This window comes from Heteronotia binoei, chromosome 2 (assembly GCF_032191835.1).
Source record: "Heteronotia binoei isolate CCM8104 ecotype False Entrance Well chromosome 2, APGP_CSIRO_Hbin_v1, whole genome shotgun sequence".
NCBI classification, from domain to species: Eukaryota; Metazoa; Chordata; class Lepidosauria; order Squamata; family Gekkonidae; genus Heteronotia; species Heteronotia binoei.
The window spans coordinates 44,355,332-44,499,510 of record NC_083224.1 but is presented as its reverse complement, the minus strand read 5'-3'; the positions used below and the strand labels follow the sequence as shown (position 1 = coordinate 44,499,510).

At 43.5% G+C, this 144,179-nt stretch overlaps 2 protein-coding genes across 4 annotated transcripts; one reads left to right on the top strand and one right to left on the bottom strand.

Moving 5' to 3' along the window:
- Positions 1-79,968: 79,968 nt before the first annotated feature.
- Positions 79,969-128,235, top strand: RPN2 (ribophorin II). 3 transcript variants are annotated; one of them, XM_060230909.1, is made up of 17 exons: positions 79,969-80,263; positions 81,600-81,793; positions 85,196-85,291; positions 85,906-86,081; positions 91,205-91,280; positions 91,813-91,947; positions 96,242-96,418; positions 99,365-99,483; positions 100,060-100,165; positions 107,522-107,613; positions 114,157-114,271; positions 116,620-116,814; positions 118,149-118,235; positions 118,814-118,909; positions 119,545-119,620; positions 120,387-120,516; positions 127,918-128,235. In XM_060230909.1, the coding sequence occupies exons 1-17, from the start codon at positions 80,251-80,253 to the stop codon at positions 127,925-127,927; spliced, it is 1,893 nt and encodes a 630-aa protein (XP_060086892.1). In that variant the 5' UTR covers positions 79,969-80,250; the 3' UTR covers positions 127,928-128,235. The 3 variants fall into 3 exon arrangements, with proteins under 3 accessions (XP_060086892.1, XP_060086893.1, XP_060086891.1); XM_060230910.1 differs by having other exon boundaries at positions 80,029-80,263; positions 120,387-120,530; positions 127,929-128,235; XM_060230908.1 differs by lacking the exon at positions 127,918-128,235 and adding an exon at positions 124,533-124,655 and having other exon boundaries at positions 80,029-80,263.
- A 106-nt stretch (positions 128,236-128,341) lies between these two features.
- On the bottom strand, positions 128,342-133,758 carry GHRH (growth hormone releasing hormone). Its single transcript, XM_060230911.1, has 5 exons — positions 133,664-133,758; positions 132,478-132,609; positions 131,699-131,803; positions 130,654-130,782; positions 128,342-129,179 (listed from the first exon to the last, which is right to left on the bottom strand). The coding sequence occupies exons 1-5, from the start codon at positions 133,741-133,743 to the stop codon at positions 129,110-129,112; spliced, it is 516 nt and encodes a 171-aa protein (XP_060086894.1). The 5' UTR covers positions 133,744-133,758; the 3' UTR covers positions 128,342-129,109.
- Positions 133,759-144,179: the final 10,421 nt, after the last annotated feature.

The following is a 144,179-nucleotide window of genomic DNA, read 5'->3' as shown; positions in this document are numbered from 1 at the left end:
CTCCAAGCTAAAGAGTCCCAAGCGTTTCAACCTTTCCTCATAGGGAAAGTGCTCCAGCCCTTTAATCATTCTAGTTGCCCTTTTCTGGACTTTCTCCAATGCTATAATATCCTTTTTGAGGTGCGGCGACCAGAACTGCACACAGTACTCCAAATGAGACCGTACCATCGATTTATACAGGGGCATTATGATACTGGCTGATTTGTTTTCAAATTGTTGGACCCAATGCTTATCCAGTTGCTAAGCTCCTGTATCTCTAGTCCACCTTCACTCACAAGCAGCCTGTTAAAGGCAGCATGGTTCTTCCTGTGGTTTTAAGTGTTAAGATTTCCTTGGTACATAGAAAATATAGCATGAATCCTGCTTCCTAACCTTTCAACATGCAAGCAGTTCATGAGGATCTTCATGGAGAAACCATTCAGACATACTAATTTTCACCAGCAGTCCAGGAAAGAGGGATGCCTGCCATTTGGTATATTTCCTGCCCTTTTAATACATTGTCTGTTTCATGTATTTCTTGCTCATTGCTTTTTTGTTCAAGTGGTAAACAGCAATTATTGCTCAACTCAATAAATAATATCTCATTAAGCTTCTATTAAAAAGACAAACCTATCAGCTACATTCTTTTATTTTCCACAATCCATTACTCAAAATACAAGGGTTTTTTTCCCCCCTTTTATAAAACTGGTGTTATGGTGGTCTCTTAGTGTTCACATTTTAAAAAACTAATTTGGATCACTCTTCATTTTATCTTCTCTTTTTTATCCTCACAACAATAAAGTAAAAAAGGAGAGAGAGAGAGAGACCCAAGGTCACCCCAGAGATTTCTCAGCAGAGTTGGGATTCAAACCTAGATCCTAGTCCAACATTCTAACAACAAGATGCAGATCCATACCCCTGATCTCCCATATTGTTTTTGCCCTTAAAAACTAGAAGGATATTTTCCCCCGGTTTCAGGTATGTCAATACTAAAAAGCTAGTGGAATACAAAATCTCTTGTACCTTCTGGTGGCATCTCAGGATTCACACATTTGAAGCAGGACCAGATCGACATGTTTTTTGAGGGGGGGGGGGGGCAAAATCAAAAAATGATGCCCCCTTTTAGCTCATTCTATCTTATGGGCCTATAGAATTGAATGGACTCCATACCCAATTTGGCCCCTCCTCTGGTGGTGCCCAGGGAAAGCACCCCCTCCGCCCCTCCCTAGATCCAGCCCTGATTTGAAGGAGGAAGTCAAATAAACTGTAGCACCACTCCTACAGCAGATACAACTTTTTTTCTCTAAGAATCTCCTTATCAGCCCTATTGTACTGGTCATGAAATAGAAAAGGACCATCCATTTGGCTTGCTGCATGTTGGAATTGGTCCTCAGAAGCCGTTCTTCAAGATTACAGCCTGAAGATGTTACTTGGGACAGAAAATATCCAACTTCTGTGTTCTCTTAGTGCATAACACTGTACTTCTAAGTAGTACCAGTAAGAAGTCTATCAACCCTTTACTTTTTTTCTCTTTTCCCCTCCCCATTCAATTTCCCCTCTTCATTCCATTCCCTGATTGTTTGTTCAGTACAGGTCATCAGGGATTTTTGCTGGAACAACAATGGTGGAGACACAATAGGAGCCACACCAGATGAAAGAGAAAGTCTTTAAAAAGAAACAAAGTAAAGTGAATTCTAAGCTTTTATGCCCAAAGTTTCTCAAATTATGGAAAATGCCTGCAGGGGACAATACAATCAGACATCCACAGAAAACAGGAGGGGGAGTTAAGTTGAAGATGAAATGAAAAATGTTTTCAAAGGCAGGGAAAAGCTATGACGACCAACAGAGATTTGTTTATCAGGACTGGATCTTCAGCAGCACTCCAGAAAGAGGCCAAAAATGGCACAACAAGATGGCAGAGTCTGAAAGAGGGAAGAAACTGGAAGGAAAAAACAAAGAAGCAGAAGGCAAGAGCCGAGCTGCTTGCACAGATTCCATCCCAGTTCTTCAGTTACGGTAATTTGGATTTCAGTTTTCTTATGAGAATGGTTATTACACATTGTATTTATTCTCCACTTCTCAGCCAGTTTGGCTCTCAAAGCAGCTTTTGTAATTAAAGCCAAACAGTTCTATTTTTTTCTACACAATGAATGAAGCTTCACCAAATACTGAAGCCATCTCTTGGGAAATGGAAGCCATCAGTTCCTAGAAATGATGGTAAGCAAGTGACCCATATGTTGGATCACTCATCCAAACCCCACCTTCCATTTGCTGATAGCTTTCAATAGACCAGCACTACAGGGGACCTGCTTGATAATAAGGGGTTTCCTGCACCCCAGCTGGGCAGCACAGATTACCTTCAACAGGTGAGACCAAGAAGTAGGTAAGGCTTGGTTTGACATCATCGTTCATCAGATATTTTTCAATTGTCTTCTGTGCTTCTGGTTCAAATGCAAAGAAGGACAAGAGTCCTGTACTTTTAGTGATTAAAGAAAGGAAATTGGAGCATAATATTATGGGGTGTAGTGACATATGGCATCCATTGGGACAGGCAAGGTAGGGAGATTCTACACTACCAACCTGCAAAGGTGTGTGGCTCTGTGGTAGAGCATCTGCTTGGCATGCAGAAGGTCCCCGGTTCAATCTCCAGCTAAAAGGGCAAGGTGATGTGGAAGACCTCTCCATGAGGCCCTTGAGAACTGCTACCACCATAAGTAGACACAATATTGACCTTGATGGATTAATGATCTGATGCTGTAAAAGGCAATTTCATGTGTTGAAATAAAAATAAATTGTCTCAGATTGTGCTTTTTACACACTGGGCGTTTTTGCACTCACGTTCAGCCGGCGCGACCCCCCTCTTCACCGCGCAGGATCTGCGCGGATTTCGCACTAAATGCCGCGGAGCAGCCGGAAGAGCCGGAAACTCCCATCGCAAAAGCCGCGCAAACGGAAACTGCTTTTTGGCGGTTTACGTTTGAGCGGCTTTTGCGCCGGGAGTTTCCAGTGCAAAAGGCTGCTCCGCGGCATTTAGTGCGAAATCCGCACAGATCCTGCGTGGTGAAGAGGGGGGTCGCGCCGGCTGAAGGTGAGTGCGAAAACGCCCACTGAGTTCAGCCTCTTAATGCACTGATAGGAGTCAGCAAAATGACTTGTCAGTCTCTGTCTGTTTTGTTCATAATTGTGGTGACTTTAATTGCAGTCAAAGTATTCATCTAAGCACTCCAGTTGTATCAAAACTAATGCTATCTAAGCAAATCGGTAAATACGGGGTTTTCACTCAAGCACATTACAATACAGAGCAGATTTTTAAGATCAGACATCTGAAAGTGAATATTTGTCTGATGTACAGGAAATCATGTTGAATGATGAAATAAGCATATGTACAGCTTTGCATGATAGAAAACCAGCTAGCAGTTTCAGCTGGGTATTCTCTACCTCTCTAACAGCAGCCTGTTTGGGAGACATTAGCAAGTGATGGTGCTTGTCTTGATGCTGCCAAAGTGTCATTGTTGATTTCTGCAGATCCGGCTTCTGCTGGAGACAATGGAGTAGGGCAAGCTGCTTCTTTGGGTCAGAGATCCACTTTGGCAACAGAGATCCACTAGAAAGTTTGTTCTTGTATCACTTGGTCTTTTGTTTTGAAGCCTGTATAGTTAATGAGCGTTCAATACATGTTTTGGTATTTGGGGCTATTTTTGGTTTTCTTTTGTGTGTACACTGAATTATACCCGTTTTGTCTAGCTTGTTTATATTTTACAGCGCATCTGTCATGGGTATTTTAAAAGCGCTTCCTCCTTATTTTGTTCATTTGTTCTTTCTTCTGCTTTTTGGTTTGGATGTGGTTTCAGTTTCCCCCCCCCCCCTTTTAAAATTGTCTTAATTGGCAGCCGTACCAGCTTTTTTAACAGATGATTTTAAGAATTCTTGTGATGATCTAAAGAGAGGCCCTTTTTATTATTCTGGCCTTGCTCCTGTGCTTGCAGCAAGGGAAGTTTTTCTGGCATGGGGATAAGCGATGGCTTCATCTGCCAGATTTCTGTGTCTCTGGCAGCTGCTTAAAGCACAGAAGCAAGGCCAGAAAGAGACTTAGCCACAACTTCTAAGTGTGGTGGTGCTTTTCTGCTCTTTGACAAAATTGGAGGCTAGACTGATGTTTCCATTTGCACAGCCTTCCATGTGCAAGCTGGACCTAGAAACACACCCCTGAATGATTGCTGTTGAATCTTTATGGATAAGAGCAGGGTTGTGGTAGGGGACTGGAGGGTTGGGATGATGACTGGTGATGCAGTGATGTCACTCAAGTGACATCATTGCAGGGGTGGGGATGATCTAGCAATCTTCCCAGATGCTATGGTTTACCATAGAGTTATGGGTGAAAGCTAGAATATTGCCTAATGATGCTGAAAAACTGGAAAGACTTTCTGCTTGGACAGCAGCTAGAGGCCTGAAAGCCAGCTGTGGCACAGTCCAGCCTTGATTTCTAGCTACCTGTCCAGCATGGTTCAGTTTACATAGGCCCTAGCTCTGTATATTAGAAGCCAAATCACCCTTATGCTGAAGTAGAGGCACATAGGTATTGTGAGCCAGTTTGGTGTAGTGGTTAAGTGTGCAGACTCTTATCTGAGAGAACCAGGTTTGATTCCCCACTGCTCCAGTTGCAGCTGCTGAAATGGTCTTGGGTCAGCCATAGCTCTCGCAATAATTGTCCTTGAAAGGGCCACTTCTGTGAGAGCTCTCTCAGCCCCACCTACCTCACAGGGTGTGGGGGGAGAAGATAAAGGAGATTGGGGGCCACTCTGAGACTCTTGATTCAGAGAGAAGGGTGGGGTATAAATCTATGGTCTTCTTCTGTTACTACATACTAGAGTTTTAGTATCATACTTTGCAACAGTTTCTGGCATGAAATCCAATTGTGGTGTAGCCATTACAGTGGTCAAATTCTCACTCTGCCACAGAATCTTGCTAGGTGACTTTGGGCCAGTCACACGCTCTCAGCCTAACTTACCTATCTGGGTTGTTGTGAGGATAAAATGAAGGAGAGAAGAATAATGTAAGCTGCTTTAGGGAGAAAGATGGGGAATAAATGAAGTCAAGTAAAACAGCAGGGGTGGCCAAACTTGCTTAGTGTGAGAGCCACAGAGAATAAACATTAGATGTTTGAGAGCCACAAGACATGAATGTCAGAGGAAGGAAGGAGGGGAGAGAGGGAGGGAAAGGAAGCAATTTTAAATGCATTCTCCAAGACGCCAGCTGGCTTGGTTTGGAGAAGTGATTTAAAGAGACAATTTTCTTCAAGCCAGCAACAGGGCGGAGCTTCAAGAGCCACACAATACGCATGAAAGAGCCACATATGGCTCCTGAGCCACAGTTTGGCCACCCCTGAACTAGAACATTTTAAAACTGCCATCTGCTATATGGATATTATTCCGTTCAGATCCCTGTCTTCCTTCTATGTGGTAGTCCTTCTATTGCTCACTGACTCTGGTGCAAGGTAGAATGCCTTGTCTGTTTTGAACATGCCTTCTTATGGCAGCACCAACAGGAACCCAAACGACCATGGAGTTGCACTTCCTTGTTTTCTGTGCCTTATTGGCATCAGTGTTCAGTGGGCAGAAATTCAACAGGTAATGCTTCATTATCCATAGAGCTGCAATGAAGGGCAAACTTCACCTGGTGGATTTAAGCCTACTCTGTAACAGTTAAAGGCACAGGTGCACAGCAAGAAAATAAATGCGGGCAGCTTTAATTTTCCTTTGTGTGGACACATAGCAAAGCTGCCTTTTGTTAGCAGTAATTAGAACAGGAAACTATTTTCAAGCTTCTGAAAAGAACACCAGGGTGGGTGGGGGATGAAAAGTAAAAACAGAAAGGATGCAAAGAATCTAGCAGCGTCTTCTTAAATAAGTAAACTGGTTTGGAAGCAGGTTATTTGTCTGCACTGCCATCTTGTGGCAGGCAACTTTCCCACACAAGGGATTTAAACTTGGGGATTTCTTCCACATCACATATGATCAGAGTTCTGCTCTTGAGACCACAGGGATGGATATAGACTGACTCAGAGGCTGTAGCAGTGGCCTTCAAGCTTTCCAGACCTGAAACTGTAACAATATCGGACCCACCAAGCTACAAGAAACAGGAAATCCTGTGACATCAGAGTAATGTGATAGGAAGATAAGTCTCCATATTTGCCTATGCTAAAAGGGGATTGTCTCCACTGCCAAGAGACCTTGCCTTGCTAGTGCGTGAACAGGAAAATCCAGTCACAAATAATTGCTGCAGTGCATTGAGTGTGTGTTATCCAATGTGTACGAGAGCAGTGACAAGGAATGAATGCCTTGTTTCTATGGGATAGTCAGGTGGAAAGATCCTTGCCCAAACCCCTGCCTTAAGGCAGATATTCACTGCAGATGGTTTTGTATATCATCCAGATTCTAGTGTGCCAGAAATAATTCAAAAGTACGTCTTGACTAGCAGTGTACCACACATAGGGGCCAGCTTGATGCCTCTGGAAAGGTATTATGGGTAATTAACAGTCCACGATCGATGAGTTTACCTGATTCGCTATATTTGCAGCATGAAAGATAGGTATGGACTAATATAGCAAATGTATGCTCAGCAATCAAATCCCATGGATGACAATTAGTACATATCAGCCTCTTCTAAATCACAGGATTGTTCTGTAGAAAAGCCTCAGCTCTGGGTCCCTTGGGAGAACAAAGGAGATAAAATGAAATCAATAAATACCTTGAGAAAAGTTTTGCAGATAGTGTGATAAAATGCTTTATTTATTTATTTTTTGTCTCATAGCATGCACAGTGGGTGTCTCAGTCTCATAGATTGTCTCATAGAGCAGCTGCTGTGTGGCTGTGCTGGGGGTCCCTACCTCCTTGCAGCTAACTGCCCCAAGTCCCCACACCACATGGTTGCTACTGACTCCATATTGCCTGAGATTCAGGCATTGGGAAAGCAATCACTGCCTGAGTGATTCTGGGGCCCCATATGTTCAGATTTTGCCCTAGAGCCCCAAAATCACTAAGAATGCCCCCGAGTGTACATGTATATATGAAGGTATCTAGTTGATGGAGTCAGACCATCTAGCTCAGTATTGTCTTCTCTGACTTGCCGTGGTTATCCAACAGTGACCAATCTTTCCCAACACCAGCTACCTTTCAACTGGAAGAGTTGGGGATCTTCTACATGCAATGCAGGTGATCTAGCAGCAATGGAAACTCTCTTTGGCAGTATGGGGATAAGCATTATAACCTGTTAATGTTTGCAGATAAAGGTGCATAACATAAGAAGAGCCCAGTAGGGACGCACCAATGGTCCATCTAGTCCAGTGTTTTGTTTCACACAGTGATTGAGCAGTTGTCCTGAAGGGCAATTATTTGGACAACTGTTAGCAATCATAAAGACGATGACTACTTTAATGCAAACCGGGTTAGAGCAGTTGCAAGAAAAAAGGGCTACAGGTGCTTCGGGAAAACATAAAAGAGAATTTCCCTGTGAGTTCCTGAAAAGAAGCAGCAATGAAAGAAGAAGCCAGCATATAAAGGGAATCGTGTGTTATACAGATGTGTGTGCATGCGTGCACATCCTCCCCTAGAGATGCTAGATTTAAAGGGACATCCAAATATCTCCTAGCAAAGGCCAGTTCTGGTTTCTGGCTTCTATCAAACATGCTCTGATCTTCAGCCAACAAAATAATGGGAGACACAATTGGAGTCTGAGATACTACCAGCTTGGAAAAAATGCACAGGAATGTTCAGCGTGATCCTTGAACACCAGATGCCCTTTTATTGACGTTAGCAATACTCTGTTTTGCCTAAAACTAGAAAACTGATAACCCTGGGAAGTACTGCAAATGAATACACTCTCCTGTCCCCTGGGAACAGGATGGCCACCAATGGTCTGCTGAGGATGTGACTGTGGAATCAGTGTCATGTGACTGATAGATGGCCATTCTTAGAATGGGGACAGCTCAAATTCTCATTTAGATCACTGGGGTAGAATTTGAGAAGTTATTACCTGTCAAGCTGAAACAGTTATGAAAAGGATCTTTAGCTCTTTGGTGAAAGGATGTAATGCAAAAGGAAGATATTAAAAATACAGATACCTCATCCACTGCTATCATATATCTATAAGGCTGAAACCTGGAGAATAATGGGCTGCTGTTGTCTATAATGTACATGATTATTGCCAATTATGGTACCCATTAAATATGCTTGCAAGTCACATGGAAAGTAAGGATGCTCAAATGTTCTCCAGTTTGACTCATGTCTCATTCACTGATCATGAACAGGAAATTGATTTCCTTATGATCAGTTTGAATGTTTGTTGATCTGTTCATGGCTGTTTTGGGGGAGGCAATGGCAAACCACCCCATAAAAAGTCTGCCGTGAAAACGTTGTGAAAGCAACGACTGGTGCTTGCACAGGGGACCTTTCCTTCCTCATGGCTGTTTGGCAGCTTGCTTCACTGTATTCCTTTCTAAGCATGCAGGACAGCACAACTGGCTTTTCACATATACATATTCTCTCATAGCCTGATTGAGTTCAACTACCTTATCATCATCCTAGCTACGTAACTGCAGGCAACTGTTTAAATAGACAAATCAGTCACAAACCATACCAATTAGTCATAAACAAATGCTGTTTTAATAAAATTCTAATCATGTTTGTCTTAGTGCTGTTGATTGGCTTGAATCAGCCATGACTTTGCATGTGTGTTTTTGGAAAGAAAGAAAGAAAGAAAGAAAGAAAGAAAGAAAGAAAGAAAGAAAGAAAGAAAGAAAGAAAGAAAGAAAGAAAGAAAGAAAGAAAGAAAGAAAGAAAGAAAGAAAGAAAGAAAGAAAGAAAGAAAGAAAGAAAGAAAGAAAGAAAGAAAGAAAGAAAGAAAGAAGGAAAGAAAGAAAGAAAGTCCTGTTCATCAGGTATTTTTCCTACCTGTTCAATATTAACAAAAAAGGCTGGATGATCACTCACATCTGATTGACATCTTCAAACATGATGAGTTTGACTGCCGCACACATTTGTAGTGAAATTCACAGGTTCCCTAGTGGGAAGTGCTGAGCAGATCCTAGATGGCTGGAGTGTGTATGATTCCCATGGAATCATGGTGGAGGAGGAAGAGGACATTGGATTTATACCCTACCCTTCCCTACCCAAAAGAGTCTCAGAGCAACTTACAATCTCCTTTCCCTTTCCCCTCCTCACAACAGACACTCTGTGAGGTAGGTAGGGCTGAGAGAGCTCTCCCAGAACTGCTCTTGAGCAGAACAGCTTTGAGAGAACTTGTGGCTGACCCAAGGTCACATCAGCAGGTGCATGTGGAGGAGTGGAGAATCAAACCCGGTTCTCCTATATGAGAGTCTGTGCACTGAAGCACTACACCAACATAGCCCTATCAACTGGGCACATTTCAGGCACATTTGGAGCTGCAACTGGAGGGAGGAGATAAGTTGCATTCTGCAGTTGGAAATCTTTCCAATCAAAAATGCTATAATGGATTCAACCCAATGCATCTAAACATAGCTCCTCAGACACCACTTACACCAATACGTAGCATATAGAAGCCACACTGGAGGATATTAATTTTGTAAATAAGTAAATGCATCCATCAGTTTTCAGAGCATTTCAGAAAAGAAAACTGCAGCCTTCTTTTCAACAGCACTGTAAGACAGATCAGTATAATTATTTCCGCATTACAGAGAACTGGGGTGATATTTGAACAACTTCCCAGATCATAGCTCTGCTGCTATGATAATCCAAACTCCAGTCTATTCAGGGGGACTGAAATATCATCTATGAAGAACCAGAGGGAAATGTCTTAATCATCCCCCCTCCTTCTATCCTATCCTAACTTAAACTCTGTACACATATGGGAAAAATTAATGCATACTTTTCCTAACTGAAACAAAGGCCATTTGTGTGCAAATCCATTGGCTCATGTCCATCTCAGTTTATGCACCCCTCTTCCCTTCCTCCCATCCTTTTGCTCTCTCTTGCACTTGCCATACATATTGATGTGCTACATTTGCAAATATGAGGAAGTATTTTGCTCAGCTGCTTGCTAATTTTTTTTTTAATCTAGTAGCCTTAAATTCTATGACATAATTAAGCAAAACAGAGCAACCAGATGGATCTTTGTGTTGCCCCAGCACTAGGTAGGAGATCCCCTCCCTTTTCTGGCCCTCTCTTTCTTTGGCCATTGCTTAATGTTTACACATTTTTTTTCATTCGAAAACTATGACAGTTGACAGTTAACAGTTGCTTCATGATGCTATTTATTCAAAAGGAGGTAATTAACAACATGTTAAATATGGCCCTTGCCTTGGAAAAAATTACAACATACGTTTTCAGTCTTGGATTTGCCATGTTTTTCTACATGAAATGCTTCTGAAATTCAAAACCAGTCATTTAAGTAATGTCAGGTGGCATTGCTCAGCCATTTTGAGATCTTTAAGATGCAGAAGTTGCAGTCCTGCTTCAGTTAATAAGCTTCAAAGACAAAGCTGGAGAATAGACAATTATTTCTTTGAGAAGAACTCTTAGCCATGCAGAGACAACAATACAAGATGAATGTAATGGGGGAGTTGGGGGGGGGCTCCCACCCATCCTCTGATCCCCCATGTGTTTACTGCCAACATAGGTGGAAAAGGCAGCTTCTCCTCTCCCCCATTTTCTACTAGATAGCTGGCAGCAGGGCTTTTTTGTAGAAGCAGCCCAGCAGGAACTCATTTGCATATTAGGCCACACCCCTGACATTACCATTGTTTTGCCAGGGCCCAGCAGGGACTCATTTGCATATTAGGCCACACCCCCTGACACCAAGCCAGCTGGAACTGTGTTCCTGTGTATTCCTGCTAAAAAAAGCCCTTGCAGGCAGTAAATAGTGGCTGAATGCTCCTGGTTACTGCCTGCTCCTGTCGAAGTAAGCCACTGTTAGGATCAGCAGCCCCTTCTGCCATCCAGGACTGGTGAGCAGCTGCTCATTTATATGGGCAGATGAGCAAGAAGTGATAGTAGTGATAACACAAAGCAAGAAGCCTGCTGAACAGCACTGTGCCAAGGGTAACTATAAGAGCACCCGCTTCAAGGTCCCACTGGATCGCTTCTATGTGCTGTTTATGGCTACCCCAGCCCCTCAGTTTCTCCTTTCCAAAACTTTTACCTCAGGAAAATATAAATAAAGGGGTGGGTATGATATAGATTTCTCTGTACAAGTCTCTTCAGGGTATTTGATTTGGTTTGGCTTTCAGTTGGATATATAATTCACTTCGTAGGGGACCACAGCAGTTTTGTCAGTTTTTCCAAATTATAGGCACCAGAGAACTTTAAAACAAACCACAGAAATTTATTATAATACAAAGTCTTCAACTGGGGTATGGGAGATATTTACATGGGCTATAAAGTAACTCATGCAGTCAACAAGTTGTTCAGTTGTTTCAGGCTTTCTAATATCTTCTTTTTCTTAGGTCTCTCAGGTTCACAGTTCCTCTATAATACACTCTCCACCACTAGTAAAGGCTGGCCTCTTGGGTATGATGTGCCAAGTCTCTCCAGTCGACTGGAGCCTCTACTCCCAGTCCTTCAAACTTTTAGACCCACATCTGTTCCCTCAACCACCTCTCTAGTTCTTAAGAGATATGTATATATGTGTCTGTGACCGTTCAGTTCTTCACAGTGACTCTTCCTTTTAGTCACACACAGCCCCTTGCTGTTTTTATAGAGCTAGCAGTCAGCTTTGCTTCTCTCCTCAGCTGCTGTCTCAGCTCCTTCCAAGACCAACTCTCTCAGATTCTGTCAGGCAACTCTCTCCAGCTCTGATAGACACTGACTCAGCCTCTGTCAGACAACTAACTGGCTCTCCTCAGCCGTTAGCTGTCAATCTCACTGAGAGTTCTGAGCACTCTGGCCCCCACCCTCAGGTCACCTGACACAGGCTCTGTGCGTCTTCAGTTTTCTTGGTTTTCTGTTAACCCATACCTTACTGTCACAGCCTGCTGAACAGCACTGTGCCAAGGGTAACCAAAATCTAGAACCTGCAGAGTATGCAGCTTGCACAAAGAGCCTTTAAAAACATTTTAAAATATTTCTCTATTACTGTTTCTGTCCGTGCATCGTAGACAATTGGTGGAGAAATGTGGCAAGATGGCAGGCAGGTGGGGAGTTAATGTGCACTGTTGTATAGAAAGCAATCTGACAAAAAACAAAAGCTGAAAATGCTCACTAGCAGCCTGAACTTCTGGCTTCCTGCTTGCCATGTGTGCGTGGAATGCGAGCTGAACTTCAGCGTCCGTAACATTAATGCAACTTAGAAAAGTCAAGGTCTGTAGGTGTCATCTCACTTCTCTGACCTAAGTTTATATGTTGTATGTTCAGGTTGTTTAAGAGTCTGCTGTGCCATAAATCCTGTAGACTACTTTGCAATCATCTGCTTCTGAATAATTTCTAGATCTTCCACTTAAACTTATTCCTAATGAGTGCTGTATTGTAACTGGCACATCTTGGGCTTGTGGTTTAAGGCCCTGGAATGCAGAAGCTGGTCTGCATTTGTTTGGAATGATGCTTGACTCCTTTATAATGGTCTGAATGAAAGTCTGAATTCTGGAATTTAAAAAAAAAAAGCTATATAATTTTGCAACACAAATTGCTTCCTGCCTGCAGCCTGGACTCTGATTACCTTTCTCTAAGTCTGCATACCTCCAAAGATTATTAGCAGCCCTAAACTTGCATGACTTTCTTCTCTCTAAACAATTCCATCGCAAACCCATCTTTTGAACAGAACTATTTTCTCTCTGTTTCATTTCAGATTCACAAAATTCATACTTTAAAAGCCAAGACTGCTGACACTGACTTTCAGAAACCCCAAACAGAGCCAGAGTAGCCAATTGTTTTATGGGCTTCTCCCCCCTTGCCTTTAACAGAAGCTTAATCTGCAGAAGCTTAATCTTAATTTGGGGTGGGGGGGGTGGGCTCCCTCTGGGTATCCTACCCCCCCAGGGAAAGTGTATGCGCAATACATAGCCTCTCCTCTCCCGGTGTAGTGAATGCTGCGTGGTCACTGTCTGGCTATGCCTGGCAGATGGTCACTGCAATGGCCTCTCCTGCATTACTGCATCTGTAGCAACACCTTCTCGCTGGTCCCCCCCGTTTTTCACAGAGTTTGCTACGTCATGGTGCGACCGAATTGTCCGGCGGTATAACCGGATGGGCAGGCTGGGCCCACAAACCTTGCCAGCCTAAGAGAAGGAAAACTCTAACATCAAACCCGGGCAGATAGAGCTTGTTAATGTAACACCTACCACCTGGAGGACTCGCTGCCAGCGTCCCAGCTTACTGGGCCATGGCAGATGACCCCCAGGTGAAAGGGTGGAGCCAGTACCGCGCACACTGGGCTTCACCTAAAAAATTCCTCTGTGCAGGCCTGAAGGGCATATCCACATACACAACCCACAACGCATCAAGTCCTGCAGCGATGGGCAAGGGGCGAAACGGCAGGTGGAAGGTGCCACTGGAAGCCGCAGTCCCGATCCTGCATGTAGGCGGTTCAGGGTATTGGTCGCCTGATGCTAACCCGGAGACGAAAGCATTTTTCGGCAGCACTCTGAACGACCAAGCAGCCTTATCTAGGGACAGCACTGCTTGCTCCACACGGAGAGGGGCCTAGAAAAGGTGGCCTAAACAAAGCTCGTCTCTTCCACCCCAGTTGGCTAGCCACGGTCAACGGGCATCTTTACTTGCGGTCAAAAAATAACAACAAAGAAAAGGCATGCACCTGCCTCACAAAGTGTGCAAAGACTAAAGCTTGCGTGTTGGAACATCAGAACCATGCTTGACACAGTAGACAGTGGTCGCCCTGAACGACGCTCTGCTCTAGTTGCCCACGAACTTCTCAGGTTGAATATCGACATAGCAGCTCTCAGTGAGGTCCGTTTCCCTGAGGAAGGTAGTCTTCAAGAACACGGTGCTGGCTATACCCTCTACTGGTCAGGTAAGTCAAAGGCTGAGAGCCGCCTTTCTGGCGTTGGCTTCATGGTCAGGAACTCCATTGCCTCCAAACTCGAAAACCTGCCAACAGGTCACTCAGAACGCATCATGTCCATGCGCCTCCCACTTCAAAACAAGCAGCATGCAACACTCTTCAGTGTGTATGCCCCAACCCTTCAAGCAGATCCTGCAGAAAAGAACAAGTTCTATGCTGATCTGCACAACCTCGTACGGAAGACCCCTACAGAGGACAAGGTGATCATCCTTGGCGACTTCAATGCCAGAGTAGGTAAAGACTCGGAAGCCTGGAAAGGAGTACTTGGCAAACACAGCATTGGCAACTGCAATGACAACGGGCGCCTCCTGCTAGAATTCTGCATGGAGCACCAGCTCACCATCACCAACACTATCTTCCAGCAGAAGAACAGTCTGAAGACAACCTGGATGCACCCACGGTCCAAGCATTGGCACCTTATCGACTACATTCTGGTGCGCCAGAGAGACCTTCAAGATGTCTTACACACCCGAGTAATGCCCAGTGCAGAATGTCATATGGATCATCGTCTTGTACGCTGCAATCTCCGTCTTTAAACCCACACCCAGGAGAGGAGGTATCCCTCGGAGGAAGTTTCAGGTTGGCAGTCGCCAGTCAACCGAAGTTAAAGCTGCCTTCCAGGCAAAACTCCAGTCAAGAATTGAGGACCCCAGTTGCCCCACAGACCCTTCTCCAGAAGCACTCTGGGAACACCTAAAAACTACCGTCCTGCAGATCTCTGAAGAAGTCCTCGGGTTCTCCACAAGGAAGAACAAGGACTGGTTTGATGAGAACAATCAAGAGATCCAAGATTTGCAGGCGAAAAAGAGATCTGCCTACCAAGCACATCTTGCTCAGCCCTCCTGTCCTGGGAAAAAAGCAACCTTTCGCGCTGTATGTAGCAACCTCCAGTGCAAGCTTCGAGACATTCAGAACGAGTGGTGGACCAAGCTTGCAGAGAGAACCCAACTGTGTGCAGACACTGGTGATTTAAGAGGGTTCTACGAAGCCCTGAAGGCAGTATATGGTCCATCATATCAGACTCAGAGTCCCTTGCGTAGTGCAGACGGCCAAGTGCTCCTCACAGACAAGGCATCCATATTGAACCGGTGGTCGGAGTATTTTCAGGTTCTCTTCAGTGCCAACCGCGTAGTTCAAGATTCAGCAATCCACCTCACCCCACTTCAACCGGTGAAAACAGAGTTGGATGAGATCCCCACCCTAGAAGAGACTGTTAAAGCCATCAAGCAACTGAAAAGTGGCAAGGCAGCAGGAGTTGATGGAATTCCACCAGAGATCTGGAAGCATGGGGGCACAGTACTACATAGCTCACTTCACAAAGTACTTGTCACCTGCTGGGAACAAGGCAAATTACCACAGGACTTTCGCGATGCAATCATCATCACCCTATACAAGAACAAAGGGGAAAAGTCAGACTGCTCCAACTACCGGGGGATAACCCTGCTCTCCATCGCAGGCAAAATCCTTGCCAGAATACTCCTGAACAGACTGGTGCCCACCATTGCAGAAGAACTCCTCCCAGAGAGCCAGTGCGGCTTCAGAGCTAACAGGAGCACCACCAACATGGTATTTGTTCTCAGGCAGCTCCAAGAGAAATGCAGGGAACAGAACAAGGCTCTGTATGTGACTTTTGTCGACCTTACCAAAGCTTTCGATACCGTTAGCAGGAAAGGCCTGTGGCAAATCTTGGAACGTTTAGGATGTCCCCCAAGGTTCCTCAGCATGATCATCCAGCTACACGAAGACCAGCGAGGCCAAGTCAGACACTGCAACGACCTCTCGGAGACCTTCCCAATAGGCACAGGTGTAAAGCAAGGCTGCGTTCTCGCGCCAACTCTCTTTACGATCTTCTTTAGCATGATGCTTCAAAGAGCCGCAGTAGATCTAGATGATGATGATGGTGTCTACATCCGCTATCGCACCAATGGCAGCCTGTTCAACCTGAGGCGACTAAAGGCCCACTCCAAGACAATGGAAAAACTCATCCGAGAGCTACTGTTTGCTTATGATGCTGCACTCGTCTCCCACTCGGTATCAGCTCTGCAGCATATGACGTCCTGCTTTGCAGAGGCTGCCAAGCTATTCGGCCTAGAAGTTAGTCTGAAGAAGACAGAAGTTCTCCACCAGCCTGCACCCCAGGAAGATTATCACCCTTCCTGCATCACTGTGGGTGAATCAATTCTGAAGACAGTCCAGCAGTTCAGCTACCTGGGGTGCATCATCTCCTCAGATGCTAAGATCGACAAGGAGATTGACAACAGGCTGGCAAAGGCAAACCGTGCCTTTGGCCGACTGCACAAAAGAGTGTGAAGCAACAAGCATCTGAAAAAAGGCACAAAGATCAATGTTTACAAAGCGGTTGTGATGACAACCCTCATCTACGGCTCCGAATCGTGGGTTTTATACCGTCATCACCTGCGACTCCTTGAGTGCTTTCATCAGCGCTGCCTTCGCACCATCCTCAACATCCACTGGAGTGACTTTGTGACCAACACTGAAGTTCTCAAGCGGGCGGAGGTTACCAGCATCGAGGCACTGCTGTTGAAGACGCAGCTGCGCTGGGCAGGGCATATTTCTAGGATGGAAAACCACCGCCTTCCCAAGATTGCCCTGTATGGCGAACTCTCCACCGGCCATCGAAATAGAGGGGCACCAAAGAAGAGGTACAAAGACTCCTTGAAGAAATCACTTGGCACCTGTCGCATCAACCATCACCAGTGGTCTGACCTAGCCTCAGATCGCAAAGCATGGAGGCACACCATCCACCAGGCTGTTTCTTCTTTTGAGAACGCACGCATAGCTGGTCTTGAGGACAAAAGGAGATTGAGGAAGAATCGCACTGCTACAGCACCAACCCTAAATCAGACTTTTCCCTGCAGCCACTGTGGCCGGACCTGTCCCGCATTGGTCTTGTCAGCCACCAGCGAGCCTGCAGCAGACGTGGACTATTGCACCCTTCTTAAATCTTCGTTCGCGAAGCCAAGCCGAGAGAGAGAGAGAGAGAGAGAGAGAGAGAGAGAGAGAGAAATCTGCAGCCATTAGCAGATGATCATCATGCATGCTTATCTACCTGCTGTGAGAGGTTTCATCTGCTGATTGCTGCTGCAGGTTAAACCATTGTTAAAGGCATAAGAGGAAGTCAACCAGGCAAAGGAACAAAGTCTTTTGTTTTTGTTTTGTTTTCTAAATGTTGTTTAAGTCCATTAGGTCCACAATCGTATTTATATTCCAACTTTCCTACAGGGACTGCAGGCAGGGCGCCATATGTGGGAGGCATCTCCCATTTAAGCCTTTCAAACAGCCAGAGACATCAGAATGGAGACAGTAACTCGCTTAAGGCATCCAGAGAGCTTTTGAGCCAAACAGGGATTTGACCTGTAACTTTGAGAGAGCTGTGGCTCTGTGACAGAGCATGAGCTTGGCATGCAGATGCTCCAAGGTTCAGTCCTCGGTATCACTAGTTAAAGGATCTTAAAGCAGAGAAAGATCTTCATCTGCATGAGACAGTTACTGTCCAAGTCAGCCGTAATAGACAATACTGAGCTGGCTGGATCAAGGGTCTGACGTTCATATCAACACAGATCTTTCTGCTCCAATTTAGGCTTCTACTGAGCCCAACCCAGTCCTGGCAACCCTGCATTTCCCCCACCATTGGAAACAATAGAGGATGAGAGCACCTCTTTCTGAGGCCCATAGAATTGAACCCCCTGGTCCAATCTTTTTGAAGCTTGGAGAGGGGTTTTTTTGAAGAGAGGCACCAGCAGCTATACTGAAAATGTGGTGCCTTTACCTCAAAAAAGCCACCCCAGATCCCACCTCCCCCCCCCCGGATTGATTCTCCATTATAGCCTATGGGCCCATTGACGATAATGGTCCCCACAGGCTATAATGGAGCCAGGAAAATGATTTATTTATTCATTTTTCACACCTCTGTTATGCTTTTCATCATGATTTGTAAGCTGCCTTGAGTCGCAGGGAAAACTGAGATAAATAAATAAGCAGTTTGAGCAGGCTGATAACATTTAAGCAACTTCCTTTTTTTTAGGTTAGGCAGGATTTTGACAGTGATTGTTCCACCTCTGTTATACTTGACCTGTAATGCTAGCTGTCATATTTCATTAAACAATTAAAAAACAAAGTAGACTGCAAGAGTCCCCTGCCCGCTCCAAGGCCAGGTCTACCAATATAGTCTAAAGTTGAGAGTTGAAAGGAACAGCAAAACTCTGAGCACCAGTGCCAAGAGGCAACATCAGAAGGAGACCTTGGCCTCCATGCCCTGTTGTTGACCCTTAATGGCAATACACTGCCCACTGTGCAAATCAGGATGCTTAATCACTGGTCTGATCCAGCAGGGGGTCTCTTATTTGGCCATGTCTGTGAAGCGGAATCTGCCATATTAGACTTCGTAATTTTAGATTTTATATATTTTAAATTGGTCTTTTACTGTTGACTGTTTTTATGATGTAACCCACCCTGAGCCTGTTCTATGGGAAGGGCAGGCTAAAAATCGAATAAAATAAATAAATAAAATAAATTTATTATTTATTTTATTCATTTATAAACCTCCCCCCTTTTCCCCACAGGGACCTAAGGTAGCTTACATCATTCTCTTCTCTTCCATTTTATCTTCACAACTCTGTAAAATAGGTTGGGCTGAGAGTGTGTGTGGCCCAAAGTCACCCAACAAGCTTCCATGGCATGAGTGGGGATTCAAACCAGGTCTTCCAGAGACTATATTTGAAGAAGTGAGCAGTGACTCACGAAAGCTCATACCTTACAACAAATGTTGTTAGTCTTTAAAGTGCTACTGGACTCATACTCTTTTCTACAGATACTAGTCCAAGACACTCAACATAAGAGAAGCCATGTTAGATCAGGCCAATGGCCCATCCAGTCCAACACTCTGTGTTACACAGTGGCCAAATATATATATATATATATATATATATATATATATATATATATATATATATATATATACACACACACACATACTGTGGCTAATAGCCACTGATGGACCTCTGCTCCATATTTTTATCTAAACCCCTCTTGAAGCTGGCTATGCTTGTGGCCGCCGCCACCTCCTGTGGCAGTGAATTCCACATGTTAATCACCCTTTGGGTGAAGAAGTACTTCCTTTTATCCATTTTAACCTGTCTGCTCAGCAATTTCATTGAATGCCCACGAGTTCTTGTATTGTGAGAAAGGGAGAAAAGTACTTCTTTCTCTACTTTCTCCATCCCAAGCATTATCTTGTAAACCTCTATCATGTCACCCCGCAGTCAATGTTTCTCCAAGCTAAAGAGTCCCAAGCGTTTCAACCTTTCTTCATAGGGAAAGTGTTCCAGCCCTTTAATCATTCTAGTTGCCCTTTTCTGGACTTTCTCCAATGCTATAATATCCTTTTTGAGGTGCGGCGACCAGAACTGCACACAGTACTCCAAATGAGACCGCACCATCGATTTATACAACCATTACACCACACTGACTCTCTTATGTTGCACCTTACATCACAATGTTTAACATAAACTTTACAAGTAGACATTACTGCATGATCATGCTGTTTATCTCCATACTGTGAAAAAGAAAAATGTGTTTGTTGCTAAAGCACTTATATTTTACGAAGAAAGTCCCAGATCTAGTCCCTTGCATTTCCAGTTGAAAAGGAAGGAAAGTATAGAAATGTGTCTGAAGATGGAAGAAAAGTCCATCAGTGGCCAAGAAGCCGCCTAGACTCTCTGCTGGTGCAAATGGGGGAGCAGTTTGCACAGATTTCCCCAAACTATTCCTTGGGTATCCCCCACCCCTCAGAAGCAGTATAGGGAGCATTTGGGGCTGTTGTTGGAGAAGGGAATAGCCAAAAATTGGTCCTTTCCTTGCACCCATGGAAATTCTAGGTGGGATCCAAGCCAGTGACTATAAGCCAAGTTAGCTAACTGGAGTTTCCATAAGCATTCACTCTCTCACATACAGAAATAGGTGAGACATCACTACCAAAATAACCTAAGAGATTGTTCAGACATGCAGATGCTCTTATAATCTGATTGTTGCATGTGACCATACTACTTGACAAAGTGCATAATGTCATATTTGGAATAGGCATGTCTCTGAAAGTGTGATTCTGAAATAGTTTGGTTAGACTTTTATAAGTAGATTTTCCAAACCCAAATAACAATAGCTGTAACTTTAGGGAAAGAATAAAACCACACCAAACCTATGAGCTGCATAGTAGATTCCTGCAGAGTTTTGCCCATAAATTTGTCCTAGTAGAAATTACATGCGTAACAAATTCTGGCATAATGTTTCCATCTGCAGGCATGTACAGGATCACTTCAAAAATGTATCCTGTGTGTTACAAATGTAAGAGGTCTCCTCTAAAATTCCTGTCTCAACCAGCTGTTTTCCTACACTGAAGGAACAATAGCTCATATTGCCCTAATGCTCATTGCCAGGTTTTTACTTGACCTTTTTATGCTGCCAGCCTCATTAACTGCAGACCATGAGAATGGCTGCCATCAAGAAAACCCCTTATGCATCCTCTTAAGTCTGCTTATGAACCACAGGCTGCCAACCAATCATATTTACCTTCCTTATTATGACACATTCTTTCCTCATTATGATGACACTTTTGCTAAGTTTGGTGTAGTGGTTAAGTGCCTGGACTCTTATCTGGGAGAACCGTGCTTGATTCCCCACTCCTCCACTTGCAGCTGCTGGAATGGCCTTGGGTCAGCCATAGCTCTCCCAGAGTTGTCCTTGAAAGGGCAGCTTCTGTGAGAACTCTCTCAGCCCCACCCACCTCACAGGGTGTCTGTTGGGGAGGAAAATAAAGGAGATTGTGAGCCACTCTGAGACTCTGAGATTCGGAATGGAGGGCAGGATATAAATCCAATATCTTCTTATTATCTTGTTCTAACAATCTGTTAATTTACAAGGTTATATACATTAAGTAGTATTTGCAGGCTGCTGTGGCATCAAGTACACTGGAAGGCAACAATTGTGCAACTGCACCTTCAGATAACTGTAAAAAGAAATGCTGCACTGAATCTCCCCAGAATCCTCTTTGCAACTTCACCCATTGAAACTGTTTAAACATTGGCCATGGTACATGGACTTGTAGCAAGGGTTTCTTATGGCTAGCTGAGCATACAGATTCATTATTCCTCATCCATTCCCAGGTCATAGCAAAGCTTTTCCTTGCTTTATTTTACTGAATTCATATCCTGGCTTTCTCCCCAATGAAAGCCCAAAGAAGGATACGACATAGAATCATAGAGTTGGAAGGGACCTCCAGGGTCATCTAGTCCAACCCCCTGGGTGAGTCTGGAAGGCACAATGCAGGAAACTCACAAATACCTCCCCCTAAATTCTTCTCCTCTCCTCCATTTTATTCTCACAACAGCACTGTGTGGTAGGTTAGGTTCAGTATGTGAATGGCTGAAGACCACCCAGTGAGCTTCTGTGGCAGAGTGAGGATTCAAACCTTGGTCTTCCAGATCCTAGTCTGTTCTGGCTTGCTAAAGCATGGTGGGGAGCAAGCTATAGCACCAATGCCATAAGCACATAGAAACAAAATGACTTATGGCTCTGAGCAGTCAAGATTTGTCTGCCTTCCATGTGTCATGCTGCTGCTGTTCCTTGGCTCATTATGCTAAGAAGCAGAAGTCCACCTGGAAAAAGGGGTTGCATATGTCAGGCTGCATGCACTTGAGTGGTATTCATTTACCTTCTTCTAGCAGATGTAGCAAAGAGTCTTGTCCCTTCTGTCAATAAGTGGAGTAGAGTGTAACACTGTGCATCACATAGGTAGCCATGGCTCAGAACAAGCTTCATACACGAACAGACATAGGGATCACAGATCTCTGCCCAAACTGAGGGTGCAAACTGAGAATTCTCTCACACACTCTCTTGGATGCAGTCTATGCATTCACCCAGAGTCCAGGTCTAAATCAGGTGCACATGAGGAAAGGAGAGGGGTTTTAACCTTTCATCTTCCACTTGGTTTCATTCATCAAGACTGGGCTTCCCACACTATTGTTTCCAGTGTTTCCACACTGTCCTTAAAAAAAAACCTTTCTCCCCTCAAATGTCTAATTGCACAGGGAACTTGGTTTTTAGCAAAACTGAGCAGGGAGCTGAAGGGTTATATTTCCTCTTTCACCCCTGCATGCCCTCCCTGTCCAAAGCAGAGCTGCATGTGTACATTATTTGACTTTTACAGACAGGCAGAGATCTATGAACTTTGGCAAATCTGTCTGCACCCTTGTATTTTTCACCAGGGTAATGCAGCTGATGCCAATGAACTGTGGTGGTTGCTATCTAAGGAAACAACTCCCTTCGCCATTACTTGTCTGACCAACAGTGGAAACTGCATGCATGCCACAGGTCTCCTTTATTGTGTCAGGGGTTTGGCTGTTGATTATATCCCCTCGTCTCCATAGCGTGTGGCTGCCTTTGCATTCTTCCGCTTCGCAAGCTGCAAGTGCAGCTCATGCTTTCCATTGAGTGGGTCTGGGGGTCTGGTTTCTATCTGACTGGGAAAGCAGTGGGTCTGGAGCACAACCAGAAACAATAAACATTGCAAAGATGATTTGATGTGATTTAGGCTTTTACAGCAAGGAGCCTGGTTTATTGGCATAGGCGCCTCACCGAGGGAGTGACTTTGATGAACTCGGCTCTTCTCTCTTTAGTGAACTTTTGAACAAACTTTCACACATTAACAAGTCTGCATCCCCTGTGGGGCAGCAACGCTAAGCCGGATTCTTTTTCCAAGGAACAATAATCATTGTTGCGCTTTAAGGGTCCTTTGGGTAACAGAGTCCTGCTGAGACAGGGGTCAGGATGTGTTCAGCCAGTGATGCAAACCTGCAGCCACAAAAAGATGTCATGTCATGTAGGCGCAAAGCAGAAAGACTTTGTGGGGAAGAGATCAAAGTAAGCGGCAGGCAAGGTTGCTACGTATCCTGGCAGAAAGACCCAGGTCATAAGCAGATTGCCTAAGGATGGAAGAACGTGCAGAATTAAGACAGAACTATTGCCAGATACCAACATGGTGGCTACCAAGTATAAGCCAAAACCCGGAGGTACAATGTCAGTTCTAGCTCTTGGATCATTTGGGGCACCCTCTGGCAAGATGTCCTCAAGGGCCCCCTTGTAGCCGGGAAACAGAGGGTGCAAACTGAGAATTCTCTCACACTGTCTCTTGGATGCCTCATGCAAAGTTGGTAGCACTGGAGACAATCACTCACTGATCATGATCCAGCTCTTCCTCCAGTACCTCAGGTTTACAACAGCCATGCACAGTAAGGTTAAGGTGAGAGACAGCAACTGATCCAAGATCACCCTGTGAACACAGCATGGTGGGGAGACCCTCGTTTCCCCAGTCCTAGTTTGATAATCTAACAACTTTGCCATACTGTTCATGAGGAGCTGTTAAACTTTAACAGACCACCATATGGAGCCACTTAAACTCCATTTGCCAGCTCTATAGCATGCGCTGAGTATGCAGCCAACATGACACAGGAAAACTTGGAGTGTCCCTTCTCGCAACATGGCTGAATGCCACATGACAGTTGCTGAGAGCCAATGATGCTACAGTGCTGGACTTGGGCCAGGGTGACCTAGGTTCAAAGTCTGCTCAGTTGTGAAGCTGAATGCATGGTCTTGGCCAAGGGATTAAGTGGAGGGACTGTTGCCAAGTTGGTTGGCACACAGAAGGTGCTGGGTTTGAGACTTCTATTGGAAATACCCTGGGCCTCCCACAGAATCTGCACTATTTCTTTGGAAGAGAAAATGATTGTCAATCAATTTAAGCATATAAAATGGACATTGCAGGGAATCCAAACACATGAAACATCATTTCAGCACAAGCTCTGCAATAGAACAATTCTGGCTAACAATTCTGCAACTGACATGGACACTAATTTCTCATTAGCGTTGCTTTGCCCCCAAGCTTCTGTTTTCCCCACGCAAATGGTTGATTTCCCACCAGTTGCTCTGTGAGTGCATTTTGAGGGGCAGCTCTCTCCAGTTCCACTCGTGGCTTTATGATGCTGTCTTTTAAGGATTAAGAAGCTGTGAGGGGAACTAGAGGGAGCCCCATGTCAAAATGAACCCACAGAGCAACAGGTGGGGAATTGATTGCTTGCACGGGGGCAGGGGGGACAGAAGCCTGGGGGCAGAGCAACACTAGTGAGAAATCAGTAGCAGTGATGTTGCTCCTAGAAAAGGTGTAAAACCTTTCCTTGACCAGAAAATGAACAGCCTGCATCTCTCAAGAAAATGTAAGCATGTCACGTTCTCAGGGTGCAGGCAGGCTGGAGTCCAAAGCCAGTCCAAGGTCAAAGTCCAGAAAGTCAAGCAGGAGCACCAATGCAGAATCACAAACTGGAATCAGAAGTCAATGTCCAAAAGCCAAAAGGTCAGGGTGCCAAGGAAATCAAGCAGGTCAGGAATCAGGAAGGAATTTGGATGCAAGCCGGCGAATAGACTTGTTGCTTCCACAAGGTTACCAGGTCCTGGGTGGGAGCTATATAGGAGCCTCAATCAGCCTGCTCCCTGGGTGGCAGTGACTCTGCTAGAACTCAGGGCTGAGAGATCTGAAGCATCGGCGTTCCTCATGTCTTCGCTCTGAAAGTTCTTTCCAGAGCCTGCTTCAAACTCTTGAGATGGGAGGAGGAGAGCTTGGAGGAGATTGATCATCAATAGCAGACACTGGTGCCTGGAGAGTGATTGATGGGCCAGCTGCTGTTTGTTCAGCTGAGGAACTGGCTGGCAACTCTTCCAGGTGTGTTAACCTTTCCAGCTCCCCCTCATCGGGGCACATGACAAAGCAGAAGGGTGATTTTAGAGAACAAAATTAGTTGACTTGGAACAAATTTGGGATTTCTTCCAGGAACTTAGTAAAATATACCCCCTAGTAGGATAATTATGGTTATTTTACTATTATAGCCACTGTGGATCTAATGATGTGGGTGGAGGATGAGTTATGGGGAATGCATTCATGTTGCTTAGATTGCAATCCAGTGTATACTGATGCAGAAGCAAAGTCTATTTGGTGGAACTTGCTTCTGAATACACATGGGTCAAATGGGGCTTCACATCTTAGGCTGGTAACTAGCAAATGTGAACCCATACCACATTTCTGGAGGATCTGGGTGAACTCCTCATTGTTTTCCTTCCTGGTTTCAATGAAGTGCTGATCTTCCACAGCATCTTTGGAAAGCAGAGGGTTACTTCTAGCTTCTCTCTCAGCTTCCAAGCGCTACAACACAGCTGTAGCAATGTGCTGCTGCTGAAGAGGCTGAATTATGAGGGACTTGGGAGGCTTGACAGCTGTTGGTTGCTGAATCTTAAGTGAAATACCATGCATTCCCATACTCTCCTGTCTCTCCCTGATTGCTCCCTGCAATTCTCACTATCCCCTACCTTTTGTTTGATAAATAGGAAGAAGTTGGAGTGCTTATGTTAAATTCTAAGGTGTTTTAAAATGGCAAAACCTCTGCTTGGGCTGTCCCGGGACAGGCAGTTACTCAAAGTTGAGGGGGGGGGGGAATTGAGTTCATCACATATTTTAAAAAGTTGATTCCAGCTCCCCCCTCCCCATTTCATAAATATTATGATCGAGGGGAATTCCACTTTCCATTGGCTCTCTCCAGCATCCCTTGGAACGAGTGTCCAGGATTCGAATGACTTCATGCGGCTGGAACCCAGATCTTACACTTCATCCCAAAGTATTCCCACATCAGTGTGGGTCAGCCAGCTAATAATGCAATGGGATGCCATGATGTCACTCTTTCCCATTGTTAATATGGCCTCTCATGTCCTCGTGACCAGATTTACTGTCCCAATTTACTGTTCACTCAAAACCACTATGCCACACCTGTTTGAAGTTTCATTTTATTTAATTATTGCCAGAAGGGCTCTGTTTTAGAACTGGAGCTAAATTTGGCACTAGATTTTTACATGACACTCAGAGATGCTTTTTGTTTGTGTGTTTTTTCTCCCTTGCTTCTTTATACATAGTTTAACACAACACATAACATGATGCCCAAACACTAGACATTGTTGTGCCTCCTACATTACATCATTGCCTGTTGGCAGTATGGGCACAGCAGCATGCAGTGTGATGTACAGAGCTGGAAGTTCCACGTCTTCCAATATCTAGTTCTGCCATTAGCTTGCCTGTGTGCCTACTTCCAGCAAGGTCAGTCTTGTCTATTCTGATCAAGGTCAGTCTTGTCTATTCAGGCTGGCAATGGTTCTCCAGGGTCTCCTTCACATCACATAACCTACCACCTGATCCTTTTTTTTAGGGTGCCATGGACTGAATCTGGGACCTTCTGCATGTCAAGCAGGTGCTCTAACACCGAGCCATGGCCACACCCCTGATTACACATCACACTGGCTCTCAATTTATTTATTTCCATTATGTAAGAATCCTGAGGATTTCTATGCTTCCTCAAGAATCCTTTCACCAGCCTTCACCAAATGAAATGTTCTCCCCCTGCCATCATGCCAACTGGACCAAATGCAAGTTTCCCCCTTGCAAATGGCAAACCCTATGAGATACAGACTTCTTGCCTGACCGTGGGTTAGCTTTCTCCCCCAACCCACATCCCCTCTCTTCTGCCCACAGCCATTCCCTCCCTTGCTTCAAACAGTGCACTAGGACCAATGTTAATTTCAGCGGGAGGGGAAAAGTGATATTTACATGTAAGTAAGTCATGTTTGCTTGCAGAGTAGAGGCAGAAATTTGTAGTTTGTGCAGCTTGACACTAGAAACATAAAGAACACAGAGTCACTTACCACTGTCAACTTACCAATTTTTTTCTCTCTTTCCCTCCTGTGCTTTTAAGAACAGCTTGATCTGCAGAAATTGGCAGGTGAAGGCTTTCATGACTGGTTTTTAATATTGGCCTTGATGGCTTGTTTGTTGGATTTAATGCCAAGCAGATCACTGACGATGTGGCACGTAGATAGATAGATAGATAGATAGATAGATAGATAGATAGATAGATAGATAGATAGATAGATAGATAGATAGATAATTTTATTTATATCTCGCCCTCCCCGCCAGAGCAGGCTCAGGGCGGCTAACAACATCATTCAGTTATACAAAAAACAAAGTTACATTTAACATTAAAATTCTGATAAGTTTAAAATTAATTAATTAATTAAGTGATAAAAGTGCTAATGCTATTTGTTCTTTTATGATGGCGGTAATCATTAGCAATTACTTTCTTCGTCAGCGAAAGCCAGTCGGAAGAGGAAGGTCTTGCAGGCCCTGCGGAACTGTTCAAGGGCCCGCAGGGCCCGCATTTCCTCTGGAAGTTGGTTCCATAGGTTCGGGGCTACAGAGGAGAAGGCCCGATTGCGGGTGCATTGCAGCTTTACCTCTCTTGGTCCGGGGATGGTCAACAAGTTTTTTCCAGCTGACCTCAGTGCTCTCTGGGGTTCATATATCTTCTAAATAAATGAATAAACATATACAATAAGCATTATCACTGGGTAATTTCACATTAAGGTGCCTTCAAAGGCATAGGAGCAGGGGATAGTTTTAAAAAGTGGATAGCTTTTTGCAGTTAGTAGATTGATCAATCATTTATTGTTGTAGGGCCATATGAAATATTGAAGTCTCTCTGTGCTCAAGGTTTCCTTGTCCATACTTTTGCCTGCCCTTCTAGATCTGCTCATGTTTGGCCTTTCCCCTTCCCTGTCTTCAGATTCACTCCATTTGGAGCTGATTGAATAGTTTCTGCAAAAATAGCTGGAATGGTGACATTTGGCAATACAAATGCGCTATCAGTTGGCTAAACTTCCTCCTCCTCCTACTGTAGCCGAGGTCAGACGCACATAAAGTGACGAGATGGGCATGGATGAAAGCCAGATGCATGTCGGATTTTATGCAGTTGTCCAAACATCAGCATCTGGCAATGGTTGTTGGCTCGTTCGTGTCCCGAACTGCCACGACCGAGACACGGACTTTTTTGATAGTACATTAAATCCGGAATAAGAATGCTTCCAATGACTCCTGCGCGTACTTTCTATGTTTGAACGCTCCATTGTAGCTGACTCGTCGCAAGCACACATCCGCTTCCCTGCGAGAGCCCACTCCAAATGATATCATTGCGCCAGCAATTGTTGACTCAGCCTTCCAACTTTCCGAGGTCGGTAAAATATGTACTCAGCTTGCTGGGGGGGGGGGGGGAGTGTAATGACTGGGGAAGGCAATGGCAAACCACCCCATAAAAGGTCTGCCGTGAAAACTTTGTGAAAGCAGCATCACCCCAGAGTCGAAAACAATTGGTGCTTGCACAGGGGACCTTTCCTAAATGGGGGGAGGGGGAGGCAGATCGCCCACCTTTGCTGTCTCCCTGCCAGGGGAGGAAGATGACCCACTTTTGCCGTCTCCCCGCCAGGCGGAGAGACAGCAAAGAGAGTTGCCGTGCTCCCCCCCCATTTAAACACCATGGTGGGGTGTTTAAATGGGGGGGGAGGAAGATGACCCACCTTTGCTGTCTCCCCGCCAGGCAGAGAGACAGCAAAGAGAACTCCTGGGCTTCCCCTTCCTTTCCAGGTGTTTAAATGGGAAGGGGGGGTGCAGATTGCCCACCTTTTCTGGCACCTTTTAAAAAAAAAAATAAGCCAAGCACGATATCCCACGGTACTGCGCTTGCGCGAGTGTGGAATGCCATCTCAAAAAATGAGGTCCAGTTGAGACCTCTGATCAACCAACGATGGGACCAACGCTGCTTAGAACTGAAGGATGGATGGATGTCTGATCAGGAGATTCGTTGTACAAAAGCTGCGGGGTATAATAGCAACGGATTAGGGATGGATTTAATGGTGAGTGTGACCGTGGCCTGTGTGTCATTTCCCATATGTTAAATTTATATCGCTTCTGTTTTGCTAATTTGTCAGTGCTGGAAAAAGCAAAGCACCTTCAGAAGACTGGTTAACATCAACAGAATAATTCTGACCATCAAAGCCTGCCTCTACCCGAATGCTAAACAGACATGCTGGAACCCTGGGGATCTATTCCTGAGTAGAAAAACCACCCACAAAACACATTCTGAATTTGAGCAAGATCAGAATCCAGTAGCAATCAAGCTCAACGTCTCTACCCTCAGATGTAATAAACAGCTTTTGGAGAGGAAAAGAGGACTAGAGTAATTTACAACAGATTCTCCTTGGCTTAATAAACTATGTTGCTTTGTTGCTACAGGAACACTGATGGTTTTATGGGGAGGTTTTAATGGATGGTGATTGCAATGTCTTCTTGTGTTCAGTCTCTGCTTGTCTGGATCTTAAAGGGCCAATTTATACATCATGCTGGAGGGTTTTTGTTTTTAAAGTGTCCACCTCATATGTTCTGTGTAAACTTGAAAATGTAAAACATGAACATAGGGATGTCGGCCTCCAGATGGGACCTGGGGATCTCCCAGAATTATTGTTCATCTCCAGACTACACAGATCAGTTCCCTTGGAGAAAATGGATGCTTTGGTGGGTGGACTGTGTGACACTGAGATTCCTCTTCTCCTCAGGCTCTATCCCCAAATCTCTAGGAGCTTCCCAATCTGGATCTGGCAACCCTATCACACCTTTTCCTACCTGCTGTTTTCAGCTAAACATTAGGAATATCATAAAAACTACAGTCATGCCTAATCTGGATTGCAGACTGGATTTAAAACCCAAATGACAGATTAACAAAATTAGAAAATGCAGACTAGATAGAAGAGCTATACACTCTTCTTTGGGGAACGAAAAGGACCTGAATCCAAAAGAAATCTCATGCAATTAGAGACAGTTTACTTAAAGTCTGGGATTCTTTGAAAACAAGGCTTAATCCACCGACGTCTGGTCTGACTTTCTGGGGCAACAGAAAACAAACCCACACCATCCTTATACAATTACTTAACAGAAGGATCACCTACTAGGATGAGTTTACAAACTTTTACTTCAATACGATACTGAAACTGAACAAGTCAAAATGTGTATACTGAAATGGACTCAAAATCTTGGGTGAGAAATAACATCTCAACAATGGGAAAACTTATGGTTAAGAGGTATAAAATTTACTGTGAGTCAAACACAGAGAAAACTGGTATAAGATGTTCTTCCAATGGTACATAACTCCTAAAGATATTAAAAATATGGACAAGAACTATATTGGGTTCTGCTGAAAGTGCAAAGAGCCAGAAGGCACTTCTTACCCATATGTGGTGGACTTGCAAAAAAGGCAAGAAAATTTTAGAAAGGCATACATGCGGAGTTTCAGAAAGTTTTAAAAATTAATTTTGAAATGAAACCAGAGACTATGCTACTGGGATTTTACTAGATAAAACTGAAAGAACGCTTCATTAATGGTTTAGACACATGCTAGCTGTGGCCAGAATAATATGTGCACCCAAATGGAAAGCTGAAGAGTGTCCAAACAATGAAAACTGGAGAGATAAAATAGCAGAACATGCTATCATGGCCAAACTAACCAATTATATAAATAGAAGACTGGTCAAAGAATTTGGAAAAAGTGGGAAAATTTACTATGCTTACTATAAGTACAGATGAAAAATGCATAATTTGTATTAGCTACTCAAATGGTTTTTGCTATTTTAATTATTTGTATAAAGTTAGCATATGCATTAATATAGCTGTATTAATTAAGGTTGTTACAGATAATATTGTAATGGTATAAATAGAGGTATCTTCTGAAACAATGCTATATTTTATGAAATAGTGGCATACTTAAGAACATAAAAGTTAACTTTGATGTACATACGGACTTTGTCATTATCCTTTTTCAGTTTTAGAAATGCTCTTAAAATACTCTTGGATTTAAATTTGACTATGATAACCATGGTAGTATTAGGATACATAAGAATATATAATGAAATAATGAAATAATAGTACTGAAATAATAGTACTGATAATAAATGCTACTGAATATTAGCTATCTTAAATGCTTGTTCTATATTTACTTTGATGTTATTTGTCCTTATGATGAACAAATAACAGATAAATATACTTATAATCCCCCTCCTTCCCTCTTTTTTCTGTACCCCTATTTCAATTTATAATAATAATAACAATTATTAGAATGCAAAAAACTGCAGTCAGCTTAAAGCCAAAGAATGCGCAAACCCTCCAATTCTGAGAGCCTCTTTTAACTTTCTTTTTTAACAAACTGAAGACAGAACAAAGAGGGTTTTTTCTGTAGTTTCTGTCAGAACCAATTCTTACTTAATTATCTGGTTTTTAATGCTGAAATGTTTTCAATATTGTTTTAATACTTTTATTATGTTTTCCAGTTGTGATTTGTATTCAGCAAGCTGCCTTAAGGGCCCGAACTGGGGGCTATTAATAAAAAGCTCAGCAGTTGTGTTTTGGACTCTGAGTTTATGGATTCTAAATAATGCACACTAATGCACTCCATGCAATTATTATGGATATGAACAAAAGTTAAACATCTGAGGTAGATTGAGCACGGATGTATACAACTGTCCTATATGTAGCACACATATTTAAAAAATTATCTTATGGTTCCTTGTGGGTTCTTCCATACCACAAATTGATTTCCTGGTTTGTTTAACATAAATATAATCATAGAATCACAGAGTTGGAAGGGACCTCCAGGGTCATCCATTCTAACCCCCTGTATAATGCAGGAAATTCACAAACACCCACCAATACTCCCTCAAAGCTGCAGTCTTATGAGCAAAAATTCTACTTCATGAGCTATTGGCATTAAAGTTGTGAGCTACTCCATAAATTAGTTTGCTCTGGGACCATTAAGACAAAAACGTGTAAGCCAGGGCTTAAAAACTGTGAGCTAGCCCACACTAATTCAGCTTAGAGGGAACACTGATACCCATGTACCCCGGGCCATTACTTCTGCTTCATGCCTGGAAGATGGCAAAAAACCCGACAACTTAACACTGATGCAACCCTTTCTGCCCTCCCTCTCATAATCTGGCTAAATTCACACAATCAGTATTGCCATCAGATGGCCATCTAGCCTAGGTTTGAAAAACTCCAAAGAAGAAGAGCCCACCACCTCTCGAAGAAGTCTGTGCCACTGAGGAAACGCTCCTGAGGAAACTCTCTAACTGTCAAGAAGTTCTTCCTAATGTTTAGCTGAAAACTCTTGATTTAATTTCAATCCATTGGTTCTGGCCCATCCTTCTGGGCCACAGAAAACAAACTCCACACCATCCTCTATATAACAGCCCTTCAAGTACTTGAAGATGGTGATCATATCACTTCTCAGTCATCTTCTTTCCAGGCTAAAAATATCAAGTTCCTTCAATAGGGCTTGATCTCATAGGGCTTGATCTCCAGACCTCACACCATCTGTGTTGCCTTCCTCTGGACATGTTCCAGTTTACATCCTTCTTAAATTGTGGCGCTCAAATGAACATAAGGTAAGGTCTAGCGATATCACTTTGTATGATCTGGACACTATATTTAGGATCATAGAATCACAGAGTTGGAAGGGGCCATACAGGCCATTTAGAGTAGACCAGCCCCCTGCAGGATCAACCTAGAGCATCCCTGACAAGTGTTTGTCCAGCTGCTGCTTAAAGACTACCAGAGAGGGGGAGCTCACCACCTCCCTTGGTAGCTGATTCCACTGTTGAACAACTCTTACTAGGTCCCTACTATCCAGCTGGCACCTTCCTGCCCTTAATTTAAACCCATGATTGAGGGTCTTCTCCTCTGCTGCCAACAAGAAGAGCTCCCTGCTCCCCCCTAAGCGACAGCCCTTCAAATACTTAAAGAGAACAATCATGCCCCCCCCCTTAACCTCCTCTTCTCCAGGCTGAACTGTCTCTTAGCCTTTCCTCATAGGCCTTTTTAGCTACCGCATCACACTGCTGACTCATGTTCAGTGTATGGTCTACTAAGACCCCTAGATCCTTTTCAAACATAATAGTAATAGAATAGAAGCAGAAGTCTAGTTGGGAGGGACTGGTTGATAACCACACAAAAAAGTTCAGTTTTTTTCTTTTTACCAATAGTATACTACCACAAGCCTAATTCAGTGCTAATTTTGTGATATTCTGGCCCTCTGCAATGTATCTTCTTCTTCAGAAGTCGGCTCTTCTGGAAAACCATACCCACTTCTTCTAAGGTTGCCAATCTCCAGGTGGTGGTTGGGGATCTCCCAGGATCACATCTGATCTCCAGGTAGGGTTGCCAAGTCCAATTAAAGAAATATCTGGGGACTTTGGGGGTGGAGCCAGGAGACATTGGGGGTGAAGCCAGGAGCAAGGGTGTGACAAGCATAACTGAACTCCAAGGAAGTTCCGGCCATCACATTTAAAGGGACAGCACACCTTTTTAAATTTCTTCCTTCCATAGGAAATAATGAAGGATGGGGCATCTTCTTTTGGGGCTGATAGAATTGGACCCCGTGGGATCAAGGGCTAGATGGGGGTCAGGTTGAAAAACTGATTTTGCTAGTTGCCTGTCCTTTCCTTATAACATGCCTTAAGGTTACTTGAAATATGTGCGTGTACCATAGAGACCATCTACTTCCTTAAAATATTTATAAACCGTCTATTGGTTGTGCCCTCTGTTCCCGCTGTGGATAGGGGCATGTTAAGCAACTGTCTTGCTTCTTCAGGCCCATAGCTACAGTGGGGCCCAGGAGGGGCCAGGCCCATCCTTTCAACCCCCCTTCCAACTGTATGGCCCCTATACTGGAGGGCCCCAATCTGTCCCCTTTGCTCACCACCGCTCTAAACAAGTAGCAGCATTGTTGCTGGTGTTTTTGCTTTGTTCTCTTTCCTTCCCTAACACAGCATGCAGAGCAAAGTGGGGGTGTGGGAAGAGTCAAGAGGTCTCTGTCTCTCTGAGAGAGGGGCATGTAAGAAAGGGGTGGGGGAAGCAGAGCTGCTGTGACTGTCTAGGTGAAGGTGGGGTTAGCTTGTGGAACTCAAAGCAGCTTACCGTGCTGAGAGTCCGAGGCCACCAAAGTGGGTGGGCCCCCGGCCCTCCCAAAGAACAAATCCTGCTGTCAGCCCCACCAAACATGGAATCCTGGCTACGGCCCTGTGCTTCTTCCTCTGTAGTTTTCTTGCCCAAGAAGGAAGAGAGACCCCATCTTGTGCATTGTGTGAGGTTCTGGCCACTGAAACTCTAGAATTCAGGAAGTTTAAATGGTGCAACTTTGGGAGATCTTGGGTGTAACTACATAGAACCCAGTGGGTTCGCAATGAATCCTTGGTTCCCAGCAGAGCTGTTCCAGTAAAATGTGCTTCCACCTCCTGTCAGAACTGGAAGAACTTCAAACGAGGCCCAGGACTTGTTACAAAGTATAGGCGTTTATTGAGAACTACAGAGCTGAAGGTACAGGATAACACTGATATCGAAAGTTAGCATTCGTTACACTTTATGCGGTTCTGGTGACAACAATAAAACAATCTTTCACACGGCTAGAGACAACGGTCTGTTTCTCAGGGTCTGTTATCAGTAAGGGAGGATGGAGTCCTGCTGAGAGAGCCGGATCGGATCGGCTTCAAAGAGCCACCTGCAGATGTTGACCAGAGGCTATCTGTCACCCTTCAGTGATCACAGTTTGTTTGAAATGCACAGAAATGTTTGTTAGTTGCTGAAGCAAGGTTGCATGGGTTAGTGCCTAGTTACAATATGGAGTCACCTCGGCTAACAGCATATAGGAAAGTCACAAGTTCTGACACCTCCATGATCAGCCTTACAAACCTGGTTTGCATTTGCCACCATCACCCTACCCCCCCACTTCCCAAATTCATGCGCTCCATTAACCGAAGAATGGAAAACATTAATCTGAGATTGGATGGGGAAGGATGCTTGCCTGCAGTAAAGCTCCATTCTAGGGAGTGGGGGTATTTCCTTTCTGTTCAGCCTTCAGTCAGATCCATAAATAAAGGAAAGGGCCTTGGGGACCCCTTGGAGAAACTATTAAAAATAATTAAAAGAAAATGAAGAGGGTTAACTTGAGAAGATTTGGCCGGGCAGCAACGTTCTCATAGCCCTCTCCCCATAGTTTTAGATATTACGTAATGCGTTGGAAGGGGAGGGGGAGAGGAAGATCAGGTGCCACTCCTTGCTATTCCTCATAGGCCAGGGAGAGAGAGGTTGTGGCTCAGTAACGGAGGACACACTTCGCATACAGAAGGTCCCTTCAGTCTTTGGCATCTCCAGTTAAAGCATCACAGGTACCAGATGTCAGGAAGGACTTCATTTCTGCCTCAGGTCTTGAAGAGCTGCTCCCAACCCAATTGGAGTAGAGTAGACAATGCTGAGATAAATGGACTGTCTCAGGGAAAGGCAGCCTTCTCCACAGTGAGATGTACAAACTCTAAATCCAGAAGTTTGCATAGTTTTCCACTGACGGTGGGCTGAGGTGGGGAGATATGTGCCATTCCTTCAGTTTCCAGGAATTCCACAAATGAGAGCAAGCCACTCTGGGTGGCATTCATCTCCTGCTGAGCTCACCACTCAGCCAGCTTGGTGTAGTGATTAAGAGCAGAAGACTCTAATCTGGGTTTGATTCCCCACTCCTTCACATGAAGCCTGCTGGGCAATCTTAGGTCAGTCTCTCAGCTGGACTCTCTCAGTTCCACCTTGGGCTCCAACCTTGGGCTCTCTCAGCTCCACCCACTTCACATTCCCTTCTGTTGTGGAGAAGGGAGGGGAAGGGAATGTAGCTGTAAGCCCCTTTGGGATTCCATAAAGTAGGAAAAAGCAGGATATAAAAAACTTTTCTTCTTCTCTTCTATCCACATATTGATACCACATAATTGAGGTGGTTTGGCTCTCATTCCTCTTTCCTCTGTGCACTGTGAAACTGTTGTTCAGTAAAGAGGACCAGAAATTTCAATTCTCAGTGCTCCCACCCAACTACATACAGATCCCAGGGGAAGCCATGATATTATGTTGCTGTGATTCTAAGGCATGTTTGTAATGTAAATATGCCTTCCACCACAACTAGTAAAATGTAGCAGCAAAATCTGGTTTAAAAAATTCTTTTTTAAAAAAAATAAGTTCTAGTAAGTAAAATTTGCATTGCCAGAGATCATGAAACAGCTTCTTCTATCTGCTCCCTAGGAAATTTAGCCCAGTTTTGTTTTGCAGCTGTACATTCCATGGAAAGAGACCTCTAAGCCTATCAAGGAAAGCCTGAACATCCTAATGGAGTTTAACTGTATATTTGGGAATTAACCACCAACCAAAAGGTTCATACGAAAATGCAGGGCTTTTTTCCCACTTGCATATTAGGCCACACCCCCTGATGCCAAGCCAATTGGAACTGTGTTCCTGCTCAAAGAAAGCCATGAGAAAACGTATAGAGATAAGAGCAGGTGTAGGGATACATTTGTGTCTAGAAGAGGAGCTCATGGTCAAAACCAGGGCAGCATAGTGGTTTGAGTGTTGCACTGGGACTTTTGAGATCCAGGTTCAAATTCTCATTTGCCCTGAAACTCACTCAGTAACCTTAGGGTACTAAGATTCAGGTGCGTAGCCTTGTTGGTCTGAAGCAGCAGAACAAAGTTTGAGTCCAGTGGCATCTTTCAGACCAACAAAGTTTAATTCTGAATATAATTCTGAAGAAGTGTGCACGCACGCAGAAGCTTATACTCAGAATTAAACTTTATTGGTTTTAAAGAACATAAGAACATAAGAGAAGACATGTTAGATCAGGCCAATGGCCCATCCAGTCCAACACTCTGTGTCACACAGTGGCAAAAAAAAATTATATATATATATAAAAACACACTGTGGCTAATAGCCACTGATGGACCTCTGCTCCATATTTTTATCTAAACCCCTCTTGAAGGTGGCTATGCTTGTGGCCGCCGCCACCTCCTATGGCAGTGAATTCCACATGTTAATCACCCTTTGGGTGAAGAAGTACTTCCTTTTATCCGTTTTAACCTGACTGCTCAGCAATTTCATCGAATGCCCACGAGTTCTTGTATTGTGAGAAAGAGAGAAAAGTACTTTCTCTGCTTTCTCTATCCCATGCATTACCTTGTAAACCTCTATCATGTCACCCCCCAGTTGACGTTTCTCCAAGCTAAAGAGACCCAAGCGTTTCAACCTTTCTTCATAGGGAAAGTGCTCCAGCCCTTTAATCATTCTAGTTGCCCTTTTCTGGACTTTCTCCAATGCTATAATATCCTTTTTGAGGTGCGGCAACCAGAACTGCACACAGTACTCCAAATGAGACCGCACCATCGATTTATACAGGGGCATTACGATACTGGCTGATTTGTTTTCAATTCCCTTCCTAATAATTCCCAGCATGGCGTTGGCCTTTTTTATTGCAAACGCACACTGTCTTGACATTTTCAGTGAGTTATCTACCACGACCCCAAGATCTCTCTCTTGGTCAGTCTCTGCCAGTTCACACCCCATCAACTTGTATTTGTAGCTGGGATTCTTGGCCCCAATGTGCATTACTTTGTACTTGGCCACATTGAACCGCATCTGCCACGTTGACGCCCACTCACCCAGCCTCAACAGATCCCTTTGGAGCTCCTCACAATCCTCTCTGGTTCTCACCACCCTGAACAATTTAATGCCATCCGCAAACTTAGCCACTTCACTGCTCACTCCCAACTCTAAATCATTTATGAACAAGTTAAAAAGCATGGGACCCAGTACCGAGCCCTGCGGCACCCCACTGCTTACCGTCCTCCACTGCAAAGACTGCCCTTTTATACTCACTCTCTGCTTCCTATTACTCAGCCAGTTTTTGATCCACAAGAGGACTTGTCCTTTTACTCCATGACTCTCGAGCTTTCTAAGGAGCCTTTGATGAGGAACTTTATCAAAAGCTTTCTGGAAGTCAAGGTAAACAACATCTATCGGGTCTCCTTTGTCCACATGTTTGTTCACCCCCTCAAAGAAATGTAACAGGCTAGTGAGGCAAGATCTTCCCTTACAGAACCCATGCTGAGTCTTCCTCAATAACCCGTGTCCATCAATGTGCCTACTCATTCTGTCCTTGATAATGCTTTCTACCAACTTTCCCGGTATTGAAGTCAGACTGACTGGCCTGTAATTTCCCGGATCTCTTCTGGAACCCTTTTTAAAGATGGGGGTGACATTTGCTACCTTCCAGTCCTCAGGAACGGAGGCAGATTTCAATGAAAGATTACAGATTTTTTTTAGAAGATCCACAAGTTCAACTTTGAGTTCTTTCAGAACTCTCGGATGCATGCCATCCGGACCTGGTGACTTGTTAGTTTTTAATTTGTCTATCAGTTGTAGGACCTCTTTTGTCACCTCAATCTGACTCAGGTCTTTCAACACCCCTTCCAAAATTAGTGGTTCTGGGGCGGGCAAAAAGTTCTCATCTTCCACAGTGAAGACGGAGGCAAAAAATTCATTTTTGGAGCCACATTTTTTGGAGCCAAAGGAGCCACTGGACTCAAACTTTGTTCTTAGGCTTGTTCTTAGCCAAACTTACCTCATGGGGTTGTTGTGAAGATAACATGGAAAAAGAAAGAGAATTGTGGACATCACTCTGAGTTCCTGGATGGAAAGGTGAAAATGAACTATATATCTAAATGTGCCTTCTTTATTGGTCCTCCAGGGCAACTGATTGCCTACTGTGTGAAATAAGATAGGTCCTGTTCTCATGAAAGCTTGAGTTGCAAATGTGCTGCTCTTAACCAACATGTGCTCAGCTACTTTTGAGGGAGGTTTTATTTCTGTAGAAACAATTGTGTGGAAGGAATCCAGCAACTCTGGTCTTTTCATATACTCATTCCGCAGTTTGGAAAGTGTCCACAACAATTTTTGGTGTTGTTTGTGTCTCTTCATGTAATGTTTTAACAACTCTGATCAAAGTTATTGGGCAAGTAATTGCTGCTATTGTTCATTGTACACAGGAATTTCACTCCATATTGTGCTCTGTTTTCCCATGAACGAAAACAGTAGGAAAGACAGCCGGAGGGAAATGCGGGAGCATTATTATTATTTTAAATAGGAATGTTGTTGTTTTGCAATTTTCCCCGCCATCCTATTTTTTTCCTTATAGAGGCTATGTGGTCCTTCTCTCCAGAGCAAAAGTGTTTGTTTTCTGGTTTGGGGGGTGGTGAGTTCCAGTGAATTTGATGGTGCTTTAGTGCGTTAATGTGCTTTTTCTGATTTACTAGTTTATTGCATTGTATTGGGCATTGTTGATCAAGAGCAGCAAAGAGAATTGTTGGTTTGTTCATTTCCCACCCACCGCTTTTTGATTAAAAGTCACAGCAAATTAAAACTCACAGCAAATTACCTGCTGTTGTGCATCTCAGGGGAAAAGTCAATCAAGAGTTCTGAAAGAACTCAAACTTGTGCATCTCCTGACAAAAATATATAAACTTTCATTGAAATCTGTCTCCGTTCCTGAGGACTGGAAGGTAGCAAATGTCACCCCCATCTTTAAAAAGGGTTCCAGAGGAGATGCAGGAAATTACAGGCCAGTCAGTCTGACTTCAATATCAGGAAAGTTGGTAAAAAGTATTATCAAGGACAGAATGAGTAGGCACATTGATGAACACAAGTTACTGAGGAATACTCAGCATGGGTTCTGTAAGGGAAGATCTTGCCTCACTAACCTGTTACAGTTCTTTGAGAGGGTGAACAAGCATGTGGATAAAGGGGACCCGATAGATGTTGTTTACCTTGACTTCCAGAAAGCTTTTGATAAAGTTCCTCATCAAAGCCTCCCTAGTAAGCTTGAGAGTCATGGAGTAAAAGGAGAGGTCCTGTTGTGAATCAAAAACTGGCTAATTAATAGGAAGCAGAGAGTGAGTATAAATGGGCAGTCTTCGCAGTGGAAGACGGTAAGCAGTGGGGTGCCGCAGGGCTCGGTACTGGGTCCCATGCTCTTTAACTTTTTCATTAATGATTTGGAGTTGGGAGTAAGCAGTGAAGTGGCCAAGTTTGCAGATGACACTAAATTGTTCAGGGTGGTGAAAACCAGAGAGGATTGTGAGGCACTCCAAAGGGATCTGTTGAAGCTGGGTGAGTGGGCATCAACGTGGCAGATGAGGTTCAATGTAGCCAAGTGCAAAGTAATGCACATTGGGGCCAAGAATTGCAGCTACAAATTCAAGTTGATGGGGTGTGAACTGGCAGAGACTGACCAAGAGAGAGATTTTGGGGTCATGGTAGATAACTCACTGAAAATGTCAAAACAGTGTGCAGTTGCAATAAAAAATGCCAATGCCATGCTGGGAATTATTAGGAAGGGAATTGAAAACAAATCAGCCGGTATCATAATGCCCCTGTATAAATCGATGGCGCGGTCTCATTTGGAGTACAGTGTGCAAGTCTGGTCACCGCACCTCAAAAAGGATATTATAGCATTGGAAAAAGTCCAGAAAAGGGCAACAATGATTAAAGGTTTGGAACACTTTCCCTATGAAGAAAGGTTAAAACGCTTGGGGCTCTTTAGCTTGGAGAAACGTCGACTGCAGAGTGACATGATAGAAGTTTACAAGATTATGCATGGGATGGAGAAAGTAGAGAAAGAAGTACTTTTCTCCCTTTCTCACAATACAAGAACTCGTGGGCATTCGATGAAATTGCTGAGCAGACAGGTTAAAACAGATAAAAGGAAGTACTTCTTCACCCAAAGGGTGATTAACATGTGCAATTCACTGCCTCAGGAGGTAGTGGCGGCTACAAGCATAGCCAGCTTCAAGAGGGGATTGGATAAAAATATGGAGCAGAGGTTCATCAGTGGCTATTAGCCACAGTGTGCGTGTGTGTGTGTGTGTGTATTTTGGCCACTGTGTGATATAGAGTGTTGGACTGGATGGGCCATTGGCCTGATCCGACATGGCTTCTCTTATGTTCTTATGTTCATGCCGCTTTGTTGTTCAGTGAGGGTAAAACCTGTTTTTCTGTAACATGTTACCATCTACATGAACGTATGGCATTTGGGTTCTGTTTCTTTTGCCATCTATATGTGCACAGGCAGCATTCATACTCCAAACAAGTGTGTGTTGGGTAGAACATTGATATATCAAGGATTTAGACCCACAGCAACATTGCCCCCATCCGCATGGCTTTGCTTTCACTCTCCTATGAGAGAATAACAGCCATTCTTTCAAGAGGAACATTTATGGATAGCTGGCAGATGGGGGCTAAACCATCACCCTAACTCTAGTGAAAGCAGATTTTGCCCCTCTTAATGGTAAGCAGGAACTCATTTGCATATTAGGCCACACCCCTGACACCATCATTGTTTCAAACAGGGCTATTTTGTAGGGGAAACCCAGCAGGAACTCATTTGCATATCAGGCCACACCCCTGACACCAAGCCAGGCAGAACTGTGTTCCTGCTCAAAAAAAGCCCTGATTGTAAGTCACGTTCTATTTCAGTATTGGTGGTCTATAAAGTTCAATGATTGAATTCATGTTTGGCATTGCATAAGGTAGCAGGTAGGATACAGGTAGAAGAACTAGACACTTCATTCAGAACAGAAAAGCAGTTTTATGGTCAGCGCCTGAACTGCATTGAATTGCACTGGAATCAAATTGCTACCTGGCACTTGAAACACTTTTTCAGCTCCTTTTTTTTGCTGTTTGTATTTCTTAGGAACGCTGCTGCCCATTGGAGTAGACAATATTAGACCAATGATCTAACTCAGTGCTGTGGCTCAAATCACACATGATTTGTGACTGAAATATAATGTACATCAGCCTTTTCGCAAGGCAATAAGTTCTGAAACTCAATACAAACACTTTTTTTTTGTCTTCTTGTTTTACAAATGTGCAAGCAGATCTAAAAGACATCCGGAGTGGTGTAAGTATTTAAGAGCCCTGGACTTGGCCTGCAGAAACATGGATTTGAATCTCTGCTTGGGATGCAAAACTCTCAGGGTGACCTTGAGCCAGTGATGCTGTCAGCCTCACCTACTTCACAGGGTTGTTGTGATGATAAAATGAGAGAGGGGTGAACTATGTATACCCCCTACCCCCCTTGTAGGAAGTGTGGGGTAATGCAAAGCAGAAAGGCAGTTTTGTACCATGCTTCATGGATGCATGAAGCTGTCTTATACTGAGTCAGATCACTGGTCTATCAAAGTCATCCTGGTCTGCTCTGACCAGCAGCTGCTCTTCAGGAGTCTTTCACATTGCCTCCTACCTGGGCCTTTTAACTAGATATACCAGGAGACCTTGGGACCGTCTGCATGCAAGCTGGATGCTCTATTAACTAAGCCCCTGTCCCACCCTGATCTTTCCCTGAAAAGCCTGTCCCTTTCCAGAATCCAACCAAATACAATTCTGTTTGCCTTCCCTTTGATCCCCCCCCCCAACCATCTTTTTCACATACATATTTCCGGCCATCTCCCCTCTACACACACACACACATATTCTCTAAGAAATTCTTCAAGGCAACCAGCTTCCCAAGTGCCTCTGACTTGATGCAGAAGAGAAAAACAGCCGCTTTTCAGAAAGCTGGGCTAGCCAAGGATTGCTCTACCTGTCTGCAGGGCCCCTTTCAAGCAGAGCATGTCAAGAGCACTGGGCAAGACAACGTACCTCGTTTGGGGCACTGTGCATGTATGCAGTTTTCATGTAATAGGATAACGAACCCAAGCCTCCCTGCTTTCATCTATGCCACGTTTCATTAGTCAGTAATACAGATGTGCAGCAGATGTTCCTAGGTTATCAGAGAGATGGCAATAATATGCAATTCATAGGGTGATGGGTTATGAGGAGAGAAAGCTCTTTGAAGAAGTATGGGGGAGAGAGAGAGTGAATAATGGAGTTCAATTCTTACCCATTGTGCACCATTTCCCTTTTAAACTGCATGTTCAAAGCAAGGCCTTTGGCTAGATTGTGGGGGCTTTGATTCATTCTGCTCCCATTGCATATGTTGAACTATTCTTCCTTCACCTCTGCAGATCATATCAGATACATGAGACCAGACTGTACTTTTGTAAAGGGCGGCTGGCTAACCCTTGCACATAATTGCTCGTACAAGCAGTCTACTTACATGAGCACTGGAAAAGTGAACTCTTGCAAGATTGAGGATTCCATAAGCAGGAAAATCACAGCTATTCCCTACTGTTTTATTATACAGCTATTCCCTTCTCAAAGTGAAGTGTCAAATAACTATATATCATTATTCTCTCCTGTTCTATTTTATTTTTCAACAACAACAACCAAGTGAGGCAGGTTAGGCTGAAAGAGACTGACTGATCCAAGATCACTCGACAATCTTCCATGGCAGAGTGAGGAATGGAACCTGAATCTTCTAGACCTTAATCTAACAATTCTATCATGTCTAAGAAAAGATATCACACCATATAGATTCCAGGCCCTCCTTCAAGAATCCTGCTTTCAGATGTTGGAACTTGGAAAGGATCTGCCAATCCCTGAAATTTTGAAATTTATAATAGCAGGAGTTTGATTTGCTAATGTATTAAATTTCCATAAGTGGTGCTCATGTCAGGCAAAGTGATTCATCTAAAGAAAGTGATTCCTTTGATCCCACCTATCCTGCATGCTTTTTGTATTTCCCATTGTTGTGGATGACAGTGAAAAGAATGATGGACTATAAGCAAGAGCAAGGGCTGAAAAGACATTGGCTGTGGAATCCTAGAAAGAGTTATTCCCTTCTAATATCAATGAAGTCATTCACTTAGAACTACACTGCGGGCAACTTAAACAAATGGGATTAATTTGCTCTAGTCTTATTGCCTGTGTTAAATTATTCACTTCACTTCCTGTTGCAGATGATACCTGATAAATTTTGCATCTTAGATCACCCATCCCATGCCCTGAGAGGTTCCCAAAGAATATGGCAACTCCAGCACTTTCCTTCTAAGGAATGAAGTCATCTTCTGAAATAGTGACTCAGATGTCTGTGCAGCAGTACATCTCTCAGCCTACTTAAAGGGTTGCCAATCTGTTAAATGTAAAAATGTTGATATCTGGATGGAGACTGAGTCTTTTGGGTCACAGAAACTCAGAACACACCTAGCAATGGAAGCAGAGTTGATGAAAAAAGAGCACAGGTGTCATATTTCCTATTCCATCTTTTAGCTTCTCTCCTCCCTGTTCTCAGTTGTTCAGCCCTACAGCCATCCAGTCTTCTCCTATCACATCTCACCTGGATAAGAACTCCTTCCCTTCCTATTCTGAAAATCCATCCACTTCTTCCTTTTGCATCTTCTGATCCCGTTGGAGGCAACCTGTCCACCTGCTCTCAGGGATGATTTCTCTGGACCAGCCACATGGAAGGGACACAATTTGGGCCAAAAATGTCTTTAATGGATATTCGATTAAAGTAGCACAACTGAGCAATGGGATCGTACAGAAGTGGGTGGTTTTCTTTATTGGATTGCCAAGTACATTGCTACTATACTGCCTCACTGAATGATACAGTCTTGCCATCTTGAAGTGCTATCATTTTGTTTCCTTTTGCCATTCTGTATATTGGTCAGGTCAATAAAATTACTTTCAGGTACAGTACATGTTCACCTTTTCTTTCCTGGGTACAGTGCAATCTCAAGCAGAATTACACCCTTCTAAATCCACTGAAATCATTAGGGTTTGTAGAATCTTTCGGGATCAAGTGCCGTGTTCTACTGGAGAAAGTTTTCCTTCCAGACGTTTCGTTCTCAGCTGCGGAGAACATCCTCAGTGGCGTTGCAGCCGGAGCAGGCGCTCAGACCTTCTTGGCTGCTGTGCATTGAGTGGGGCCAGGGCTGCTGGAGAGCTGCTATTTGTAGGCTGCTCCGGCTGCAACGCCACTGAGGATGTTCTCTGCAGCTGAGAACGAAACGTCTGGAAGGAAAACTTTCTCCAGTAGAACACGGCACTTGATCCCGAAAGATTCTACAAACCCTAATGATGTTACCAGCCGTGAAAACCTGAAACCACTGAAATCACATGGTACAATTGGGTAACATTATTTCCACACACTCCCCCAAATGCTCCATCCCCCAGAAACATAAAAGACTCACTAATTTGGGTCATTGTGACATCAGCAGCCAGCAGACCAATCCTCACCTCTGATCTCCTATTAGCATGATTGACAATTCCAAGCTGCAGCCGAGGAGAAAAGCAAGGATGGGGCTTCCAAGTTCCAGGTGACTGAAGCTGTAAACCTGTTGTGCGGTTTTTAAAGGCATAAGAGAGCCCCAAAGTGAGAGAAGGGGTAGAGTGATGACCGGCAAAAGCAGATGGCCAAGGAAGATGGGGCAGAATCCTTTAAGTGAATTGGTTGCTAGGCATATTTGCAAGTGTCAGATGAAGGACTGGTGCACAGGCAGTGCTCCTCCCCCAGCCAACTAACATAGAGGTGGGCTACAGTAGTGCTAAACAGTATTGCAGACAAGTGTCAAGATGGGTTAAGGAAGAGCAGGACTGAAGGGTCAGTGGGAGGAACCAGAGCAGAGGGCTGAAGAAAGGGTGGTACAGATGATGCAGCAGATGGAGGCTGATGTACACTGAAATTAGAGCAAAACCAGTTAGGAATGCAAGCTGAACTGGCGCTGCTATGGCCCCCAGTTCCCTACATATTTCCATCAGTCAGTGGACATTTTGCTAGCAACATATGATGATTTCACCCTTTCTGTATTTCTTTCTGCCCCATGTTGTCTCTGGCAACAGATCCTTGTATTGATTAGATATGTCATTGTTCTGTGCAAGCCAATACAAACAGCAGACATTTTATTATGTCTGTCTAGAAGCCTTTCTGCCCACCAGGCAGGGCTTTTTTTCTAGGAAAAGAGGTGCTGGAACTTGCAAGAGAGAAATGAAGGAGAAAGACATTGGTGCTCCTCATGAACTTTTAAACATTTTGTTTTTGCAAATGTTGTTTCCACAAAGAAGTTCCAGAACTCCGTTCCAACGCGTTCCTCCAGAGAAAAAGCTCTGCTACGAAGTATATTTTAACCTACCCTTTTTCCAAAGAGCGCAGAGCAGCATACATGTTCTCCTTTCCTCACTTTATCCTCCCAACAATCCTGTGAGGGAGCTAAGGCTGAGGGAGTACGATTGGCCCAGGGTCACTCAATAATCAGCATGCCAGTGTGGCGAACTTGAATCCAGATCTCCATAGTCTGTCACTCTAATTGTTGCATGGGACTAGCCCTTCACTGCAAGAGTTTGTGGAGCAGTGCATGAGCCAGGCTATTTGAGTTTATTAAGAGTGGGGAGGAGGCACTTTCTGGCCTGCCATGTGGAACTTTCCCCAGCTCTCTGACTATTGATTAGGTGCTAAGTTATTTTCCTGGCGGCATCCACTTGCATAGCTAGTGTCACCTTTGCTCGTAAGCAGACCAGTTGCAGTACTGAGTAGCTGCTCTGTTATTTGCACATGTATATAACAGCTTGGCATAAGGAAAGCAAAATTATATATGTCTTCCACTAAGCATTCACCTTTGGGAAAGGAGGAAGGAAACTCTGTGTCTGAAAACTTATTTGCAAGGAAGTGGGAGAGTTGCCACTCTGTCTTTGTTCTTCAGAAATCCTCCCATTTGGAAGGTCTTCTGTGCAGGCTTCAACTTAGCAAATGTGATTTGCGATTAGGGAAGGGGCTGTGGCTTAGTGGAACAGTCTTGGCTTTGCATGGAGAAAGCCCCAGGTTCAATCCCCAGCACCTCCAGTTTAAAGGACCACGCAGCAGGCAATATGAAAGACCTCTGCCTGAGACTCTGGAAAGCTGCTGCCAGCCTGAGCAGACAATACTGACCGTGATGGACAACTGTCTGATTCAGTATAAGGCACTGTCATCTGTTTAGCATAATACATACATATGATCAATATTTCAAAATGTTTGTGGAGATCCTATCAAGCTACCATTCATTTCAGTAAGATGTTAACAAGAAAAGACTCTAGGATTTTGGTCTTAATCGCTCTGTGAAGGTGCAGGGCACACCTTCGTTAGCATCTTCCATGGATCAGTACCAGCTTGAACATCTACACCATGTATCTGACTTGCATAATATGTCCATGAATGATTACACATTAAGCTGTCCTTTACTGTATCGAGACCATTGGTTCATCAGAGTATTGTACATTCCAATGGGCAGCAGCCCAAGTAAAGGTCTTTCGCATCACCTACTACCTGGCCTTTTTTAACTGGAGGTGCCAGGGTTTGAACCTGAGAGCCAAGCAGGTGGTCTGCCACTGAGCCATGGCCCTGCCTGGATTGTTCATCTTAGTCCACCTTCCCTCCCTGCGCCCCCAACATGCACTTTGGATGTCTATTTCCCATGCAAGAATCCATGTTTTTGCTTTTGATGGTGCTCCACTCCCTAGTGTGAAGAAAACACTGTACTGTGGTAATTACATCATCAAATTGGAGACCTGGGTTAAATTCCTCCACACTACTGTGAAACTTGCTTGGTTAGACTGCTCAAGTTACAGTCTCTCAGCCTAGCCTCTGGAGAGCCAGTTTGGTGTAGTGGTTAAGTGTGCGGACTCTTATCTGGGAGAACCGGGTTTGATTCCCCACTCCTCCACTTGCACCTGCTAGCATGGCCTTGGGTCAGCCATAGCTCTGGCAGAGGTTGTCCTTGAAAGGGCAGCTGCTGTGAGAGCCCTCTCCAGCCCCACCCACCTCACAGGGTGTCTGTTGTGGGGGAGGAAGGTAAAGGAGATTGTGAGCCGCTCTGAGACTCTTCGGAGTGGAGGGCGGGATATAAATCCAATATCATTATCATAGCCTCTCTCATAGAATAGAAAAATGAGGGCAGGAATACCTTATATACTACCCAGAGCTCCTTGGGGGAAAGGTAGGATTAAAATGTATTTGATAAATAGATGTATTCTATTTAATCATATGTTGTAAGTACATTTCTTGTCATTTGCTATAAATTAAGGCTACAATCCTGCAACCCTAACTGCGATACAGCGATTACCATTTTTAAAAAACCAAACCTCTTGCTTTGGTACTAGATCAAACAAATTTATTAGCTAATTCCAGTTATAGTATGTTCAGAGTTGTCTGGCACACTAAAAAAATATACAATTCAGTGGTATTCAGATATTGAAAACATGTTTTATAAGTGGTAGGGGGAAAGTACATGTTGTTAAGATTTCCAAGTGTTTTTGGTTAGGAGAGCTAGCCCTTGGAAGCAGTCACAATGCACATACCTAAAAATTGCATCTGACAAAACAATAGGGAAGATGACCAGCTATTTCTTTGTGTTTCTCTTCACTAAGCTCTCCTGATCGTGTAGAGGAATTTGATGCCTGTTTACTTTACCATTGGTCCCACTGGGAGGGAGGGGCCATAGCCCAGTGGTACAGTACCTGCTTGGCATGCAGAATTCCCAAATTCAGTCCCCAGCATCTCCAGCTAAAAGAATCAGGAAACAGGTGACATGAAACTCTTCTGCCTGAGAGCCTGGAGAGCTCCTGCCAGTCTGAATAGACAATACGTACTGATAGACCAATGGTCTGATTCACTATAAGACAATTTCATGTCTTTATGTATTGATCAAAGCTGTGTTTGCAATTCATGTAAAGCATGTGTCCCTTTGCATTCAGGTATGAGGGCCCCAAGTGCAAAATGTCAAGCTGGAAGCCCCTTTAAAAGCCATAAAACAACACATGTTATTGGGAAGCCGCAACTGGATCTGCAGAGATACATTTTACATGAAAAAGCAGGGGGAAATAGTGGTCAGGAAATAGTGATCCTTCCGTCCTTCCTGCCTTCCTTCCTCCCTCCCTCCCTGTCTTGTGGCTCTCAAACATCTGACATTTATTTTATGTGGCTCTTACTTTAAGCAAGTTTGGCCACCCCTGGTATAGAGGCTGGGGAGTGAATTAGCATGCAGAATAATGTAGTTGTTTTTAACTTCCCATTGCACTAGGTGGGTAGTTGTATTGATTCTGAAGCAGCAGAACAAAGTTTGAGTTCAGTGGTACCTTTAAGGTGAACAGTTTTCTTCAAGGTGTGAGCTTTTGTGTAAACACGCACTTCTTCAGACACAATGAAACGGAAATAGAAATAGCAGTCATACGTATAGAGCAGGGGTGGCCAAACTGGCTAGGGAGCCACATGTGGCTCTTTCACACATATTGTGTGGCTCTTGAAGCCCCTACCACCCCACTGGCCAGCATGGAGAAGGAATTTCTCTCTTTAAATGACTTCTCTAAGCCAAGCCACCCAGCAGCTTGGAGAATGTATTTAAGGTTGCTTGCTTTCTACCTCTTCCTCCCCATCCCTCCCCCGTCTATTTTCCTTCCTTCCTTCCTTCCTTCCTTCCTTCCTTCCTTCCTTCCTTCCTTCCTTCCTTCCTTCCTTCCTTCCTTCCTTCCTTCCTTCCTTCCTTCCTTCCTTCCTTCCTTCCTTCCTTCCTTCCTCCCTCCCTCCCTCCCTCCCTCCCTGTCTTGTGGCTCTCAAACATCTGACATTTATTCTATGTGGCTCTTACTTTAAGCAAGTTTGGCCACCCCTGGTATAGAGGCTGGGGAGTGAATTAGCATGCAGAATAATGTAGTTGTTTTTAACAGATTAAAAGACTAATCATTTTAGATTATGGCTATCATCTGTTTGGGTTCAACTGGGTGGGCATAGCCAAGGTAATAAACATGTCAGAATTGGAGACTGACATGTCCTTAACTGTAGAACAGTGAGAGTCTGTCCTTAGGTTCTATCCATCTCCTCTCAGGCATGGAGGCAACCTTGCAGCATCTTTTTTTCTTTTATTGTCAGTGGAGAAGTATCTGAAGGAAATGTCATTGTATCTAAAGAAGTGTGCACACAAACAAAAGCTCATACCTTGAATAAAACTTAGTTGGTCTTAAACTTTGTTCTATTGTTTCAGACCAACACAGCTGCCCACCTGGATCTATCCCCCCCCAGCTGAACCCAAGCAGATGATAGCCACAAAATAAGCTTATTACTCTTTTGATCTGTTAAAAACGTCTCTGTTATTCTGCATGCTAATTCACTCCCCACCTTCTATAATGTATGACTGTTATTTCTATTTCCATTTCATTATGTCTGAAGAAATGTGCGTTCACACAAAAGCTCACACCTTGGATAAACAACAAAGTCTTAAACAATATGTCTTAAAGGTGGAAGCCAAAACAACAATATGTCTTAAAGGTGCCACTGAACTCAAACTTTGTTCCCATTGCACTGTTTGCCCTACTGGAATCACACAAACACATGCAACATAAAGGACTGCTTAAAAAGATATGGGTATCTTGCATGATAGGTTGTCAACTCCAGCTTGGGAAATTGCTGGAGATTTCAGGCTGGTGTTTGGAAAGAGCAGAGTGTGGATATTGGAGGAATTTCTAGGACTTATATTTCTCCTAGGCTTTGTGGCAGAAGTCCTCAGTGTGGAGTGCATGGGCATCATGTGGCTCTCACCATAACCTTTCCTGGTGCTCAACAAGTGCTTCTTAGAGAGTGGGCAGGACCAGATGGGGCTTTCATCCAGCAGGACTTCTGATTAGCTACTGAAAACCTGATTGGCTGTGCAGATTTTTTTTTTTAAGTTCCTTTGGCAGCCACTGCTACCACAGTACAAGGATCCCCACTGTGTGACTGAAGGTAAGCTGTGTGACTGCAAGAGAATATTTTAAAACAACGTGTTCTCTTTAAAAGGCATCCTGGTTGACAGAGCTGCTGCCTGAAACACTGTGGTTTCTGCAGTTGGCTCCACTTCCTGCAGGAGCCATTTTACGATGGCTGTACATCCCGTCATAGCCAGACCCCACCTTGAGATTGGTAACCTTACTGCTAGGACTTAAAAGCAGCCTAGCCGGGAGGCATCCCTAATTGTGAAAATGGCACTGGAAGAGCTAAATGCTCCTTCAACAGCATAGTGGCCTGATCCATATTGAGCCTTTCTGCCCGCGGCTGCCAGCAGCTGACATGAACATCAAGGGATCCCATTATGGATTCCCAGCATCACATGTGGATTGACCCTAGTCGCCAGTCCTGTCTCCCCTTCCACTGGCAGGACCTTTCTCTCTCTCTCTCTCTCTCTCTCTCAAATGCAAGCAAAGCTCCCAGCTGCAATTCATCAGAGCAAGCTTTCTGAATATAATAAGGAAAGCAAATTCAAGCCAACGTTGTAAAAAGTTTCTGTTGGCAGCAGAAAAGGTACACTGCCCTACCCAGGCAGGCAGGGTTAACAGCAAACTACTCCAAGCCCTGTTGGAACAAAAGGCGTCTTTCATAACCCCTTAAATTATGGAGAAAACCATTTTTGTGTGTTTCGTCCTCCCCTTTTTTTTTCCAGGCAGCTGCTTAGGGGACTGAAATATTGGGGAGGGGGAGATGAAGAAGCCAGTGAAGAACTATTGCTACAAATTCCACAAGAGATTGCACCCTGGAAAAATAAAGGGAGGGAGGGAGGGAGGAATAATCTTGAAAATCCATTTGCAAGCACCCTGAGAATGTGCCCCAGAACTTAAAGGATGGTAGCGGGTACAGACCCATCAGCAGCTGCAGCAGCCACAGTGTCAAGGGACGTTTGCAGTTTATGTTCTTCCCAGCTCCATTAATGGCTGGAAGAGTGTCAAGTGAGGAAGGGGAAGCAATTCTGACATTCCTCGGGGAACTAGGCAAGTTGATCCTTAAAAGGACATTGTTCGATTGTTTTACCAAACAAGGAATGCTGTGTGACCCACCAGTGGGGGTGGGGGGGTGTCATAAAACCAACCAGATGTGAAATATTCCTGAGACAAATCCTGCAATTCCTTCTCAAAGGCAAAACTGTGGGATAGGGTTAGGTATCCCCACCGCTGTCATACATGAAAATAGGGATATTTGGAGAAAGATCACCAGATGAGGGATGCAGAAAGAGAAACAGCTAACAGGGGGAAGAGATTGGCACCATCAAAGCATACAGCCTGCTAGCAGACCACCCAGGGAGTTGAACAGCTAGTATACCTGATTCAGTTCTGCCCATGATTACTACCAATTAAAATCACTACCCTATGTGCATGTGCCTTGTTGTTGAAGCAGATCAAGATCTATCACGTCCAGTGTTTTCTTTTCATCTGTAGCCAGTGAACTGCCTCTAGAAGGTCAGGGCAAGACAGATATAGCCATCCATGTTTTCTGTTACTGTTAGAACATAGAGCCATTGTGTGAGAAAGGCAGACTATAGGTAATATAAATAACATACATGGATATTTATTTATGCTGTATTATTATTACATTATTTATTTAAACTGTATTGTTTACATAAACTGTACATGACACATTCTGAAGTTTCATAAGCCCAAAAAAGGATGTATCCCTACTCTAATGATCTTACCATCTCAGTTTTGGCAATATAGAAGGGGGGGAAGGGAGTAGAGACCAGGGGAAGCACAGAGCAAACATGAGAATACGGTTAGGTGAAATTGCTTAATAATTATCCAGACACCAGGACATAGAGATCAAGCTTTAGAGAGGCCCACACACCTTGACCACTGATGCCATCTGCAGTCTAACACATGCCCTTGAAATAGTCACAAACCTGGTCCACCATCAAAGCATCTTTGAGGGAAAATATTCAGTCAGCATACCTACCAACAACTTGGAAAACACTGGTCCAAATATCCACTGATACAATCTCACATATCTCTTGCCAAAATGTATTACCTGGAATGAATAACCAGGGAAATATAACCTTCTACTCAGGAATGACCTTTTGCCCATTACTGCATCAAGAATGACCCCTTATCAAATCAAACATCCTTCCTGCACAACCAGAGTTACATTCAGGTGGGCAGCCATGTCGGTATGAAGCAGTAGAACAAAGTAGGAGTCAAGTATCCCCTTTAAGACCAACAAAGTTTTATTCAGAATGTAAGCTTTCGTATGCATATGTCTGAAGAAGAATGCATGCATACAAAAGTTTACATTCTGAATAAAACTTTGTTGGTCTTAAAGGTGCTACTTGATTCCTACTTGGTACCAAAGTTACAATAATTTCATTACACTATCACAGGATGTACTTTAAAGTTTTTATTTGCAGCAGTGGGCACATCAATATTCAGTTGTTCAATCAGTAACAACTGCCCACCAATCAGGGCCAGATCCCAAAGTTCTTGAACAATAGTATCCAGGTATCTGCATATAGCCTGGTCCCTATGTCTGCCTATGTAAGTATCCTGGGGGCACTCCACTTTGGAGCAGCTGGCACAAGAACCACTCTTTGAACCAGGAACCAGCAATGTCCCCAAGAAGGGGAGAGTCCCCTGAACATGGAGGTATATGCCAAGTGGTGATCCAAACCACATTTTGGGTTGCAGAGTGCAAGTAGCAAAGCAGTTCCTTATTCAAATCTTTGAAATGCAGGCCTGTTGGTGGTACTCCAATGGAAGCTTGTGGCTCTAGAACCAGTGTTTGGATCATGCACCACTGCATGTCTTCTCACAGGGGACAGTCTGCAGAGCATGGGGATGTGCCATTTGGGTTGGTCCAAAGATTGTTTTGGGGTACAGCCTGACCCCAATACCTGCCTATGTGATTGTCCTGGGGCATCCCACTCTGGGGCAGCTGGCACAAGAACCACTCTTTGGACCAGGAACCAGCACATGTCCCCTAGAAGGGGAGAGTCCCCTGAATATGGAGATATATGACATGTGGCAGTCCAGAACTTATTTTGGGATGGAGAGGGGGGAAAGCCATTCTAGTTCCTTGTTAAAATCTCCTTTGAGACACAGGACTCGGAGGTACTCCAAATGAAAGCTTGTGGCATTGGAACCAGTGTTTGGACCAGGCACCGCTGTATATTGTCTTGCAGGGGACAGTCTCCCGAGTATGGGCATGTGTCATTTGGGGTGGTCCAAAGATTGTTTTCTGGTACAGCCTGGCCACAGTGTCTGCCTGTGTGAATGTCCTGGGGGCACCCTGCTTTGGAACTGCTGGCACCAGAACCAGTCTTTGAACCAGGAATGAGCACATATCCCCTAGAAGGAGAGAGTCCCCTGAACGTGGGGATGTATGATATATGGTGGTCCAGATCTTATTTTGGGGTTCAGAGCATTCAAACTCTCCTCAGTGTTTTTGGTTGAATTCACAATTAAGTCACAAATAAGGAACAGGAAATAAGGAACCAACTTCAACCTCCTGAACCTACGAAACTGTCATGGGTGCTGGGGACCCTGCAGAAGAAACCGAGCCTGCAGAGCCTGCAGAAGGAACTGTGCCCCTGCCACCTGCACCAGTGCCCCTGCCTCCTGCTGAAGAAGATCCAAGCCCCCCTGCCTCGCCCTCTCGGGTGGCTCGTGTGCGGGACCGCCTTCGTCAGGACCTCAGGGATCGGAGGAGGGCGGCACGCTCACAAGCAAGACGCTCCCTGAGCCCTAAGTGGTGAAAGGATTCTGGCCCTTCTAAGTGTGAGGATGCTTAAGTTTCGGCAGGATCCTGGCTGCTGCTCTGAGACAGCAATTAGCCCAAATGAGCAACAGGCAGCAGAGGGCTATATAGCTGTGGGCTTTGGGAGGAGGCTTTGTGGAAGCAACTAGTCACATACCTGACATCCTAGCATCCACTCCGGCTCTTGACTTTGGCTTTTGGATTCCTGACTTTGGCTTGGACCTCTGGACCCCCTGACTTCGGCTTCTGAACCTCTGACCTGTGATACCTGGATTACGATTCTGTTTTGGCGCCTTGGACCCTCCTTGCTCACGAGTTGCCGACCTTGGACTGCCCCTGGACTTTGCCTGACTCAGCCCCAGCTCGTGACAGATTGCTTCCACCCACAACCAACACCCATTCCACAGGATGGATGCTGAAACAAGTGGAACCACAGGACTACTGGCTGCGCTCCAAGCCCAGGTACAGCAGCTGACACAGGCAGTAGTACACTTGCAGCAACAACCTGTGGCCAGTGCTCCAGCCAAGTGCCCAGTTCCCCCACCTGACAGATTTGGGGGTGCCGTGGAAGAATTTCCTGCTTTCCTAGCACAGTGCTGGCTGTACTTCGAACTAAGAGCTCGGGACTTCCCCAACGACAAAACAAAGGTGTGTTTCATCATCAGCCTGTTAAAGGGGCAGGCGGCCAAATGGGCCACACCCTTGCTGGTTGCGTCCTCTCCCCTGCTGACTGATTACCAGGGGTTTGAGGCCCACCTGTCTGCTGCCTTCTCAAACCCAGTCCAAGCAGCCACAGCCAACCGGAAGATCAGGGCGCTGAAACAAGGCAAATCCTCAGTGGCTCAGTATGCCACCGAATTCAAGCTCCTGGCCCAAGACTTGGCGTGGAATGAGGCGGCCCAGATGGACCAGTTTACCGAGGGGCTGGCAGAGGAAGTCCTGGATGAACTGGCCAGGGTGGAGTCGCCACCCACGCTCCAAGGACTTATCACCCTCTGCCTCCGCATTGATGGCCGCCTGGAAAGTCGCCGCCAAGCCAAGACCAGAGGGCGCCAGCTCCCTGCGCCGTGCCACTTGGCTCCTCGCCCATCCCCAGTTAGTACCAGAGCCGAGGAGGAGCCTATGCAGCTTGGAGCTGCTCGACCCCGCCTGACTCCAGAAGAAAAGGCCAGACGCCGCACGCAGAATCTGTGCCTTTACTGCGGTACGGCAGGCCACTATGCCTCTGGCTGCCCTGCTAAGCGTCGGATACCCGGACCCTCGTTGCCACCGCCGCCAAAAGAGCAGCCCCAGGCGTAAGTGGGCCCTCCAGCCTGGGGCGACTAGCTGGGTCCTCCGAACAGCAGACTGATACCCCGGGCCCGTTCCTGCTACCAGTCAAACTCCGTCTGCCTGATGAACGCTGGCTGTTTGTATATGCCATGCTGGACTCGGGAGCGGCCCACTGTTTTGTAGATGCTGCCTTTGTAAAGCAGCACCAGATACCAGTGCAGACAAAAGAGACTCCAACGCTGGTGGAGGCTATCGACGGGCGCCTCCTCCGTTCTGGCCCCGTCACCCAGGAGACCTGCCCCATCACCTTCCACGTCCAGCAGCACCAAGAACAGCTGCAGTTTAATGTCGCCCGCATGCCTCGCTTCCCGCTGATTCTGGGCCTTTCCTGGCTGAAGCTGCACAACCCCATCGTGGACTGGGCCCAGCAGGAACTACGTTTCCGAGACCCATGCCCCCATCTGACTCCTCCCACCACTCTAGCAGCCGGCATCCCGAGTGGTGGTCCTCAGCTCCCTCAGAAGTATGCGGACTTCGCCGATGTCTTCGAAGAGACAGGAGCGGATCAGCTTCCCCCTCACCGGCCCTATGACTGTGCCATTGACCTAGTACCTGGGGCACCACTCCCAGTGGAGCGTCTGTACCCGATGTCGGAGCCTGAGTTGGCAGCTCTGCGAGACTACCTGGACAAGAACCTGAAACGTGGATTCATCCGACCCTCAACCTCTCCCCTGTCTGCTCCAGTCCTCTTCGTGAAGAAGAAAAGTGGGGAGCTGCGGCTGTGCAATGACTACCGGGCCCTGAACAAGATCACCATCCGCGACCGGTACCCTCTACCACTGATCCCTGAACTCTTGGATCGCTTAAAGGGGGCCCAAATTTACACCAAGCTGGACCTCCGTGGAGCGTACAATTTGGTGCGCATACGGCCCGGAGACGAGTGGAAGACCGCGTTTGGGACCCGATACGGGCAGTACGAGCACCTGGTGATGCCCTTCGGATTGACCAATGCCCCCGCTGTCTTCCAGAGGTTCATGAATGACATATTCCGGGACCTGCTCGACCGCTTCGCGATCATATACCTGGATGACATCCTAATTTACTCCCGTAATCCTGCCCAGCATGCCGAGCACGTCCGCCAGGTCCTGCAGCGCCTACGAGCCCATGGCCTCTACGCCAAGCTGGAGAAGTGCGACTTCGACCTGCGCTCCGTCGAGTTCCTTGGGCACATTGTGTCACCGCAGGGGATCCTCATGGACCCGAAAAAAGTAGAAGCGGTCCTGACCTGGCAGGCTCCTCAGAATCGCAAAGACCTGCAGCGGTTCCTTGGTTTTGCCAACTACTATCGGCAATTCATCCCGGCCTACGCATCCCTGACCACACCCCTGACTCAACTACTCCGCCCCAAAGAACCCTTCCGCTGGTCCCCAGAGGCCGATAACGCCTTCTCCACCCTGAAGACTCGCTTTGCCACCGGGCCACTCCTGAGATACCCTGACTCCCAGCTTCCCTTTACGGTGGAAGCTGATGCCTCCAACATGGCCCTGGGAGCAGTGCTGTCCCAGCGCGAGGAGCCGTCCCAGCCACTCCAGCCCTGCGCCTATTACTCGCGCCAGCTCACTGCTGCAGAGAGGAACTATACCATCTGGGAGAGGGAGTTGCTCGCGATCAAGGCGGCGTTTGAGGTTTGGCGACATTACCTCGAAGGGGCTCGCCACCCTGTTCAAGTGCTCACCGATCACCGGAACTTGGAACACCTCCAGACCACCCGCCGCCTCAACCAGCGCCAGATCCGGTGGTCCCTATTCTTCTCTCGCTTCGACTTCCGGATCTCCTACATCCCCCATACCCAGAACCGGAAAGCAGACGCGCTCTCCCGGAAACCGGAATACGCCCCTGCCTCAACTGAGACCATGCCCGCTGCTCCAATCCTGCCACCCTCAGTATTTGCAGCCACCTCCACTTCACCAGCACTCGTGGAGGACATTCGGGCTAGCCAGGCCAATGATCCCTGGGTCCAGCAACACCTCCAGGCTCTCCAAGATGACCCAACAGGCGAGTTCACGACTCGAGGCGGCCTCTTGCTACACCGCGAACGCCTCTATGTGCCGCCCGGGCCCTTGCGAGCAGAAGTGCTACGCCTGACCCACGACTCGTTACCCGCCGGGCACTTTGGACAGCATAAGACCACCCACTTGCTGACAAGGGAATTCTGGTGGCCACGAGTTCGCGCTGATGTTGCCCGTTATGTCAGCTCCTGTGACGTCTGCCGACGGGCCAAAGACATCCCAGCCAAACCCTCAGGGTTGCTACAGCCCTTGCCCACATCTTCAGGACCCTGGGAGACCATCTCGATGGACTTCATCACGGAACTTCCGCGCTCCAAGGGTCAGACTTGTATCTGGGTGGTCGTCGACCTATTTACCAAGATGGCCCACTTTGTTCCGTGCCCGAAACTTCCCACAGCTCAGGAGACGGCCCAGCTTTACCTGCAACACATCTTTCATCTGCACGGACTCCCAGCCCATCTGATCTCCGATCGGGGCCCTCAGTTCTCCTCTCGGTTCTGGCAAGCCCTCCATTCCAGCCTGGGTACTCGAGTGCACCTGTCCTCAGCCTACCACCCACAGACAGATGGCCAGACAGAGCGCACCAATGCCACGCTAGAGCAATATCTCCGCTGTTACACCTGTTACCAGCAGGATGACTGGACCACTCTATTGCCCCTAGCGGAGTTTGCATACAACAACGCGGTCCATTCATCCACCCAAATGACCCCGTTTGCTGCAACCTACGGGTACCACCCTCGGTTCTTCCCGGCAATCCTACCACCCACGAATGTCCCCGCCGTCGATGCCTACCTGCAAGAACTCCGCGCCAGCCAAGACTTGCTCCGAGAGCAGCTACAGCAGGCCAAGGAGGCATATAAACGGGCTGCGGACCGAAAGAGGCAAGAAGGCCCTCCAGTGCAGCCGGGGGATCAGGTGTGGCTCTCAACTCGCTACCTGCACCGGCCTGGTCGGTCTCACAAGCTGGATGCACGGTTCATTGGACCCTACCCCGTCGTAGAACAAATAAACCCCGTCGCCTTCAGGCTCCAGTTGCCACCCCACCTCCGCATTCACCCTGTGTTCCATCGCTCCCTCCTTGTTCCAGCTGCACCCCCTGACCCAGCTCGGCCTCCTTCCCCACCGCCGCCACCACCGGTGTTGGTGGATGACGAGGAAGAATACGAGGTGCGCCAGATTCTGGACTCCCGGTACCATCGTGGAGGCCTCCAGTACCTTGTGGACTGGGAGGGATACGGCCCAGAAGACCGGTCCTGGGAACCTGTGGACAATCTTCATGCCCCGGACTTGGTGCAACGATTCCACAGCGACCACCCCGACCTCCCAGGCCCCTCAACGGAGGGGGGCCCTGGGGGGGGGGGATAGTGTCATGGGTGCTGGGGACCCTGCAGAAGAAACCGAGCCTGCAGAAGGAACTGTGCCCCTGCCACCTGCACCAGTGCCCCTGCCTCCTGCTGAAGAAGATCCAAGCCCCCCTGCCTCGCCCTCTCGGGTGGCTCGTGTGCAGGACCGCCTTCGTCAGGACCTCAGGGATCGGAGGAGGGCGGCACGCTCACAAGCAAGACGCTCCCTGAGCCCTGAGTGGTGAAAGGATTCTGGCCCTTCTAAGTGTGAGGATGCTTAAGTTTCGGCAGGATCCTGGCTGCTGCTCTGAGACAGCAATTAGCCCAAATGAGCAACAGGCAGCAGAGGGCTATATAGCTGTGGGCTTTGGGAGGAGGCTTTGTGGAAGCAACTAGTCACATACCTGACATCCTAGCATCCACTCCGGCTCTTGACTTTGGCTTTTGGATTCCTGACTTTGGCTTGGACCTCTGGACCCCCTGACTTCGGCTTCTGAACCTCTGACCTGTGATACCTGGATTACGATTCTGTTTTGGCGCCTTGGACCCTCCTTGCTCACGAGTTGCCGACCTTGGACTGCCCCTGGACTTTGCCTGACTCAGCCCCAGCTCGTGACATGAAACTGCCTTATACTGAATCAGGCCCTCGGTCCATCAAAGCCAACATGGCTCTCCAGAGTCTCAGTCAGAGAGCTTTCACATCACCTACTGCCAGATCTTTTCACTGGAGATGCCGGGGATTGAATGTGGGACTTTCTCCATGCCCAAGCAGATGCTCTACCACTGAAACATAGTCTAGTTCCTCCTAAGACGGGTGAAGAATGTTTTGCTTTACTTTCTTTACAGATCTCAATCTTTAAATCTGTACTTTTTTAGGGCAATAAAGTAACTTGCAGAATGAGTACTTTGTCTCCCTTAACATTTATTTCTATAGCACCTAAAAGACAAACAAAAATTGTGGCATCTTCAGATACACTGAGCAGTGACTCATGAAAACTCATACCCTACCACAAATTTTGTTAGTCTTTACAGTGCTACTGGACTAAATAAAGTTCATCACACCCTCTGCAGCCTAGAAATAGCAGCTCTCCAGCAGCCCTGGCCCCACTCAATGCACAGCAGCCAAGAAGGTCAGAGCGCCTGCTCCGGCTGCAACACCACTGAGGATGTTCTCCGCAGCTGAGAACAAAATGTCTGGAAGGAAAACTTTCTCCAGTAGAACATGGCACTTGAGCCCGAAAGATTCTACAAACCCTAATAAAGTCAGAAAGATCAGGGTGGATAACACAAGAAGAATTTTGGAAGGGGAGGGCACCGATTTTGTTCTGGATTTGAGAAGGGATGAAAGCCCAGGTCAGGCATTTGAAGAGACCTGGCATCATATATCAGCATGATCAAGCAGCTGATTAGGCCCCACAAGAGCCCATTATTGACTTTGACCTGTCACTGAAAAGGTTGTCCGACATCGTTGCGCCCCATGGCTTCCCTGTGTGTTCCTCCCAAAGTGGCACATGTGACTCTTCAGAAATTAGAACTAAGCACAAAAAGCTAGAGATACAGCTATGATAACTGGATTTCTTTTGAACTGGGCCCTCAGTTCTAGTAATCTGCAGTTCCTCAGGATGGCTGTATGCAACATGAGAAATTGCTCCTGCCTCATAACAGTGGCTCTAGGGGCAGTCCTCCATTTCCTGCAGAGAAAAGTTGATAGGGCCAAGGAGCAGAAAGTGACACTTTCACCTCCTTTAAACCTTGCTAATGCTGATAGGGCATGGAGGTGTGCAAAGAAGTCACACTCTACTCCTTCCTTCAGGAAAGGAACAGAGAGGGTTGGAGGGAAGCTCACTTTTGGTCATTTTGCCCAGCCCTCCTAAAACTTGAAGCCAACCTTGGGTGTCACATGGTCTGAGAGTGGAGAAAAGTGAATTATTTTAGCAACAGAAGATTCACTGTAGTCCACTGGATTCACTGGGTGACTAGAGAGAAGAAACTCATCCAAGTAGGAGATGGCCGGAAAATGAACCAGCATTTTAGCACAGCAGGCTGAGAGAAAAGGCCTGATTACTCTAATGCTGCCAAGAGAGAAGCAGCATGATTTGGCAATTAACTGAACATGGGGAAGCAAGGAGAGGGAATAATGAATCAATGGATAAATCCAGGGCTTCCTGTTGGGTCAACAGGTGAATGGTAACATCATAACTTAAATGAAGTAACCAAGGAGTAGAAGGAGGAATGGTGTGGTTTTGATAGAGTGGAAGGATGAACAATGTGCTGATTGGTGAGACATCCAGTCAGAAATATCGGACAAGTTATGGGAAATGGATGGGAGGGGGGGGTAAAAATTCATTCTGTGGTAGGAATGTGTACTTCAGTGTCATCAGAAAATCACAGAATGTGAAGACATCTGTCAGTATCACTGCGTAGAGAGAGAATTGTGAGATCCAATGGTCAGGGCCCTGAGGAATCTCAACAGAGAGGAAGAAGGGCAGGGTAAGGAGAAGTTCCACAGCGGGGATGGCAAATGAGCAACGTGGGAAGAGAATCAGCTGCCAACAGAGACAAAACCACTGATCCTGTATTAGATTCTCAGGGAACAACAGCAGCATAGAGCCCTACAATACCCCTAGTTCTGTTTCCAGTCCAGTAAAGCTCCATTTTTAGAAAAAGCTTATTGTCTGTCTCTACAAACAGTCAAACAAAGCAGGAGACAAGTTGCACCTTTAAGATCAACTAAGTTTTATTCAGATTGTAAGCTTTCGTATGCTCTAAGCAGACTTCATCAGACAAATTTTTGTCTGATGAAGTCTGCTTAGAGCATCCGAAAGCTTACATTCTGAATAAAACTTAGTTGGTCTTAAAAGGTCCAACTTGTCCACTGCTTTAGTCTGTTGCTTCAGACCAACACGGCTGCCCACTTGGATCTATCTACAGTCGCCACTGTTTTGTTTCATGAACATGTAAGCCACCCTGAGCCTGCTTTGGCGAGGAGGGCAGGGTATAAATCAAACAAACAAATAAATAAAATCCATTGTTTCCACTAGCTGAAGTGTGTCGCCTTCCAAAAGCTTGGGGGAGAAATTCCCAGCCATCCACACCCATTCAAGTCTCTAACCACCCCTGAGTCGCCTGGTGGTCAGCCATTTCCTATTAATTAAGATAGCCAAACTCACAACACCACAGCTACAACATGACAAGCGAACCAATCTATGTTAACTGATTTCACAGGCACCTCCTACAACCTCAGATTTACATATGGGAAACAAGCTCAGAGAAGTAATCCCCCCTCCCTCGCCCAGTCTCAGGAATATATGCAATGGATATTAATAAAATTTGTTTCCAAGCTGCAAGACCACCCCTCATCTTGGCTAGAAGCATGAGAACATGAGACCAAAAAATACAGGCATGCATAAATAAATAAATACAAGCTTTTACCACCCCACCCCAATTCCTAGGACCATACAATACTCATCTTCTCCCCTGAATCTGCTATATGAAGAAAGCTTTAGTGCAGTTATGAGATATAGTTTAAGCACAATTTGAAAAATAAATCTTCAAGCCCATGTGTTTACTTTAATGTTACTGGCATGCATATGACATCATTCAAAACCAATGAGGGAAAAAAACCCCATCTCCGCGCAGGGCTTTCCTGCTATTTCAGAGGGTGTTTTTGCACATCGGTAATAGGATACAGATCAACCACGTGCAGTTATTAAAGCTCAGTAAATAAGATTTTAGCAGTCATCTGGCACTTATTTTATATGCTATAACCATCCTTTTAAAAAGAAATTAAAATTCTGGAGTCGAGGAACTTAATGGCACCAACGGCTTTCTGGCTTTCACTCTCCCAACTAATGAAAAAACTCTCCCCTCTCCAGCTTGCAATAGGCAAAGGAATATAATTTGGTAGAGTGAAGGGAGAAGTGGGGAAAATGGGATCTGACTTTGCATTTTGCCAAAAAAACGAAATTGTAGGGAATAGCAAGAACAGACAGTGGAGCAAACAAAGTCCTCCAAGCCTTCCAAAGCTGACAGGGCTATCATAGCAGCTGAAGCCCTGTGTACAGTTAACAGTATGAGAAATACATCCTTGATCCTTTGGATGACCTTGTGCAATCTCATACACGCTTGCTTGGGGAAAGTTCCCTAGTATTCAGTGGAGCTTTCTCTGAAGTAAAGTTGCACAAAATTGCAGCTAAGAGTTCAGGTAAGTAAGGTTCAGGCTGGTTTGATGAGGTTTGGGTTGCCAAACTGTGATTTTAGAAGGGCTGTAGGCAGAGCCAGGGTTGAGTCTTCTATGACCAGACTGGTGATTTTTGTTCAGCAAGCTAGAAAGTACACCCTGGACTGGACCAGAAGCTGGAGACAAGCTGATTAGGATACAGGCGTCATAATCTTTTTAAAATTTAAATTTCAAAATACTTGAATTTTCCAACAAAAGATTTGAATGTTATCAAACCTAAGGCAAAAATATAGATGTACATATATGCCATCAAGTCACAACCAAGTAAGGGCAACTCCAGCAAGGGGCTTTCAAGGCAAGTGAGAAGAAGCAGTGTTTTGCCAATGCCTTCCTCTGCAGAGTCTTCTTAATGAGATTGGGCTATACCATGCCTCTCCGTCCTTCTAATAAAAATATTGAATGAGCAAATAAAAAGTACCACAGTTAGGAATTCTAGATGGAATGCCACCTGTGTACCTCATCCAGAAGTGGGTAGTGGGCAGAGGACAGGAATATATCACTGCCAGGACATGTGGTTGGGGGGATCTGACTGTTCTACATTCCCTTACTGAGGATTCTCCAAAAGAATATGTTACCCAAAGGGGCTGTCTTCTATTTCGATTGGGGAATTAGCAAAGGAAATAGAGCAAGAGGCCACCTGTGTACCTCATCCAGAAGTGGGTAGTGGGCAGAGGACAGGAATATATCACTGCCAGGACATGTGGTTGGGGGGATCTGACTGTTCTACATTCCCTTACTGAGGATTCTCCAAAAGAATATGTTACCCAAAGGGGCTGTCTTCTATTTCAATTGGGGAATTAGCAAAGGAAATAGAGCAAGAGGGGGTAATGAGCAATATCTCCACCAAGGTTTATCGAGATTTTTCCCTTAGAGAAACTCTCAGAAATAAACCAGAAATAAAAGAAACAAGGAAGGTTCTTTTTAATTGAAAGAGGAAATAATAAAATAACACAGAGAGACAGAAATAAATGCACAGGATAAATCACACACACAAGCTACTAGAAATTACAGGAAGAAGTGGGAATAAAAAGAGAGTTTTTAGGAAGCTGTAAATTACCAGTTCAGAAGAAGTAAGGTCTGTAGAGGAGAAGCCATGAAATGAACTAGGAAGGAAGGAACCCAAATATATTTGGGGGTGTGATGCAAAATGGGTGCCCAAGACACATACAATTGCGTGGGACAGAGCAAATTGCCGTCTCAAGGCATGGTGTCATGACTGCCCCCTAAAATAATACCTGATGGGATTAGCTTAAAGTAAAGCAATGTGTTGGGGAAAGACTGAATGGCATTACCAGGAACAGACAAAGACCTGGGGAAACCTGTAATATTGTGGGCGAATGTAGCTAATGATTGCTTGATGACCCGCTGTCGTATGATAGGGAAGTTACAGGGGATGGGTGAAAAGTGTTAAGTGGTTTCATAATTACAGTAAACAGGTTAAGAAATGTCAGGCCAGCTAGGGAATTGATTAGTTTAGGTGAAACAATGTCTTTTCCTGCCATTATGTATGAAGGTGAGGACAGGGTTGTTAGAGGACAAACCCATGACTTTACACCTTCCGGAATTGCCGTCCATTAATGTCTCTGGCTTATGCTTGCTGGCATCCATTTTATGTGACACCAGAACCATCCTGGTTTCAATTTCAGACCAGGTAGTGCCCAGAACAGGTGATTTTGGGGTGCTGTTAAAATGAAGGGTGCTTGGACCTGCTCTATCTAGATGCCAAACTGTACCTTCAGCCAGAGGAGGCGTCTGGGGCTAACAGACAGTATTCTGATCTCTGCATTGTTCCTGACACCTGACAGAGTGGCACACTCAGACCAGCAGCTGTAGCCAGGCCATGACATGAACTTTACAAATATGAAAATATATGGTTAGTTAGTTCCAACCCACAGAAAGTGGGGAGAGAATTCTTGTGGGGGAGGGAGGTAGATTATTTCTGTTGTGAGCAAAATGTTTCTGTCATTTTAAGCACTGTTATGGTTCCAGGCTACAGTGTCCAGTTTTTAATTGTGATCAAACTCAGTGATAAAAACTCTCACATCCATTGGTTGACAAAGATTGGGAATGAACCAGGACTCAGAACTGCTGAAGTGAGTGCTTGTCCATGGGCAGAGCAGGCACAAGTTCCTAGGCAATTTCCCATTCTGATTTTGGGATCCAAAACACAGGACATTCACTGAGGAGTTAACTATGTTACTTAAATTTATATAAACCTGTTAAACCAGGTTGGTGTAGTGGTTTGGTGCATGGACTCTTGTGTAGGATAACCGGGTTTGATTCCCCACTCTACCAAGTTAGGGGTGTGTATTCGGTTCGGCCAAACCGAATCAACTGCCGAATCACCCCTGATTCGGCTGTATACGGAATCGCATACAGCCGAATCCAATTGGGGCCCATTATGCGAGAGCCGAGTATGGCTCCCCGTATACTTCCATATAGATATTCGGAAGCATATGGAAATCCATGGAAAAGGCGGGAAAGGGGCTTCTGCAGCCTCAGGGGAGCTGCTTGCCTCCTTTCCCAACTTAGGTTGCCTTTTTCCGCCTCTCCCATAGCCTCCCTGGGATCAGGAAGGGGGAAGAGGAGCCCCAGCAGCCAATCCAATGGATGCATCTGCAAAATGCATTGCAAATGCATGCTTTGCAGGGCTGTTGTGTAGCTGATTCCCCAGCCATCAGCAACATTGTTGTTCTTTTGATCTTTTGCTTACTTGGGTATCCAAGTAAGCACGTTTGTCTGGCCAATCACAGAGCAGTGCTATTTTTGAAACTGCTCTCTGTAGGGCCAGAGAACCTTTTTAAGGAGTCTTCCTGGCTGGACTCCTTCATTGCTGCTGTGTTGGTGTGTGTTGGTGTGAGAAAGAGATTGTGCTGTGCTGGGCCTTGGCCTCAGCTGCTGCTGCTCTCTCTCAGCCTTACCAGACTTGCCTGGAGTAGAGAAGACGTCCAAGGTAAGACAGTCTTGGGGTTCTTGTTTTTATTTTAGTTGGTAAAAGGACTTTTTAAGACTCAGAGTCCCTTTACTTATCCAGATTTGGGTGGTGGGTAGCTTATTTGGGGTTAGGTTAGGGGGTTCTGCTGGGGGAGGGGGCCTGGGGTGGGGAGGGGGGTTTGCCAATTTGCCAATATCTTACTTTAGTGAGAGGACTTTTAAAAGTGCAGTGTCCTTTTACTTTTCCTGATTTGGGTGGCTTGGATTTCTTGGGGTTAGGGTGAAGGGTTTTTGTTTTTTTTTTGGGGGGGGGAGGGTTGGTAAAGTTCCTGTATTGTTAAAAGTTAAGTTTCTTACTGTTTTAAAAGGATTCTGTGTTTGATTTGTTGCTGCTGTGTTGTGCTGCTGTTGTTCCTTTTCTCTTCTGGTTCTGGTTCTTGGGGGGGGGGGGTGCTGTTTGGCCTAATTTTAATTGTTTAAAAGGCCACTTTTTAACAGTTGAGTTTGTGTTGGCCTTCTGTTTGGATCTATTCTCTATTGCTGCAGGTTTTGCATCCTCCTGTCCTGTTGTCCCCCTTTTCCTGGTTCTGGGTTTTGTTTTTGTTTTTTGGGGGGGGCGGTGTTGTTGACTGATTTGGCCTGAGGTTTCTTATTGGTGAAAAGGCCACTTTTTAATGGTTGAGTTTCTTGGCCTTCTTCTGTTGTCCTTTTTCCTGATTCTGGTTTTTTGTGGGGGGTGTTGTTGACTGATTTGGCCTGAGGTTTCTTATTGGTGAAAAGGCCACTTTTTTAACAGTTGAGTTTCTTGGCCTTCTCCTGTTGTCCCTTTTTCTGGTTCTGGTTTTTTTTGGGGGGGAAGCTGGCACCTGGGTGAGAGACCCAGAGCCAGCATGCTTGTTGTGCTTGGCCAGCTCTCCCCGCGTTCTTTGGGGCAGGGCTGGAGAGCTGGCATCTGTAGATTGTGTGTTCTGTGGCAGGGAAGCTGGCACCTGGGTGAGACACCCAGAGCCAGCATGCTTGTTATGCTTGGCCAGCGCTGCCCGAGTTCTTTGGGGCAGGGCTGGAGAGCTAGCATCTGGGTTTGCTGCAGCCAGGTCTGCAAAGCAGACCTTGAGCAGATTGTGTTTTGTGTAGCAGGGTTCACAGAGTAGATAGATGTATATAGTGCATTTGGGTCCTATAGAGATTCTCTGGTGTGAAGTTACGTTTGGCTTTGGGTGCCCCAGGAATTGGACCTCCTGGCCCAATCTTTTTGGGACTTGGGGGGTTTGTAGGGGAGAGTCCCCTGCAGGTCCCCTGCAAATTTGGGGGCTCTCCCTCAAACCCCCTCCCCTCTAGGCGGCTTCAAATATACCCTATTTGCCATTGATTTCAATGGCCCATAGGGTATAATGGGGCTGTATATTCGGAAATAGCCACGCATCTACCGTATATGCGGCTATTCTGACTACAGAATTCAGAAATATATGGGATTCCATATTTTTTCCCCCATATATTTCCGAATCCGTGTACTACCGGATTTTTTTTTTTTTTGCATATCCCTACACCAGGTTTGATTCCCCATTCCTGCATCTGCTGGAATGACCTTGGGTCAGACATAACACTCTCAGAGCTGTTTTGCTCAACAACAGTTCTTAGAGAGCTCTCTCAGCTCCACCTACCTCACAAAGCGTCTATTGTAGGGAGGGGAAGGGAAAGGAGATTGAAAGCCACTCTGAGACTCCTTCAGGTAGTAAAAGGCGGGGTATAAATCCAATCTCCTCCTCTTCTTCCTCATCTTCTTTTAAAATCAAACGAAGAGTCCTGTTGGACCAAACCAGTGGTTCATCTACCATCCTGTCTCACACAGTGACCAGCCAGTTGTATTAAAGGACCAGCAAAAAGCACAGGGGCCTTGTTCCTCCAAGCATTGGTATTCAGGGATTTGCTGCCTCAGAATATGGAGGTTCCCTTTGGTTGCCATAGCCTATCACTGATGCACCTATTCTCCACAAATCTGTCTAATCTTCTAAAAGCCATCTGCATTCATGGCATTCGCTATGTCTATTGGCAGTGAATTACACACTTTAATTGCAATTTAAATGATGATGGCAAACAGCTCCAGGGATATCCCATCCTCAGTGATTTTCCATGTCAATACAAATCAGGGACATCACCCACAAACACTATAGATGTTCACTCTGGTATGCAGAGAATGGTCCGAGGATATACAATATTGCATTGTTAAACCAGAGCAGGTCTTGGCTGGAGCAGTGTTTGGCTGGGAGCTTGCCTGGTCCTTCCATATGTACAATAATAAATAAATAAATTGCTGCCAATTTGCCTAAATACTTGGCACAAAATCCTTCCCTGTATTTTCTCTCTCCTCCCAAACTTCTAAGGGGGTTTCAGGGATTGAATAGCTGATGAAATAATTATCCCCACCACCACCATCGACCTAGGCTGCAATCCTAAAACCACTTAGAAATGGATTGCTCCCATAACCTTTGTACTGTGTTTAACCCCAAAATGCTGGTAATGGCCTGTATTTCCCACTGAGTGGTGTGATTTTTCAGGGGGTCCATCAAACCACTTGCCACAGGTAGTAGATTGAATCAAGATATAATCAGTGAGGGTCCATGGCACAGTGGAAGAGCTCCTGGGTTCAATCCCTGGCATCTCCAGTTAAAGGATCAGGTAGTAAGTGATATGAAAGACCTCTGCTTGGGACACTGGAGAGCAGCTGCCAATCTGAGCAGATGACACTGACCTTGTGAACAATGGGTTCATTCAGTTATAATGCAGCTTCATGTGCAATTAGCAATTTTGGAAATTACACATGAGTATACAGTTAGGTCTGACCTGGATAACTCAAGCTAGTCCAGTCTCATCAGATCTTGGAAGCTAAGCAAGGTCGGCCCTGGCTGGTATTTGGATGGGAGACCACCAAGGAATACAGGGTCATGACACAGAAGCAGGCAAGCCACCTCTGAATGTCTTAGGCCTTGAAAACCCAATGGGGTCACCATAAGTCAGCTATGACTTAATGGCACTTTCCACCACCATTACCACCATACATTTGTAACAAAACTATTTAGTTTTGAAAAGATAATTAAGTAAACCTGTGACTCTTTGTGCCTCAAGTCTGAATATTCAAAATAGACTTCATCTATGTTTATCTTAGAAAACTGATGTAAGCCTTTGAAATGTAAAAAAAATATATTTCATTTCTCCTTCAGGAGTTTTGCACATCATACAATACCACCACCCTCTGCAGGACAGATGCAGAGTTGCAATTAAGAATTGGGGTTTGGTCTGTTTCCACTCTGGCAGGCTCACAAAGACTGAAAAGTCCATTTCTCATAGGGATATTTTAGGAAGATGACAACACTATGTTTACAGCACTATCCATTTTTAAGTATTATTACATTCACCAAGGCCTTGATACGTGCCAAGTTAAAAAAATCTAAGGCCATGATCAAAACTACACTTATTAAGGAAAATGCAAACACAGAGTAAGAGCCAAGCTTCATGTTATGTGGGAGATCCATTATCAGATCTCCCAATGTTTACTTTAAGCCTAAAAGCAGCTGTTTTTGTTTTGGTTTTTTTGGGATGTGAGACACGGTGCTAGGGGAATGGGGTTAACCCCTCCACCCGCATTGTCTCCTCCAACAGACACTACCAAAGTTTCTGTTAGCTCTTCAGGTGGAGGAAAGAAGTACAAAATGGATACCCATCCTTTTTCTCCATTGAAGCTAATAACAACTTGGGAAATGGGAAGATGGAGGAGGACAATGTCTATCAGGTGGGTGTACAACTTTGTCATCTTATGGCAGTCACCTGTACTGTAGCAAACAATGTCACCAAGTTCAAAATACATTAGAAATTATTAATCTTGAGATGGTTTTAGATGGTTTTGTGGAAGTTCATGTTCATTTTCTATTATCTTAGATTCAAAGCATAGTTTTTGTTGATTTAAAATTTTAAAATAGCTTTGCAAAGGAACCGTCCTGTTGTGAATTATTCAGTATACAAAAGAGAAGGGGTGAATCTACATATACACACAAAATTCTGCCTTGTTTCACAGTGTATTTTCAAGTTCTACTTGTTCTAGTACTGTGAAACATAATGATTTCTGCCACTCCAAACAAGAATGTCTTTGTGGGAAATATTCCCAAACTTAATTTATATGATGATTATGATATTGGATTTATATCTCGCCCTCCACTCTGAATTTCAGAGTCTCGGAGCGGCTCACAATCTCCTTTATCTTCTTCCCCCACAACAGACACCCTGTGAGGTGGGTGGGGCTGAGAGGACTCTCACAGCAGCTGCCCTTTCAAGGACAACCTCTGCCAGAGCTATGGCTAACCCAAGGCCATTCCAGCAGCTGCAAGTGGAAGAGTGGGGAATCAAACCTGGTTCTCCCAGATAAGAGTCCGCACACTTAACCACTACACCAAACTGGCTCATTTTTTTTTACAGGATTGCTTAAAGACTAACAAGATCAGTAGTTGCACCGTCTGTCTTGGGAGTATGTTCCTAAAACACTACACTTTTAATTTTAGCAAATAAACAGATATTACACCTTAATTCTCCAGTGAGCTCTCTCATCCAAAGCAAACTAAACCACAATGCTACCCCCAAACTTTTCACCTTTTGGAATGTGAGGACTACTTATGGAGTACCTTTACTACTAGTTTTCTATGTTTCACAGAACTCACAGAACGGTACCAATGGAAGTCATGATGGGAGGCTACAATGAAATATGTTACAGACAGAGGATTAAATTAGAAGCATCCTGGAAAATATGACATCTGTTGAGACAACATGAAATAAAAGGGCATTGGCAAAGGAAGAGCCTTATGATGATAATAAGGTGGTCAATCCCTTCTGGGTTAGGGTTTCCAGGTCCAACTCAGAAAATATCTGGGGACTTTGGAGGCAGAGCCTGGAGACTTTGGGGATGGAGCCAGGAGACTTTTCCATTCCCTAAAATAAATAAAAATACAGCAGTGCAGTTTCCCTGAATACAGTCTTCATTTCCTCATCCCCCAGTAGCTACACTTCCACTAAATGAAAGTGAACACACACACACACACAAAGCAGCAAAAATCAACAGTTTGCAAGCACACACTTTTGTGATCTCGCTAGGGCAGTTTACTCACAGGAGTTGCCAAATGTATCCATCTGCTGTATTTCAACTAACTTCATCAGACTAACAGGAAAATTAAAAGAGAACGGCCTAGGGAGTGGAGTTTTCTTGCATTCCATAATCAGGTTCTAGTTAATTCCATTTTACTATACACACAGCTTCTGGAACCAACGGCTTCTCTTCCTTTCTCACATGGTCCACACACTCTAGGAAGAGCCACCTGGCTCTGCTTGCTTGCCCTCTCATGCATCTTCCCTCCATCTGAGATTTAAAGGCACACACACAGTCCAAAACACAAGCAGTTTGTAAGGTTATTTTAAGGGCACAAATTTAAGGGCACATGGTGGCTGTTGGGGCAGGGCCTCCCCCTGGCAGCAGGAAAGAGCCTGCAAAACTGGGGGATCCTCCATTGGGAGTTAGGGCCTGGCAAGCCAATCTGGGTGTGGTTACAGTGGGTATTTACTGGAGAGAAATGGATAATGGGAAAGGACTTCCTCAGAAATCCCTTGTTTACTTTTAAACTCTCTACATTCAAGATGGTGATTCAGGAAGCTCATTTGTTGACTACTTAATAAGTGTTAAAAACCTGTGGAATGTTGAGGTTCATACTTTTGAATAACCATTGGAAACAGCAAAATTCTAACATGATAAAACTCTTACCGGACTTTTAAAAATTTCAAGAGATTACAGATTAGTTGGAATTAAGATTATAACTCAAAAATATTATATATTTAACACCATCATTTATTCTATGGTTTACAATAGAGATTTTTAAAAGGTAGCAAAGGGGATGGGAACAGAGTTTGGAAGCACTTCCCGTTTCGGCGACCCGTTGTTAGGAGCGGCTCAGATCGGCGCATCTAGAGTCACTCCTAAAGCTAACAGTGGAGGGGTCTCCCCAGAGGGGAGACTCGATTCTGGGACCCAGGAGGGGTTCTGGAAGGGAAGCAGCTTGAGCGGTGGAACAGGGGCAACGGCTGCCCCCCAATCCCGGCTCACTACAAACCTCGCTGTCTCGATCGCCATTTTTAAATGGCACAGGGGTTGACTGCTAGACTTCTTTTCTGCTTTTTTCAACTCTGCTTTAGTTGGACAAGCTGCATCATTACTACGAAGGTTGTAAGTTTTTTCTATTTCTAATACTAAATACCAAGGCATTGTTTTTATAAGCAGGAAAAGTGGAGAACTCGGGCTAAAGCGGAACTCAGATAGAGGCAAAGGCTGAGAAAAGGGGGGGACTCTCTCTCTTTCTCTTTTGAGGCTTCCAAAAGTTCCTGCCTAACCTGGTGATGTCTATAATCCCTGCATGAGAAATATAAATCTCACCAATTTCTAAATACAGAAAAGACTTGATGGCTGCATTAAACTGACCTGCTTTAAACTTCCTTCTGGAGAAAGATTTGGTTTTGGGAAAAGATAATCAACTGAAAACCAGAGAAGAGTTAGAAAAAAATGGATATTAGAATGAGTTGGTGGTCGAGAATGCAAGTTGAATCCAGATATGCCAAAGACAAGACGACAGGCTTCAACACAGAACTATATCCATTTGACAAAATCTTTCTAGGCCCTCAAGAAAAGTTACTCTCCAAGTTATATGCATATCTACTACAGATGAAGATGCAAGATGAGGTTGTAAAAGATTGTATGGTTCAATGGGCAAAAAATTTGGGTTACAATATTAAGTTAGAAGAATGGGAGAGACTGTGGAAATTCAATATTAAATTAACCAGGTCAGCAACTTTTAAAGAAAATTTGTATAAGATGTTTTACAGATGGTACATGACTTCGCAGAAGTTGTGTAAGATGTTTACTAATATGTCTAACAAATGTTGGAAATGTACTAAACAGGTGGGCTCTTTTTATATGTGGTGGACATGTGGGATGGTGAAGGACTACTGGAAAAAAGTTCACGAATTACTACAGAAGATTATGAAGACACAGATTCAATTCAAACCAGAACTATTTTTATTGAATATATGCTCTGAGGACTATTCCAAAGAGATGAGACATTTGTTGGTGCATATCAACACAGCAGCCAGGATTTTGTTGGCACAGAGATAGAAACTTCAGGAAATTCCCACGAGAATGGATTTGGTGGGGAAAATTCTGGAAATAGCGGAGCTGGACTACTTATCCCAACTGTTGGCTGGGAAATCTAAGGAAGAAGCAAGAAGCAAGAAGATGTTGGTTGAAATTCTATACCTGGTTAGAGACTCAAGATTCTTAAGATTCTCTAGTGTGATCTTATATCTCCTTTTTCCTGTATTTCATATTATAAGATTGCTTTTGTTGGAAATGTCAAATTGAATTGGTATTTTAACAAGAAGATTTACAATATAAATTTTCAAAATGTTGATGTAAAGATAAAAGATAAAAAATATGTGACAATTTATGTATTTTAGAAAATATAGTTGATGCAGACTGGTATCTCATGAAAGTACTTTATATGCAGACTAAAACTGATGTATAACTTTAATCTCTATTTCCCCTTACCCTGTACCTTTAACTTCTAGAAAATTAATAAAAACCTTTAAAAACAGGGAATAGAATTTGGAAAGCATTGATTGTATTTCTGCATGTAGCCTTCATTTTGGCTCTTACATGTTTTAGAAGAAGTTCCCAGAATCTTGAGAGGAACATATTTAGGAAGGCAAATTAAACTGCTGTTTTGGAATGTTACCTCATGAATCAACTGGGGGATTTGCTATTACTCACACTGATTATTTATTTAAAGCCAGGACATTAAGAGGTGTTGTGAAAATATTTCCAGTTCACTGACATTAAGGGAACCCCTAAAGCAAACAACCTGTGTGGCCTTCTTCTAGCCCAAGCATATGCAAATTTGTCATGCCAGCCACAAATAATATTATTGCTCTGGGGGGGGGGGGATTCATTCAAAAATGTAACCAGAGACAACTTATAAACAATGAATATTTGACTAAAAGTATCTAGCAAATGCTCAATCCCCAAGAAACTACAGAGTTCAGAATGATGCTCTAATACGATGTCCCATCTTTTATAACCCCTGAGGCTTGCAGTGAAATTAAGGCCAAAAATTACAACAGGATTAAAGAAATCAGTAATCAGTGGCTTGATTCAGAATTTCAGATTGAATTCCCAGTTCTGAAGGGTTTCATTAAACAAAATCAGGACAAATGTTTTTTGTTCAATACTATCCTTTAAGAATTTGTGTTTCAAACAAACAAAAGCATGAGGGAATCTGATATCCTACAAACACATATGCAGAAGTCATCTTGCTCAGCTAACAGCAGTTTATCCTGCAGGTGAACACAAATGTTAGTGTGTGGCCAGAAAACACTTACTAGTGTGATTGTGGCCAACTTTCCAGTTTGAGCCCCAAATTCATACAACAGCCTGAACATGTGGAAGCTGCATTCCTCCCACTGTCTTTCACACTGAGCCAAAGGACCTGCTGGTTTAAGATCTACAATGGTGTCCCAACTTTGGGCAGTAACACACACATCAGTAGTGTGAACTCTTGAGGACCCTCAGCTTAGAAAGAATACTGAAACCCTGAACCGACTGAAAGAAAGCATGTTGTGGGGGGCTAACACCAACTTCTGTGCTGGGGAGTTAGCAATCAAGAATTCAGTAATAATACCCAATACTAGAAGTCCACACTAAGAGCCAGGCACTTCAAGCATTCAAGCACCAGGGCTTGAATTCAGCAGGAGCTCACAGGAGCACAGCTCCTGAACCTCCAGCCAGAGTCTGCATGCAGTGGGGAGTTCTCTCCCCACTGCACACAGATCCCAGGGCATATGCAAATGAGATATGCTACTGAGCTCCTGCACCTTTTTTTCTACAAAATGACCTCTGCCAAATACTGCTCAAGTTACTCAACTCAAGAGAAGAGTTAGAGTCAAACAGATAGTATGAAAGGGAAAGCAAAGAGACTACAGGGAGGGGCTATGGCTCAGAGGCAGAGCATGTACTTTGCAGGCCGAGGGTTCCAGGTTCAATTCTTCTTCATGCAAAATATATGCTCTGCACTTCATGAAAGACATATGCTCTAGCACAGGTCTCACAGTTGTTCTGCATGTACTAAGGAGGAATTAGAGGAAGGAGGAGGAGAGATTGGATTTATACCCTGTCCTTCACTCAAAGTCTCAGAGCAGCTTAAAATCTCTTTTTCCTTCCCCTCCCCACAACAGGCACCCTGTGAGGTAGGTGGGGCTGAAAGAGCTCTGAGAGAACTGCTCTTAAACAGAACAGCTCTGAGAGAATTATGACTGAACCAAGGTCCTTCCAGCAGTTGCGTGTGGAAGAGTGGGGAATCAAACCTGGTTCTCCCAGGTAAGAGTTTGCTCACTTACCCAATTCCAAATTCCAAAAACTTTTATTGGCATAACAAGCTCACTTACCTACTACACCAAACTGGCTCAAACCCAGCACTTAGCTGGTCCTGTCACTCTGTTCATTCTGCTGTTTGACGTGCAGTTTTATAGTCTACTCCACTAGGAGTCGCAGCAAAAAATAGTATATTGGAAATAAATAAGACACTCATCTTCCAGGGAATGTTGTCTATCTCCAGTAAAGTAATAACCAAAGAGTTCCCAAAACATGATTTGAAAAACCATCAACATAAAGAATATCTGGTTGCTATCTCCAAACTGTGGCATTCCGAACCAAGTAAAACATTACACTGCAAACGTATGCAATAGCCCTTGACTTCTTAAATGTAATGACAAACAGATGCAGGAAGTTGCATGTTTGATCCCAGAAGAAAGGGATCAGCAGAAGGGACTTTGGACCCCTTTCTCCCAAAATAAATTGCTCTCCCCACAACTGTTTTGGTCACTGCAGGTAGCCAAGGAACAGGATGGAGAGGCACAGTTCTAAAAGGCCTTAGGTAAAATGTAGAATTATGAAATCTGCTGTCTGGTGTGATTATACATAACTGGTTAGCTTTTCATTATATTTTGAATATATGGGGGCAAAAAAATCATATAATAAATAGGTTGTACCTCATTAAGCTGCAGATGGATCATGGATGACCACATTCGAGAATACTTCCCTATCTTAAAAAACTGCACATAATATATTAGAAGCAGGAAACCAGCCAGGGAGGCAGTGGGGCCCTTGGATGACCAAGGGGTAAAAGGATTACTGAAGGAGGATACAGAAATGGCTGAGAAGCTGAATGCATTTTTTGTCTCCGTCTTCACTGTGGAAGATGAGAAGTGCTTGCCTGCTCCAGAACTGCTAATTTTGGAAGGGGTGTTGAAAGACCTGAGTCAAATTGAGGTGACAAGAGAGGAGGTCCTACAACTGATTGATGAATCAAAAACTAATAAGTCACCAGGTCCGGATGGTATAGATTCAAGAGTTCTGAAAGAACTCAAAGTTGAACTTGTGGATCTCCTGACAAAAATATGTGATCTTTCATTGAAATCTGCCTCCGTTCCTGAGGACTGGAAGGTAGCAAATGTCACCCCCATCTTTAAAAGGGTTCCAGAGGAGATCCATGAAATTACAGGCCAGTCAGTCTGACTTTAATACGGGAAAGTTGGTAGAAAGCATTATCAAGGACAGAATGAGCAGGCACACTGACGAACACAAATTATTGAGGAATATTCAGCATAGGTTCTGTAAGGGAAGATCTTGCCTCACTAACCTGTTACATTTCTTTGAGGGGGTGAACAAACATGTGGACAAAGGGGACCCAATAGATGTTGCTTACCTTGACTTCCAGAAAGCTTTTGATAAAGTTCCTCACCAAAGGCTCCTTAGTAAGCTCGAGAGTCTTGGAGTGGATCAAAAACTGGCACAATCCTCTTGTGGATCAAAAACTGGCTAATTAATAGGAAGCAGAGAGTGAGTATAAATGGGCAGTCTTCATAGGATATTATAGCATTGGAAAAAGTGCAGAAAAGGGCAATTAGGGGGGAGTGGCTTTGACCAATATCCGGTCAAGAGCCTTTGCCTAACGCTCACCCAGCTGGCTCCAAAGTTATATTCTTTTTACCCCTTTAAACTATATTTTTTTAATCTTTGAGAAATGTCTCCTAAAGGGGTGAAAAAGTGTAAACAGAAGGAAAAAAGCGTTCAGCTTTTAACTGACTTCTTGGAATTGCCATCCACCTCCCACACAAGGTTGGAGAGATACGAGGAACCAGCTGGAGAATGTCCTCTCACATTGAATTTATTGACGCAGGCAATGTCTAAGTTAAGACAAGACATTCGAGAGGACATAACCTCTATGTTACAACTGTTGTGTCAGTGTCTGGATGAACTAGAGGATTCTTATAAACAAGTTACCCAGACAGCACAAGAAGATTTAAAAAGAGCTCAAGAGTGTATAGGGGGAATATCTGAAATAACAGCAGATGCATGGACGAGGGAACGGGTTTTAAGAATGGACTTTCATAACCGGGAGCTGTGTTTAAAGTTTAGAGGTTTTAAATCTGATGTGGAAGCTGAAATGGACTTATATGTATTTATGGCAAATTGGCTTGCTGAAGCAACTCACCTGGAGGCCAAAGTTCTCCCACTCATTCAAAAAGTATATTGTGTCGGCAAGGTATGTGAAGACAATTTGTCTTATACTAGAGATATGTTGGTGCAGTTTAAGGACTATCGAATGAGGCAAAGAGTCTTTGCAGAGGCCAGGGAGAGGGGAGGCTTGGACTATCAGGGGTTGAAGATTCAGGTCTTTCCAGATCTCCGTCCTGAATTTTTAAGAATCAGAAGAGACCTCAAGGATACAACTGCCAAACTGCGGGACTTAAAAATTAAATATAAATGGCTACAATCAGGCAAATTATACGTCCAAAAAGGCTCCACTTCATATACAGCTTACGATGCAGCCTCGGGTGAATTATTACTCTCCAAGTTAACTCCCTCCTCCCCTCCATCGAGAGTAAACAAAAGAAAGGAATGCTCTCCTCTCGTCTCTTTAAGGACATCTCGTGCTTGTATTGAGGAAGATCATGTAAACTTGGAAGAAAGTATGGATTCTATCTAAAAAGAAACTGAAGCAACAAGAAAATGGAAAAGTTGACAAAATTTATAATTTATATCTAAAGACTTTTCTTTCGGAATTTATGGTTGGGTGGGGTCAGCTGGCACGAGCATTTGAGTAATATCCCTCCATAGCTAATTCAGTCCAGGTGGAAGGAGGGAAGTATCTCTTCTAGACCTTAACTCTTGAGGTCTCCAGGGACTGAGATATTTTGTTAGAATTTAATCTTATTGATTTTTTTTTAGAGTAGAAGGAATAATGAGGTTATAGAAGAAGGAAATATTGAATGTTTGTGGTATTAAACTTTAAAAATGTGTTAGGGAAGATAGTATTGTTAAGCTTAATTATTCCTCTACTAAAAATAATAATAATAAATATAAATAGACATACATATATACATATTAAGAAGTGTGGAATGGTAACACATGAATTAATCTCCAAAGAGACAGATCAACTTTAGTTTATGTTAACTCAGGTGAGATGTTATTAAGTTGTGTTGTTTTTGATTTGATATTGTACACGTTTCTGTTGGAATAGGTATGAATTATAATGAGTCTATAATAAAATATGATTTATAAGAATGTGAAAAAAAAAGGGCAACTAGAATGATTTAAGGTTTGGAACACTTTCCCTATGAAGAAAGGTTAAACCACTTGGGGCTGTTTAGCTTGGAGAAACGTTGATTGTGGGGTGACATGATAGAGGTTTACAAGATTATGCATGGGATGGAGAAAGTAGAGAAAGAAGTACTTTTCTCCCTTTCTCACAATACAAGAACTCGTGGGCTTCAATGAAATTGCTGAGCAGTCAGGTTAAAACGGATAAAAGGAAGTACTTCTTCACCCAAAGGGTGATTAACACGTGGAATTCACTGCCACAGGAGGTGGTGGCAGCTACAAGTATAGCCAGCTTTAAGAGGGGATTGGATAAAAATATGGAGCAGAGGTCCATCAGTGGCTATTAGCCACAGTGTGTATATATATGTGTGTGTGACACAGAGTGTTGGACTGGATGTGCCATTGGCCTGATCCAACATGGCTCCTCTTATGTTCTTATAAGCCAACACGTGGAGGCGGAGGAGGAGAAGATATTGGATTTATACCCTGCCCTTCAGTCTGAATCTCAGAGTGACTTTCAATTTCCTTTACCTTCCTCCCCCACAACAGACCTGTGAGGTGGGTGGGGTTGAGAGAACTCTCATAGAAGCTGCCCCTTCAAGGACAACTCTGTGAGAGCAATGGCTGACCCACGGTCATTCCAGCAGCTGCAAGTGGATTAATAGGGAACCAATCCGGTTCTTCCAGATAAGATTCCCTGCACTTAATCACAGGAGGAGAACTAGCTTCCTCTCTATATACAGGGATCTTTTTATGCAAAAGAGAATTCAGTCCACCCTCAAAATTCTGAAATCCATTCACACCCCCTCCTTCTTTTGCATGTGTAAGAAGCAGATCGTAAAAAGATACACAGCAGGCTACAGAAACCTAAGAATCAGGTCGCTATCTGAAAGTCACTCCGTCTTTTCCTCTACTCTTTAAACACCGCTGTTAGCTACTTACATAGCCTCTGACCCGGCCCCTTACTTCATGCCACTCCATCCGCCTTTCTCTTTGAATTTGCCCCCTTCCAAATGAATGATTCAGCCCCCAACCAATCAGCGGAGGCCACATCCCCGTGTGAGATCCTCCCTACGCTAGCTTTAACCGAGCTGGAATATACCACCTGTGCTCGTCGGCGGGGGAGCAAGCCACTACGGGCACGGAGCGCCTCTTTACCTCAGTATCACCGCCTTGTACTTGACGAGCTGTTTTCCTGAGCACAGTCGATCCGCCGCCAGACCGGCGTGTCGGACTTTTCGATTAGAGGCCGGCATGGACTATCGTTGAATGGTACGTCCCAGAGCTCCTGGCGGAAGTGAATTCTTCTTCCCTTGGTGTGGAGGCGAGGGCAGAGATGGCGGCCCCGGGTAAGCCGTGTGTTGAGGTGGCGGCCGCAGTAGCAGACTGTGGAGAGTGAGCCGTTCCTCGGCCTAACTGTGCGGGTGGAGGGGTAAAGGGCGATTCTTGGTCCTAAGAGAGGCCAAGGCAGGAACCTCGCTGCTACTAGAATGAGCCCACTGTTCTTCGTCATCATTCATAATAAAAATAAATGTTAATGTTTTATTTAGCATTTCTGAGGAGACAGAGTGTTTCGCTTGCATTGCTTCCCCTTATGTCCTGTGTGAAGGCACTTAACAGCGTAGCGGTTAAGAGTGTCGGACTAAGAGCTGGAAGACCCATTCTCTCATAGGAGCCAGGAACTGTTAGCCTCATCTCGTCTGCCTCGCGTGGAGGAGGGGAGAATGGTGGCCTTCTGGGAAGAAAAATGCGGTATAAATGAATTAATAAAACGATACGGCCAGTTTTCTGAACCTTCTGGCGGTTCCCCCTCCTCTTCCTCACCTTGTCCATTGAATAGTAGATGCAGCTGCATAACGATCCCTATTTTAATACAAAACGACCCCTGGTAATCACTATAGGCTGGGAGACTCTTTAGGACTCACCCCCTTTCCTTGCAGCTGTCATATATGCTGTCTTGAATTCCGCAATTCTAAAAAAGCGGACTGTAAATGTAAAAAAAAAATGCAATAAGCAGTCCTTACAGCTGCCTTGCCTGTTAGGCCTGTGGTGCTTTCTTGATAGACAGAGCACTTAGTCAGTAGGTTGGCTGAGGCCTCCTGGATGCCTACAGGGCTCTTTGCAGGCAATTCCATTCCCCCTCTGTGAGTCTACTGCACATAAGTTTGCATGGGTCTGGGGTTCACGGCAGAGGCAAACTGGGGACTTCTGATTCCTATCTCATGTAGGAGAAACTGACATTAAATGAACATTGTTTGAATGTTACAAAGTCAGAGTTGAATAGCACCTTTAAGACCAACAAAGTTTTATTCAGGCTGTGAGCTTTCGTGTGCATGCACAAAGCTCACAGCCTGAATAAAACATTGTTGGTCTTAAAGGTGCTATTCAACTCTGTAACATTCCTTCAGAGTAGACCAACATGGGTACTCACTGTTGTTTGAATTGGTTTTAAGTTCTTAAGATGTGTCTTGGTTAAAAGCATTTTTAGTAACCTGCTGTGGTTATGTTAGGAGTATTAAATTGGTATCTTTGCATGCCTAATAGTATGTATTGGTCCCATAGTAGATATTTGCATTTGAAGTGTGTAACTTAAGTTTTTTTAAATGAATTTGTGAAATATATACTCTATGAAGACATTCATAGAGCATTTATTAAAATCTTTTCCCCTGTCTCTTTAATTTCCAGGTTTTTTTTCACTTTTCATCTTGGCCTTGATATTGGTAGTCAGGATACAGGCTCTGACTCCTAGCCATTATCTTACAAAACATGATGTTCAGAGGCTACAAGCTTCCTTGGAGCGTCCATTCATTGATTTGGAAGGAAGTTATTACTCCATCGTAGGACTCAGCAAATTAGGCGTGAAGATCACTGATGAACAGGTGAAAGCATATCACAACGAAGTGTTAGCAGGTTTTTTTTATATAACTGACAGTGTAGTTGTAAGTAGAAGAATACTCTTACAAGACCATTGAAATCAATGGACTTAGAAAGGTATAAGGCTACTACTACTGTAGCCAGCTTAGGTTTGTTCTTCATCCTGTTGTTTGCCACTTGCCTTGGGCACATATTGAGCACCTGTGACCTTCCCTCTGTTGTGTGTACGTGGTGTGACTGAACTGCAGCACTGTCTTTGGTTCATGCCATAGACATTTAAAACAAAGACTATTGCTACAATGATTTTGCTTGTATGTGTGTATTTCCCAAGCATTCATTTTTTTCCCCATTGAAAAGTCTGGAGAAAATTTGCCCCCCCCCCCCCCAGTTGTTTGGTGGCCTTCATATCTCTAGCCATCCACATAGTTTGAGTAGGTCCTGGAGAGGATGCAGAGCTGTAGTACTGCTTGGTACCAGCAGACTCTTGCATATGGGTCTTTCCAGAGCGAGGAGGAGGAGGAGATAGAAAGCCCTGTGCTTTGTTGCATATAATTTTTTTTTTCCTTCACTGCATGCAGACCACTGCCTGAAGCCAAGACAAGCTTGGGCTTTTGTAGTTGATTCTTCATTGACAGTTCCTTCATTATAGTGATAGATTTCAGTTCTTTTGTTATTATGTGCCATTTCCTCAAGACATATTTTAAATGAATCCATTATATGAGTCTTCTGCTGTATGCTGTTGAAATGATTTAGCTGCTCATTTGTGTTCTTCTTAGCTGCTGTAAGAGAACTCTTCCAATAGATGGAGCCAAAATGTTACCTGGTGTCTATTGTTTTGTTTTATTCCAGGATAGCTGAACTTGCATGTTATGCAAATTATTTCAGTTACACAGATAAAAGATTTTGTTCCCATCACATTTAATATAACTGCTGCAGGCAGAAAAAGTTGAAGAAAGAGCAGGCGCATGCAGGAAAAGGGGGTGGCGAGAGTTCTGTTGTCCCTGCTTCTGCTGTTCCAGTTGCTTTGTTTATTGCTCAAATTTTGGGGGGGTGAGCAGGTGGGCATTTTTTTGTGTTTGTGTGAGCACATGTGCATGCAGGAGGACATTCAGAGAAGTGGCTTGATACAGCCTGCCTCTGTCTCCTGCTCTTGGTATTCCAAGGAAGTCTCCCATCCAAGTGCTTGCCAGGGTTGGTCCTGCTTAGCTTCTGAGAGCTGACGGGATTGAGCTTGCCTGAGCTATCCAGGTCAGGACTCAAATCTTGATCCTTGTGTAATGAAAATAAGGCATTTCCTCTTAGCTTGTAGACTTTCACTAGAAAATGTAAGGGACATTTCTATGTACTTATATTACTGTGCAACTCCCTTGAGCAAGATTAGACTGTTTATATAATTGGTGTTTGTGCATGAACCTTAAAGAAGAAGACTGCAGATTTATACTCCGCCTTTCTCTCTGAATCAGAGACTCAGAGTGGCTTACAATCTTCTATATCCTCCCACAACAGACACCCTGTGAGGTGGGTAGGGCTGAGAGGGCTCTCACAGCAGCTGCCCTTTCAAGGACAACCTCTGCCAGAGCTATGGCTGACCCAAGGCCGTTCCAGCAGCTGTAAGTGGAGGAGTGGGGAATCAAACCTGTTTCTCCTGGATAAGAGTCCACGCATTTAACCACTACACCAAACTGGCTCTCATTTGTACATGTTTTCAATATCTTGGTTCTATCGTATAGTCCAGTATTATTATTCTCATACTGCAGAATTCTGAGACTGAGAGAATAGCTTGAGTAAGGCTTACTGGTTAATCCATAGCTGAGAAGAAGTTGGAACTTCTTTCGAAATTACATGTGTCTTCCCAAATCACAGCTTGTTCTTTTTACCCCCTATGTTATACCGGTTCCCACTGAGTATTATGTATGAGTAGAATGAACGGGGAAATATAAGAGTGTGAAGCAAGGTGAGCATGTAGAAGCCATTGTGTGGAAAGCAGCAAATCAGTGAATTTTATACGTATCTCTTTTTTTGTTTTGTAGATTGTTGAAGATAATCTTGTCACAGTATGTGCAGAACATCTGTAATCAAAAGATTAGATTTTAAGAGAAATAAAGTGTTCTTGGGTCTGTACAGAGTGATCATAAACATATTGACTCAACAGCTAACAGCCGTTGCTTTCAGTGGCTCAGATTCTAAGACGCTGCTCAGCTGAGTTTGAAACATTAATCTCGCCTAAGGATCCTGCCTCTAGCTTAAGCAATTGTGCTGCTTGTGGGACAACTGCTTATGTTGAAGGAAGGTTTCATTTTACACTTTGCTGAATGGGATGGCAGATAATGGCCACTGGAATTTACTATCTCAATTTAATTTTTAGATTGTATCCCACCCTTTCCTGGAAGCAAGCTCAGGGCAGTTTACAACAGAAATTTAACACCCGTACATATTAAAATATAAAAACATCACAAAAACAGGGCAGAAATGTATGTTTGCATTGTTTACAAGTGAGGTTGCCATTTTAAGCATAGTTACCTGAGAATATGCCCTGCTCAACACAGTGGGAAAGCTTCTCAGTAAATATACCTGACAGTAGGCTGCACAAGGAACAGTCCTGATGCGAAGGAATGTTATCCTGGCTTTTAGGGTATTTGTAAATGTGAATCAAGTTATAGAATTCTGAAGAAATTTATATTTGAAACTGGAATTTTTAAAAAAAATTACAGCGCATGGAAAAGTAAAAATAAAGATCCTCAGGATGTCTACAGAATTCATTTTCATTATCACTGAGCTCTACAACTTTCCCTTACAAAATTCAAAGCAGGTTTTTTTAAGTAGGTGTCAGCCCTTGTCCCCTTTTCTAAATGAAGTATTGTTTATAGTTCTTGGTGCATTATTTTTTTTAAAAAAAAACCTTAATGTGATTGACCCAACTTACAGCAGAAAGGTGCAGATCACCACACAAAAAAAAGATGTCTTCACAGTAGAACAAAGCACATGGTAGTACTAGACTCACCAGAAAGAGCTGTGTCTCAGTGGAAAAGGGCATGCTTTGCACATGGAAAATCTCAGTTTCATCCCTTTTATCTTTGGTTAAAAGATCTCAGAAAAAGGCCTTTCTCTGCCTGATGGTGGAAAGCTGTTGCCAGTCAGAGGAGGTGGGGGACCAAGGATCTGACACTGTATCTGAAACTTGGAAGTATACTTCCAAGATCTTGGCCTCATAGACTAATTTTAAAGGCGCCAGCCAAAATTGCGGCCTCTTGACCAGTTGCGAGAACTGCACATGTGAAGCTAAACAAAATTGCATTTGAACAGTTTTTGCTGTTAGTCTGGCATAGTGGACTAAATAGCTTCAGAGAATACCAGCCTGGCGGTGATTGGGTGGTTGGTTTGTTTTAATTGTTGTTGTTTTGCATTAGGCCGCATGTAACTTCATCAGATCCAAGGTGGACCCCAACAGTGTGGATTCCCTTTTCTATGCTGCACAGGCCAGCCAGGCACTGTCAGGATGTGAGGTAAGCTCAGTCCTTGGTAAAGGAAATTAAATGTATATCTTAAAGGAAGAGTATTTTTTCTAGCAATCATGTCACCTGGTTAGTATGAAAACCACTATCTTGCAGGGACTAAGAGCAGCCAAATCTGCCTCTAGCATCTTGTTTTGCTGGATACTTTGGTAGTGATAGTCAGGAAACTTTATAGGTTGCATATAGGTATAAGCCATAGGGTTATTGTTGTTCAGCCAGTTCTTTCTCCATATGAATGTTCTTTTTTGCTTTTAAGATGTTGATTGTTCTTTGTCAGAGTCATCGACTTCCAAGAGTTCAGGTCTTATATAGCTTTGAAACCTGCTCTTTTGCTGCATACGTTTGGTAACTCCACTGTTTTTCCTGCATGGGGTGGGGCCAGCCTACAATGCATGCAGGGAAGCATATACCTCTGGGCTCCTTCTGCATGCTTCTCAGATTGTAGTAACTTGTTTTTGGATTTGAAACATTTGCCAAGATTCTGTTGCCCTCATTGGATAATACTTCTTAGGTGGAATGCTGGGCATTTCTGCTGGAAGTTCATGAAAACTCTATAAGTAGGTGAAAAAATGAAGCCTTACATTTCATCCATTTTTGTTTCTTAGATTGCCATTTCAAATGAGACCAGAGAGCTGCTACTTGCCTCTATCAGTGAGGATTCTTCAGTTACCCAGATTTACCACGCTGTTGGAGCTTTGAGTGGCTTTGGGCTCCCCCTTGCTTCCCAAGAGGCTCTTAGTGCCCTCACCTCTCGCCTTAGCAAGGAAGAGAATGTCTTGGCGTAAGTGTTGCAGAAAATACAGTGATTAGCATAGCTGCCTGTTGATTCAGTATCTTTATCATAAATAAATGTTTCTCTACTTTGTGATAGTAATTTTTATGAGTGCATGAATGGATTAATTCAGAATGTTGCCTTTTCTCTGAATGTGTCATCCCTCTCCCCAGCTTGATGCTAAAAGAACTGTTTTAATGATAATTTGAGCACAGTCTCTTAAAGTACCATAAGTTAATGCCAAGTATAATTCCAGAACTACTTTGCTGGTATATGGATTATTGCCATGCGTAAGAATCTGCATAAAATGTTTCCATTTGGCAGAATATTAGCTGCTTTGTTAATGCTAAAGGAATCACGGTTATTCATTACCACTGAAAATTAGGATGGTTATATCTGCTCTGTTGTGTCTGTTATGCACATAATGTATTCAATTCATATAGAGAGTTATGTATTTGATGCCATATGTGGTCATTTGATAGTCTGACTAAAAGCAGGGAGTTGGACAATGGCATGGTTCAGATGTAACAGCAAACAATGCTGCTATACTTGAGTGAATCTTGAGGAGTCTTTGGGCCTGCACATTTGCTCCTTCACCCATATTCAGTGATCTAAATGAATATTATCACTTCTGCAGCAAACCATAGTTTCCCATTAAATCTGAATCAGTAAATTGTGGCTTGTTCTCTTCCTGAAAATCAAGATTCCAAGCCCTGCTTTAACAATATGCTGGGAAAACACCTTAGATGTCATTTTTTTTCTTTTTGCATGGAATCTTTGGAAGAAGATCTAGCATGAGGCTACAGGATCAGGCTATATTTTGATGTGACCACTACCTATTCAAGGCACAAGTGAATGTGGCACTGTAGTCCTTCAAGAGGACAGGCTGGTCAAATTGGTCCATCCATGGTGATGAATGGATCCTACTGGTTTCCAGAATGCCCTAGAGAATTTTCAGATCCCAGCAAACAGTTCTGCTGAAGCCATGGTGCTAGCACTGAATTTTCTTAGGATTGCAATCTGTTTCAGGAGTAAGAACCATTAAATAAAATGGGGTTTACTTTTGAGTAGACCAGTTTAGGATTGCTCCCAAAATCTCTCACATATTCTGATCTGGATGCTGTTTTTAATACATTGGTGCCACTTGAAAAAGCTATCCAGTAGAACTTCTGGTCCATTTATTGATCATTTTAATCCACTTACCATGATGGATTCTTGTACTTCCTGGTCATTGAAAGTTGTAAGGACCACATCAACAAAGCCCTGAAGTAAGGGCACATTTCCTCAAGTCATTCACCCTCTACTTTTTAAAAAGTCTCTAGAGAAGAATATTCTATCCAATATTCATGCACTGTCTTATCCCCACACTATTTGATCTTTCTGTAAAGCCCTTAGGTACAATCATTAATGGTTTTCGAGCAGACTGTCATCAGTATGCTGATTGCACCCAGCTGTTGAGTTTTATCCAGATCACTTGTTGATTCTATAGAAATGTTGAACAAGTTGAAATTGAATTCTGATAAAACAGGTAATGCTAGTTGGGAAGGCTGAGATCTTGAACAGTGTGCTTCCCCGTTTGATAGGATCCAGTGGGCACTTTCTGATTCAGCTAAGAGCATGGGGGTTATCCTGGACCCAGCGTTACTACTGGAGAATCAAGCCAGTGCAACTGCAGAGAAAGCATTCTGTCAGTTTCATTTAACCTAGCAGCTGGTCCCCCTACCTTAACTCCACCAAATTGGTGACATGGGTCCATTCTATGAGTACCTGAAGTTTAGACTACTGTAATGCATCTACATGGGTCTTCCCTTCAAGTCAGCCTGGGAAAACTGGTTGGTATGGAATGCAGCAGCATGATTACTACTGAGTGCCAGACAGAATATGCATGTGACACCCATCCTGCAGTTGCAGCATTAGCTACTGATCACTTACTGGGTTTAATTCATGGTACTGGGTTATTACCTACAAAGCACTCCATGGCCTATGACTCGGGTATCTGTGGGATTGCATGTCCTGCTGTGCTGTGCCACAGAAGCTTCAGTCATCTAAGCAAAACCTTCTGAAGGTTGCTAACTGCAAATTGATAAGATCAGCAAATGCAGTGGCTTCCATCTTGTGGAACAGCCTGTCTAAGGAAGTCAGGGAAGCTCTCACAGTACTATCATTCTGCAAAACATGCAGAACAGAAATGTTCAGGATGCCATTCTTATAGCTGAATAAATAGTCCAGAAGGGCATCTTCATATGCAAGAGGACACTGTGTTGCCTTGTACATTTGTAATCCCCCATTCTGCATTGCTCATACTATGTCAGATTTAATTTTGTATCCCTAGTTCTAGTGCATTGCATATTGAATGTTACACACTTTTTCCCCTCCTTCTGTACTCTGTAATGTGCCTTGAAACTTAGTGAGAAAAGCAGGCTGTACGCGAGAGAAATAAGTAAAACTTTAGTTTGCATTTGGGGACATAATAATAAACCATGATTTCAGTGCAAATGCAGAAATAGCTAATTATCTAACCATATGTGGGGAGGAGAATGGAAGCTTGAGGATCCTGCAGTGTCATTCAAGATTTGGAAAAGGCAGATCAATTATTGAAAATTGTTATTTTCTATGCTTTCTTGTATGTAAATATGTTAAAAGCCATGGAGGAGTTCTACATATGGCTTTTATTGATTTTCAGGTTGCATTTAACAAAAACTGTGCATGTGAAAAACTGACTTAAATGCCAAAAGTATAACAAAGACGCTAGGCCCTTTTCCCCCCTTAAACCATGTTATCATAATACAACAATGCAATTATGTTGTAATTATTTTGATTGCCTTCTGATATTCTGTGTGTAAAGGCGTACAGCAGAATTGTGTGCTGGCTGCTGTGCTATTTAACGTGTATTTAAGTAATGAAATACAGATTTTACAAGCCGAGAATTTACCTACTCCTAAACCGGGCAGTGAAAGAATGTCTCCATTATTACATGCGGATGGGCTGATAATTATTTCATTAACAAAGTGAGATTAAAGAAAGCCTTGTGGGCATTATTCATATATTTTTCTGAAAATGAAGTGACTATAGATGTTAATAAACCAAAACAATCACCTTTGGAACTGCCACTATTAATTGATTCAGCAGGAATGTATAAGATTGAACAAGTTCAGTCCTGTAAATATGTAGGAATTATTGGTGATGATAAACTGTGGTGATAATAATTGCATATATACCCAATGATAGCTAAGTCCAAAAGGGAGACTGGAGCAATTTTAAAATTCTTTTTTACAGCTGGAGCACAGTATATGCCTGCAACCACAAGATACAAATCAGTTTTTATACACAACATCAGTCCGGGTGTTCCTTCTAATTCAACTTAAATTTTTGAGAACAACTTTTAAAATGCCTGGATGTGCCACTCTCCGTGACTTTTAAATTAGAAGCTGGTTCTCTGTCACTTATACATTTGGTCTGGCTAGCAGCTTTTAGATTCAGAATTTGAATTCTGTTCCTTAGTAATCAGAACAACTTCCTTTATAGCCTAACAGCTGATCTTTGTATTCAAACTAGGCTAAAAACGCAAGATGAGAAGTTGACCACATTAGGTCTTCCTGCCATTTTTAAAACCTATAGGCTAAATAAAGCTATTTTAGTGATTAATGACCATATAGATGGTATTGATTATCAAGAAATACTTGCACCTGCTAGCATGGCCTTGGGTCAGCCATAGCTCTGGCAGAGGTTGTCCTTGAAAGGGCAGCTGCTGGGAGAGCCCTCTCTAGCCCCACCCACCTCACAGGGTGTCTGTTGTGGGGGAGGAAGGTAAAGGAGATTGGGAGCCGCTGTGAGACTCTTCGGAGTGAAGGGCGGGATATAAATCTAATACCATCATCTTCTTAAAGCCTATGGAGTGTGTTCTCTGCTCTTATTAAATGTTACCATCTGCAATGATGACAGGAAGATACAAAAATCATCTAGCTAATCATAGATTTTATTCCTGCTCTGCTAACTTGATTGAATGTATTATTTCATGGTAGATTTTACGTTCAAGCACACCTGGATTTATTGGAACCTGTATTGTCTGATAAAAACATTTTTCTAATCAGAAGACTCTTAAATTTTTTATTGCCCGGGGTTGACCAAAGAATCACTGTACAAATAGTTTTTGCTATGAAAACATGGGCTATGATGTCTTGTGTATTGTTTACTCTGAACACCTCTAACCCATCTCAGTGTTTGATTTACTAGGTTAAATAGATATATAATTTTAGGTAGTTAATTAACATGGTTTGTTCTGCTTCTGTATTGCTTGTGGGCTTTAGTAAAGGTTGACCACAGGACCATTTGTCTGATGGTAAACTATGGTTTGCAATTATTTCTGGAGCCTACATGATTCATGGGGGCTCTTCTAGTTATTAGAATCTTACTTTTTTGGTTTGTGAGTTGGTGTAAATGGCTTTAGAATCAGTGCTTGAAGCTTCAGCGTGTTGAGTTTTAATAATATGAAAAACCACTGGGACTGTTTCATATTCTTAAAGCCCAACACTGGATCAGGCCAAGCTGTCCATGCATCACACAGTGGCTAACCAGATGTCTTTTAAAGTCCACTGCAAAAGGCATAGAGGCCAAAACCTTCCCCACTACTATCTGCAACTGGCATTCCAAAATCCACTGCCTCCCAAAATGATGGTCCAGGTTAGCAACCACTAGTAGACCTATGCGTTGAAAAAAAAAGTCTAGTTTGTCCCTGAAATATTAAATCAGATCCTATGCGTGTAAAGCATAGGATCAGCTATTGAGCCACAGCCCTTCCCATTTTACTTTAGTACATGGAATCCTTCCAACTTCATAGTGAAGAAGTTCAGCCATCTTCCAAGGAGCCTTCTTCCAATGGAAGAGTTGCTTAAGTTGGAGGAAGGCTTTAAACTTGCTTGTTGGAATGGTAGGATAAGATCAGGATCCACCCCAATATATAACTTTGGTTGTGCAGCATCTGTTCTTTCAGCAGTTTTTCTGAGGCATTTTGCATTCCTTATGTCAACAGACAATAAACTTTGAAGCCTTTGGTTTCATATTGTAGTTTAAAATTAACTCATTTTGACAGGTTTGCTCATTCTTTCCCCACAAACTTATTTTTCTTGTTTCAGAACAATTCAGGCTTTGCAGACTGCATCATACTTATCCCAGCAGGCAGACTTGAGTGGCATCGTGGAGGAGATAGAGGTACTTATTTTTATATCTTGGTCTTCAGCTCAAACAGCCCCAGTGTGAGTTAGGTAGCTAAGCAAAATATCAGTAGAAAACTATTAAGATTCACCAACGAAGTTCTAAAAACTGCAGCATAGAGGACCAGATGCTATCATAACCTTCCTTTGTTCCCAAATACCTGGTGGAATAAAAAGATGTTAATCTGATTAAAATAGATATAGCCAGCTATCTTGAAGGATAGGATTCCATAATTGGAGCGCCAGTGCAATTGGAACATAGATTGGTACCTGGGAGATTCAGGTTCAAATCTCTACTCTGCCATGATGCTCACTGTGTGACGTGCTAGTCAGACTCTCTCAGGCTAACCTACCTCACAGGATTGTTATGAGGACAAAATGGAGGAGGAATCGTGCACACCACTCTTGAGCTCCTTTGGAGGCAGGAATAATAAGAGAGAGAGAGAAGTATGTAAGTCCATGCCGGGTAGATGGATATGGTGACTGACATTCTGCATTGTAACCACACTTACATCTCCAATTGCTTCCAGGATCTTGTTGCCCGATTGGATGACCTGGGAGGGGTGTATCTGCAGTTTGAAGAAGGACTTGAGGCCACTGCTCTGTTTGTGGCTGCTACTTACAGGCTGTCTGATCATGTAGGGACAGAGCCAGCGATGAAAGAGGTATGCATTGGGTTTTGCTCCTGTTTTCTGATCTACAGTGCTATATAGCTGTTTAGGAAGAAAAAAAATGACAGTAATAGTTATTATAGATGCAGAAAAAAATTTTTGATCAGGAGGGCTGAATAGATTCCATAAATCTGTCAGAACCACCATTATATAACTTCTGCGCTAGTTAGAACAGCTTGTTCATAGCCTTGTAATAGTAAAATGTTATTGTGATCCAAAAAAAGAGTAGTCATGTTAGCTTGTAGTAGCAAGTGAATATAACGAACTGTAACTGTGAAATGGGTGGGATGTATATCTATGCACATATTGTTAGCCAAATTGGTCCCCATGCTGGGGCATGTGTGTGAGAGTGTTACACATATAGAATTAGACATAAATATGGGAGATCTTTTGAGTATGCAGAACTCTGTGCTGTAGTATAAATAAGTCTCCCACAAAATGTAAAAAGGAATGGGACAGATGCTTAAATAAAAAGTAGCTTTATTTCCTAACAAGGGTACAGAATAGGAGACATATGCTTAAACAAATAGTAGCTTTATTTTCTAACAAAGGTACAGAATAGCAAGCAAAATCAAATAATAAGTAAAAGTGAGTCTAAACTGTTCATATAAGAGAACCAGGATTAATATGCTCCAGAGTTCTCATGGCAACCAGGCTACTGCCTCTTACAAATGCCTGAGGTGAAACATACTGTGATAGTAAATCACTGGTTTGATATGAAAAGAGGGATTTCCTCAGAACTGACTGCACCAAGCCAGAGGATCTTGGGGTGCACAGACAGGGCTACCAGTGAAAGGAAACAATATTGACCCCAATAGTCCACATATACTAAGTCAGGGGTGACCAAACTTGTTTAACGTAAGAGCCACATAGAATCAATGTCAGATGTTTAAGAGCTGCAAGACAAGGAAGAGAGGAAGGCAAATAGATCGGGAGAGGGAGGAGAGCTGGAAAGAAAGCAACTTTAACTTTAAATGCGTTCTCACAACCGCCAGCTAGCTTGGCTTGGAGAAGTGATTTAAAGAGACAAATGCCTTCTCCAAGATGGCCGATGGGGTGATGGGGGCTTCAAGAGCCACACAATATGTGTGGAAGAGCCACAGTTTGGCCACACCTGTACTAAGTGACTTCAGTCCACATACAGCGCGTGTGTTGTGTGATTGCTAAAGGGTTGTATTAGGACTGATACCCATTTTCAAATCTCCACTTGTCATGCTTTGGGAACGATTTCAGTAAATCCTAAATGCCTTCTGTGTGGTGGGAAAATTTGTATTTTCTTGCCTGCAAGGTAGTCATTTTCCCGAACCCTGTCCACACAGCAACCATTTCTTCCCACTGCTTCTGGGGGTTTATGCTAGTGCCAGTTTTAAAACAACAACAACTTGAGAAAGCCCTGGCAGCCCAGAGGGAGGGGATTGGCTGCTACTAGGGTACAGGGACAGGGAAATCTGCCATGTAGAAGCCCCCTTGCTGCTGTACTTGAGCAAAGGAAAAGGAACACCACAGAATAAAAGGAAAACCACAGAGCAGTGCGTGTGTATAAGAGGGAAATAATCCTTTGAGTTGTTGGTGCAATAGAATGGCAAAAAAGTTAGTCAGTCCTCATTAATGACTACAATCCATGGGCAAGGGTATACTGACACCCATTTGCAGCACCTATTTGCGGAGGATTTTGATAATGTGCTAGACAGACATCAGGCACTCCATACCTCCCATCTGATCATCCTCCTGCCTGATAAAAAAATTGCTTATTCTAATGCATGCACACAGGCAGGGGAAGAAGGATGGGACGAGATTCCATCAGTTCCTATCAGAATGAGTATCGTGCAGGCAGAACTATACCTGCAGCAGAAGTTGGTTGTGCCTAAACTGGTAGTTAAAGCTGATGACAACTTCATGTGTGGAATGACAGTAACAGTACCTTTTAATGGTCCTTCCTTGTCCCTGAAAAGGGCAAAAAAGGAAGCAGAGATTAAAAAGTGACTCTGAACAGTCTGGAATGGTTTATAAGGGATGGGGAATCTTGTTCACCTGTGTATGTGTCTGTGCTTTTCAAATCACATTTGAGTTTCATTTTAGATGACCAAATCAGTTATATGAGGGGACACAATATGGAAGAAAAGCTAGATAATTCATAATTTCTAATGTAAAGCAACCTTTGTGTCTAAATGTTATGAACTGTCTAAGTTTGGGCTGTTCCAATTCCACATGGGCTTGGGCATCTTAGTAGATCTAGAATGGGAATAAAAACTTAATAAAATTAAAAGGAAGGGCTACAGCATGTTTCAGATAACAAGCCAGGGCTAAACTGTGATGCATGATGATCAATTGAACACACTCGTATGTATGTAAAATAACCCAGTGGATAACTTGCATAAATTCTTCTCTGGACAAGTTCTATAGATAAAGCTTGTCCAGAGAAGAATTTATGCAAGCCATCTACTGAGTCATTTTATATATATGTGATGGTGTGTCGCCCATAGGTTAATCTCTTAATCACCAAAGCTGTATTCCTCTGGATTGTTAGTATAATTAATGCCTAGCCTATCTTATTGTTAGTAGAAATGATGATGGACTGGAAGGGCAGCAGAACCTGGAAGTGGAGTTCACTCTGACCCTTTTTATGAGTGTTTCTGCAAAATGAAATGATGCTGAAACATTTTACATATCACCGTGTTTGACTCCATCATTCCAGTCAACTTAATGTGATGCATTACAGGCTCCCAGACATCAAATGATCCATTAAAAAAACCTGCCTGAATTAGGCCAATTAAAGATAATTATTCAGAGTTGGTTATAAATTAAGTTGTCAGGAACTGTGATTTCCCCACCACCTATTTTTATCTGAATGAGACAATGCCTTTTTAGCCACATAACTGTTAAAAGTAACTCTGAAATGCTGTGGCCAAACAAGACACTACTGACAGCCAGCTGTTTCCAGAACTGACAGACAGACAACTAGCTCTTCCATGCATTGATGCCACAACTTTCTGAGCTTTCCTCTTTGCATTGTTGGCTGTCATTCAAAGGAGGCAAAATAGTGTAGCCCTCAGGAAGGTTTGAGACACTACAGGGAGTGGGGGGAGCTAGACACTCAACCACCAGCTTTTGACGGTACCTGAGCATGTAGCAAAGAACTTACTTTGTCCCTTTGTTGTGCAAAGGGTTTATTGAGCTTTAGCATTTGTTTCTAATAAAACAGCTGGAACTTGGATGCTGGGCTTGAAGAAATATGAGGGAGCACAAGTGTGTGAGAACAGTTTATTAGGAGTACAAGCAATGTATGTGATAACAATTTATTAGGAAGCTGACTTCCAAATTTCCCAACGTTTCAAACATTTATTTGACTCCTTGTTGGGAACTAGTCAGCCATACACCTGAAATTCAGCTTGGTGTAGTGGTTAAGAGTGGGGGACTGTAATCTGGAGAACTGGGTTTGGTTCCCCAGTCCTCCACTTAAAGCCAGCTGGGTGACCTTGGGTCAGTCATAGTTCTCACAGAACTCTCTCAGCCTCACCTGCCTCACAGGGTGACTGTTTGCTGGGAGAGGAAAGGAAGGTGATTGTAAGCTGCTGCAAGACTCTTTCAGGTAGGGAAGAGTGGGGTATAAAACCAACTCTTCTTCAGTCAGAACACTTAACCTGGGGCCTGTCATTGCTCAAGTCAATAAAGCCCTCTTCCCTAATAGCTGCATGTATCCTACCATTTAGGTCAGAGAAATCTGAAGCCCTCCTCTGACTGGAGTGGCACTTCCTCCAGGAGAGGAAAATTCCTTAGGCTGAAGGAAGGTGTTGAATGCTGCTTAACAGAATAGTAGGATATGTGCTAGAAGCTCTTACAGGTGATATGAAAACAGAACACACAAGACTCCCCTCTACCAGGCAGTAATCAAAGCAACCAGACTCAGATTCTAGCCTGCAGATCTGAGACTTCAGCAGGTTAAATGAGCTACAGCTCACAGAGCTGCACTGGGGGACTTCATATTGGTATTTCAGCGACCCCAGAGAGGACATCTTTGTTACTATATTAGTAAAGTGGGTGTCGGTGAATTCTTTCTCTCTCTCAAAAAAAAAAGGTGTCTTGAAGGGTGGATCCCAGAAACATGGAGCAATAGAGGAGTCCACCAAGCATTTTCTTCCTTGCTAAATTCCCCTCTTCTTTCTGAACTCCTTGGCCAGTGTCTTCCCTTGTGTCTTTCACCTCCTCTTTCTTGCATGAAAGGAAGCCATTTGAGCAGAATCATTTGGCTTTCTCTGAATTGACTTGCTTTGTTTTCTGCCGTTTTCAGGATCAGATCATCCAGCTGGTGAATGCAGTTTTCAGCAAGAAGAACTTTGAGATTCTTTCTGAAGCCTTCAGCGTGGCTTGTGCAGCAGCAGCCCTTTCCCAGAATCGTTATCACTTGCCAGTCATTGTAGTCCCTGATGGGCCTGCAGCTGTGTCTCACCATCAGCCCATTCTTAGGGTGAGTGGTTAGGGGTTGGGGGGGTTTGCTATTTATGCCCTGCTTTTCTCCCTAAGGGGAACCCCAAAGTAGCTTTACACCATTCTCCCCTCCTCCATTTTATCTGCAGAACAACCCTGTGAATAGAATGAGAGAGAGAGTGACTGGCCCATGGCCGCCCAACCATGACAGAGTGGGGATTTGAACCTGGGGCTCCCTGATCCTAATCCACGCAGGATCTGCTTAATTTATTTGACTCCTAATCAGACTTCTGCATGGGTAGGATAATACCAAATGCAGCTCTTAAACCAGAGACTGACAACATTCTTTGGGACTGAGGCCTATTTACTGGGATGAACTAGAATTTTCCTTTGCAGTCCAACATATTTGCGAGTGCTCAGTCTGTTCTGGAGTTGGTTTTTATACCTCTCATTTCTCTATCCAAAGGAGTCTCGATGTGGCTTATAATCACATTCCCCTCGTCTCCCCACAAGAGGTACCTTGTGAGGTAGCTGGGGCTGAGAGATTTCTGAGAGAACCATGACTCGCCCAAGGTCACCCAGCAGGCTTCCTGTGAAGGAGTGGGGAATCAAACCCAGTTCTCCCAGATTAGCGTCCACTGCTCTTAACCACTATGCCCATTGATTCTAGCAGTAAAGGTGCTACACCACACATGCCATCTAGCAGTAATAGTATCATACTTTCGGAGCACAAGTACTCGAGCATGGCTGAGGTGTTCTATATAAAACTTGTATGCAGAACTCATAGAAATGTATCATTAACCTGTGGAATAACTCTCTGACACACAGGTTTTAAGTGAAACTGGAAAATTCTTTACCATATTTTATTCACAATATTGTAGACCTTCTCCTGATGGTACCTCGTATTCAACAAACTATTTGAAACAGAACTGTTCAGGAAGGCATTTTTTAAAGGGAGAAGGCTGTGTTACAACAAAATGATTCAGGGAGACATTTCAGTAGAAAGAATGGGACTGTGGACCATACTGTAAACTATCTCATGCTGTATGTTTTTATTGTGCTTACTACGTGATATTTCTTGTTATGCAATATTTTTTTTCATTGCATTATGCTCTGCTTAATGCATGTTAAGTGTCATCAAGAAGTCACTTCTGACTTTTGGTGACCCAATGAATTAATGTTCTCCAAAATGTCCAGTTGTTAAGAGCCATTCTCTGGTCCTGCTTAGTACTTGTACCTTGTTCCAGATTACCACAGTCCTAGTCCTATTACATTGTTTGTTAGATGTCTCCTCATTCTATATGTGTGTGTATATGTGTATATATATGTGTGTATATGTATGTATGTGTGTGTGTGTGTATATGTGTATATATACACACACACATATTGGCCACTGTGTGACACAGAGTGTTGGACTGGATGGGCCATTGGCCTGATCCAACATGGCTTTTCTTATGTTCTTATTCTGTATTTTGTTTTTGTACTGATTCACAGTATGTAATCCGCTTTAAGTCTTAGTGAAAAAGGTGGTATATAAATAAAATAAACCCATAAACCCATGGGTTGAGACTGCTGCATTGCAAGTGCATCCAGAATTGCCATGAGTTTGGTTGCCTATGCTCATGCATAGAGAACCAGGGCACTGTGTCTCCTGCTTCTCTTTGCACATGCAGAAGGAGCAAGAAAGTGAGGCAAGATTACTTGCTGGTGTGGAGGATTTCTCAATGGCTCTTTCTCATGTTTCATTTTTCACAATGGTACACTTCTTGATGTTCAGCTTATGTTTTCTGTCCTCCTCTCTCTGGGAATGTTGCGAAGGTCCTGGTCATGATACCCGTGAGGTCATAACCTTGACTTCCTGTAACATACTTGCGGCTTGGTAGGTTGCAGGTCAAAAAAGGTTGAAGACCTGTAGCTTATCTGGCATAACCTGCAGTTAATTAGTTGCCATGAACTACAGCTCTGTGAGGTGGCTATTAGTCATATGAACATATGAAGCTGCCTTATACTGAATCAGACCCTTGGTCCATCAAAGTCAGTGTTGTCTACTCAGTCTGGCAGCAGCTCTCCAGGGTCTCAAGCTGAGGTTTTTCACACTTAATTGCATGGACCAGGGGTGGCCAACGGTAGCTCTCCAGATGTTTTTGCCTACAACTCCCATCAGCCCCAGCCAGCGTGGCCAATGGCTGGGGCTGATAGGAGCTGTAGGCAAAAAAAAGTCTACCATTGGCCACCCCTGGCCTGGACCCTTTTTAGTTGGAGATGCTGGGGATTGAACCTGGGACCTTCTGCTTACCAAGCAGATGCTCGACCCCTAAGCCACTGTACCTCTCCATTAAGGGCTATTCTATTGTTTTTACAGTGACAATCAGACTTGCATGGAGGAAGGGTTCCATACACTCCCTAGCAGTAACTCACCAGTGCAAAGTATCATCTTCTCCCTCAAAGTTACCAGTGGCTGCTTTTCAGGTGGCTGTTTGGGAGTCAGCTGTGTTCACAGGGGAGGCAGTTGTGAGGGCTGAGAAATGTAGATGAGCAACAAGGGCAAGTGATGTCAGTTTGGAGACCTGGGGAAAATTAGGAAGGGTAGGATGACAGAATGAGAAATGAATGTTGATGGGGGAGCCTCCCATGATTACGTTGGATGGATTAAAGGGAAAAAATGTTTGGTTGGGAATTGAAGGTTCAACTAGTGTATTTATGGAATGTGTTAAGAGAAATTATTGGAGGGACAGGGGAGAGTCTGTGTATGTTAAAATGCTGGGTGCTCTGAGCCTGCCTGATAGGGTAGGCTGCAAATTTAAATAACCATGAAGAAAAACATAGTAAAAACCAGAAGAGGTTTGTCTTTGACAGACACAGAGAACAGCGGCAAGGAACAGAAGACTCCAAATGTGGATTTTTTTGCCATTGGGCTTCTGCCTCTTGCAAGGTGGCCTTCATATGCTGGACAGAAAATAATCTTGCTTGTCCTTCTTGTTCATAGCTCCAAGTGACCAGTGTTTTGTCACAGCCGCTGACGCAGGCTAGCGTGAACTTGGATCATGCAAAATCTGCTGCTACTAAAGCCACAGTCCTTCATCAGACTGCCTTTGCCCTGTCCAGGTAACAATAAGGTTTTTTTCCAGTATTTTTGTCTTGCAGTGCACAGAGGAGGAACCTCTATTAATCAGAGGGGGCGGGGTGTCTTATTATTAAGGACTGTTGTTTCAGTATAGTCAAATCTCAACAACTTAATCCATCTTGTGTCTGAGAAGATAAGTTAGGATAGAAACATTTTAAATAAATAATCAACGTTCTCTGTATTGTGTACACAGTCCCCTCCCCCCATATTGTCTGTTTCAAATTGTGAGTTTTTGGAGTGATAAATGATGTCACACAGATCTATGCATAAGTGGTTGTTGTCCTCACTCTGAATCTAGAATTTTGGATTCCTTAGCACAGAAGCGAGTACACACAACATGATCATGGTGATATTGTGCTAGTTAGTGACTCTGCCTTTTTTAGAATATTCCTCGGCAATGGCATTTGAATCCATATTTTTCCTCTTTGAAATGATATCTGGCCACTTCTATTTTTGCACACTATATTGCATATGCCCCAGCCTCTAATGCCCTTTAATCATTGTCAGACACAGACAGATACAGTTCCTGCCATCTTACTCCTATTTGTAATTAACAGAGATGTCTTTGAGCTGAACTTCATGAGTGTCAAGCCTGCCAGTGGCTACTATGATTTTGCAATCAGTGTTGACGGGGATAGTAGATTTATCGCCAACAAAGTTGAGGTGGGTATAAGTTTTGATTCCATTTTCAGTTTGTGAAGTAGTTGTTTCTTTAAATCACTTTAGCTGAAAACAGGATTCCTTGCACTGAGTTCTTGCTTTTTTGCTTCTTCTATACGTCAGGATGCACTATGGCCATATAGAACTTGTTCTCAGAGGATGTCCTCAAATCTGGGTTATCCACTTACCTTCAAAAGAGTTATCCAGTCCAGGAAGTTATTTATAGGGAACAGTTAGCAGTTTGTTGTGGTGTCTCTGACGTTACTCAGCATGTCCTGATACAGAGTTAATGCAGAGCATGAAGAAAGCTTTTGGTATTGTAGTTCCTGCCTTTGGCTACAGAGCCTTCTTTGAGGCAACGGAACAGGGAAACTGTCTGGTAACCTAGGCAGAAACTTCAAGTGAAATAGCTTGCCTAGTTCTCTTCTGAAAAGCCTTACACTCTCTAAATTGTGTGCTGTTCCCAGCAGGTCTTCTCTCCCACCCCACCATTATGTTACCTCTGCCCTCACTACTAGCCCAGATTGTGAAATCCTGCATCTCTCTTAATCTTATTTGGTTCTTACCCTGAGAGCCAGTTTGGTATAGCGATTAACTGCACAGACTCATTTGGGAGAACTGAGTTTGATTCCCCACTTCTCTACATGCACCTGCTGATGTGACCTTAAGTCAGTCACAAGTTTTCACAAAGCTGTTCTGGGAGAGCTCTCTCAGCTTCACCTACCTTGTTTGTTGTGGGGAGGGAAAGAAAAAGGAGATCGTAAGCTGCTCTGAGACTTCTTTGGGTAGTAAAGGGCAGGGTGTAAATCCAATCTCTTCTTCCTCCTCCTCCTTCCAGTTTACATCTATTTGCTGCTTTTGCATTATGAGTGTGCCATTGCACAAACAATTTAGTAGCAAGAGTTGTACTATCCAGGATTAGATAGATAGATAGATAGATAGATAGATAGATAGATAGATAGATAGATAGATAGATAGATAGATAGATAGATAGATAGATAGATAGATAGATAGATTTATTGTCATTGTTCTCCACAAAAAGAGAGCAACGAAATGAGGTGCTCTTCCACAAACATACCAACACATCAAACACACATATTTAAATACATCTAAAACAGATAATCCTTCATAACCCTGCATTTAACCTAACCACAGCACTTGGATAGAAACTGTCCTTAAATCTGTTTGTCCTAGCCTTCAACACTCTATATCGTCTACCTGACGGTAAGATCTCAAATAGCAAATGGCCCAGATGTGAAGGGTCCCTTAGGATCATTTGTATCTTCCTTTTACATCCCATATTATACAGATCCACCAATGAGGGGAGAGAACATCCGCAAATCTTTTGTGCTCTTCTCGTCACTCTTTGGAGCACCCTTCTCTCTGCTTCCGTGCAGCTCCCAAACCACGCGCAGAGGCAATAAGATAAAATGCTCTCAATGGAACTACGATAAAAGGCAACCAGCAGACTCCCTGACAGTTGTAGTGATCTTAAGAGTCTTAAGTAGTATAGTCGTTGCTGGGCCTTTTTCTCTAGAGCTAAAGTATTTGCCCCCCATGTTAGATCTTGTTTCATGGTAATTCCCAGAAACTTCCATTCTGTCACCTGTTCTACCATAACACCATCAATAAACAACGGCTGGATGCCCAAACTACTCTTCCTGTAATCCACTATAATTTCCTTCGTCTTACTTATATTAAAAATAAGATTATTTACTTTACACCAAAGGGACAGCTGTTGAACTTCCCTCCTATATATGGTTATATATGGTTATATATTACTATTGTATAATGTAATATATATGTAAAAATGGTAATGTACAAGTACACCCTGAAGAAAAAGAAGTTAGCTAGTTCAGAAATTATGGTTATATATTACTATTGTTAGTAAATGCCTCATGAAGGAAACCTAGAACAATGCTCTTGGTAGTGTGCAGGATACAAAGGCATCTCCACAGCCCTATTAAAATATTTTAGGAATTCTGTTCAGATTTTAATACATGGTACACAGAGCAAAAGAAAGGAAGGGCAGTTGCTTTTCTTTAAAAATGGTTGCATCTTGATATACCAAGCAGAAGTACCTGCTTTATTTTTCCTGCAGATTTTGTTTTTCCCCCTTTCACTTTTTCAAAGCCATTCCAGAACTCACAGAAATGGCAGGTGGATGCAATTGTTGCTGTGGTGATTTGTTTGTTTTTTTTAAAATTGCTGTTTCCTTTGGGTGTTCCTCTTTTTTTGCCCCTGATTGACTTTTCAATAGAAAAATTTACATTTAAGTCTTACTGTTCTGCCAGTTTTGAGAAGCTGGGAGGCAGCACTTGTTTACAAGCAGTGACCTTTGCCTCGCATATCAAAGCCAGTGTGGTAATTGGAGTGATAATTTCCCCTAAAACATCAGAAAGGAATTGATGGTGATGTGCAAACTCTGTGGGGGGAGTGCATTAATGCTGATGGCCTGGCGTGAACAGGGCCTGTTAATAAGCCAGCTTGGTACTGTGGAAAGCTATCAGGAGAGATGCTTTTTAGAGGCTGCCATTACCATTAATTGCACTTAATGTTTCCAAGTTTTTAACTGGAGGTTAGAGCTGTGCAGAAAGGTTGTGTTTCCTGACTTTAAAATTGTGTGCGTATGTGTGTAAGAGCACACATACTCCCGAATGTAAAAATGGTAATGTACAAGTACACCCTGAAGAAAAAGAAGTTAGCTAGTTCAGAAAGAGAAGGTTCATTGGGGCTGACGCTGGTTCCATATCTGTTGTTTCAGGGTTGGAATCAAAATGCGTATTTCATTCTCCTTAGTTGGGATTTTAGCATTTTGAGGGTCTGTCTCTGTATTCAGGGTTTTACTTCATTTTCCAAGAAAATGCATTGGCTTGACTTTTGGCCTGTAGCAGTCATTTGAGAGCAGAAAGTTACTCCAACTTGTTATCAAAAGCCTGATTTATTAGTAGGGGATTGTAGTATACCACATGGACTGCTGGTGTGGAGGAAGGCTGTGTGATTATAACTGCATCGTGAAAACTCAAATTCTGGATTTCGTGATTCATGTTGCTTAATTTCACATAAAAGGGAAAGAATACCCGATTTCAGATGCTAATGTATAAAGGGCAAAAGGTGTCTCTCTCTCTCGGCTTCACTTCACAAACGAAGATTTAAGAAAGGTGCAGTAGTCCACGTCTGCTGCAGGCTCACTGGTGGCTGACAAGACCAATGCGGGACAGGCAGGTCCGGCCACAGTGGCTGCAGGGAAAAGTCTGATTTAGGGTTGGTGCTGTAGCAGTGCGATTCTTCCTCAATCTCCTTTTGTCCTCAAGACCAGCTATGCGTGTGTTCTCAAAGGAAGAGACAGCCTGGTGGATGGTATGCCTCCATGCTTTGCGATCTGAGGCTAGGTCAGACCACTGGTGATGGTTGATGCAACAGGTACCAAGGGATTTCTTCAGGGAGTCCTTGTACCTCTTCTTTGGCGCCCCTCTTTTTCGATGGCCAGTGGAAAGTTCGCCATACAGGGCAATCTTGGGAAGGCGGTGGTTTTCCATTCTGGAAATATGCCCTACCCAGTGCAGCTGCGTCTTCAACAGCAGTGCCTCGATGCTTGTAACCTCCACCCGCTTGAGGACTTCAGTGTTGGTCACAAAGTCACTCCAATGGATGTTGAGGATGGTGCGAAGGCAGCGCTGATGAAAGCGCTCAAGGAGTCGCAGGTGATGACAGTATAAAACCCACGATTCGGAGCCGTAGTTAAAGGTTGTCATCACAACCGCTTTGTAAACATTGATCTTTGTGCCTTTTTTCAGATGCTTGTTGCTCCACACTCTTTTGTGCAGTCAGCCAAACGCACGGTTAGCCTTTGCCATCCTGTTGTCAATCTCCTTGTCGATCTTGGCGTCTGAGGAGATGATGCACCCCAGGTAGCTAAACTGCTGGACTGTCTTCAAAACTGTTTCACCCACAGTGATGCAGGGAGGGTGATAATCTTCCTGGGGCGCAGGCTGGTGGAGAACTTCTGTCTTCTTCAGACTAACTTCTAGGCCGAATAGCTTGGCAGCCTCTGCAAAGCAGGACGTCATATGCTGCAGAGCTGATACCGAGTGGGAGACAAGTGCAGCATCATCAGCAAACAGTAGCTCTCGGATAAGTTTTTCCATTGTCTTGGAGTGGGCCTTTAGTCGCCTCAGGTTGAACAGGCTGCCATCGGTACGATAGCGGATGTAGACACCATCGTCATCATCTAAATCTACTGCGGCTCTTTGAACCATCATGCTGAAGATCGTAAAGAGAGTTGGCACGAGAACACAACCTTGCTTTACACCTGTGCCTATTGGGAAGGGCTCCAAGAGATCGTTGCAGTGTCTGACTTGGCCTCGCTGGTCTTCATGTAGCTGGATGATCATGCTGAGGAACCTTGGGGGACATCCTAAATGTTCCAAGATTTGCCACAGGCCTTTCCTGCTAACAGTATCGGTAGTTGGAGCAGTCTGACTTTTCCCCTTTGTTCTTATGTAGAGTGATGATGATTGCATCGCGAAAGTCCTGAGGTAGTTTGCCTTGTTCCCAGCAGGTGACAAGTACTTTGTGAAATGTGCTATGTAGTACTATGCCCCCATGCTTCCAGATCTCTGGTGGGATTCCATCAACTCCCGCTGCCTTGCCACTTTTCAGTTGCTTGATGGCTTTAACAGTCTCTTCTAGGGTGGGAATCTCGTCCAACTCTGTTTTCACTGGTTGAAGTGGGGTGAGGTGGATTGCTGAGTCTTGAACTACGCGGTTGGCACTGAAGGGAACCTGAAAATACTCCGACCACCGGTTCAGTATAGATGCCTTGTCTGTGAGGAGCACTTGGCCGTCTGCACTACGCAAGGGACTCTGAGCCTGATATGATGGGCCATATACTGCCTTCAGGGCTTCGTAGAACCCTCTTAGATCTCCAGTGTCTGCACACAGCTGAGTTCTCTCTGCAAGCTTGGTACACCACTCGTTCTGAATGTCTCGAAGCTTGCGCTGGAGGTTGCTACATGCAGCGCGAAAGGTTGCTTTTTTCCCGGGACAGGAGGGCTGAGCAAGATGTGCTTGGTAGGCAGATCTCTTTTTCGCCAGTAATTCTTGGATCTCTTGATTGTTCTCGTCAAACCAGTCCTTGTTCTTCTTAGTGGAGAACCCGAGGACTTCTTCAGAGATTAACAGGATGGTAGTTTTTAGGTGTTCCCAGAGTGGTTCTGGAGAAGGGTCTATGGGGCAACTGGGGTCCTCAATTCTTGTCTGGAGTTTTGCCTGGAAGCCTGCTTTAACTTCGGCTGACTGAAGGCTGCCAACCTGAAACTTCCTCCAAGGGATACCTCCTCTCCTGGGTGTGGGTTTAAAGTGAAGACGGAGATTGCAGCGTACAAGACGATGATCCGTATGACATTCCGCACTGGGCATTACTCGGGTGTGTAAGACATCTCGAAGGTCTCTCTGGCGCACCAGAATGTAGTCAATAAGGTGCCAATGCTTGGACGGTGGGTGCATCCAGGTTGTCTTCAGACTGTTCTTCTGCTGGAAGATAGTGTTGGTAATGGTGAGCTGATGCTCCATGCAGAATTCTAGTAGGAGGCGCCCGTTATCATTGCAGTTGCCAATGCCGTGTTTGCCAAGTACTCCTTTCCAGGCTTCCGAGACTTTACCTACTCTGGCATTAAAGTCGCCAAGGATGATCACCTTGTCCTCTGTAGGGGTCTTCCATACGAGGTTGCGTAGATCAGCATAGAACTTGTTCTTTTCTGCAGGATCTGCTTGAAGAGTTGGAGCATACACACTGAAAAGTGTTGCATGCTGCTTATTTTGAAGTGGGAGGCGTATGGACATGATGCGATCTGATTGACCTGTTGGCAGGTTTTCAAGTTTGGAGGCAATGGAGTTCCTGACCATGAAGCCAACGCCAGAAAGGCGGCTCTCAGCCTTTGACTTACCCGACCAGTAGAGGGTATAGCCAGCACCGTGTTCTTGAAGACTACCTTCCTTAGGGAGACGGACCTCACTGAGAGCTGCTATGTCGATATTCAACGTGAGAAGTTCGTGGGCAACTAGAGCAGAGCGTCGTTCAGGGCGACCACTGTCTACTGTGTCAAGCATGGTTCTGATGTTCCAACACGCAAACTTTAGTCTTTGCACACTTTGTGAGGCAGGTGCATGCCTTTTCTTTGTTGTTATTTTTTGACCGCAAATAAGGATGCCCGTTGACCGCGGCTAGCCAACTTGGGGGGGGGGGAGGAGATGAGCTTTGTTTAGGCCACCTTTTCTAAGCCCCTCTCCATGCGGAGCAAGCAGTGCTGTCCCTAAATAAGGCTGCTTGGTCGTTCAGGGTGCTGCCGAAAAATGCTTTCGTCTCCGGGTCAGCATCAGCATCGGGACTGCGGCTTCCAGTGGCGTCTTCCACATGCCGTTTCGCCCCTTGCTCATCGCTGCAGGACTTGGTATGTTGTGGGTTGTGGATGTGGATATGCCCTTCAGGCCTGCGCAGAGGAATTTTTAGGTGAAGCACAGTGTGCGCAGTACTGGCTCCACCCTTTCACCTTTGGGTCATCTGCCATGGCCCAGTAAGCCAGGACACCAGCAGCGAGTCCTCCAGGTGGTAGGTGTTACATTAACGAGCTCTGTCTGCTCGGGTTTGCTGTTAGAGTTTCCTTCTCTTGGCTGGCGAGGTTGGTGAGCCCAGCCTGCCCATCCGGTTATACTGCCGGACATTCAGTCGCACCATGACGTGGCAAACTTTGTGAAAAAGAGGGGGGACCAGCGAGAAGGTGTTGCCATGGATGCAGTAATGTAGGAGAGGCCATTGCAGTGACCATCTGCCAGGCATAGCCAGACAGTGACCACGCGGCGTTCACTACACCGGGAAAGGAGAGGTGATGTATTGTGCATACACTTTCCCTGGGGGGCAGGACACCCGGAGGGAGCCCACACCCCTGGGAAAAGGTGTAAACCCTTAATATTAGGACAGATTTAATCCAAGCTACTAAACAGGAATAGTACAAATAAAATTTGCATGATTGATTAGTTTGACAGTGCTGTTTATAGTATCTTTGCAGGGTGGTATCATTTGAACAAATTTTAGACCTTAGCATTTATTTAGGTTATTTTTGTTCTAGTTAGATTTTTGTACAATCCTGTCTTTGTTTTGTGGATACATATAAGAAAATGATCATGTTTTTAGGTCTCATGATAGTATAATGGAATGGGTCAGGTGCTTCTGCTAAAAACAGCAAGCAGAAAGCAACCTTGTGGCTCATTTTGTCATTGAGGTGGAATATTGGCACTCAACACTAGACCATATGTGAAACTCATCATCACCCATCAATAACTTCTTGTGTTTTCCTGCAGTTGAAAGTCAAGGTCTCAACAGAAGTTGGCATTGCAAATGTGGATCTTTTTACTGTGGACAAAGATCAGAGCATTGCACCAAAAACTACCAGGTAAAATACCAGCAAACGCAACCCAATGCTAAAAAACAGCCCCTGTGAGTGTCAGTTGCTTGCCTTCACGATGGAGGGGGGTGGAGAATTGACACAAGCCAGTTCTTCTGCTGTCTGTGCTGCACTTCTTTATGTTGACAGTATTTGATAGATACACTTACTTAAAACACTTGGTAGATACTTATGTTAAGAGGAATCAACCCTGCAACATTTTTGAAGGACAAGCCATGTAGTCTAGCAAAGAGCATCTGCACTTGCCTGTCCACCCAAACCCTTCCCTTTCTTCTCAAGTGTGCAAAGTGAAAGGATCAGGCCTCCTGGTTGAATGTCGAGAGGGAGGGAGGCAGTCCTGTTCACACAAAATGCCCAAAGGCAGAAGAAAGAGCACAGCCTTCTCCACTCAGGTAACTTATGCATAGAGAGAGGAGGAGAGAAATCTCCTTGTGACTGAAGGTCCTTCCTAATTATTAGGCACCTCCCCTTGTCTTTTCCTCTTGTTCCCTCCTTCCAGCATCCCAGCCAGATTTTCCCATCTGGATTCTGCTGACTATTCCCTTTTCTCCAGCTACCCACTTCTCCCCTCCAGTTCATTCCCCTGAACTTACATCTTTCTTTTGTTCCTTCTTTACCTGTTCTGAGTTTAAGATCATCCCACTGACTTATGAACATATGAAGCTGCCTTATACTGAATCAGACCTTTGGTCCATCAAAGTCAGTATTGTCTTCTCAGACTGGCAGCGCCTCTCCAGGGTCTCAAGCTGAGGTTTTTCACACCTATTTGCCTGGACCCTTTTTTGGAGATGCCGGGGATTGAACCTGGGACCTTCTGCTTCCCAAGCAGATGCTCTACCACTGAGCCACCATCCTTTGTTAGAGTATTTTGCACGCAGCAGAAGAGCTGAAGGAGAGGGACAGGCAAAACACAGGAATTAATAGACAAGAGAAACAGCTGTATTCAATGGTAGATATATTTACCAGGATAGTATCCAATATTCAGAGTCGTTGCCAGGCCAAGGTCATACACAGTAATCAGTACACACTTCAGTAGATAACAGTATACAGCAGTAAGTATACACAGCACGATCCAAGCACAGTAGCATAGGATCCAACACCAGCAGTGATCGCTGCCACCCAGACTGAGAGCCTCACAGAACCCACAATCCTTACAGGCAGACTGAGCAGGCTCACTGAGCTTCCCTAAGTACACGTACCAATCATCAGGGTTGCATCAGCTCTGTGAGTCAGCACAAAGCCTAATTACAGGTGAGGTCATCCCACCTTACCTCAGTAACAGGTAACAGCTGGATCATGATGCAGCATGACTCAGCATGACATTGCAGAAACAACATTACTATTACTAAGATGGAGTCAGTCAGCCATTTTAGGACTGAGTTCCAACATTCTCCTCTTAATAGTTCTGTTCGTTTCTCAATCCGAGTCTTTTACAGTGCTCATTATGTTTTTCCATAGTCTGGGGTTTCGTAAACATATCTGCTGTATTGTGGCCAGTATCACAATACCTTATGTTTATCAACCCTTCCATGATACAAGATCTGACATTCTGGTACCTTATGTCAGTGTATCTATTCCTTGTCTTTACTCCTTCTGCTTTTGCAATCTCAATCACAGCTTGATTGTCTTCCAGAACTTCAACAGGCTTCTCTGCCTCTATATGCAGGTCCTTTAGTAGCTGTCTAAACCATTCTACCTCAGTACAAGCGGTAGAAAGGGCGCAGAACTCTGCTTCTGTGGTGGACAAGGCAACCACACGCTGCTTTTGTGTCTTCCAGCATACTAACACCTCTCCCAAATATATGGAAAGACCTGTTGTTGACTTTCTGGTTTCACAGTCACTTGCAAAACTTGCATCTGTATAGACTTTCAGTGCTAGCTCCCCCCTAGGTTCGATATAAAGACACCAGTCTGCAGTGTTCTTTAAATATCTCAACACTCGCTTAGCAGCAATCCAGTGATTCTGCTTAGGGTTCTGGGTAGCTCTTGCCAACAGATTACAGGCTACTGATATGTCTGGCCGTGTCCAATTACTGATATAGCTCAGACTACCAATTAACAACCTGTACATTTCAACATTACATGGTGGGCTATCAGTAACATCATTTACAAAGCCAGTCACCATAGGGGTTGAAACAGTTTTGCAATCAGTCATCTTGTACTTGTCCAACAAATCTATGATTTTAGGTTTTTGTGACAGTTTAAAACCTTGTGTAGTTTTTGCAATATCTACACCCACATAGGTCTGTACAGTACCAAGATTTCTCAGTTTAAACTTCTTACTTAAGGCTGAAACAATATCATCTGTTTGTTTCTTTGTCTTGGTTAGAATCCCCAAGTCATCCACAAAAGTAAGAACAATACATCTTGTTTCACCACTTCCCTTGGTAAACACACATGGATCAGCAATGCTCTGGGTAAACCCAAGCTGTTTAAGTGTACCCACTAGGCATTTTGACCATTGATGACCACTTTGCTTTAGACCATACAAGCTCTTATTAAGCAACCAGTATCCCTTTCCAGTACCAGGAATACCCTCTGGTCTCTTTAAATAAATTTGCATTTAGGTATGCCACACAGACATCCAAATGGGTAAAATGGAGTTTTTCTCTGGCTGCCACAGTTAACGCAGTCAGAAGTGAACTGCTTTTTAACGTTGGAGCAAACACTTCGTCATAAGTCTCATTAGTCTGTCTGCAACCTTGTGCTACAAGCCTCGCCTTATACTTTTTTCCCCCAGACTGGTCTGTTTTCACCTTGTATACTCATCTACTGCCTATGGGTTTTACACCAGCAGGTACAGTATCAGTCTCAACATAAACATTTAAACGTTTCAGGGAAGAAAGTTCATCGTCCATAGCAGCCTTCCAGTTACACTGCTCTTCCTTGGACAAAGAGAAAATGTCAGTATATTTCTCAGGCTCATGTATAGCAGACATTACAGGACTAAATCTCTCAGGAGCTCTTCTTTCACGTGTAGATCTCCTCAATGCAGGCTCATCAGTTGGCACATTCCTCCTGGATAATTCCTCACTGGTAGGCATCATATCCGTCTCCTCCTCGTCAGGCATCTCTTCTTTTGGGGTTAACTCAGCCGCCTCTCCCTCCTCTGGGTTGCTAGGCATCGAGCTGACTTGTAACCGGATTCCTTGGTCATCCTCAGGACAGAACGCTGGCGATTGGGTGCAACGATCCCAGCCCTCTGATCTCTCCAGAAACGTGGCTGAAGCACTAATCACCACCTCACGACTGTCGAGCGTGCCAAAACGATAACAGCTCCCGTTTCTCTCATACCCGAGAAACCTCATACGTCTAGCCTTCAGTTGGCCTTTACGTCTGAGCTGTTGAGGAATATGAACAAAAGCTGTAACTCCAAATACATGCAAATTTGCCAAGTTAGTTACCTTGTCATGCCATAGGCTTGCTGGTATTTTGCCAGTAGATGAACACCAAACTCTGTTCAGGTTGTAGTTGGCACAGCACATAGCCTCTGCCCAAAATCTCCAGGGCATATCTGCATCACGTAACATACACTGGCACATGTCTTGCAATGTACGGCCTCTTCTCTCACAAAAAGCATTATGGGTAGGTCTGTACGGAGCAGTCAAACGGTGCTCAATCCCAAGCTCTGCAAATAAACTTTGAAAACGTTTATTAACAAATTCCGAGCCTCTATCAGAAAGAATGCATGCAGGCACATTCCCAGTTTTTCTCTTAACAAACCTTAGCCAATTCTGCATATTTTGAAAGGTTTCAGTTTTAGCTTTCAACAGGTAAACAAAACCATACCTTGAATAGTGATCTTCTATACTTAAGACATATTTGGCCCCGCCCACTGACTCCTTAAAGGGCCCTATCAGGTCTAAGAACACTAGGTCAAGAGGTTTTTTACTAGTAAATTTACTTGGAGTACGCACAGGAGCTTTTGTAGACTTCACAAGCTTGCAGATTTCACAGTCAAGAAATTCCTTGCAAGGTTTAAGACTAAGGCCTTCTGCCTGTTCCACAGTCTTCTTTAGAGCAGGAAAACCAGCATGGCCTAATTTCCTGTGTAAAAGATGACAGCAATTATCATGCACTGGTTTATTCACACAGACGTTATTACACGTTTGTACCTTGGTATGCAAGAAGTATAAATCTTCCTTCAGCATTGCCTTTACACACACACCGTCACTGGTCCTCAGCTCACAGCACGAGGTGTCAAATTGCAGTTTGAAACCTTCCCTGCACAGAGCAGACACAGACAGCAGATTCATCTTAAGTGAAGGAACAAAACCCATAAGCAGCTCCTTCCTTAGGCTTGGCAGGAACACTTTCCCTCTGCCAAAAACAGTTGCTTTAACTCCATCTGCCAAAACAACAGACTGATTATCAACAGGTGTGTAAGAAGTAAACAAACTCCTCTCTCTACAGAGGTTCTCCGACGCTCCGCTGTCAATTAGGAAAGATTGAGTGTGGTTAGTTGACTTACCAGTAGTAACGAGATGCACATTACCACTCTTATCAGCAGCTGACCTCTTTTCAGACCGTCTCTCTTTCCCTTTCTGGCCTTGACAATTCCTAAACAAATGTTTAGATGAGCCACACCGGAAGCATTTCTTCCTTACAGCCATTACATTACCTGTTTGACAGTCAGGATCCTCCTTAACAGTAAATCCACTGCCCCTCTCTGGCTTACAGACAGGCTTTTTCTCTGCACGTAGAGAGGAATTGGACTGTCTCTTGCCATATTCATCAAGAAGCCGTCCAGTTACGACGTTCATGGTCAACCCTGTCTCAGGCAAACCCTCCAGGCTCGTTATCACAGCGTCATATGATGCATCTAAGGAACTTAAAAGTATGCACACCTCCTGTGATTCAGAAAACATTTGGTTATGCTCTCTTAGCTCTAGAAACATCCTACGCATAGACTCTATATGAGATAACATATCAGCATTAGCTGCCAGCCTGGTATGCAGAAGCTTCCTCACCAAACGAATCTGAGAACCGACAGTTCCTCGGACGTAAATTTCCTTCAAAGCATTCCAGCAGTCATGAGCCTTCTCCAGTCCTGCTATATGCACCAGCTGGGAGTCATCTAGAGAAAGACCTATTAAAGACAAAGCCTTAACATCCTTTTTACGCAAAAGGTCTACAGCTTTTCTGTCCTCAGCAGCTTCCTCTGCCTCCTCAGCAGCCTCCTCTTCACCCTCCGGGCTACTGATAGGAGCAGCCACCACCTCCCACAGCTCTTGGTGCTTTAATAACAGACTGACCTTCTGGGACCACGTAGCATAGTTAGTCCCGTTCAGCTTAGTAATGCTGAGCCCAGAGAAGGAAACAACATTTGCAGCTTCCATCTCTGCTACTTATCACTGGACACCTGGGCAACTTGGCAGTCTGCCTCCGTCTCTTCCAAAACACTGTGTTGCCTCCTCTGTCTTCAGAACAGCAGCACCTCTAGAAACACTGGGAGCTCTGGGCCCAGAACCAATGTTAGAGTATTTTGCACGCAGCAGAAGAGCTGAAGGAGAGGGACAGGCAAAACACAGGAATTAATAGACAAGAGAAACAGCTGTATTCAATGGTAGATATATTTACCAGGATAGTATCCAATATTCAGAGTCGTTGCCAGGCCAAGGTCATACACAGTAATCAGTACACACTTCAGTAGATAACAGTATACAGCAGTAAGTATACACAGCACGATCCAAGCACAGTAGCATAGGATCCAACACCAGCAGTGATCGCTGCCACCCAGACTGAGAGCCTCACAGAACCCACAATCCTTACAGGCAGACTGAGCAGGCTCACTGAGCTTCCCTAAGTACACGTACCAATCATCAGGGTTGCATCAGCTCTGTGAGTCAGCACAAAGCCTAATTACAGGTGAGGTCATCCCACCTTACCTCAGTAACAGGTAACAGCTGGATCATGATGCAGCATGACTCAGCATGACATTGCAGAAACAACATTACTATTACTAAGATGGAGTCAGTCAGCCATTTTAGGACTGAGTTCCAACATCCTTTCCCTAATCTTCTCGGTGATCACTGAATTAAGCTTGTGCAAGGTTTTTGTGTGTTTGTTTTTAACATTATCTAGTGTCTGTTTTAGCAAGATCAAAACAGTCAGCATGTTAAATGCATTTTCTACTTAGACTAGATTTACATAACCTCCTTCTTCCCAACAAAGGCTAGTTATTATCAGCCATTTAGAATCAGATCCCTTCAGCAGCTGATCTGAAAGGATCCAATGTGTGTTGGGCTTCTGGATATACCCTGTGGGTATATAACAGTGGGCGAATCATGTGCAAAATGCATGTGGTGGAAATAAAAGTGCTATCAGTGTATTCTTGGAATCTTAACAGTGCAGTCCTTTGCAGAGTTACCTCTAGTCTAAACCCATTGATTTCAGTGGGTTTAGGCTAGAATAACTCTCCATAGCATTGTGCTGTAAATCTGTTACTTGCTCTCTTGTCATGCAATCAGTATTAATTTCTCTTGTGGTCCAGCTTGTAAACAGCAGTTCTGTGTTTCATTTTTCTTTTAGAGTAACTTACCCAGCCAAAGCTAAAGGCTCCTTTACTGCTGACAGCCATCAGAATTTTGCCCTGTCCTTCCAGCTGGTAGATGTGAACACTGGAGCAGAACTCATCCCTCACCAGGTTAGCCTGATCATGTAATTATCTTGTCCTCTGGTTGATAACTACAGAGACATGTTTGGCAGGGTGCCTTTAGGGAAAAGATTTCTGAGGTTTTAAAAACCATCTGATGGATTTGTTCTAAATTGGATGGTGGCAGGAAAATTATAGATAAATGTCTTACTCCCCTCACCCAAGTATATGGAGGCAGGGAATGTAATTTATTTTATTTTTGTGATGTGCTATATCAAAAGTTTTATTATTCATGACATAGTTCAGGCAAAACATATAGCTGCTTACATAAGAAGATTCCTCATATGGGATTTTTTGAACACTTTTTCTGGCATCATCTCCACAAGGCCTCAGAGGGAGGTCTCTTCTCAACCACTGCTGCCTTTGTTTATTTATTTGGCTGCCTTCCCCCATGGCACTCAGACCATTAACAATTTTTTTAAAAATCAGTAATATCACAGTGTTGAAATGCAGCAGAACAATTTAATTTCAAAGCAGCAGCCATGTTATATCCATAATTAAATAGTTATAAATAGGGGTGTGCAGGGTTGTCCCCCTGGGGTTTTTTTTGGGGGGGAGGGTTGGGTTTGGGTCTATTGGACCCCCAAAATTTGGGATTTTCAAAAAATCCTGGATCTCAATACTGGCAGAGTATTAGGATATGGGATTTTTCCAGATTCAATAAACCCAAGATGAGGCAAAACAGCTCCGCAGGGCTCCCACCTCTCAGCTGTTTCCCCACTCTTTCCTGTAGTTCCTTTAAACCAGCTGGATTCCCCCACCCCACCCCATTTCCCCAGAAAATTCCAGATACATTTGGGATGCTGAAATATAGGGAATATTTTTGACTCAAGAAGATGCAGATGCTCACCCCTAGTTATTTAGTGCCATCAAGCTGCAGCCAGCTCATGGTGACCCCTCATGGAGTTCTCAAGGTAAGAAACGAGCAGAGATGGTTTGCTATTGCCTTTCTCTGTGCAGAAATCCTGGTCTTCCTCAGTGGCCTGGTCTGCCATCCAAGTTCTGACCATAGACAACCTGCTTAGCTTCCAAGCTTTGTTGCGCTTATATTAGTTTGGGCTGTTCAGGCTGCTACCTTATATCCATACAGTCTATAAAACAAGCAATAAGAGCAGCAATATAAAAGCTAATTCAGAGGCATTCTAGAGCAAAAAATGTCTTTTTTCTGCAAAGCCTCTCCCTCCTTCATGAAATTCTGTAACTTGGGAATGGCTGCTGAAAAGCCCTCTTTGAGAGTCCCAGCTAGTCAGGTTGTGCACGTTCCTCCAGGGAGGCCCCATCCACAGTTTTCAAGGCTTGAGCAGATTCAGATGGATGAAAGATAGTCCTTCAGGGACATTGAACCTAGGCTATCTCTTTGAATTAGGACAAGAAATAAACTGGTAGGCAATATATAGTTGAAAAAGCACATTCATTGCACTGGGTCCCTGTTAAATCTCTAGTGGCAGCATTTAGGGGCGGGATGGTGGCTCAGTGGCAGAGCATTTGCTTGGTAAGCAGAAGGTTTCAGGTTCAATTCCCGGCATCCCCAACTAAAAAGGGTCCAGGCAAATAGGTGTGAAAAACCTCAGCTTGAGACCCTGGAGAGCCACTGCCAGTCTGAGTAGACAATACTGACTTTGATGGACCAAAGGTCTGATTCAGTATAAGGCAGCTTTATATGTTCATATGAACCAGCTGAAGCTCCTGGGTCATCTGAAATCACTTTAACTAAAGGTGCCTCCTGCATGCAAATCCTATGCTCTTTTGCTTCTGCCCTTAGTATTATGTGGGCTATTAAAAGAGCACTTTGACTTGGGTACAAATTGTTCCCAGAACTTTTCAGTTTATAAGGTAGTCTTAGTTTATTTTTCAGTCCTCCACATCTTATTCCTGCTGCATAATGTTGGAGACCCAATGGCTTTTAAAAGTCATTTTGTGTATGCTTATACATGGAGAAATTCTGCACTTTCTTATCCACAATAACCTTTCTGGGGATGTCCCCATAACCCCATAATGGGTCGCAGATCAGTGCCAGAGCCTGCTCAGATTACTCCCTGGAAAAGTGGATATGCAATCAGTTTTAATGGCAGGATAGTCAAAGAGTGGAATATAAAACTGTAGCATGCTTGCTCTTACCCTTGCAGCTTTTATTTCTGTAGTTAGATTGCTAGAGGAAGACCAGTCATTTTGGAAGAGATGGGTCCTCTGACACACATCTGTTATTTTGCCTTAAGCAACACATTTACTTACTTAGCAAATTACAATATACTACCCTCAGTGTTTTACACCATCTGCAACGACTCATGTTGTTGTGATGAAGGATAGACAAAGATTAGTTTAATTGTGTTTTCCTTTAGACATTTGTGCGGCTCCATAATCAGAAGACTGGGCAAGAAGTGGTGTTTGTTGCAGAACCAGACAGCAAAAACATCTACAAGTTTGAACTGGATACTTCTGAGAGAAAGACTGAGTTTGATTCAGCCTCTGGGACCTACACACTTTATTTGATCATTGGTGATGCTACCCTGGAAAACCCAATCCTCTGGAATGTGGTATGTTACTCCAGCTCCATTGTGCCAGTCCTTTAAAATCCGTGATGTATAGGGAGATATGGTTACTGTGTTGGGCATTAGATTGCTGCATCAGGTGTAACTTCAAGGAGATAGTCCAGGGGTAGGGGACATTGGTTCTCCAGATGTTTTTTGCCTACAACTCCCAACAGCCTCAGCCAGCATGGCAAGTGGTTGGGGCTGATGGGAGTTGTAGGCAAAAAACATCTGGAGAGACAACGTTCTGTACCCCTGAAGTCTGACCCTACCCCTGAAGTTTGGGGAGGGACAGTGGCTCAGTGGTAGAGCATCTGCTTGGGAAGCAGAAGGTCCCAGGTTCAATCCCTGGCATCTCCAAAAAAGGGTCCAGGCAAATAGGTGTGAAAAACCTCAGCTTGAGACCCTGGAGAGCCGCTGCCAGTCTGAGAAGACAATACTGACTTTGATGGACCAAGTGTCTGATTCAGTATAAGGCAGCTTCATATGTTCATGACCCAGATCTGAACAAGGTGAGATTCCTTTTAAAAACATGTATATGATGCACCATATCCCTAGTACCTGCTGAGGTTGCTGGGGCCATTTTTATGGCAACCAGAAGTGCATTGAACTGCACTTGAAGTCCCATCATCAGTAAATATCAGGAACTTTTAGTGTTCCCCTACATAAGGGAGAAGCCATGGGGACAGTTGGAGAGTGACCTTGAAGCCTCTGGCTCAGCAGCGAAGAGGCAAGGGCTTTCTGTTGCCATGGTTGGAAGGAAGGCAGGGAGTGAAGAAATTTTTGGACACTGAGGATACTGAAGCATTTTGGAATATTTATGTAAAAGAGTTCTATGCCACTTTTCCACGCAGTTCAGGGTCCCCAAGGCTATACCATGCCTTGGAACTGCCAGAGAGGTGAGGAGTAATTTCTTCCTGTGTTGAAACATGGGCCAATGTGAAGCTTTATGATAATAAAATTCCATGTAGGCAAAGCTGACGCAATGAATCCTGTTCAGTTGATCGCAGATGCAGTATTCAGCAAAAGCTGGATGATTAATGATACAGCTTTATGCAGTTTTCCTGTTATCTTTTGTTTGGTTTTTACATAAAACAGAGAATGACTTACCAGCTTGGGGGAAAGTAAAGAACTAGTGAGTAAGTCTAGCGTTGCTTGAAATTGCTCCTCTTATCACATGTTTGAATTATTAATCTGCTGATAGGTTGATCATAATGGAAGCATTGCTTCTAATTGGTATACTTTGAATTGTATGATTCTGTAGCCAGGAATCTTTTTATCAACCAGGTATAAATAACTTACATATAACAAATTGCATCATTCCCTAATATTCATTTCAGGCTGATGTTGTCATAAAGTTCCCAGAGGAAGATGCTCCGTCTGCAGTCCAATCAAAGAGCCTTTTTGTTCCAAAGCCCGAGATACAGGTAACACCCCAGCTGCTAAAAAGTTGGCTGTATTTTTCTTTGTGGATACTGGCTTTTACTGGTTTTGTGGCAGCTACTTTAGCAGGTATGTGCCACCAAAGAAGCCTTCCTATTTGTAAACTGGAATCACACAATCACCACAGGGGTACTGTATTCTTTGCCTCCCCTTGGAATGTGCAGATGCTCAGTCAGCCTTGTGCCTGAGCAATTGGGGCATCTCCTGTTTACTTCAAGCACACAGTTTCTGTTTCTGACATGTGGAGACAAAAGAAAATTGTCAGTACTTAGAAGTGTCTTCCATGCCCATTCCCTTCTGGACAACTTCCCAGATTAGTATTGCGTAGGAGGATGTCTGATAATTCGCTGTGACACATGAAGAAAAGCCTCTACCGGGGGTGGGGAGACAGTTGAATTAAATAGCAAGTGCTGTTAAATGTTGATACTGTGGATTCTACTGTGCAGAATAAGGGGTGTGTCGCTGTGATCAAAGTTATGGGTGGATATAATAACCCAGATTTTTCCAGCTTGAAATCAGGGACCTTTCTGATAGTTTCTCCCCTGAAATTCTTCTTTTATAGCACCTCTTCAGGGAGCCCGAGAAGAGACCACCCACAGTGGTCTCAAATACATTCACCGCCCTGATACTCTCCCCACTGCTTTTGCTCTTTATTCTGGTAAGTTTTATCAGTTCAAAGAAATTGCCAAGCTGTAGTACACAAAACAGGGATGGATCTTATGTATTCATTGGTTTTATATTCCATATTTTTCCTTATTCAGGCATTTGAGACAGATCACAAATATTAAAAAAACCTGTAGAATTACAAAATAGCCTTATTCAAAACAATGAAACATAGCAGCCTAGAACGCCTTTAAGAATTTACCCACTGATACTTTAAACTTCACAGCTTCTAAAGACGGAGCCATCATAACACAGGCTGCCACAGCCAGATTTCAGAGGAACTGTTTCTGTTTTTGGTGGTGTGGCCCAGCTGCAAGGATGCCATAAATTTCTTAATCTACCCACTATGCATTCAGATTTCTCCCTGCACACGCACACACACACAAAACTTCCCCTGCTTATCAGGGTCCCTAGTGTTCTTTGGCTTTCAGTTTGACAATGCAAACATTTGCCATTTGAACTGGATTAAAAAAAAAAAAGTTGGATACTTGTTTTGCAGTCTGTGTTGTAGTAAAATCATAAGAACAGATTCTGTTCCAAAGAGCATCATTTCAATGACAAGGGTTTGTGTGATTTGGTGTTATCTGTTGCCTGGCATTGTAATCTAATACACATTTTGTCAATTTTCAGTGGATTAAGATTGGTGCCAACATTTCCAACTTCAGTTTTGCTCCCAGCACCCTGATCTTTCACTTGGGACATGCAGGTAAATGCCAGAAAGATTCTTCCCCCTTGTTCATAATTTTCATGTGAGTCCACAGGCCTAAGCCTGTCAACAAATGACTTGCAGCCTATTGACTATAATGGCTATAAAAGCATCGTATCCTTCTCTGCTCTTCCCCCCATCCTTTCCATATTTTAGAATTATTCATGTGCTTTCCATCCATTTTAACAGCTATCATTATACTCAACTTCCCTTGCTTGCCCTTTAGATATATTTGATAGGACATTATGTCCAGAGTTTCAGTTGTAAAGTCTGTTCTTGATAATTTGACTGAGGAAGGCTAAGTCCTCCTTGTACCTCCTGATGTTGAGTCGGTTGTTTGCCTCTGTAGTGCTAAATCACCTAACAGGAACATACAAAACAATGATTCCCAGTGTCCAGGAGCACAATCTAGTGCCTTTAATTCCATTCCATATGTACCTTTGTAGTTTCCGGATGAAACTGGAAATCAGTGTTGCATTTTAAATAGCCAACTGGCTATTTTAAAGTTACATTCAAACCTTGTGAGGGAGTTTTTCTCCCCTCAAGCATAAGTGTTTGGTGCAAACATTAACTGCAGCAAAATTTGTTTGGAAGCCTGGCTTGTTCTTTCCAAGGTCCTGGTGCTGGTGGGAATTTGTCACTAGCCATAAGCATGCACTGATGCGATAGTGCCCATGGCTGTGAATTTTCCTCCTTTTCAAACAAAAGCTCTTTTCCTCCTTTTCAAACAAAAGCTTACCAACCATGACTTGATATTTCTTTACAGCAATGCTGGGGCTCATGTATGTCTACTGGACTCAACTCAACATGTTCCAAACTTTGAAGTACCTTGCCATCCTGGGCAGTATCACCTTCCTAGCAGGCAACAGGATGCTGGCTCATAAAGCAGTGAAACGGTAAGAGAAAAAATCTCTGCAGAAAGGAAGTGGCAGATCAGACTTCCTGCATGTGATAGTAGGAAGCGGTCTAGTGAAAAACATCTTGTCCTCTCTAGATTCTTTTCATGTATCACATCTTAAATGAGAGTTTTTTCATGGTCAGAAATGGAGGAGGCTGTTTCTCAAGTGAGGTATGGAGATCAGCCAATAAATTTGTTTGCGTGGAAGATTTATTTTGCCCTGACTGCATATGGAAATGCTTCTAAAGTTGTTGCTTCGTTATTGAGAATCCAGCAAGCGGCTCAGGTTTGAACCTTCTCTCTCCTGATGAGCTGCTTGGGTTTCTTTGTGGATACCTGCAAAGAAATTTTTGAACCATCTACTCAGATAATCCTGACCATGGAAGAGTTATGTAGAAACATTGCCAGTTGTTAAAAGATTAATGCTCTGAAGCTTGGTGTAGTAAACCTTAAGAAGAATTGCTTTAAGATAATCTTATTCTTGGTAAAAAGCCCCTTGCCTATGTGTTTCTCCCCAAAAGGGGTCTTTTTCAACCTTTGTCAGTTCAGTCTTCACTGGTGGTGGAGAAACTTGGACTTGTTGAAGTTAGAAGGAATCAATCATAGCATTTTAAGTCTCAGTTAATCTTCTTTCTGGAACTTGCCCTCCCTTTTGACACTCTAGTGGGGGACTATTGAGGGCAAGTTAATAACAAGCACATCAACTTCTCTTATGTTGCCTTGCTCCTACCAAATATGTCTTGTTTTCTTTTAGCTTAGGTAGCCTATCTTTATAACATCTGTTGTACTAGACTAGCCTCAGATGCTGTCACTACATGCTTTAGCTGGATTAATAATAATAATAATAATAAAATTTTATTTGTATCCCGCCCTCCCCGCCTAGGCAGGCTCAGGGCGGCTAACAGCATTTCATAAAACATACAATGATAAATATAAACTTTAAATTTAACATCATTTAAAAACCAGTCAATATAATTAAAATTTTTATGGCTTAATCTGACAGTGACGATGGCATTTTCGACGCTAGTTCTGTCAGTTTACACAATGACATAGGTCCTTAAATAGGACCATGTTGGCGGATCCTTAATTAACAACCTTATTCAGCAGTCCGTATATGCTAGCTTGAAGAGGGTGGTCTTGCAGGCCCTGTGGAACTGATCAAGGTTCCGCAGGGCCCGCACCTCCTCAGGGAGCTGATTCCATAGGGCAGGGGCCGCGATTGAAAAGGCCCGTGCGCGGGTGTTCTTAAGTTTGATCTCTTTCGGCCCAGGGATAGTCATTATATTTTTCCCGGCTGACCTCAGTGCTCTCAGGATTAGTAGTGTTTTGTCCTCATTTAATATCTGTGTAACTTAAGACTCCAGTCACACAGTTAGATCTACTTCCTATATATGATGATTTTCAGTCACGCTGCAGAAGTCACTTCCCTGGTGACAGATTTCATACATATGATAGCTTAGATTGTCTAGCCTGCAAATAAATATACATCTTTCTGAGCAAGATTCTCTGCAGTGAAGCCACTGCTTTAAAAGAACATGAACAAATCCTTTTCAGCCAGCTATAAGCTTCCACTGCCAACTCTCATTTACTGTTTTTAGTAGGGATGACTGCAAAATATTGTTGTGGCAGATTTTGCAATCAAATCTTGGTCTTCCTCCCTTGGACTGTTCTTCAGACTGTTCCCCAGGTGGACACATCTGCAAGCTCAAGTTTCAGGGATCTCAGAAAAAGTATACTGGTGTGTTGCAAAATAGAAAGATACCCTTTTGTGTGCATGTCTGGTGAGGAGTGCTTTGACTCTCAAAAGCTTATACCCTGAAACTATTGTTGCTGTCCACAGTGCTCCTGGATTTGAATCTAATTGTATGCAGAAGTTCATCTTTTAACTCTATTTTTTTGGCATACAAAATATTAGTTTCAAAGGGATTCTCTTTTTTCATTTGTTTCTTGTTTGCAGAAGTTCACTGATTGTGCTTTTCTGTAATACTGAAGCAAACAAGCATAAATTGAAGCCTGTTGCAAGCTAGCCCTTTGCAGGCTTCATTTGTGGCATTTTCAAATTTTGCAGCAAACACGGGGCTTTTGTTTTTGTTTTATGTTGCAGCATACAGCTGTACTTTTCTTCAGATCCTCAGTTCTAGGAGCTGCTGATCACCTGTGGGACAGAATTTTTTCCATGAGGAAATGCAGAGGAGCACTCTCTAATCTTTTTGTTCTTTTCCCCAAAGTTCTGTGAAAAAGTTCTGTCAGAACAGAATCTCTGGATTAAAGATGGACCAAATTTTAATCAGTACAGATCTGGAGAATCCATCTGTTCCCAGCTTTTAGTCCCCGGAACCATTGCAAGATCAGTTCTGGCACTGAAAATTGTACCATGGACAGCAACCCTTAGATACCTTTAGATATTTTCTGTCTCTAATTTTGTTACATCTCTGTATTTTCTCAGAGGTAGCAGAAATAAGCCAGAACTGATACTGTGCCTTGTAAGCTCTCCACAGTTCTTAATATAGTAAACCAGTACAGGAAATGCATGAAGAGTCCCTCATTATATTACAGATGCCATATTGTCTCAGTGAGAAATTGCTAGAAAGCTGTTCAGTACGACAGTTCTTTTGTGCTTTTCTTTTACCATGTATGTTTGCTTCTATACTGCCTGGGAATGGACATGAACCAGTTCACAAACCGAAAGTCAGCCCAAATTTGGGCCGTTTCAGAGTTTGTGAAGCTTTCCCTGAACATTTCCTAGACTTGCGGCCAGCTTGGTTGTTTGGGGCTAGCCATTTAAACTTGGTGGTGCAAGGTCAGCCATTTAAACTTAACCACTGACTGGTGGACTCACCAAGCTGTTAGGTTTAAATGGCTGCAAGCCATTAAACCCCCTCAGGTTCCCTCCCCCCTTCAAAAGAAAATCAGTGGGTTAAATTGCTGGCAGCCATTTCAACTTAACCACTGGTTGGCAGACCCATTCAGCTGTGAGCCATTAAACCCTTCTATTTCACTCCTTCCCCTTTTGATGCAGGGGGAAACAAAACCAACAAGTTAAATGGCTGCTAGCCATTTAAACCTAGCGACTGACCAGCGTACCCAGCCAATGGTTGAGTTTAAATGGCTGCCAGCAATTTAACCCCTTTGTTTTGCTCCCCCCCTTGAAGCGGAGAGAAGTGAAACCATAAGATTAAACGGCTTTATGGGCATTCCCCCTTTTCTCTTGGCCCCCATTAGTTGCAGCCAGGAGAAGGTAGAATGGAAGTCCCTTCCAGGGCAGTCCTCACCCCCTTTCTCCCACTGGCGGCTCACCACAACTGGGAGAAAGGGGGAACTAAACTCACCAGACCAGCTGGGTTTCTGAGGGGCTGTTTTGAGTTGGGTTGGTTTGGGATTTGGTTTGGCAGTTGCCTCAATCTCAAAAATGAACCACTTTTGGAGGGTTTATGCCCATCCCTAATACAACCAGTAGGCATTCCTTTTAATAGCTTTTGGTGACATGGAAGCAGACTGTAGGGTGGGAATCAATCACTAACACACCAACAGAGACAAAATAGCTTGCTGTACAGAGCAATCCCTGTTTCAAGGTAAGTTCCAGTACCCTCCAGGTGGTTAAGACTCAGACTATTGCATGTCTACTGGGGCTTTTAGATAATTGAAAACATGTTTCATTAATATCAGTTGATTCATCAAGGTTGTTATGCAAAGGCCAAAATTAAAACAGCACATTTACCTCCTGAGTCCCAGATCGGTGAAACACTGAAAGGATCACCCTGGTAAAATCACTTCTGGTGTAACTTTGCCTGTGTTAACATTGCCCAAGCCACTGGCTTCAAATCCAAGCTGCTTGTTGGATTATGTTTTCTGTGAAAGTGGTCTTGGAAGCCCTTGTTGCTCACACATACCTCATGAGAGTTTCTGGAATTCCTGGGTTTGCTCTTTGCATGCGTCTTTTCTGTGTTCCTGGAGCAGCGTTGCTCTCTGCCTCACTGTCCTCTCTGAACTTTTATCCCTCTCTCCTTTTGGCAGGATCGCTGCAGAACAGAGCAGTAGGTTGGCAAAGTATAGAACGCTGCGGTAAAAGGGGGTTGTGCTAGTGACCAGCTCTTCCTAGAAGTAAGGGTCTTCGGATGTCACCTTCCCTGAGCATGCTGGATGCTTCATTTCATGCTTATCATTCATCTCCTCCAGGGCCAAATAATAATAATAATAACTTAGCTTGAAGGCACTTTCATTCTGCCTTTGGAACCTGGCAAGGGGTACATAGCTCATATTATAGCCAGCGAGATGTTGTCTTAACGCTCAGAACTGCCTCCATGATGCCTTCATTATGTTCCAAGCCTGTGTAATGTATTAATGAAAAGCTCCACATGCATCTTTGCTTCCTAGGGCTGTTGACCAATCGCAGCATGACTGTTTGTTTCCTCCCTCCGCCTTTTAGTGGATTAATCAGTTAAATTGAAGTAGATCTGCATATTATCAGAGCCAAGTGCCTTGAAGGACATGTGTGAGAACTTGCAGCTGAATAAACAAAGGCAATCACTCATTGCTAGCAGGAAAGAATGGTCTTTAATGTTTTCTTTCTCATTCTAGTTATACACATACCAGAACTAAAATAGCCTTAAAAAGTAAGCAAATGTCTTGTATTCTCAGCCCTGCTGATCAGCCTAATGCACTAGTTGATTGATCAGCCAGTTAAGAGTTGTAGCTCTACTGCATGCTAGACAAAAGTGATGGGAAACTTGGCATTTTGTTTTGCATGTGCTTCAGAGTGGTGACTAAAGAACACATTAAAAGCTTTCATCTTGGCTTTATGGTTCTTCGGTCTTGATCTATTGGGCCCCTAACTGGGTGCTTCAGGAAGGGTAGAGAGTGGCTTCAGTGGTCTGGAGAGCTGCCTAGACTAGCCAGCTGATTGCATTATGATTTGTTAAGCTTTAAAGCCAAGTGCTCTGCAAACAGCAGTACTTAGAAGCACAATACAGCATCGTAACTCAAGACAGTAGAACAAAATTGCTTCTGAATTCACTTGAGAGTAGCTTTTTCTAGTTCCATATATTACTGAACAAACTGACTGTTTCTGCAGCCAATTTTTGTAGCCTGGCTGTTTTCATTTTAGAAGGAGCTGCACAACTGTACTCTCTAGAGAAGAATTTCAGTTCTCTCTTTCTGCAGAGAAATTATTGGCAGCCTTTTGTTTTCTTTCTTTCTTGTAATCCTTGTTTTCTGACTTTTTCACAATTGCTGCCCTTGCCTGAGATCCCCTATGCTGTTTTTCTTCTCCCTTCCACTCAGAATGATACCATCAATTTTGCAGAAATAAGGAATGTTGTATAATAATTATTTAGATTGCAGAAGCTGAGGGATTGAAAAGCTGAGAGTCTTGGCGAAAGATTTTGGTTTTAAAATCTGCCATTGGGTCCAAAGATACCTTTCCGCGAGCTGTGTTATATCATAATAAATGATAGTTTTGGGTTCGACATGTTTGAATCTAAGTGGTCTATGATTCAAGATCATGAAGATACCGAATGGGCAACCATGTCCATTTCTTCACTGAGTTAGTCTTCATTCAGCTGCCCAGCACACTGCTGAATTTGATTTCTCTGTATATGTTTAACATTGTAATTTCTTATGTATTACTGTTCAGTTCTAGTTGGTGGAAATGAACTTAACAAGCCTGAGAAGAGATCAGAACTGCCTGAACCTTTGCAGAGCACACGAGAGTTAAATGCCCCTCAGACTTCCATGAGTCTGTTCAAACAGAGTCGTCATTGTTCCAGTTGTACACCCTAAACACTGTGTGTTCCTCAGCTCAATACAACTGCAAATTCTTCACTACAGAAACCCATGTTCTGCAATCAGAATTAATTGCTCATTGCATTTTAATAACCTAGTGGGGATTTTTTTAATTAATTATGTAGAACTTTGGTAGGAGGTAGCTAAGGGAGGAATTTAAGAATAAAAGAAGTGTAGCAGTTAGAGAGGAGAAGAGAAATGCAATGCATTTCTAGAAACTTGCTCCCATTAAAAGAAAAGCAGAGACACTCCGACTGCCAAATTTGGTACCATGTGTCAGATTCAACATTTGTACCATCACCAATGCTCCCTCTAAACTGTGGAGTTTTGTGAGCAAAAGTTCTACTTTGTGAGCTACTGGCATTTAAAGTTGTGAACTACTGCATAAATTAGTTTGTTCTGGAGCCATTTTTCCTGAGTGAAGACAAAAATGTTTGAGCTGGAGGCTAAAAAACAGCTAGCTCACAGTAACTCAGCTTAGAGGGAACACTGGCCATCACTCAAGTAAAATGGAATACACACAGTCCTGAGCTTGTCAGTATGGATGAAATAGTCCCAATTGTGAATATAGAAATTATAAATGTGTGGGGCATTTGTTCTTGTATACTTTAGGATATAAACATTCCATTTTGTAAATCCTGGGTTAGAATCTTTTAAAAATCTGTGCGGTGAGAGAACAGTTGATTGAAAGTTGCATTTCATAGACAATCTTTCTGAAAACTTCTAAAAATTCACCCATCCAAAACCAGAAACTCATCTGTGGTGCTGAACTCACTTTCAGTCATCCATGTGTAATATGCAGATAGCAATATTAACCAACTACACAGTATTGTAAAGTAGGACAGAATGCATGTGAAACACTTAACATAAGTGCCATATAATTACAGTGTGTTACTTTAATTATTGTTATTTTGGATACAGTTAGCACAAATGCTTTCTCTTGGCAAGGGAAAGAGTTGGAAGTGTTCAGGTGAGAGGTGTCCCCATGTGATAAGTGGTAAAAAGCAGTAATTGCTTCCTGTATACTTTGCCCTAAGGACATTGTTTAAAAGAAATGGTTGTATGGCATTTTCCTTTGCCAGCAGAGTTGCAGTGCAACAAGATTGCATCTGCATCTCATTCATGTTTTAGTTGTCTGATGGCACTGAGTTCATGAACATTGGATCCCAAGTCTTAGCCATACACAAAACACCTTTTTGATTAAAATGTTTCTCATCCACTTTAACCCTCTGAACCTTGCGACAATATTAATGTTCTTTTCCACACTGACAAAAAATTTCCTTTAAAGTTTTGTCCTGTGTCTTTTACTAGATAAACCATTCTAAGTTTTAGAACTGCTAAATTGTCCTGTGCAGACTTTCTCCACATTTCAGTAGACATATATGAACCTAGCTCTGCATAGGATTCCACTATCAGTTTTTTTAAAATATTCCCTTGGAGACATCATTCTAGTGCATGTTTTTTGTAATCGTCAAGTTTAGCCACGAACCAGACTTTATATAATGGCATTATAATATATTGCTTTGTCATTTCCCAAAAGGATGGGTGTTAATACAGGAAGAGTTGCTCTTCTGTATCCAAAATTTAACATCAGGGGCATTTCTTTGTCTCCTTCCAGAACGCACTAACAGAAGAAAAGGAAGAACTGAAAGAGCACCAGTATAAGCTCCAAGGCAAAGGAGCCAAAGAAGAGTTTAAAGGCCAGGAATTGCAATGTGGAAAAGTATTGCCTGTAATATTGAAAAGATGGTGGTTGTTTTCTTAAAGAAAGTTAAAAAAAAAATTCCTACATCATGTGGTTAGTGAATGTCAGATCGCTTTGAGTTATGGCAATAGCATCTTGTCTGCAACCAGGTTGGTTTTTTGTTTTGTTTTTTAATGATGGGGTCTGCCTGCCTCCTTCTGTGGAATAAAGAGGATGAGAGGAAAAGAAGAATCAAGCAGTTGTTGCTGATTGCTTTTGCAGTCACTCCATCTGTCCCAAAGCAAAAACCTGCAGTTTTTCCTCTGATTCCCATGTTTGTAAAACTGCAGTCGCAATCTTGTTTGAAAAGCTACTTGTGGATGGAGAGGAGGGGTCAGAAACTTCCTACATTTACTCTGGTTATTATCTGGATGTGTTTGTTTGGGGTGTGATCTTTTAATTGACTGAAATAAGTGACTTGCAGGGGTCACTGGGTTTCAACAATCCACAACAGAAAGCTGTCCATGGTGCTGAACCTGAAGGCCAGGCAAGTGCTTCCTGTTAAACCCAAAAGTCAATAACCTTTTAATCCTCAGAAGCCCCAGTGCTAATTTGGCCAAGCATATCCCCACCTTAGATTGTTGTGTGTGATAAAAGTGCTCAAAGTTCAGCATTAGATAACCAGGATCCTGGCCTAGGCAATTTAATATTCTTCTCAGTCCACACAAATGAAATTAGTGGTGGAGAGTTTTGGAACAGTGGACATTTTTCTAGTTGATTACACACACCTCTTATTAAGCAGCAGTCCACTTTAAAAAGCCAGTTACCACCTATTCGTGTTCATTAGGAATTGTTATTTTCCATCGGAAATGGGAATCTCTAATTGTTATGAGTTTCTGCTATCTAACTGTATAACCATGGACAACATAAGTCTGATTTTGTTTTTCTTTGATTATGGAACCTTTCAGTGGAAGGAAAGGTCATTCCAGACATAATACATGTAGTAAGATGACAGTTTATTTCTCCACACTGCTTGCAAAGCAGGAAGAACTGCAAAAAAAAAAAAAAAAGACACTGGGTGGGAGACTGTACTGACCAAGACAAGATGGGAAGAAAGGAAGCTTATTTACAATTCCATGAGCTTTGTCAGGACACTAATAAAATTGTCTAAATGGTCACTGTTGACATCTTGAGACCTGAAGGGAGAAAAAAGAGGCAATAGTCACAGATCTCTGCTTCCTTCACAGGATAACTGCTCAAATGGGATAAGAGGGGTTGGATCCACGTGGGTTTCATAATGAATACAGTTCATGCAGTGTGATAGTTATATTGGACTAAGGCAAAAACCCAGCTTCCACTCCACACATAGCCGTGATGTTCACTGGATGCCTGTGGGCCAGTAACTGAGCATCATCTACTTCGCAGGATTGCTAAAAGGGTAAGGGGAGGAGAGAATCCTATACATTACACTTGGAGGGAGGGAAATCTGCAAAGGTATTGTATTTATCTGCTGAAGCTTCTGTTAAAACATGGGGAAACTGCTTCCCTGTGTTGACTGACTTCTAAGGTGGTATAGATCTCCTTAAATTGGAAGAAGAGAGAGAATCTGTGAATCCAAGAAAAGGTGAAACTTAAGAGGAACACAGTGAAGTGAGTTCAGACCATGATTGAAAGGAGAAGAGGAAGGAAGACAACCATGTAAAAAAGATCCATAAGGAACTGATACACATAGGATCTGAACCTTAACATAGGGAATATATTAAGTGGCCAAAAACTTTAAAGCATAACAAAAGAGCACACTGCACATTACCCTCTCAATATATGCACTTGTTATATTGTAAGAACAGGAGCACTCCATGTATATAGCATGTGCATACACCTTCTGTACTTGTAAACTCACCACTGGCTACTATATTGTGAAGTGAAAGGTAATATTGCCTTATAAAATATAAGCTGTTTTGAAGACCATAGGGTTAAAAAGTGTGCTCTAAATTAAATAATTACAGAAAGGCTTGATGGTTCCAATATGCTTAACTGACTTGGACCTGAGCCAGGAAGACAAACTTTGGAAACCACAGTAGCAGTTTGGACAGCTAGAAGCTTTGTCACCTAGCTCCCCAATTCCCCTTTTGTTGCTGTGGAGAGATGTATTTTCAGCAATAACAATAGCAATGGCAGAATAACAGCTTAGTGTGGTGCTTCCTGTTTTTCTGGCACCCATTTCTGGTCCTGAGAGAGTCTGAACTGCCAATTTACTGGCAACCCAAAACGATCCTGGGGACCTATAGCAACAAGGACATTTCTAGATGGCTTTAGACTTGCATTGTATTTGTTTTGGAATTCTTCATGGGGAAAGTGTCATTTTAAAATGACAAAGTCATTCTGATGCTTTCAGGCAAAAGAGAATTGGTTGGTTCCTTTATTAAACTGGTTGGAGAAACTTTGACTAAAACACATAAGGGCAGTTTCTCACAGTTTTCCTGCTCAAGATCTCTGAGGGTGGCAGTAGTAAAGACCTTTTTATTAATTATGTAAACTGTGCTCCAAGCATACACATGGGGAGTTGTAGAATCGTATTTAAGTCTGTAGCTAAATGGCCATTTTCAAGTTTTACATTTTAGGAGCACATCTAAAAAAATGCGATCTATGGCCTTATTTTTCTTTACTGACCTTTGGTTCTGCAACATGGCTCCGAGAAAATTCCTCAATATCATCTGCTGGTGGTAGCCACTGTCCATAAGAATGCTGTCAGACTGGCGTCTCGTCAAGAGTTGCTCCACATCTCCTGTGCGGCCTTCACTGCAAAGTAAAGGAAACCAGTGTGGTGTAGAGGATCAACCTGTATCAGAGAGACCGAGTTCAAGTCCCTGCTCCCAAGATGACCTAAGTTCAAGTCACTCTGAACCTAACATTCTCAAAAGGGTTATAAAGAATTAAAGGGTATAACTTGGGCAACTCTAACAAGCTTCTTGGAAGAAGGGTAAAGATGCAAACGTAATTGATATATTGGAAGATATGCTGGAAGGAATAGGGCCACCTAGTTATTTCAATAACTCAGGCTGCAGTGGAGAGGAGGGGGAAATAAAATGCTTGTGCACTGTCAGATCCTACTAAAAAGAACAGAAAATGGCACATGGTCACCACCACCTTGGGCTGCCTGTTCAGAATGAAGATTTAAATAATTCCTCTTTGTATGTTTTCTTTAGAAAGTTCTCCCTGCCCCTGGAAACTAGCCTTTTCATGCACTCATCATATATCCTGCCTTTCCTCCAAGGAACTCAGAATGACACACAGAGACATGGGTGAGCCTGTCCCCTCCCCTTTAGCAACCATTGTCAGACTGTGTTTCTCCAGCAAGGGTCTGAAGTTCTCTTGAACCCAAATCTCCCCTATCAATTATAGCACTCTTGCATTCTATCAAGGGGGAGAGAATCTGCACATTTTAATATATCATTTTGGCAAGAGTTTGAAATCTTGCCCCTAAACAAGAGATTTCTTCCACCTGCAGTTTGAATACTATTCTAAAATGGCTTTAGCAATTGCTGACTGCTTCTTAGCACTTAAGATGTGATAATAATTGTGAGGAATGTGATAGGAGTGCAGTACTGGGGTTTCTCAAAGTTCAATATAGGTCTGCAGGACTTATATTTGACAGACCTGCATTAAGTAAAAATAGGGGCCATCACAATATAAATGATAATAAAGCTCTACTTACCCATGTCTTTTGCCAAAAATTGCCTGTAAAGCCTTCCGGGCTGAGATCTTGCCCTGGATTTTCCGGAAATTGTTGGTAAATATGGCATCTGCGTGACGCTGCATCCTAACAACACATGGGCACATTCACCCAGATGCAATTGTTCCTTGTATTCATGGGACCCCTATATAAACGACTACTTTAACTTTCAGTTTAATGGAAGGCACAGGGAGACCATGTCTTCTGTTTCAGTGGGGAAAAATTAAGTGGGGGTGCACCATCACTTGTAGTGAATTCTTGGAAGTGATGTCATGTCACTCTAGAATTTGGACCAAACTCAATAGTTTTACCCACTGCACAATGTCGTCCCCCCAAATCCCCATTCAATGGAACAGCATGAGTGAAGATTGTTTACTTTTCTTTCAGCATTCTGCAGCTGCTTTCTGTTAAAATAGCTGGGAGGAAACAAAACACAGAACTATGCAGTAGTAGTAAATTCTCCCTGAGCTATCTTATCAGGATCAAATGAAGTCCCTTCCTACCTCACAAGAGTGTTAATATCAGTCTTTGGTTCTGCCTTCCCTGAGTTAGAAAGGGACAAGTTCAGAAAGGGCATGGACACATGGCTACTTTTTCAAGTTTTACTCTTTTTTATTTCTTTGGTTGTTTTTTTCTTCAAGAATAAACAATCCAGTTGATGATGTCATGAGCCCTCCTTGACTACTGTAGCTACTGCTTGGAGTGATGGATTGGGGGCACTACACCTTGGAGTGATGGACTGGGGGCAATAATATACCCACCTTTTCTCAGCAGGGTCAGTGAGGAAGTTCTCCTCCTCCTGTTCTTCCACTGAGAGATTGTGACTCTGCACAGGGTCACTTTCCTGGAGTTGAAAGCTCACTGCCTTGCCTGAAATGGGCAATGGAGTATACCTGATGGCAAATGGGACAAAACAGTACTGAAAACACCCAGAACACAAACATGCCTCTCATTGCACATCCATGAATGAATGAGATGACAACTACTAGAGAATCCTCCATTTTTACAGGTTTGTATTCTTACAGAGTGGAGGCTTCTGCAGCTGTGTTTGGAACGTTTTATTATTTTACCATGTCTTACTTCCTAAACTGTCTTGAGCAGTAGAACAAAGTAGGAGTCCAGTAGCACCTTTAAGACCAACAAAGTTTTATTCACAATGTAAGCTTTTGTGTGCTAAAAGCACACTTCAGACAATAGTATGAGATGGAACTAGCAGTCCTACATATTGAGAGAGTAGGCAGTGGATTAGTATGCAAAATACTGGAAATGTTTTTAGCAGATTAAAAGAATCACAAGTTGGGTTCTGGTAATTGTTAGTTTGTGTTGCCTGGGCAGAAACAACATCTTGGGCAATAAACATCGGAATGAGAGATGGATGTCTATGTCATCAGGTTTCCTAAGTGTAAAGTGCAATAAGTAGTAGTCGGTTGTTATGTTCCATTGGTTTCCTCTAAAGCATGGGTTAAAATAACATTTTCCTGTAGAATCAGGCTGGAGTCTGCTTTGTTCAAATACTAACACAAAAATACATTAGAATACAGCGGATATATGCAATATGTGTGAAAGAGCCACATGTAACTGCCCAGAGTCCGCTTGCAGAGTGGTCGGCATATAAATCTAAAGTAAATAAAATAAGCAACAGCCCTCTGAGGAAGGTTAGGTCAAGTGTGTGAGGCCAAGGTCACCCAATGAGCTTCTTTGGCAGAGTGGTTGTTTGAAGTTCTGGGCCCCCAAGTCCTGGTCCAACACACTACATCATGCTAGCTTGCTGTTCTTCTGTGTTTGCCCTATATTTTGTAAACAAACTGATGAGACAAAAGCAGTGCCAGTCGCAAGTACACTTTCCTCATGAGGATAATGACCATTTAAGAAACACGCGGATTTCCTACATGTTGAGATTTGGAAAGCCTAAAACAATATTTGGACTAGTGCGGGGGAAACACTCACCTGAGTGATGGATAGAGAGGAGAAGAGAGAGAGCACATGACAAAATGGAGGAGCAGGAGAAGAAGCGCCCTGTCTAGCATTGTTCACCCTTCTGGTACAGTCTGTTAAAAGAAGAGAGAAAAATTAGCCTTGACTAGAGCTAGCTACTATTGTCAAGGCAAAGGTGGCTTTGCCATTAGTCCAAGCTCTGCTCAGTTTCATTTTTCTTAGGTTGAACTGTGAAACCCAGCAGATAGATGAAAAGTCCTTTGTCTCTTCAATCAAAAGGAAATAAATTCTTGCTATGATCTCGGCGATCCAATGTATACATGAAAGCAAATTCCATAATAGGGCATAGTTCCTAGGATATGCGTATAAGATTTCTAACATGTATGGGGTTTACTTTGTACATTACATTCTTCTTCTGAAATGTAGTCCTGTTGCAGAAAAAGACACACACAAATACTACTGCAGAAAAAAATGGACATTGTCATTTATAATTAATATTTTCTGCCCTTTAATGGTATTCAAATAGTTGGTATTCGAGGCATACAATTGCACCCTGCCTAGTGGTAGAGCCACCCCTGTCCCCCCATTTGTTTTTCAGCCTGGCTAGAAAGATGCAGGCAGATCTAGCCTTGAGCAGGATTTTATGCTGATATTCTGGAAGGAATCAGGTTGTTGCTATTGTTGAGATAAAGTGGTACAGGATCCCTTAAGTAATACTCAGGAAGGCCCTGATATCTGAGAAAACATTCTTTCTTTGTGAAAAGGAGAATAAAGCTTCTCAGACAGCAGGCACGGAAAAGGTAAGTTTCCTTTATGGAGCCAAAACAGGCACCATGAGGATGACCACTTGCCCATATGGCCAGAAGGGGCAAGATAGAGGACTATTTGGATTTTGTTTGTTTGTTTAGTGTATTGCCCAATCCATGCTGCTGCAGGGCTCTGGGCAATGTACAGTAAGTTGTCAAAGGCTTTCACAGCCAGAGTTCATTAGTTGTAGATTTTTCAAGCTGTATAGCGGTGGTCTTGGCATAGTAGTACCTGTCATTTCTCAGAAAGACAGAGCTCTCTCTGTGTTAAAGTGAGAAGGAACTCTCACTTTGACACAGAGAACTCTATCTTTCTGTGTTCTACCCCTGAGGATGCCAGTCACAGCTGCTGGCGAAATATCAGGTACTACTATGCCAAGATCATGGCCAAACAGCCTGGAAAATTTACAACTAATGTACAGTAATATTAAAACATTTACCAGATAAAAACAATAAACATATTATAAAAGTAGATAGGGTCTGAGGGGTCATAAAAGATTTGCAACATGTGCCTTAATTTGATTGGAGAAGGGGTGCAGAACAGTGCCCACAGAACCCATTCCCAGCTTCATAATAGGTTAAAGTGAAACCCACCCATCTGGGACAAGAAGGGTTAAAAATCTGGACATGATGTTCAAAGTGTACAAGCCAGGCTTTGGAAGCAGGGAGCAAATGGAATGAAGTCTGCCTTGACAAGTTTGTTTTCAAAGTTCCCACATAGTTCCTGTATTCTTGTGCTCTAGTAACTAGAAAAACAGAGAGATGATGGAAAGAAGGACATGTAGATGCTTATGAATTGTGCCACAGATGTTTTTTAAAAATCTAATCTGGAAAATAGCACAAAAAAGATGGAATATATTACAATCTGCTAAGCATTTTAGTCACATAGATGTAAATGTTTTATGTCATGTCAGATGAAGGTAGCAAACCTAAGTATACTTAACTTGGAAGTAAATCTCACTCAGAACCATGGGGCTTACCTTGGCTAAATTTTAACAACACACCAACAACATGTCATATACAAAATAATTTAAAAAAGAAGTTCCACTAGGGTAACCAGGTTAGCAAAATCAACACAAAGTTTAATGTAGATTATTAGTTTTTGAGGGGTTTTAAGCCAAGAAGCTCTCTAATAATTTCAAAAATGTACACATTCAGATAGAAAGAGTCTTGAGCAAGATGTCAAGACTCATGTTTCCTCTCCTGTCTAGAAAATCAGACAGATTTTCAACTTCTCCCTTTCTCCATAACTGGATTTACACTGTAGTGTAAATAATTGATCAGTGTCAAGAAATTTTAAAAAATTAATAAAATATCAGCAGCAGAATTTGATATCGTTATGAATAGGACTATGGATATTTCTTCAGAAATAATTCTCACTGAGTTTGATTCCCAAGTAAGTATATATTGAACTGCATTCTTAGCCAGTCAACAAATTTCCATATGGTTAAGGAAATATAATTATTTTACTCCCATCTTCCCACCTGTTCAAAAAAAATCTCTATGCATGGCATCAAACTTACAGTTGCCCTCAAGAATGGTGTCTGCTCAAGTCTGCAGATTCTTCCTTCCTCTCTTTCCTGATGGTCAGTTTCCCCCCCAGTTCTTGCCAAGTGTCCCAGGAAAATGGAGAGAACTCTTTATAGTTACTCTTAATTAGAGGAGCTGGTCTCTCACTGTTGTGGGTATTGCTTCCCTGTATTTTATACCTTTTCTCCCACAGGGAACCTGCAAGCTCTTGAACGTCAGAGGATCAATTACCTCCCAGTCATTTAAAGGACTGTGCTTAGCATCCCCTGCTTTGCAAATGAGGAGCAGGCAAGGGTGGAGAGCTTGCGCTAACCGCCTGAGGGTGGCTGGCATACAAATAATAATAATTAATAATTAGGTAGACCAAAGGCCAAATTTGCTTTGTTAAGTAAACAAGTTTCTGGAAAACAGCAAGTTTTGAAACATGAAAGCCAACAATGGGGGCAACGTTAACCATTAATGTCACCTCCTGCCTTTTCATGACGAGATTCTCTCTGTGGCATATTCTGTTCCTCTTGATTATCAGCATTTCCTTCCTTTGCTTTTGTGGCTCATACCCACCGGTGTCAATGCTTCAGTCTTTTGCAAACAGTGACAAGACAAATACAACACCTGGAGAGTGTATCTGTGGGTGCTGTCCTGGGCAAAGCAAGGGCCTTGTTCAGTCAGTTGCACAGAAGAATCAGTAAAGCTGTCACATTCAATGATTTGATTTGCCCCTCCTGCTGTATGTTGGCCTAGACTGCTCTTACATTGCTTATCATGTTAAGTGCCTGAAATGTTAATTATTAGTAGTAGACTTCAGCAGACTTAAAGAACTTAGCCATTGTTTTTATTGTAAGTTGTAAACTGTCTTATTGATAAATTTTCTATGGTTTTAATTAAGCTGATGTATATGTTTATATGTTGTTATCTGCCACGAGCCTGCCTTGGTGGGGTAGGTGGGATATAAATCTCAAAATTAAATTAAATTAAATTTAAATTTAAAAAGAGGAGGAAGATATTCGATTTATACCCTGCCCTTCACTACCCGAAGAGTCTCAAAATGGCTTATAATCTCCTTTCCTGTTGTGTGTGGGGGGAAGTAAAGGAGATTGTGACTGCTCTGAGACTTTGAGATTCAGATTATAGGGTGGGATATAAATCCAATATCTTCTTCATCTTCTTCTAATAAGGATTAGTTGCTGCATGGCTTTGTAGTTGTAATATAGGTAGTGTTGCCAGCCCCAGGTTGGGAAATACCTGGAGATGCTGTGGGTGGAGCCTAAGGAGGGCAGGATTTGGGGAGGGGAGGTGGTATAATGCCATAGAGTCCACCCTCTGAAGCAGCCATTTTCTACAGGGAGATTACTTAGTGGGAGATTTCCAGTCACCTCCTTTAGGTTTATACCAAACACTCAAAGAAACCATGGTTTAGATTGGCAAAAAAAACTTCAAAAGAACCGTGTGAAATATATACACCCAAAATGTAATATAAACTAATTATTTTTTACTGAATTAGTTATTGCTTGTTCTCAATTCACAATACAAATTATAATACAATCTTCAATCTCCGAATACATAATAAATTGAAGTCTCTGAATAAACAGTGTGTAGTACTCCAATACAGTGCTGACTCAAAAGTAGATGCTGACTCCAGAGTAGATTGAGGTTGGCAATTCTAAGAATATGTTTTGCCCTTCCTGCAAGAAACTCAGCTTACTGTTCATGCCACCATTCAGTCATCTCTTTCATAGAGTTCACATTTCCAGATGACCACAATTGAGGCTGGTATGCATTGTCCCAGCTGAAGTGATGCCATCTGCACTCTTTACTTTGCAGCTAGACCTCAGTTGTTAGAATCTCTTCTCTTTAACTCTATTTCTCCTAGGCTCCTAAGCCAATAGCAGGACTCAACACGTGTTATCTTTCACGTAGGCAGAATCAAGACATTTTCTTTTAATTCTCCAAATGCTGATTTCCTCTCAGACTTCTTCACACCATTTTTTAAAAATCCTTTGTTTAAAATAGATTTATATGCAATAAACCACAGTGAACCTAATATACTCATCTATAACAATCAACAGCTGTGATACTGGGTATTATGGACAGGAGAGGTTCAGTTTCTCCCTAAGAGCAGTCAATGAGAGCAGATGGAATATTGAGAGGAGGAGAGTTGAAAAACAGCAGTTGAAAAATGACAATTAGGAAGGTGAGCAGCAGACGTAGACAGCTTACTGAGGTGAAAAGAGGGTTTTCTGACTGAAGAGAAACTGTACAGGAGCAGCTTGGTTAGAACAGGCTGAAATAAGTAAACTTGTTACTAAAGGATCCCAGTTGTAAACAATGTTCCCTCTAAGCTGCAGAGTCTTGTGAGCAAAAATTCTACTTCATGAGGTACTAGTATTAAAGTTGTGAGCTACTGGTATTAAAGCTGTGAGTAACTGCATAAATTATTGTGTGTTGGGGCTATTTTTCCTGAGCTGTTGGCTAAAAATCTGTGTGCTAGCTCATGCTAACTCAGTTTAGAGGGAACACTGGTTGTAAGTATAGGACCTCAGTTCAAGAGTTCAATGGAAGTGAAACATTGTTTCTTATACTTTATTTTCCTCAGTGTTTTACATCATAAATAAAAGCTTCCTTGTTTGATTAACCCTATGGGCTGTGTGTCTGAGGAAAAGGATCACACACACACACTTTAACACCTCAGTCTGTTATTGGAATACGGATGAATGGTGGCAGGGAGTGACTGGAACAGTGTTTGAGCCCCAATCCCAATAGCTCTGTGTGAGCAAAGGATGATTATTGAAGAGGGCTGGGCTATCCTATCTGTGGATATCTCTGGGAGTGAGAGAGAGGGCCTGAGGTGTGAAATGATCATGGCTCTGTATAGATTTTAAAAGAGACAAGAAGGCTGGTCAGCTTGATGCCCTGACCTATATATAACTCATAACCTGAAGAAGTGAGGTTGTCTAGGGTAAGTGTATGAATGTGAGTGGAGAAGAGGCATCACACGGTGTTTTAGTAGTTTCAGCTTTTAATTGCTGCCTAGAGATGAGCATTAACTGGCTCACGATCTAAAGTTCATGACAAATGTTGGGAATTTTGGTTTGTGGTTCCTGAACTGAAGGTCATGGCAGGTCAACTAGCACAAACTTTCAAGCAGTTTATGAATGGATACATTTCCAGCTGACTATCTCTGCTCAGTCAAAATGTATACCAAACTTCAAAGCAACAGGGGAGAGACTGCAGAGCAGTGGGTGGCAGAATGAGGTTCCCTGTGTGTTTGGGGTGTGTAGTTTGCAGTTTTGAATCTGTGCCTGACATTTTCCTGAAGGAATCTTCTTGGGGGGGGGGGTCATAACTTGGATCTCCTAGTCCAATCTGGTAAGCATGTAGAAGGGACATCAGGGGGTGGTCTCTGAAGAGTTTGATGACTCTGGCTTGTATATGGCATAAACGTTCTGAAACTGCAGCTGTCATTTCCCCAGAAAGCACTTTCCTGGGGGCACTTATTTTTTGGGGGGGAGGGGCTGTAACTTGGAACCCATAAATTCCATCCTCACCAAACCTGGAGGTCAAATAGAGGAGAGTGAGTCAGCGATCCCCTGTGAGTTTGGTGTCTGTAACATGCTGGGGGTGGGGTTCTACTGCATCATGAACCTCACAAATCAAACCAATTTGTTTGGCACCCACTTCATGCCCATCTCTACCGCCTCCAAAGGTCACAGCCAAGTTCCATCCCACACCAGCCAAAATTGGATTGCTTTCTAATTTTCTGTCTTCCATTTTGTATGATTCTGTATTTTCCCAGCCTATGACACTGGCATCTCTTACTATTTATTATGCTCAAATAATGTGGGGAAATGTATTTATATATTAAAATACACACATTATGTGTTTATATATTTGTGGGTTTTACATGGAAGACTCTGTATTCAGCTGCATTTACTTTCCTTGTGCTGGATTTTGCTTGGAGAAACTTGAGATTTTTGGCTGCTTTTCCCCAGATGGAGAACAAGATGCTCCCACATTTAAAGAGAATATCTACACCAGCTCTTGTGCACTGAGTGTGACTTGAGAGTTTCACCCTTTAAGTAGGTTTTGTAGGACACATAAACATTTGTGGGTCCTTGTTCAATGGTTCTGACGATGGGAAAGTCACCAAATACTGAATATCTTCTTGATACTGCATCCTTGTTATATCTTGAGTGATTCAATGATCACTTTCAGTGATGGTCCCTACAGTCCCCATTGAAGGTAATAAGCAAAACCTGCTGGCGGCAGGTATCGAAATGCAAACTAGGGTCAGCTTGATCTGGTCTATTACATTCAAGTCATACCCAATATTATAACAATGTGTGCATTAGTGGAAATTATATTTATTGTAGCATAAGCTTTCATGGCCCTGACCTGGATGGCCCTGGCTAGCCCAATCTTGTCAGACCTCAGAAGCTAAGTAGGGTAAGTCCCGATTAATTACCTGGATGGGAGACAGAGGCAGACAATGGTAAACCACCTTTGAACTGCCTTGAAAGCCCTACAGGATCACAACAAATCAGCTGCAACTTAGTGGCACTTTACACCACCACCACCAAACTTTCATGAGCCAGATGCCACTTTTCCAGATGAACTAAAACAATGGCCAGTGGCTCAAATAGCTGTATCTGCTACTGAGTGACATGATACCACTACTCACCAATAGATGTCACTGTTTAACAATCTTTTTTACTACAGGTCATCCTGCCTCTTTGCATATTTCCTAGCTCACAGCTTCCCTCCATGATCCCCCTCCCCACTCCGTCTCCTGGGTAACAGTCAGGAGTTGTGGGTTTTCATCAGTTTCCATGCATGTCTATGCCTGACTCAGGTAGTAACTGTGGCGTACTTGAAGAAGGTGCTGGTTTCCTGACCTGTGGGGTGTTGTTTCGCCCAATGGGGAGACCTATGAGTGCATATGTGGGTTTTTGCAGTGGGTCAAATAATGCCTCTGGGGCAATTTCAGGTCAGGCAAACGGCACTGGAGGAAGAGGGATGAACCCATGTGCCTGCAGAAGGATGAACCATGTGCCCCATGGTCCCCTGTGCCACCAATTGCCACCAGAAAGGATCACATTGTGAGTGTGAAGGAAAGAGACGTGTTGCATATGTCAGAATGTTACTGGCACTTCATTACTATATATGATGCATTAAATGGAATGCATGTGTGGAGGGGGGGCTCTTCTTTTCCACAGAAGCATCACATTGAATACTTTTTCCAAGATGAACCCAAAGACAGTAGTGCTTTTCTAGATATTTAAGCTGCCAGCCCCACTTCTGGATTCATGTGCACCACGTATAAGCACATGCGGCCTTTGCCATCAAATTAGCCCACTGAAATAAATGAGCTTTGGCTGACACAGAGAATTTATAGCAAAACCCTTATACTGAATCAGCCATCAGTCAGTATTGTCTACTTGGGCTGGCAGCAGCTCTGCAGAGACTCAGGCAGAAGTTTTGCACTTTATTTGCTACCTTATTCTTTTAATTGGGAAATATCCGAGATTAAACCTGGGACTTTCTCTGGGCAAAGAAAAGACTACCATGGAACCATGGCCCCTCCCCAGTCAAATATCAACATAACCAGGCAAACAGATTTCATGGTCCTGCTTAGTGAAGGTTCTTTCATGAGGCATGTTCAGAATGTGTGTACAATATTTTAAAAACTCATTTGATGGGATTGTTGTTACCTAAAAAAGCTAAACACCTTCCCAAAAACGTCTGTCAAGAAAACAACTCAGAATGGGTTTAACACAGTGTTTCCCATTTGCAGGGTTGTGACCTGATACCAAGCCACAGAAGCCTCACTACCGGGTCACAAGAAAAGCCAAAGCTAGCCCCGTCCCCAGCAAAGCATGACCTCTGCTCTGCTTCCTTCCTTCCCCTGTCTCTCTGTTGTGCAGATGAAAGCTAGCCTTGAAGACTGACACAGGCTGCAAAGCCTGCACTCCGTTTGGCTTCCTTCCCCTGTTTCTCTGTTGTGCAGAGAAAAGCTAGCCTTGAAGACTGACACAGGCTGCAAAGTCTGAGGTCTGTTTGACTTTCTTCCTTCCCCCATCTCTGCGTTGTGCAGAAAGGAGCTGCGCTGCCTCTCCTTCCTTCCCCCCCCCCCATTTTTACCAAATGACCCCTGGGCAGAATTGTTGCTGGCTGAGGTCATCTGATGGTGAGGAAGGCTTTTTTTTCTTTGCCCCCCCCCCTTCTTTCTTTCCCTGCAAGTGATGCTCTGTCTGTATTCTTGGTGCTGGGAGGGGGGGGGGGAAGCAACAGTGGGAGGACTTCTAGTGCCCTGGCCCCACTGGTTGACATTCTGGAAGTGACATCACAGGAAAAGGTGGAGTTTTGGTTCAGTGTACCCCAGAAGTGACATCACTTGGCCCTTGACACCACAAAAAATGACATAATTCCTGCCTCCCGGCTCCACCCCCAAATTTTAGTGGGTTACGAAGGAGAAATGTAAAAATAACTGGCACACGGGAAAGAAAAGTTTGGGAAACCCTGGGTTTAAAATAAACATAAGCAGGGCTCAAAGACTTTCCACAGAAAAACCTGAACCACAACAGAGAAACAGGCTGTCAACTGTGCCTCAAGTCAGATCCCATATGGAATACGTTGCCTCGCACTAAGAAAGCAGATTGCAGAAATAAATTTGGACGACAGCTAGTACTGCAGTGCTGCTCAGAGGTGCATGTATGAGAGCTCCACAGCCACTATAAGGGCTGCTAAATTTAGTTGAATAATTTAGAACATGCCATTTGATCTAATGGGCAGCATTTTTTAAAAAAAAATGTTATTTGCAAGCAAGAAATTGCAGGATGTGTTGAAAATCTGGAAATCCCTACCCAATCTCTCTCTCCAAGGTTCTGTAAACTCTCTTTGTCTGGCCAGGCAAATTTCTTTACCCTCATAACTGACCTTCAGCTGTTCTCCAATGCTCCATCCCTTCTGGAACATATTTATTCCTCATCAAGCTATTTTTGAGAGGGTTCTCCATTTTTCTTTTAGTTAAATTACAAGGTAATTTTTCCTGCCTGTCTGGGGAGTTCCCTGAGTATGTACAGATCCTGGGTTGGACCCAGCCAACTTTTTCACTCAATCCAACCCATTATCCTCCTCACTATGCCCCCCCAAACCCATTATCCTCCTCACTACAGCCCCTCCATCCCATATGACTTTTGTTCATGCAGGTCCCAAGATCCCCAGGATAGCCTTTAGGGGTGGCCTTCCTCCCTTTTTCACCAATAGAAAAGTTGGTCAGATCTAGCCTCCTGTCTGCAGATGACCTGGTTTTACTGTTTACATTATTCATATTTTACTACTAGATATATTGATTTTTAATATAAATTCTTACAAATCTGAAGGTGGGGGACATCTTCTTAGAAGAAGCATTCCTCTTTCTCTCTTTATGACAACATTGTGGGTTTCCAGTTCCCTTTTGCACAGCTGTCTGGAAGCACAAAAAGAATTAGTCAGTTCTCCTTGCTCACCATTTCCACATTACCAGGACATTAACAGGACTGTCTTAACTTCAGAAGCAATCCAAGAAGTGGGTAAGAATAGTTCAGTCGGTCGGTCAGTCAGTCAATACTTTTACTGGCATAAATTAAAATCAGGCAAAGCCAATATTCAAATATACAGAGTACAATAAAAAGTCAATCATCTCTCCAGCACTTTAATCATATATTCCCTGATTCTCATAACAATCAGAAGAAATCTCGCTACTGAGAGGATGATATGGGGACCGGGCACTGATCTGATAAAAAAAGGGAAACAAGCCTCACTTCTGGGAGGCTATGCCTGTTATGCAAAGCAGGACTAATTAGAACATCCCGTATTCGAACATAAAATTCACATCGAAGGAAAATATGAGCAATCAGTTCTGATTTCCTACTACTGCAGGGCCAGATTCTTTTGTGTTATGGCAAACTCACAAATCTCCTATAGATAGGCTTCCCAATCCCCAGGTCCCAGCGGGGGATCCCCCGTTTTCACAGGCTTCTCCCTGCCCCCAGCCAGCTGGCCGGTGGGGGAAGCCCCACCTCTTGCAATCATCATGTAGTTTTAGAGCTCCTGCAGGCCCGTTTTTAAAATATGTGCCTTTAAGGCTGAGCAGGAAGCAGGAAACAGGAAGGGCTTCGGAGAATGGCCCCTCCCTTTGTTTTGCTTTAGTTTTC

What these genes read in the sequence shown, in the direction of transcription:
- RPN2 (XM_060230908.1), top strand. An exon ending in ACTGCCTTTGCCCTGTCCAG is followed by an intron (nt 99,484 to 100,059) that starts GTAACAATAAGG and finishes TGTAATTAACAG; the next exon opens with AGATGTCTTTGAGCTGAACT. An exon ending in ATTGCACCAAAAACTACCAG is followed by an intron (nt 107,614 to 114,156) that starts GTAAAATACCAG and finishes TTTTTCTTTTAG; the next exon opens with AGTAACTTACCCAGCCAAAG.
- GHRH (XM_060230911.1), bottom strand. Translation starts at nt 133,743, where the DNA reads ATGCTAGACAGGGCGCTTCTTCTCCTGCTCCTCCATTTTGTCATGTGC. An exon ending in ACTGACCCTGCTGAGAAAAG is followed by an intron (nt 131,804 to 132,477) that starts GTGGGTATATTA and finishes ATGTGTTGTTAG; the next exon opens with GATGCAGCGTCACGCAGATG. An exon ending in GCCATGTTGCAGAACCAAAG is followed by an intron (nt 129,180 to 130,653) that starts GTCAGTAAAGAA and finishes TTCTCCCTTCAG; the next exon opens with GTCTCAAGATGTCAACAGTG.